The following is a 121,896-nucleotide window of genomic DNA, read 5'->3' as shown; positions in this document are numbered from 1 at the left end:
TTTAGAAAGACAGTTAAAGGGAGTTACCCTTTTTGTTTCTCCTCATGTCAATATCACAATAAGGGCAGAGGAGGACAGTGTGGGTGAGGTTCTAATGAGCTGACATGACGTCTGTAAGCCAACACACACAAGGAAAGTGATGCTCACATAGTTCTTCAAATAGAGAGTAAATAATCAAGCAAGCTGTTTTGTTTTATTTACATTTAAAATCCAGCACAGAGCCACTAATCATGGCAGAAAAGAAGAGAAGTGGAGCACAAGGTCGATAAAGGCCAGGGTCTACCACACCAGTCAGGACCACAGGCCATGCAAAGAGGTCCCTGAGACGGTCCAGCTCAGCAGGGTGTAGGAGGCAGGTGGGTCCTGTGTATATGGAAATGCCACAACCGAGTCGCTGTCCACAGGAACATCAGCGTCAAGCATGGGCTGGACGTCCCATGGGCAGAAACAGAAGACACCTCCAAAGGGGATTGAGAATGGCGTAAGTAGGATTCACATTTTTTTATACAAGGAGATACATTTAAAGTAACCTAATCTTTGTATTGAGGGATCACAACAGCTGAAAGTTTAAGTCAGTGTCTAAAATGTAATTCCTATATTTGCCACTCGGGGGTGACTCAACTTGGATTCGTTCAAGGAGTTTGGACAAACTCCAACTTCCTTTTACTACAAAAAGTTTTGACTATTATTCTAAATAAGAAAGGTTTTGATGATATTTGACAGGCCACAGGTGTTTCAGTGTTTCCTATTTAACTTGTTTTCTTCTTCATATTTATCCACAACTCCCAAGTGCAATTTTTTGTTCTATTTATCAATGCAATAACTATTTGTGTGCAAAATCCATTTTACTTGGATTCGTCACATTATTTGAGTGTATCACTTTATTCTGTCTCGATTTAAATTCCTTGTATATACATCTTTCGCATATATTTGTATCCTATCTCGACATTTCATGCTTTAGCCTCATACTTTACAATCTCAATGTGTGTCTGTGTTACCTAAGTAGGCATCTACAGACCTGCTACATGTCATTGTACCAGGACAGTGACAATAAGGATCTCTTGAATTTTGAATCTGCTCCACCACAGCTTCCTCACATTGCCCAAATTTGGACTTTATTGTTTCTCCTAGTAACTGAAAGTGAAACGGCTCCTTGGTCTCAAACACGTCACCTGAGAAGTCGTTGAGTTACAAAACAGAAGCTGCACCTGTGTTCTATTTTAAGGCTATTATTTCAGGTCCTAAATTCCGATGTGCCACTTAAGATTTACGGTTAAACAAGCGTCATGTTATTCCTGGCCCATCTCTGGTGTCAATCATCAATCTCATGTTGTGATTTCAGTCATCATCCACCTGTAGCTACAATAGGTCTCCTGCATTGAAAGGCATCACTTTGTCGCTTTTTCCGCAGCAGCTCCCCCATTATGGTCCCATTATACCCATTACTTTACCAAACCATAGACGTCAGAACCCGCTCTGCCCCCAGAAGTTATTAAAACCCCAAAACATCTCCCTCTCCAGCTCTGTACAAGCCGTCCACTCCAGGCTGCAGTCTCCCTCTGAACCATCATTACAGTCATTAGACAAGAATAAGCTCTGTATCACAGGAGTCCACCAGCATCCAGTTTAACCCAGCACAATTAGCACATCCATTGGAGGAGAATTACCCTGAAAAATGAGAATGCTCCGGACAAAGGAGGCAGGAGAGTTGGAGTTGAAAAAAAGAGGGTAAGTGTGAGGGAAAGGGGGAGAGAGGAGGAGAGGAGAAATGAGGGAGGACGGGGAGAGATTAAAATTGTTTGAATTAAGTCCACGCTCGCCCCATTCATTTGGTATTCTGCTCAAATCAGGGCTTTTGTTCAGCCTGGCGTAAAGTAGTGTCAATCATCTCGACCCGGTTTTGTAGAATGGGGAAATTTATTATGAATTTGCTCCTGCAAATAATGAGGACTACCCCCTGCCTGCTCTCCCTCCTCCCCCCTCCCTCCTCCCGCTCCCCGCGAGCCACCTCTCCTCACTCCCCCGAGCCTCCACCCCCCATATCAATGCTGCAGAATAGGCAATAGAGAGTGAAGTTAGCAATCTCAGGGCCACTCGCACTCTGGACCCACATCAAAGTGACAGAGACGTCCAATCAGATTTGTCTTACAGGCATTACATGATGAATATGGTGCGGCTGTAGCACAAAAGCGCCTTTGTGTGTCCCCGGAGCAGAGACTATTCACAGCCCGCCACAGCCAGCCAGAGTGGAAGTAAATGGCCAAAAGGGCCCAGGCCAAAAAAAAAGCACCCCAAACTTGCGCAGCACAATGGCCCATGCAAATCACAGCCCCCGCCGCCTCCACCCTACCACACATCCCCACCTCTTGCATCCCTCCACCCTTCAGGCCTGGATCCTCCTCTGCTGGGTCGTCTGAAGTTTAGGGCCTATTCACTCACATACAGAGGTGTCAGTTAAAAGACCCGAGCTGCACGCATTCAGATTCTCTCTCTCTCTTTTTTTTTTTTAAACGTTCACTGAAAAGAGAAAGATTTCCCCTTTTTTTAAGAGAGATAAAAGAAAAACATGAGTCAAATGACTTTTTGTCTGAAAGTAAGAGTGACTTGTGAGTAAGACTCCTGTTCAGCAGCCTCAGACTTGGAGGGTGAGGAAGAGTTTTTAACCACAGCTGGAGTGGTCATATCAAAATGACGTGCAGGGGGGGATACAATTATTTAGCAATGATATTGTTAAACAACAACATGCTGCATTAAGTTGTGTGCTGACTCTAACTTAGAAAAATCTTTAAATGGTCTGTATTAATATATATATATTGGATTTGAATCCCGGAAACTTAATTATCAATAATGTTGAGATCGTGATCTGATATTAGCAAACAGTATCCACACTGTGTGAACTAACAGCCTGTTGTGTTCACAGGTACGACTGTTTTAAGGAAGAATCAACAAATAAAACTAACTATTCTATGAAGATTATTGGTGTGTTTTTACATTTTATATATATTGTATGTAACACTTCCAAATGTTGTTGTTCAGCTGTGCAATGCCGATGAAGGCATTCTTCTAAGAAGACTCTAGTGAGAAAAAGGTTTTGGTGCTTTAGTGCATCCACAGCATCACACTTTGCATCGAGGGGGCTTTAAAGCTTCGGAATCTTATTATCGTGGCCCAGAACCAATGTGATTTGCAGTGTCTGACGCTATAGGCGGAAAAAAAAAGAGTGAAAATACAAGTGTGTCTATAGTGCCTCTATTAACCAGGACCTTCCTCAATCAGTAGCCAGGGGGTCAGCAGATTTGTCTATGAACCACCTGCACGGCCCAGTGTTTGTGTTGGTGTGTGTGTGTGTGTGCGTGTGTGTGTGTGTGTGTGTGTGTGTGTGTGTGTGTTAGTGTGTGCGTGTAACTGAGTCTACTACAGATCAGTTCTTCAGTATGCTCTCTGTCTGTGTTAAATCTGTCTCTGCTTAAACATTAACACCTCTGTAAGCATTGCTCAAGGTTGTGCCCTGTCTCTTCATCCGTCCACATTGCTTCTCTCTCTCTCTCTCTCTCTCTCTCTCTCTCTCTCTCTCTCTCTCTCTCTCTCTCTCTCTCTCTCTCTCTCTCTATCCCCCCTTGTCTGTATTTACTTTACTATATCAGCATCTTTACAGTGGTGGCTCCGCTCAGTATTATTCTTTGTCTGCTGTCTAATTTGTATGAGTCGAGGGGAGGGAAGTCCTGTGGGAGTAATGTTAATGGTTTCATGGAGTAGTTTAATTGAGGTTAAAGTGAAGGCAATCAAGTCATTTTATCCTGAGAAATTAATTTGTTGTGGATTGTATTGACTCTAATATTATAAATCATTACATAATAAGACAGCGGTGACTGGAGACTGAGGGAACACATAAGACAAAGTCAGGTTGAACCTTTTTGCTCTAGTCTGCACCTGTTGCTCTGCAGGTGGGTGTATAATCTGAGCAGTGATCAGACGGACTCACCTCAGGTCAGATCTCCTGACATGAAATCCAGTTGAATGGATCTACCACTGAGCGCTAACTACACTCATCAAAGTTTGTAAAATTAAACAATTGTTGCTTCATTCATGTGTCCGATTAGTTTCTGTCCATGGAGAAAAGGGACAAGGGATCAACCATGAAGACTTGTGTATCCACCATCTCATCACAGCTGTGTGAAACGTATTCCCTTATGATTATTAGATTTCTTCTGGATAACCATTTTAATCTAGGCTGTTCAGATCAGTTACTGCTCAGATTAGAGCAAATAATGGACAAACAAGTGAGTTTGTCAGTTAGCTCATATTATATATGGAAGCTGGGGCAGTTATAGTTTGATGCAGAAATAAACACACACATGTCATTTGACTGACATACCTCACTCAGGGGGCGATGCACGGTTGGACTGTAACATGCAAATATAAGTGCTCCTCTATATGATTGTCAAAACATACAAGCAATAAAGTTTAAAGACGAGCAACGTGCAATTTTACGCGCACACATGAAGAACGGATTTATCTCTCTGGTTCATGCAAAGAGGCTTAAAAGCACCGGGCGCACTGATGACTGCCTTCACAGCAACACATGACCTCTCGTCACCCCCACTCTTGGCTTATTTCGCCCCATATTATAGTCCCCCGTGGTTTACATAGCCCACACCGGGGCTTTGCGCACGAATACGCACGCATAAATGAGCTGCGTGTGATTGTTCAGCATTGTGATGCGCCAAAATGAACATCACCCCTTATGCATTGTCAAAGTGAAAATGACCCGCGGACAAAATGACATGAATAAATCTCTCCCTCTCGCCTCTGCTCCTCCCTGTAGCGGAGGAGAAAATTGCAAATCCATCTTCGGAAAGGGACAAGAGACAAGCGCTTATTTTCGGTTTGCGCGCCGGCCCCTGTCTGACACTGAAGGACGCCACAGACACCATTTCACGCGTTTAATAAAGGAGCAGCGGGGTTTTCTGCAGGCGCCCAACGTGCATGTGTCTGTTTGAGTCCGTGTGACGTAGGAGGTTATAAAGCAGCGGCGTAATTAATGTCATTTATCACTTGTTGGAGTTTTGTCACTGGCTCCCGCGGACAGGACTCACACATACGCGAGCCGTGGACCAATGGGAGCAGCAGCGCCTTTGTCACGGAGTAGAGGCACGTGGCTTACACCTGCAGGCCTGTGTGTGCGTGTGTGTGTGTGTCAGAGAGAGAGAGAGAGAGAGAGAGAGAGAGAGAGAGAGAGAGGCACATAGAGAGAGAGAGGCACACTTTCTTTAAAAAAAAAAAAAAATCACATTATTCAGTCTGTTACTTCTTGGTCAGATTCAAAAAGTCCAGCAGTTGTGCTGTTTTGATTTACTACTATTGCTCATATATTATTATTTTCTTGATAATTGCTAATAGCCCTTGTGGTGTATTTTTAGTTTTCTGAAATTATTATAACATATCAGGACTGTGAGACCAGCTTCACCCTCCCCCCACTCCCACGGAGAGCACCAGGTGAAATAAGACTCGTTATTTCTCGCCCCGCACGCCTCGCTGACTTTGGCATCGGTGTTTATGTACAATAGATCTTCCATAATTCGCATAATGAGGCGCAAAGGCGCGCACAATAGCGCGCACAATGGGGCGTTGTGCAGCCCATTTCGCAGTAGATAGGCTTTTTGATTGGGATGTGTGCGCCATGAAAAACACAGTTGGGGATACAACTAGTCTACAACCCCCGGTTTTATTTAGATTGATCTCAGTCGGGCAATAAGAATTTTGACCCCACTCATTGTCTTGCTGACTTTCCCCAGGCCGTATTTCAAAGTCTCTATATCCTTTGAGTGGAGTGAATTGCAACCCTCCTCTCCCCCCACTGCGCTCCAGGCACTCCGGGCTATTGGGTAAAAGCAGAGTGTGCAAAGGGAAACAATGCAATGCATGAAACGTAATATTAATCTCCCCTGTCCTGAATGTGGACAAAGCGCAGTGGAAGGTGCACGTCTATTATGGTTATTGAGTGCTCACCCAGCTGCGCAATTTTACCCCGTGCGCCCATCCAAGTTGGAAAAAGGTCATGCAGGGGCTTTGAATAGAAGAGCAGCTCTCTAGTTTGCTCAATTACCGCCGCCCCGATAACACATGCACAGACACCAACCCAGTCTCATCAGAAAATGTTCAATGGTAACGTCGGTCCAAGTGGACCAACGTTACCATCTCACAATCTGGCCTCTCAGATTGTGAGATGGTAACATTTAGTCCTCCCATTGTTTTGCATTGGCGTGTTCTCACGTCACGTGACTCTCAAGCTCCCGTCTGCGGAGAGGAAAACATGGCGGAGATTCCTTGTTTTTTCAGATAAAAATATAATTTTGTAACTTAGTTTGGGCATAAAAATACATTCTGACACCATTTCTAGCGAGAAATGTGGTCTTTGCTTCCACAGTCTTCAGCCAGTTCGTGCTTATGATAAATATTTTAATAGTTATCACGCATGTTTTTATCGTTGCTATGATGGTTGCCATGGCACCACGGGCGCAGCTTGGTGTTTAAATCACAGTCCCTGCGTGGTGTCCTTCAGTGATCGTGAATGTTATTCATGTTATATAATAGTAATATTTGAGGCTAGATTACATCTCTAATGAGAAGGATCATGCGAGTCTGTTTATACCGAGGCCGGCCCGAGTGCGCGACCGGCCCGAGTGGCGCGAGCCGAGCGGCCCGAGCGGCGCGAGCGCGCGAGCGGCCCGAGCGCGCGAGCGGCCCGAGTGCGCGAGCGGACATGACGTGTGGCTGTCGTAAAAACCCTATTTGTAAACAACCAGCCCTTTAACTCGGGGCTGCGTCATAAACACGGCGCGCTTGGAAGACCACGATGTCATCTTCCTTCTGTCAGGTAAGTAGTTTATTGTTTTTAAAGATCGTTACGATCTAGGTTTACAGACCGAGTGCGGAGAGAGTCCGTCAATCCACACTATGGACGCTGTTCATCAGCTAATACGCCATTGTTAGCCACATGCTTCAGCCCACGGTAGCCTGTGCTACCTGGGAGGTGAATACATGGTTGTTGAAAGCAGTTCAAGACGCTTAGCTCATCATTGAGGGACGCTACAATATAAATATAAACATGAATTTGATTTATGAATGCTTTAGATTAATAAGGAGTGTATTTGTCTACCATTACTCCACAATATCAGGTCAATTTGGTTTAATGTATAGTATGCACTATGACAATAATGTTTCCATGTTATGGAGTTGCGATTCATTTTATAAAACAATTGCTATGTTCTGTTTTTTAATCAAGGAGGATCCAAGTGAAGCTACAGGAGTTTCATTAACGTCAACAACTTGGACCAAACAGTTTGTTTTGCTTGATGAAGAGCAGGAAGGGCAGCCTGGAGAGAAAGAGAAGCCGGGTTGAGCCCACTACCATCATCCACGTACCACGAGGAAGATGAGGGAGAGAAATGATCCTACCATTAAAGAGGTACTTTTAAGTTACATACCAGAAAAAACATTTTATATAATTTGCCAAATATACATTTTTATTAAATCCCCAAAGTACACTTGCTGAAATACAAGTTAATATCACACTGAAAGAATTTTGATCAATCATGCTTCCCTGCTGTGATTGTTTAACTAGGAAAACAACTTTTTCCACAGGAAGGCAAGTAAATTTAAGGAATACATGTGCAAAGTTTTCCTCTGTTATGTATAATGATGACCCCCATCAAACATAATGTTAGCAATATTTACACCTTTTAATTTATACTGTTTATTTCTGTCTACATGTGTGAATTTGCCTTCATTAGTTTCAGAAAAGAGCGATGATGTATCGGTCAGTGGGCGGCAGCACGAGACTCCGCAAACTAGTCTGTAAGCAAAGCAGACGAAGGCATCGAGGTTGCGGCCTGCCATCATTGTTATTTTGCTTAAGGGACTGAATATGTTTCATGTAGAAATATTAGCATTTCCCTTATATCTACCAAAACTGCTTGTTTCACAGACTGCAGTTTTGTTTTGATCCGATGTGGTGTGCAAATACAACCGTATCTGCAATGGGTTGTGGGGCATTAACATTTGTAACTCTAATTTTGTTTTGACAGACTGTGAAAAGAACGTTGAGAACATCACCACTCTACAGGAAGACACAGTCCAGTAATGGGTGTCAGAAGTTCAGTAGTGAACGACAGGTACTGTGGAAAAATATGTGTCATTGTTGTACAATGTCCTTTGACTCTGTTTAAACAAGGTCAACACAAAAAGGTTTGATTGTAAACTGATATCGGTATGAATTCATGTTATTCTCCTCGTCAAAAGAAACAAACAATCCAAATTACCTGCAGAAAGCCCTTGATGGACGCTTCAGCTGCATCGTCAGACTGGTGAGACAGCAAGATGCCAACTTTAATGCCAATTTATTTGTGTAACATTCTGTGACCAAATGTATAGATAACCTTTTGTAGATTGTAAAAATAGATAACCCATTTATTACAAAAAAACTACACTAGAATTATCGCACTGCGTTGTATGACTCCGCTAACCAGAGCAGTGTCCGTCTACATATTTCTACATATTTTCTCTCATATAAATGACACTGTATCTCTTGACAACTGAAACCATAAGATGAGGTCAGTGTGGCCTTGACCTTTTTACTTTAAGACAAATACAAAGTTAGACAATCCGAAAACATGCAGTTATGCCTCCGGCGACTCGCTATTGCAGAGGCATTAAAACCGTAGTGTAGTAGATTGGATTTTATTGGTGTTACATTGGACATCTTGTATGGGTACACCAAAAAATATATTTGGTTTCACATTCTAGATGGCAATAAGCAGAGTCATCAACTCAGGAAAAATATTTCTGTAGAAAAGAAAGCCTTGTATGTGTGTATGTATACATACACACAAACGCACAATTGAGACGTTTTTGTCTTTTATCATATATTCTCAGGCAGTACTGATGCATTTACTGAGACGGGACGTGAGGGCCTACTCTGCGTGCTCAGAGTTCAAGCCCAGCAGGCTGCAGCGGGCCTGACATATTCCGGAACAGCAGCACAGTCTTTGGATGACTCCTCTGAAGATGAAAACATGGCGAGGTACTTCTCCACTGATGAAGAACTGTGAGGGCTGTGATTAGCTACACTCTCTTGCTACAATGCTACTCATGCTACTCCCTGGCAGCCTTAGGAAGGCATTAGCTTGCTGTGTGGTAGCTGTTAGCTTCAGCATTTTTAGTTTTTAGTGGCCTGTCTGACGTTTATGTTAAAAAAAAATCAGAGGGAACCATCTTCATAATTTAACACTATGGTTTGTTTGTGTGTCCTTCAGTTCTTCTCAAGAGAAGCAGTACAGGTGTGCCTCAGCTCCACGGTCCCTCCTGCAGCCTCCGCTCCTGATGCTAACCTCATGTCTCCATCACACCAAGCAGCAGACCTGGAGTGACAGACCTTTCTCCAGAGCTGCCCCCTCCCTCTGAAACCCCCCTCTCCAAAACACTATTTGTGTAGTTTTTAAAGTATTTTTTGCATGAGAATTGTTGATCATAACATTTCCAGCAGATGCCTTAATATAATGTTTGTGCACAATAAATGACATTGATCATAACATAATGGTATTTCCTTGCACTTCTACACCATGATATTGTCAGATAAGATGCTGATTACATTAAAGCAGTGAATGCTCTGCTTTAAGCAACATAAACACACAATGATTCAATGGATCTGAAGTAGAATGGGCACATTACATTCTGTAGAGAATGCCTCAGTTATGGAACTCAGAAAATAACTTTCTTTATCTGAGGTTCCAGCCATTTATAGTCACAGCAAAGCACACAGGTCTGGTTGTCTAAGTGGCGCCCATATCATTGTTTAAGATGTGTAACATCAAGTTTGTGTTTCAGTGCAAAATTAGTCATTAGTCAAGAGTTCACCATCTTGTTTACACTAAAATTAGGTGACCCAGATGTTTCACAATGCAATCTGATAAGGTCTTATGAGAAACATTCTTAACATTAAAGAAATCAACACAGAGGATAGCAATATCTGTTTGACTTTAATCCGTAGCTGATAATCAGCGGCCTGACTTATTCAAACACATTAATACTACAATGAATAAGGCAGGGGTTTTCCATCAGAAATCATTTCTGGGACATTAATTTAAAAGATCTCCAGTATAAGCAAATGTATTCTAAAATTGGTTTATATCCAAGTGTGAGGCTGTCCTGGCACATGGAAATAATATATATATATATTGTTTGTATTAGCTTTCCCTCAGTTTAGTACTTGCACTTCTTGAAAAGCTCTATATAAATAAGATGTATTAATGTTTATACATTGCCCTCTAGTATATGTTTTCCTAAAAGTCACTGTAGATACAGAAATAACAGTATGGTTCAGGTGACAGTAAGTGGAAGCTGAAGGTAATTTCCATGTGCTCAAGAGAAACATAACGTGACGATATAGTTGATTTCTGATAGAAGGCCCTGCCTCATTCATTGTAGTATTAATGTGTTTGAATAAGTCAGGCTGCCGATTATCAGCTACGGATTAAAGTCAAACAGATATTGCTATCCTCTGTGTTGATTTCTTTAATGTTAAGAATGTTTCTCATAAGACCTTATCAGATTGCATTGTGAAACATCTGGGTCACCTAATTTTAGTGTAAACAAGATGGTGAACTCTTGACTAATGACTAATTTTGCACTGAAACACAAACTTGATGTTACACATCTTAAACAATGATATGGGCGCCACTTAGACAACCAGACCTGTGTGCTTTGCTGTGACTATAAATGGCTGGAACCTCAGATAAAGAAAGTTATTTTCTGAGTTCCATAACTGAGGCATTCTCTACAGAATGTAATGTGCCCATTCTACTTCAGATCCATTGAATCATTGTGTGTTTATGTTGCTTAAAGCAGAGCATTCACTGCTTTAATGTAATCAGCATCTTATCTGACAATATCATGGTGTAGAAGTGCAAGGAAATACCATTATGTTATGATCAATGTCATTTATTGTGCACAAACATTATATTAAGGCATCTGCTGGAAATGTTATGATCAACAATTCTCATGCAAAAAATACTTTAAAAACTACACAAATAGTGTTTTGGAGAGGGGGGTTTCAGAGGGAGGGGGCAGCTCTGGAGAAAGGTCTGTCAATCCAGGTCTGCTGCTTGGTGTGATGGAGACATGAGGTTAGCATCAGGAGCGGAGGCTGCAGGAGGGACCGTGGAGCTGAGGCACACCTGTACTGCTTCTCTTGAGAAGAACTGAAGGACACAAACAAACCATAGTGTTAAATTATGAAGATGGTTCCCTCTGATTTTTTTTTAACATAAACGTCAGACAGGCCACTAAAAACTAAAAATGCTGAAGCTAACAGCTACCACACAGCAAGCTAATGCCTTCCTAAGGCTGCCAGGGAGTAGCATGAGTAGCATTGTAGCAAGAGAGTGTAGCTAATCACAGCCCTCACAGTTCTTCATCAGTGGAGAAGTACCTCGCCATGTTTTCATCTTCAGAGGAGTCATCCAAAGACTGTGCTGCTGTTCCGGAATATGTCAGGCCCGCTGCAGCCTGCTGGGCTTGAACTCTGAGCACGCAGAGTAGGCCCTCACGTCCCGTCTCAGTAAATGCATCAGTACTGCCTGAGAATATATGATAAAAGACAAAAACGTCTCAATTGTGCGTTTGTGTGTATGTATACATACACACATACAAGGCTTTCTTTTCTACAGAAATATTTTTCCTGAGTTGATGACTCTGCTTATTGCCATCTAGAATGTGAAACCAAATATATTTTTTGGTGTACCCATACAAGATGTCCAATGTAACACCAATAAAATCCAATCTACTACACTACGGTTTTAATGCCTCTGCAATAGCGAGTCGCCGGAGGCATAACTGCATGTTTTCGGATTGTCTAACTTTGTATTTGTCTTAAAGTAAAAAGGTCAAGGCCACACTGACCTCATCTTATGGTTTCAGTTGTCAAGAGATACAGTGTCATTTATATGAGAGAAAATATGTAGAAATATGTAGACGGACACTGCTCTGGTTAGCGGAGTCATACAACGCAGTGCGATAATTCTAGTGTAGTTTTTTTGTAATAAATGGGTTATCTATTTTTACAATCTACAAAAAGTTATCTATACATTTGGTCACAGAATGTTACACAAATAAATTGGCATTAAAGTTGGCATCTTGCTGTCTCACCAGTCTGACGATGCAGCTGAAGCGTCCATCAAGGGCTTTCTGCAGGTAATTTGGATTGTTTGTTTCTTTTGACGAGGAGAATAACATGAATTCATACCGATATCAGTTTACAATCAAACCTTTTTGTGTTGACCTTGTTTAAACAGAGTCAAAGGACATTGTACAACAATGACACATATTTTTCCACAGTACCTGTCGTTCACTACTGAACTTCTGACACCCATTACTGGACTGTGTCTTCCTGTAGAGTGGTGATGTTCTCAACGTTCTTTTCACAGTCTGTCAAAACAAAATTAGAGTTACAAATGTTAATGCCCCACAACCCATTGCAGATACGGTTGTATTTGCACACCACATCGGATCAAAACAAAACTGCAGTCTGTGAAACAAGCAGTTTTGGTAGATATAAGGGAAATGCTAATATTTCTACATGAAACATATTCAGTCCCTTAAGCAAAATAACAATGATGGCAGGCCGCAACCTCGATGCCTTCGTCTGCTTTGCTTACAGACTAGTTTGCGGAGTCTCGTGCTGCCGCCCACTGACCGATACATCATCGCTCTTTTCTGAAACTAATGAAGGCAAATTCACACATGTAGACAGAAATAAACAGTATAAATTAAAAGGTGTAAATATTGCTAACATTATGTTTGATGGGGGTCATCATTATACATAACAGAGGAAAACTTTGCACATGTATTCCTTAAATTTACTTGCCTTCCTGTGGAAAAAGTTGTTTTCCTAGTTAAACAATCACAGCAGGGAAGCATGATTGATCAAAATTCTTTCAGTGTGATATTAACTTGTATTTCAGCAAGTGTACTTTGGGGATTTAATAAAAATGTATATTTGGCAAATTATATAAAATGTTTTTTCTGGTATGTAACTTAAAAGTACCTCTTTAATGGTAGGATAATTTCTCTCCCTCATCTTCCTCGTGGTACGTGGATGATGGTAGTGGGCTCAACCCGGCTTCTCTTTCTCTCCAGGCTGCCCTTCCTGCTCTTCATCAAGCAAAACAAACTGTTCGGTCCAAGTTGTTGACGTTAATGAAACTCCTGTAGCTTCACTTGGATCCTCCTTGATTAAAAAACAGAACATAGCAATTGTTTTATAAAATGAATCGCAACTCCATAACATGGAAACATTATTGTCATAGTGCATACTATACATTAAACCAAATTGACCTGATATTGTGGAGTAATGGTAGACAAATACACTCCTTATTAATCTAAAGCATTCATAAATCAAATTCATGTTTATATTTATATTGTAGCGTCCCTCAATGATGAGCTAAGCGTCTTGAACTGCTTTCAACAACCATGTATTCACCTCCCAGGTAGCACAGGCTACCGTGGGCTGAAGCATGTGGCTAACAATGGCGTATTAGCTGATGAACAGCGTCCATAGTGTGGATTGACGGACTCTCTCCGCACTCGGACTGTAAACCTAGATCGTAACGATCTTTAAAAACAATAAACTACTTACCTGACAGAAGGAAGATGACATCGTGGTCTTCCAAGCGCGCCGTGTTTATGACGCAGCCCCGAGTTAAAGGGCTGGTTGTTTACAAATAGGGTTTTTACGACAGCCACACGTCATGTCCGCTCGCGCACTCGGTCCGCTCGCGCACTCGGGCCGCTCGGCTCGCGCCGCTCGGGCCGCTCGGCTCGCGCCACTCGGGCCGGTCGCGCACTCGGGCCGGCCTCGGTATAAACAGACTCGCATGATCCTTCTCATTAGAGATGTAATCTAGCCTCAAATATTACTATTATATAACATGAATAACATTCACGATCACTGAAGGACACCACGCAGGGACTGTGATTTAAACACCAAGCTGCGCCCGTGGTGCCATGGCAACCATCATAGCAACGATAAAAACATGCGTGATAACTATTAAAATATTTATCATAAGCACGAACTGGCTGAAGACTGTGGAAGCAAAGACCACATTTCTCGCTAGAAATGGTGTCAGAATGTATTTTTATGCCCAAACTAAGTTACAAAATTATATTTTTATCTGAAAAAACAAGGAATCTCCGCCATGTTTTCCTCTCCGCAGACGGGAGCTTGAGAGTCACGTGACGTGAGAACACGCCAATGCAAAACAATGGGAGGACTAAATGTTACCATCTCACAATCTGAGAGGCCAGATTGTGAGATGGTAACGTCGGTCCAAGTGGACCAACGTTGCCATTGAACATTTTCTGATGAGACTGGGTTGCAGACACACAGACACACAGACACACACACACACCCACACATACACAAACAAACACAAACACATCTGGGCACGAACTGAAGAACCAAAACACTGTCAGAGCATGTAATATAAATAGATTCATCTTTATTTATAAAACTTGTTTTGCACAAAATATATCTGTTAAAAACAAATATTTACATTTTCAAGCTACGGGAAATGGAGAACAAGTGCATACATTAATAAAGGTCTCCTCACCACCTATAGCTATTCATATAAAACCCTACAGTGTGTCACAGGTAGTAGCCTTGATATTGCGGTCACAACTCTCACAGTCACTCCTGCTGCCTCTCTGTCAGCTGCTTCTCACAACACAAGTGGCAGTGGCTGTTGTTCGAGAACATTGCTTCGTTTTTCGTACAAAAATATGTCTTCATGTTTAAACAATATGATACACTTTGTTGTTATGAAACCAGTCTGTTGATGCATCATCTTTGTTGTGACGTGCACGGCAGCAGAGGAAGGCAGTGCTGCTCTGGCGAGACACTCATCCAACAAGTCCTCTGGAGCTGCAGCAGCGTCTCCACGCGACCTGCTGCTGCTGCTGCTGATGATGATGATGTGTCACATGGTAATTGCACTTATTCAAACATAACATCAACAGTTCTTTCCTTCCAGTGAGTCCAACTCCCTCTCTGTCGTGGGGACTTCAGGGCGACTATTTGTGCTCAATGCAACAAGAGGCTCTCTCTCTCTTTCTTTCTCTGTTTCTCTCTTCCACTCTCTCACTATTGCTTTGCTCCTGCAGAAGCAGCCCGGATGAGGGAGGGAGGCAACAGTGCACTTCCCTGGACAGAGGGCGACACCGATCTGATGCCTGTGTCAAGTCTATGTCAGCATTTCTGGAAGAAGTCAGCTGCTTTTACGCACAGACGCTGCTGTGTGTGTGTGTTTGTGTGGTGGGTTTGACCCAGTCAGCCTCAGTACCTGTCGAACCAGGTTGTAAAGTCCAACAGCTCCTGCTCCTCGGAGCTCAGGGGCTCGTGGCCGCCTTCATCTGACGAGTAGGTGGAGTGTGGCGACTCCGGTTCGGCCGAGTAGCTGTTCGAGATCGCCGGGGACGGCAGCCCGCATTGGAAGGCAGCGGACACGGCGTCGTGCTCGTCCAGCAGTTGTTGTAACGCCCGGATGTATTCCACCGCAGACCTCAGGGTCTCCACTTTGCTCATCTTCTTGTTGGCGGCGCCGTTGGGCACGTGCTGACGCAGCGTCTGGAAGCCCATGTTGACTTGCTTGACCCGGTTCCTCTCGCGCTCGTTCCGCCGCGCCACGGCCACGGGCTGCTGCTGGGGGATGGAGTAACCGAGGCCGTTGAAGCTCAGGCGCCGCTTGCAGCGCAGGAGCTCCGGGGAGCTGGAGCGCTGTCTCTTCAGCACCTTGGGGTTCCCGGCGTCGGGGTGCGAGTCGGGCACGGCGCAGTCCTGTGCCGGTGCGTAGTCCTGTGCCGGGGCGTGCAGGCTGAGGGTGGCGTGTCTTTCTTTAAGTCCAAAGGTGAAAGCGGTCTGCGTGGTGGTGATGGTGGTAGTTTCCATCTCGGTGACAGTTGTCGTGGAGGTGATGGATGCGGGGGCCCGAGCGGTTGGGACAAGAAGTGGGAGGACGAGCGCAAAGAAGGGGGTTGGCAGTGCACAGCTCTCGTGTCCTTCGCGTGGGGACCGTGTGGCTAACTCTCGTCCAAGTCTCTCACCGCTGCTTTACTCCACGAGCCGATCTGACCCAAACTTTGGCAGCACTCCTCTTTTTCAACACGCGCCCCAACACCCCCCCACCCCCCTTTTTTTTGGGAGACGCACGCTTCGTGGTGAGGCCCCGCCCCCGCTGTGTGATTCTTGTGCGCGTCGACTCCCCCCGGGCCAGGCGCGTGGCTCCGGGAGCTCAATAAACAATCCCGAGCTTTCACTGCGCCGGGAGCACGCGCTGGGCTCATTTACATTCCAATGTCTCTAAGTTGAAGGCCCATTGGTCGATTCAAACGGGCTGCAACCGTGCGAAAAGAAAGAAAGGAGGAGGGGGGAAAGACAGAGAAAGAAATGAAAAAAAGCGAGAGAGAAAGAGAGAGAATGAAAAAGTGAATGGTTTGCTTCTTTGAAATGCCTTTTGAATTTGACAATGTACACCCCTGGCAAGTCTTCAAATTATCAGTCCCCCCACACCCCCCTCAGCCATCTTTCTCCACTGGCTCTTTACAATCACAAACATACCAAGGACGCTCGCTCCTGTATCCAGGCTACAGCTTCTCCACACAACTAAATGAACCGCAGGAGCGCGTCTCTGCGCACAATCACATGGCGATTATGAAGCTCCGGAAAAGGGACGCAATTCATTTGAAAGTGAAACATCATGTTTATGACAAAGACTGAAGGTTCGCCTGCGTGTCGCACCGCGCTGCGCGTCTCACCTCAGCGCACAGGTGGTCCGCTATGCTGGCACTTTCATTCTCTCTATAAGTCTGTCCAGTCCTATAGGCTCCTGAACTGGGAGGTTGTGTGAGTGCAGGACGTTTCTCCAGTGTCTGTTTGTTCCACGTTGAGAAATCAAAGCCCGACTCGAGGTGCAGGAACAGGGACGCAGCATTTCAGCACCACATCGGACCGGACAGTTAAATGTCACCTCACCATCCTCTCGATGGATCTTTAAATCGCACCATTAATGTCGTTATCTCTCTAGTTAAATTTGCTTTATTTCACTGTTGAGAAATGTGCTTGGAAACTGCTCACGTTAAAAGTCTGTAAACTCTGGCTGAGATAAGTCGTGAGGACAGACCTGATAAAAAGAAGTGGGACGCTTGCGGCCTCTGGTGGCGAAATAAATGACGCTTCCTCCTGCATCTGGTGCAGATCCGTCTGAAACCAGGCGAGAGGGGGATTCCCTGTCAACTGGTGGTTTCCTCTGGGTTGAGCCTGCGGACATTTTTTTACTAACTAAACCAGAGTTCAAAAGTTAATTAACAACTTCTAAGATCAGATCTTGAGACCTTCAGCCTCCACAGCTAAATTCCTACATCATTCACTTTTCAAATAGGCCTTTAGATAAATCAGAGTAAATAATAATTTGGTAATTCATCTTGACATATTTTCCAAACATTTGAGGCAAAGTTAAAACACTAGTGGCTATATTCAAGTTGAACTCAAGTTTCCCAACTCACACTCCATTAGTCCACCTCAAGGGCCAGAGGACAAGAACAAGGTTTTTCAGCTGTGCAGCTAAAGACTGCAACATAATCAAGAGGAAGCTTATGATTCAGGGCCAACTTTGTTTCGTATATATTAATTACTTTCCTAATTTTAGCTCTGACAAGCCGTTTTCAAACTTTTTTTCAAAATCAAGGTTAAATTTACATGAGATCACAAAATAAAGTTGATAAATAATTACCAATTTATGAGGACGACACATCAGTCTCCCATAGAAAGAACCCATTATCATCCCATTTCTTCTTTCTTCATATAACTGAGTTGAGAATTATGATCTGAGACTTCCTGCCGTGAAAGAGGGAAAATATCCTGTGTGTATGTTTACTGTGTAATACAATGTGACTTCGAGGTACTAGAGAGTTACCTCATCCTGTGTGGTTAATGTGAATGACCACGCTTTGTGTGGCAATTCCCACTTTCATCTTCTAGGATTTCCCCCCTGACACTCAATTGGTGCCATAACCTCACCCTGTCAGCAGGGGGCGCTGATTGAAAACACTCCACTACTCCATAGAGTTCAATGTCATCTGCCCTGATGCTACATCTGAGCATCTGAGGAAGCTGTCAGTGTCATAACAAGACGACCAAGTGTTCTTATTGTGTGACAGATATGTTGGAAGATGCTGAACCACTCGACTGACTCCCTGTATCTTGTTCAACCTAAAGTTTGTAAAAATGTATTTTCATATTCAGTCTTTTGTTGGAACCTGCAGCACCTTAGGCGAAGGATTCACTTCCTGACTCAGAACTGACTCATCGGACATTGTGAAATTTATTCCACACTATGGCGTCTTGGAAAAAACGAGTTTAAACCCACAGGAAGTCTGTGGTCGGTCAAACATTTATAAATGTATATGACGCTCAATTCTCCCAAACGTTCCACACACTATTCCTAAAATGTCCATATACAATAAGAAACAGTACTAATGATTAAACCTCACATTTCCGATCAACAAATGTATTTTTTACATACACACACACACACACAGTGATTTAAGTTGAAGCCCGACCCAGTGTTATTCATACAGGTCAGGGTGTGGCTATATTGAACAAGGTATCAGGTTCTTTGAAACAACCTGAAACTCCTGTGCCACAACAGCCAGGTGTTTTCTTTTTATAAACAATGGTGCAATGCCTCGTGATTAAGAGTGTGTGTGAGTGGGTGTTGGACAGATAGAGACAGAGATGAGATATGAACCAGAAGAAAGTAGAATTCCAAAGACAGTGGTGTAGGAGGTACTCAAACAATTTGACTCAATGTAAAAGTACAAATAAATGGACAAAAAGGTACTCAAATCAAAGTAAAGTTACCATATTGACTTTTCTACTTAGGTAAAAGTAACAAAGCGCTTTCTTTTAAATGTACTTAAAGTATTTAATGTAAAAGTACTTGCAGAGTGTATCTTTTTCCCTGATGCAACCATTACGAAATTTCAGTTGTTTCTACACCAGTGATGCTACCACTGCAGGAGGTGGGCTCTAATATTACCTCCCGGTGCTAATGGATCAATGGACCAATTTCCGACTCATCATTGATTACTTAAAAAATATAAAATACAATTTGAACATGTAACACAATGCTTTGTATAGTAAAGTTGAAAATGCAGATATTTGCTTGTATATCTAGTGGAGTAAAGGTAATAATAATTATCTCCTCAAGTAAAGTACAGATACAAGGGAAAACAAGTACTTCCCTGACACTGATATTTCCTTTGTATCGTGCGTGAAGGTGTAAAACAGGATGTCAACCGTTTGTGTGGTATTTTGATAAGCGGTGTACATCCGTCCTCCGTGGCAGCCATGATGGGCCCTCAGCAATTCCAGTGCTCAGGAAAAGGGAAGTGCTCCATTAGAGCCTGTATCGCTTCTCTATTCAAAACTAATACTGCGTGCTAGGGGTGAATTTTTTTAAAGCTCTGACAGGCCACTGCATCTGCACCATGATGTCCGAGAACATCCCTAGCCCAAGGTCTGCAATAAGGACATGGTCAGCAAACACAAAGCACTTCTCCCCTGTCAGAGGCCCTGACCTTTTGGTACCGTTACCGTGTTTAAAAGGTCACAAGAGACCCTGTGAGGAGGCAGAGGAGAAAAACCATATTTCACAGTTAGGTTTAACAAACCCTCAACCTGAGACGGAATGAGGAAGTGAAGTTTTAATTGGAGGGACCTAGGATTTGTCGTGATGCAGACTCAAGTCTTAATCATTGATAGGAGGGGAACCCCGCCGCACTCTCGCCCACAAGCTCACACCTGCAGTGTCCTCACTCTAAAAGTCCCACACGCTGCAGATTTATGAAAGCTCAGCAATTGGTGGATTCTATTGTTCGAGTTCACAGGAACTGTGCGGTTTCTCTTAAAGGGAGTGATCAGTCAGGTTAGAGCAGATGGGACAATTTCTACTCAACCACATGTCTGCTGTCAACTGAAACTGTTCACAGAAAGTGTGAATCTTTAAATGCCATCGTGAATTTAAGTGAGCTATTTCACTGGCATGTTGTTTGGTACATCTGGACCTGCTTGTCCACATTTTAACTACATGGTGCATGGGTTGTGTGAAATATTAAGCCTGCACCTTTTTTGGGATATAAAAGACCCCTATGTGCACAGTTGCGTTGAGGAACATTACATTACCCCCCGGAGACTGACAGGTTCATCTCCCCTCTAGAGGAACAGAGTGTGTTCAATGTGTGAGCTCAGACCTTTTTCAAAATTCACGTTTCAAGTAAGTTTCTTTTTAGTAAAACCTCCTCCTCCATTTGTGCTGATTTTCTTTGGTTAAGGACTTGAGTTGTGCTTCCGGAAGGGGAAGTCATGTTTAAGCTGATTTGATCGTTTGCTAAAGAAAGGGGGGGGGGGGGGGGGGGAACAATTCTTTGTCTATGGCGCCAAAATAAAGAAGAACATATTTTGTTAAATTATGTCATTAATAGCCATTAGAAAATCCCTGAGCTCCAGGTCAGAAAAAACCCACTTGAGAAAACATTAATCTTGGATGATGAAAACCGGATGATGACGTGGTGATGCAAGAAAACCCTGATCAACGTCTCAGTTTCAGTTTCTCTCCTCCAGTTCTTAGACGAAGAATTTCCACAGCTTTACCCTCCACATCTGGTCGGTAGGGGGCGTCTTCAGCAGACACAGTGACGTGTGGCTGAACGCGAAGCCCGCCCCCCTCCCCTGACATCACAGGCTGTGTTTTCTATAAATGCTGACAGGGCGCAGTGAGGAACCACATCTACAGCTGGATTTAAACCAGAGTCAAACCAGAGTGACACCTCCTGAGAAATGCAAAGGTAAAGAGAAAAACCTGATCAATGTGTGTCTGTTTTCATGTTGGGAGGGACGTGTACGTATTGTGAGTCATTTCCTTCTTGTTAATCCTGCTGTGTGTGTACTTTTGTTCAGCTCTGTTTACTGCAACATAAGCTGCTGTGTATCAAAGTGTGCCACATTTAAGAATACAGGCGTCTGTGTGGTTAAGAGTCAGAGAGCACAACACAGCTCTGCACTGTGTGGGCTGACTTTTTCTATTTCCTCCCTGTCGCTCTACTTGTGTGAGTCGTGTGATTAGAAAGACAAAACAACAACAGAACTGACCTGTCAATTTCCCTCGCAGCCACCACAAGCCCCAGTTTGCCAGCTGGCTCATAGAGCAGGTGCAGACGGGCCAGTACACAGGTCTGCGCTATGTGGCCCATGACCAGTTCAGAGTCCCCTGGAAGCACAACTCCAGAAAGGACTGCAAGGATGAGGACAGTAAAATATTTTGGGTAAGTTTAACAGCCTCTGTGGAACTTGTCACCGCAGTACAGCTTTTATATCTGGATTAGATAACATGTTAATGGCCTTGTTGACAACTGTACTGGTGCTGTGTTATTTCCCGGAAAACTTTTAAAGTATGATGCTGTGCCAAAAATACCACTTAGGGCATAATTTCATTTCTGTCAAGAGTCCTTGTTTGTGAGACAGAGGCAATAACCGAATAAGAGGCAATAATAATAAGAAGTGGCACCTGCACTGAAGTAAAGAGGAGGCAAAATATAAGGGCTCCACTTTAAATATACATTAAAAAAATACTCTATTACAAGTAAAAGCAAACAGTGATTTTTTTTCATTATGAAGAGTGATCCCTAAGTTTCACTGAAACTGGAGATGTTTTTCCAAATGTTGATACAACTTTTATGACGCAACACCGTAATAATGTTTGGAATGTAAATACCATTAAGTCAACGTTCAATGTGAAAGTGATTTTTATATAGTCCTTTTGTTCACAGTTGGATTGAGGAGTGCCCTTTAAATGATTAGTCTAAACACCCATTCAAATGTTATTACATTAGTCATTAAATTAAATCCTAATCGGTTTTGTAACTAGTAATTTAAGCTTTTAGATGGCTAGACTTGATGAAAAGTACAGACATGTTGGAAGTAGTAATTTAGGCTCTCAAATACTGCTAAGAAAAGTACCTAAGTGTATTAACACTGGGGTGATCTCTGTGATTCGCAGGCGTGGGCGGTGGCGAGTGGTAAAATCCAGGAGTTCCCCAAAGACAAGGCCCGGTGGAAAACCAACTTCCGCTGCGCCCTCAACAACCTCTCGGTGCGCTTCAAGATGATAGAGGACAGCTCCAAGAACTCAGACGACCCCCACAAGATCTACCAAATCATGAACACCGAGCGTAAGGGCGGCTGCTTGTTCGACCCGAGGCTTTCGCTGTGGAACCGTTTGTGGAGTTTGTGTGTAAAATGCACACTTCCTTGTTTTCTTGCAGACAGACAGACAGACCTGCCAAAACAAGACTCCCAGGAGGACTCAGTCATGACTCCAGATATCTACAGCTCTCCCAGGGAGTTCTTCCCCCTGGGACATGAGGTGCAGTACTGCTGAGAGCACACTTTCACTTCTCTCTGTAAAGGGGTTCAGCAGGCCACATTATAATACTCTCTGTATTGTTTTGCAGAAGCAGTACAATCTGGAGAATAATTTCACGGCCTTGGATCTGGGCAACCAACCAATAGGTACAGTGTCTTTTTGCAAAGGGAAATTCTTTTAATGAGTCTATAATATCCTCCCTATCTGATTTTAAATGGTTTATAATTGAGGTTGAACGTAGTAAAATCAGATTTTTATTGTCTATCATAGAGGAACAACTGTGGGTGGAGAACTACGTCCAGCCCGATCCAGCCGTCCTCGGAGGTTATACTGTTGCAGCAGAGAACCACCCGCAAGCTTTTCCAGATCAACAGTCTTTCTACGAGGGTACGTTCCTCCACCCAAACAAAATGCTGTTCAGGAAGAAAATACAAAAATCTCAACTTTGTAAAGGGAACTTTCATTGTTTGTTGTTTGCAGTAAATCCTACACCAGTCGTCATCTCAGCTCAGCAGCCAAGTATCTATGACCTGGAGGTCTCCATCCACTACAGGAAAAAAGAAATGCTCAAGGTCACGTTGGCCACCGCATGTCTCCAGCTCCACTACCAGCAAGAGGCCCCCGGGCCCAACCGCCAACTCCTCTGCTTCCCCTCCACTGACGGCCTGCTCGACCACAAACAGGTACATGGTTGAATCAGCAGCTACTGAAGAACAGTTTTAAAAGACATATTAAGAGTTTAATGTCTATTAAGTATATTTATCTGCAGTTAACCTGTCCTGTCCCCGTCATTGTCCTTCAATATGTCCTACACGGTGCTTACCAGTAGTTCAGCTGGTCAACTGTGGACAATCTAGCTTTGGAAAGAAGCAGAATTTTAGGCTCTGATATGTCTCTTGGACTTATAATGACCATCACATTTTTTTATACAGCCATGAGATGATGTGAGATATTGACTTTAAACAGTCAAAAGTTCAACATATGGCTAAATGTATGTTCAGATAGAAGTCAGTCAGAACTTAACCATGCCCTTTGGAGTCAACAAAGTTACTGTGAGCATCGAGTGTTACCCAAAAAACCCCATCATCTGTTTTCCTCTTTTTTGAAATCATGCCTTGTTTACATGCAGGTTAGCTACGTGTGGGTTTGAGGAAGAGTGTGAAACCGTTGTCAGGATTGTGTCTCACATCACTAGCGTGTATTGGAAGAATGATCTGAAGTATATGGGATACTGCTCATGTGTAATTGTACTGCGTGCAATACACCCTTGTAACCCTTGTAACCTGGTAATTGGGAGGGGGGCAGTAAACATCGTGGAAATAACTCGTCCTCAAGGAACTTTGATTCGTTTGATTTCAGGGGGTGGTTGTAATAATGTGAGACATATTTACAACCACCCTGAATTGTCTCCATGTAAACACGTAATCCCTCAGCTCTCAAGACCGTGTCAGAACTCTTTCCGGAGGAAGTTGGGTGAATATGAGATCATCTGAGGGGGCAGTTTTTTATCCTTAATACTAACTGGTGCCAGGCCTGTTTCTAATCATGCCTGTTTTGAATGTGTTTGCGTAGGCCTGTGGTAATGCCCTGGAGCTCCCTCAGAATTAGGCCATGGTTTTACATTCAGTCTACGCTGCAGAGGGAAGTTAGAATGTGTTGCGTTTATCCTATGTGGTTCATCTGCAGATTTTATTGTAGAAGTTTTCCATAAAATTAAACTGATTTGGCTTTATTTCTGTTAACGTGTTGGTTAGCTTCAAGTTTAGATGAAGAACTTATCTGCTGTGATTTTTCTCGTAAGCAATCAACACATCTTCAGATTCAATCTCACAGCTTTTACTAATAAAAGCTCTGAAACTCAGTTCAACATGAATCATCGCTGCAACAAAACGAACATTGTGCTTTTACGTTGAAGGCAAATAGCTAAACAGGAAGGGATTATATGATGGATATCAATACCCAGGACAACCATAAAGGCTTACGTCAGTGTGATATGGTGAAATAAAAATAATAAAACCATAAAAAAGTATCCGCTTAACTGATTTTGACCCGTGGTTTGGTTTCACCCAGTTGCCGACCCACAGACCCACAGACAGAGTTTGTGGAATAAGTGGGAAGATAATACATCATACAGATGTTCATCGTCCGTGAGACAAGGATGCTTTAATAGTTTTAGTGTTAAAAGGACTTTTTCTAATCACAGCCTTGTTCACAACAGATCGAATTCACCAACCGCATCCTCAACAGCATCCAGAGGGGTCTCCTGCTGGAGGTCTGCGACACTGGTATCTACGCCTGGAGGCAGGACAGGTGCCACGTGTTCGCCAGCACCAGTGATCCCAGTGTGGCTCTGCCAGACCCCAAAAAGCTGCCCCAGAACACGAGGGTCGAGCTCCTCAGCTTCGAGAAGTATGTGAATGGTAGGTGTGGATCTCCTGTTCATCTTCAATGTGAATTAAAGGTATAGGACTCGTTACTAGTATTAGAACTTTTATCTGCTTTAAGTTTATACTGTGAAATATCTGTCTGCCACAGATCTGAAAAAGTTTAAAGAGAACAACGGGGGCTCTCCTGAATACACCATCAACATGTGCTTTGGAGAGAAGTTTCCTGATGGAAAAGCTTTGGAGAAGAAACTCATCACTGTTAAGGTAGGAATTGTTTTGTTTTTTCACCTCTGAAGGAAGTTCTGTTCCATTTGTATTTCGCAAAAACTACAGAACAAATTTCCCTCGAGATGTAGTGGCAGGATAAGGCATTCCGATTTTTTCTTTTCACCCTTTTTGCACCTCAAACCCAGTATTTGACTTCAGCTACTAAGTCTTTCCCTCTGCCCCATAGGTGGTTCCTCTGATCTGTCGACACTTTCACGAGATGGCCCAGATGGAGGGCGCCTCGTCTCTTCACAGCGCCAACGTCAGCCTACAGATGTCGCACAACAGCCTCTACGATCTCATCAACTCCGTGTTCGGTCTGCCGATAGATGAGGAGCCGAGCTTCCTGCATTAGATCGGAAACGTCATCAGCACTGGCCTCGAACAAGGAACTCTTCAATATGCTATGGGACACAAATGGTGCACGATATCCTGCTCTTACCAAAAGCTTTGACATTAAAGAAATAAGCCTAGTTGAATGTGCTGCAACGTCAGAAGCAGGAATGAACAGAAGCATTATTTGGTGTCACAGAATTTGCCATTATCGATCTGCTGTATTTCCACGTTGCTGCCTTCCATCTTCTTCTGTTCTGATTAGCCACAAACTGTTAAAAACAAAATGGATATTTTCTATCACTACAAAGTGGAAATCGACTCCTTCATTACTGGGACTGTTACTCAAGTGAAAGACAACAAGTTAGGCTTTAGAATAAAGTTTTCGATGATTCATTATTATTTAATTACTCGTATTGAGCAGATCTATGTAGTGAAGAGCTTAGGACCAATATGATGGTAAATCTAATCTCCAAGGTTTGCGAATACTGGTCACATATTTATGAGGTCGTATTTTGTTTGTGTCATACAGCCACCGACTGCAATATGTTTACATGTCTGTGGTGAATTGATTTGCACTTCTACCTTTAACCACTTTTTTTTTTTATACCTCTGCTGGTCATTTTGTATTTTGTATTTCAAATAAATGGTTTAACCCTTCATGACGTCATCTCAGTTCATTAATACCGACTTCTTTATGTTATGGCTAAGAAATGCTTGTTTAGCATTTTTGAGCACTTGACCACACGACTTAGAATTCCTGTGGGCGAGTACGACTGGGCCTGAAAATAAAAATTCTTGGTGAAATACTGACAGCTAAATTTGTAACAAATGTTTGTATATATTATATGACAAATCTATGGTTTTCTTACAGTTGATTGAAGCTTTTTTTTCTCCAAATTTAAGCTTTAATAATTGGAAGTACATGTTTAAGCTTCCAGTGCAAAAGTCATACACTGTGGCTTCAGGTTTGTTCACGATAACCCAATAAGAAGAGACACTTCTCAGTTTCTCTGCTCGTCTAATCAGGTGATTACAGGCAGGGAGAAAAAGTGAGTGTAGCAACAGCAAGGGCAGCGATAATGTTCAGATGTTAATTAGTAAATCTTTTAAACTGAAATATAGCAACAGGACAGAATATGAGTAAGTACTCGAAATAAACTGAGACCAAACCCTTTTCATTATCATCGATTTATTGTTGTGTTCCCTCTTAGAAACACCGGCCGTGTTTGATCAAGTAAATGCAGAAACAAAACAAATATACATTCAGATAAACATGAGCACCTGTTTCTTTAGATTTGTCCCTGGCAGCCAAAGTCCAACCGCCCTCCCTACAAGTCTTTACAGTAATCAAACTAAGTAGTGTGGACAACAGAATGATGAACAGACACAAAGTAGTTTTGTTAAAGGAAGCAATGCAGAGCAGCTACATATATCTGAAGACACACTAACAAAGCATTCATTCATGTGGCTGCATTGAACACTTTATGGTTAACACTGAAAGTATTTGTTAAATTTGTCAACTAAAGGCCTTTTCTTTTTTTTATTCTATCATACCCACAATGAAAAATTCTCTGGTTTATAAGTTGTTCCATGATCTTTTATATACAGACAATAAATGGATCTCACAAATTTCACAAAACTATGCCCATAAATTAGCTTCATATGTATTAATAAACTTTATATATAAAAAGAAACAAAGAAATGTATTGTTGTTAAAATGTTGGTGGAGATCAGAGCTACCGGTTGGACGAAATCTAAACATTGACATTTTTTAGGCATATAGTCTGTATTATAATCCTTTTTTTACTTTAAAGTTAAACCTACATTACTTAGCATTCATTTAAAACAGAATGCCCAAAAACAAATAAAATGTCACCTATTCAGGGAAATGGTACAATTTTTGTTATACTACTTTAACTCAATAGGCACAAAAGAAATCAAAGAATCCCAAATTCTCAACATTTTAGTCAAGGGGTTGAAAACGAGGTCATTCAGTTTTTCAGAGCGTAAGAAATCAAGTAGGGTTTTTTTATTTATTTTTTTAGAAGAGTGACTTCATTGTTCATTTCAAACCACTGAGAAAGAATTCCCCTGTAGTGCACAGACTACATCAACAAGGATATTTGAGAAGTGGAAGACAGGGAAACAGAGGCTTTAAAATACATAAAACACAAAAAAACCACAATCAGATCTAGAAACTAGAACCATTTATGTCTAGTCATTCGGAGCAGGCAACACAGATGTAAGGAACATACAAGGATATATCAAATCTATATTATTTACAACCAAATCTAAAAGTGTGTCATTTCTCTACTGAAATTTTCTACAAAAATTGCATAAGTGTCTCTCCTTGATGTGACAAAAACCTTGAAATATGCATTCACTGCATACTTTGAAGTCATTTCTTAACAAACAAAATAAAAAGATGAATACCCCTGCTGTCACCATAAAAACCTCAACGTCCAAACTGCACCCTTCCAGTGATATGCAACCTGATTGATCAGTCCATGAGAGGGTCCTGTGTGATTTGCCTCTTTAAGGCACAACCCCAGAGTCTCCCATTAACTTTCTGAGCTGCCAGACCCAAACTGTCTAGCTCATGGCAGTGACAGTCCAAGAGGAGGAGACCCATGGGTGGTTTGAGTCAGAGTTCGAGATTTCACTGTTCATCTTGAAGCTGTGAGGGACTCTGAAGTCAACCCGTTATCACTAAATGTAGAACAACATGATTGTGTGTTTGTGGCGGGTGCAGCTGCTCTTGCCTGTAGTCCACGACTCCTCAGGGGCTGTCGGAGATTTGTGGCTCCTGCCCTGAGTCCTCTCCTTTCCTATGTTTCCTAGCATGTTTGTATTTGTCCACGTACGCCTTCACCAGATTGCCCACCTTTACTGGGTTGATCTCACCGCTCTTGCTGTGGCACACCTGAGGACCAGGAACACAGTGAACAAGTGATGAGACACAATTATCTTAGTCATCTGATAACCTGCTTTAATAGTCTGTCTGGTTTATTAACAAAATAGGTATCAGTGCTTTAAGCCGTTGATGAGTCACAACCCTTCGGTATGTTGACAAAATGTGTCACCCACCTTCTGGACTGCTTTGCGTACAATGTCTTTGTACTCATCCTTGTTGATGTCTCTGTTCTGGTAGAAAGGTTTGATAGCGAGCTTCACCTCCTCGATAGCTCTCTCCTGCATGTGCAACTTTTTCAAATACTGTTGGGATGAATAAAACATAAGGAGGGACACAACATTATTTTCAACAGAGAGGATTGATTTTGGGGAGGAAGCACTTCTTAACGCGAGTTTTAAAATCATTATTATTACAAACATTCAGTTAAAAAGTAAATCATTTATAATGCATATTCACCTTATCTTTCCTCGACACGTCTCCTTCCTCTTCGTCCTCTTGTCCAGTCACGGATAGTCCCTCTGGATTTAGGCCACCAGATCTAGAGGAAGTACCGAGCCGAGCACCTGCACCTTTCTTGGAGGACTCACCAGTGACGTCCTTTAAAAGTCAAAAGAGATAATAAGGAAGATTACCTTATGGACACAACTAACAATTATTTTCATCAGAAATTAAACTGAAAATGTATCTCTCACTCAATGACTTTGTTAAGTTAAGTCCAGATGGTTTGTTTTATCAGTCCAAAACTCAAATATATTAAGTTTATATGCACCAGACACAAAATATCAAATCCTGTAATAAGCAGAACTGAAAAAATTGGCTTACTTGGAAATTTAACAAAATCATTTAAAGGTCAGGAAAAAAGTTGCTGTTCACTCAGTGAATCAACCAATCATCATGCAGCTATTAAGTGTGATGTCATATGTGTTTCTTTAGGCATTTAGGTACGATAGAGCACATCAATTGCTTTTAGAGAAACAAGCTCTAAAAGCAATAGTTTGTTTGTCACATGAATTGATTTGAAGACTCTGATAGATTCAACCTTGCCCAGTCCCCAACCGCAGGTACCATAACAGCCAAGATGATGAAGATTAAAATGGACCGAGCCTGTGGTCAGACTTTTAATATTTCAACTGCATACAACCATCATACTATATTCAGTTAGTCATATACATAAAAGAATATGACACAAAAATGTGTGTCAGACATACATAACATACACAAATAACAAATTACTAACTGTATACATCTTATACAGGCGTATTACATTTGTAGATGTTGTATTGAAGACTTCTTGTGGAAAAGAGTGATTCAATGTAATCTGAGAGGAAGTCCACAGTGAGGCTTTCACTTTCGTTTAACCTGAAATGCTTCAGTATCAGTTTCAACAATGTGACTTTGGATAGACAATACACAGTACTCCTAGACAACCACTGCCACCATCTGGTCATTATTCACATTACACGCTTTCTTGGAGTATTTCAAGAAAACAACTTGAAATACAACTGCAGGGACACATGGATCAGTCTTACCTGACTGGACTTCTGGACCGTGGAGGACGGTCTGCGAGCTCCTTCCTGCTTCAGCTTCAATTTATAAAGAGCCAACTCTGTGAAAGAAAGAATAAAAAAAAACATTTGGCTGGATTCTGGGAACCAGATAGAAAACCGCTACTTGTTGGACATTAAAATGCTTGATATCTTGTATGAGCTTAATCTACTGATCCAATGTGAACAGCTGATCAGAGGTGATGTGGGGGGGGGGGGGGGGGGGAATCCAGCAGCAACACTTACTGCTTGCAGATTTCTCTGGTTGGGGCCCCTCGGGTTCCTGTATGTTCCAGGTGACCCTCTTCACTGGAGCCTTCGATTTGGCTCCAACAATAGCAGCCGATACCTGCTCCCCCTCTTTCTTCCCCTCCTCGTCTTCCTTCTCCTGTTTGACAACGCCGTCGCCTCCCTCTGTGCGCTCGGACTTCACATAGTCCAGGTTGTCAAGCATCACGTCGACATTGAAGTCGTCATCAGAGTCAGAGGGTTGCAGAGCTTCCTGCTTCACAGAGAGAGTGGGCCCTGCAGCGTTTGGTTGTTCCTCTGAGGTCATTAACTCAGGAGAGGCTGCATCCTTGTGAGTGTCTTCTGTGACAGGTGATTTCAATGTAGAAAATGAGGCGAGGTGACACCCTTCAGGGGAACTTGGCTCCGATTTAATTGTGATTTCACTAGTCTCAGTCTTAATTCCACACATCTGAGTCTGGCTGAGGTCTTCTTCCATCCCTTCCTTTTTTATGTCTTTGGTTTCTGACAAAGACCAAGAGTCGATTTTTTCTGTCTTAATTGATTTGGCGAGAGGAGCATCTTCAAACATATCAAGAGATAGAGATCGTTTTTCTTTCTTAATTTCTTTCACAACCATCACCTCTTTTGTCATTTCCGCGGTTGGGGCTTCGTTGTCTGCCCTGAGGTCTTTGACTTCCTTTTTAACTTTAGATGTTGAAATCGAGGAGGGGAACTCCTTTTTACTCCTTTTTGTTTTTTTCTCCTCTTTGAGCGAGTTTTGAATGACATCCTTCTCTTTTTTCTTGACTTGTATCTGCTTCTTCTCTTTGGAGGATGAAACAGAGGACCCTGAGTTCTTCTTTGAACTCTTGGATGATGAACCTTCTTCTTTCTTCCTCTCTTTTGAGCTCGATCCTTCGTCTGTCATCCTCTCTTTTGAGCTCGATCTAGACCTGGGTCTCCTTTTGTCTTTGGATCGTGACCCCACTTTGTCTCTGGAGGATTGGGATGGTCTTTGCTGTCTTGTGGGATCTTTCCTCCTTTCCCTGGATCTTGATCGTGATTTTGAGCGTGATTTAGAACGAGACAAGCCCCGTCTATCGTCCTTCAATCTTGATAAGGATCTAGATCTGGAACGCGACTTGGACCGGGACCGACCGGGTCTCTTGTCCTTTGACATGTGTCCTCTCTTGTGGTCTCCTTCTCTATCCACACTTTTTCCCTTGCTCTTTTGCTTCTTCCTCTTTGAACGCTCTCTGCTACTCGAGCTGGAAACAGACCTGGTAAAAAATTAAAAGAATAAATCCACATTTACAGATAAAATCTGTAGTTGACTAAACAAATTGGTCAACAAAGGCCTTAATGTTAAATATATGCTCAAAATAAGTATTGGACATATTTACCTGGATCTCTTCCTGTCTTTGGAATGCGACCGGGATCGCCGTTTCTTTCTGCTGCTCTTATCAGGGGAGTTGGACTGAGAGCTATGTGAGGTTGAGCGTGCTCTCCTTCTCTCTCTGGACCTTGACCTCCTCGAACTCCTTTCTATATCCTTCTCCTTTTCTTTCTGCCTGCCTCCCTGGCCAGAGGCATGATGGTCTCCTCTCCTGCCTTTGTCCGTCTCTGAGCTGCTAGACTGAGACTCTTTTGGAGCTTTGGAAGTTTTCCTCTTATGGCCCAGATCTCTTGATGGGGACTTGGAACAAGATGTGGATTCTGTGCGTTTCTTCTTGGTAGGAGCCGAGCTGGATGCTGATGAATCCTTCCTACAGTTAGGAAAAGCACCACGTCGAGATCCTTCACTCTCAACACTCTCCTCTTTCACAGTCACTTTCTCAGTCTTTAAAAGATCGAAGCTACGATGAGCAGGTACTGGGATGTCAGCTGTGTGTGAATTTAAATCCATTGTTACACTTTGACTCCTTTCTGCTTCCCCTACATCATCTAGCCCTGGCTCTCTCTTAACTAAAGTGTCAAGTAATGATGTTTGTTTCTCAATCTTAATGTCCACTAATCTTGATTCTTTTTCCGCCTTGACGTAGTCCTGTGAGCATCCGGCCTCCTGTGATATGGTTTCCCGAGCATCATCTCTCCTCAGCTCCTCCTGTGAGACCTCAGTCTCCTCTTCCTCAGTTTTCACACGAGCCCGGTACTGCTTATTTGGCATTACATCCTCCTTTCTTCTTAAACTGGGAAACTTGAACTCATGTGTGGCATGTAGGGAGCTCTTATCCTGCCTTGAGCTCTCAGCTTCACTGTCTGAGCTGCCTGAGTCTGACAGAGTGGGATTAAAGGGATCATAGATATTAGTACTGTCTTGTTCATCGTTAACCAGCGTATGCGATGCAAGTAGCATCTGCTTATCCCTGCGCAACTGTCTCCTCTTGGTTTCATCTTCCTTTTCTCTCCGGTGTTCTTTCATGCTGCCTCCACTAGTAGAGGGTGATGTAACGCTTAGCCGCCTCGATTGCCAGGAGTTCCCACTAATGCGGAAGCTCACTGATGATGAAGATGAGGAAGCTGAAGGATTTCGTGACTGGCTGGCGGGCAAACCAGTGGAGGAGGAAGAGGAGGAAAATGAGTTGGAGAAGGCTGTTGATGACCCCGCTCTGTCAGACCTGTGCCTCTGGCCTTGACCATCAACCCTGCCTTTCTGCTGGTCTACACTTTGCTGCCTGCTCTGGTCCCCAGCGAGGCTGTTCATGCCTGTTTCAGGCATGCCGTAACCATTACTGCTGCTACTCCCATTAGTATTGCTGATTCTATTACCCCCGCCTTGACTACTGCCATCATTTGTCTCACCACTACTCTCCCTTTTTATTTTTGGTATCCGAGGAAGCACCGCTACATCGACCCACGCTGGCTTTGCAGCTGCTTTTTTAGGTTGGGACTCTCCCGTCGTTCCCTTGAAGTTTGAGCCTGGTGCAGTGTGGCTGGACGAGGAGGAGGTTTCCCTGGAGGCTCTAACATCATTGGTTCCCCGGTGGCCAGAAGAGGGGGCGTGTCTGTTTGGACGAGGTGGCTGCAAACCTGGATGACCTCTAGGTGGCAAATCAGAATAGGGAGGTGGTTGGGTGTGGATGGCTGAGTGAGGCGTACACAGGGGTGAGCGAACAGAGCTCGTGGACAAAGGTCTGTTTATAGAGCTGTGGGAGGATCCTGGTAGGTGTCCGTTAAAGTGGGGAGACGGAGAACTGTCTCCCTGGATCGGCGACATCCCGGGGTTGATGGTCGCATCTCCTGAGCTGCTGCTACTGCTGCTACCTGGCTGTACTGTGGATGGCATAACTGGAAACACAAAACGTACATTAGATTACAAACATACAAAAGGCCCAATTTACAATTAAGTGCTCACAATACTTTTCAGATCGAAAACCAGAGAAGTGGAATTACAGATGACAAACCGCCCAGTCAGTCACAATCAGCTGAATAAGTCGCTGCCAATGTGGGGGAACAAAAGCACTCTTGGACTATTAAATAATCTCAAGTTTGCTATTCACCAACTGGATGTACATTTATATTTGTAAAAATTCATGTTTATGTTAATCTAAAAACGTTTGAACAGCAGGATTTATTGTGACTAGCTTTATAAATAGTCACACAGCTACAGGACAAGCATTTCTCACCTATTACACGGCTTTTAAAAATGTGCAACAAAGACTTACCCGGCTTGGTAGCTTTAAGGGAACCATCTCGACGAATCACAACGTCAGCGCTGTCCAGCATGAGCATGCTCTGTCCTGTAAGTATACTGCCAAGCAGGTCAGGCACGGGAGCCGCCTCCACGACACCCCCTGATTGGGGGACATCCACACCTCTCCTGGTGTAGCATAGCAAACCTTCAATTAGATTTTCAAAGTATTGATCAAGCTAGATACCATTTTGATCAGGAAGACCCGGAGTATGACTTGGAATTTGCTACTTTGTTTTCATTCTTAGTAGCAGATGATGTCGTATTATTTTTGACTAAGGAAAAAGTAGTATGGTACCATATTTGTTTTATCAACTGCTCTTTTCTTTTTTCTTGACCCTTTTCACAGCTCATATAAAAAGCACAGGTGTAAATCATAAAATTAAGGATGATAAAATTGCATTTAGCTGCATCAGTTTCAAGGTCCCGATATTGTGCTCAATGTCATAATTTCAACTTGAACTGAACAGAGTCATCATCAAGGTTATCAATAACACTGTGCTTTGAAAAAAAGAGCTTGTCTTTACGTCATGGTATAGAGGTGATGTTACCTGGAAAGGCTTGCACTGATTGGTCGAGCTACAGGCTGGTGAGAGCGAAGAGCAGAACGAGAGATTCCTCGTCTCTTGGCCTCCAGAAGTGATGAAACCTGGGCGTGCTGCTGCTGCTGCTCCTCTTCCACACTGGTTAAAGAAAATCATAAGTCAAAATATACCTGGTTAGATAAAAAACCCTTTAAGACATTAGCGTTATCCACATTTTCACAGTAATAGATGATGATAATTAATGATTAAAATAAAGCTAACTTTAAATGTGTAAACTGGTCTTAATTTAGTTTGATTACGGGGGAAAAACATCAAAAATGTAGTATTTAAAAATAAAAGTCTGAAACATGATATTCAGGCCACAAATCTGAGCAAGTCCTCTTACCGTTCTGTGAATGGATCCAGGCCAAATGGATCTCCATAGATGGAGAGGGATGCAGCACCTATGTCAGCACGCATATTGCTTAGTGTGTGCTCTGAGGGCTGGTAGACTGTAGGAACCGCAGTGCCCTTCTTGGTCTTTACAATTCCAAGATTATTGGCAATACGGCTTCGGGAAGTGGGCGTCTTTTTCCCCGTCTAGTTGAGAAATACGGACATGGAATTTACCATCAAACTGTGTTGACAAACACAATTTAAAAGTCAAGACTGATGTTGACACACTCACTTTTCTTGATCTCCTCCCTCTCCTTTTTTTCCTCCTGAATCCTGTAGTTGCACCTTTACCCTTCGCAGAAGACGTCCTCTTGCTGCCGACCTTTCTACGCTTTACTGTTCATCAAATGACAAGAACACAACGACTCGGTTTAATTTAACCCTACTTCTGACTTTGTTGTGTGTTTTTTTCATGTGCGCTCACTTACCAGTCCTGCGTCTGTGTGTTGGTGGAGCACGAGGTGTAAGGTCCCGTATATACACAGCCGTGTTGAGCCCAGCCACCACAGCATTTATCGTGTCATCCAGCCATGTGGACTGAATAAGATATGTGGGAGCCAACTGGTAAGACAAAATGTTGCATTACTTCACTGGTTCACTGCTGAATAAACTGCTTAACACACACACACACACACACTATTCCTTGATGCAAGCATTTCAAACACCAGTCAAATAAAACTGTAAAAGCACATGCCATTATATGTCATTACAATGACTCATGTCAGTTAATCTACACAACAAACTCTTGAGAATCAAAACATTTCAGCGAAATACCATCTTTTGCATTTGCTGTGGTAGTAGGTTATGTAAATAAGCCAAGACGGAAGCATCACGCCTCATGCCAAACCTGCGACGTGCGTGCCTGTGTGATGCGATATCGGTTGACACTGGCTCGAACCCTCTCGCTCTGCTGGGTTCTGGCGATCGCTCTGGTGGGACCTGCGGCGCGGGGCTGGTGGCGGCTGGTGGCAGGATGGGCGGTAGAGGGCAGGCTTTCTGTATCACTAACTTCCACAACTGAATCCCCTGAATCAGAAGATTTTGAAAGGATGCTTATGATAGTGTCACTTTAAATATAATGAAAAGGTCAACGACAGGTTAATATGAAGCTCTTAGAAAGATTCATTGTCTTTTGGCTTTGTTTTGATATGTGTAAGTATATTTTTATGGGAGTTAACCATATAAAGTCTGTGAAGGACAATATGTTGCCCAAGTGCAAAGTATTGTTTGTCCAAGTATGAACATAAGAAAGTAAATAACTTGGAGATTTACTTGTGTGACGATTGTTGGCTTCACATTCAGGACAGAACCATTCTTCTACAGGAACAGAGGCCAGAGGTGGTGTGAGACACTCCATGTGATACCTGTGATAAGAAAAAGTCTTAAAATGTGTCCACCAGAAGAACATCGGGTTGTTAAGGATCTAAAACAGGGTTAAACTGACTGTTGTGTTGATACTAGGATATTCTTCTTTACGACAATATTAAATCAATTAATTAATCTCACCCAGCATCGCAACCATCGCAGAGCAATAGGCGGTCCTCGCGGTCACTGCCCCCACACACCTCACAATTGGTCTGCTCCAGGTCCACATCCACCGTTTCTTCTACACCTTCCTTCACAGGCTTTTGCACTGTGATCTAAAGGAAAACAGCCATCACTTAAAACCCATGTAGGCAATTGGTTGACATAATATGAATGTATATAGAGTTAACGGGGGTTAAAAATAATTCCAGAGAAACTTACAATTTTCTTCACTTTGCCTCCAAAGCATTTTCTGAGGTATATGTTATTGAAGGTGAGACGGTCAACAGGACAGGAGTTTGCGTTCTTAATAGTGGGAAACAAAAACACAACCAATGAGTTCCTCTGCTTCCTCTGCCATGGATGATAATGTAAGGATATCAACTAGTGTGTAACAGCAACATGAAGTCACACCCACCTTGGTCCATTCAAGGATGCAGTCCAGGCAGAAGTAATGCTCACAGCTCTCTGGTGTCGCCACAGGTTGGCTGCTGAACGAGTTAAGGCAGATGGGACATTTATCTGCGTCCTCATCTGAGCTCGTCTCTGCCAGGTCACCACAGGTCCCTCCTAAAGCGCCATCCTCTGCCTTAATATCTTCGTCTTCTTCATCTGACAAAAGTGGATAGAAATCTCAAAACAATCCACAATATGGACATTATCTAAAGACAATATTGCTGCATAACACAAAGTGGTGGGCAAATGGTAACGTTTTAAGTGTGTGGCATATTGCAGAAGTCAGACCTGTCCACATTCAGATATACAGGAAAATCACCGATTGTTAAATAACAGACAGCAAAAAGTGAGCAGCCCTCAAATTAAGAGTACACCTTTTTACCTGACTAATAATCCGCAGAAAGATGTTTAATAAATTACTTTACATAATTATATGAAACTCTGGTTATGTTAAATATGGAGATAAGATGCCATAACATTGGATGTGTATGACAGAACAGCATTTAAGGTCTTCTTAAATCAGAAATACAACAATCAAATCATGTCTATGTTGATTACAGCCATCTCACCTCCCTCCTCTTCATTCCCTTCTTCTTCGTCTTCCTCCTCCTCCTCATCATCCTCCTCTCCATCAGGGTGATTCTCCTCATCACCACTGTCAGATTCTCCTTCTTCGGACTCATCTTCATCTGAGTCATCTGGGGAAAGGGGGGGAGGTATTGCAATACAGAGGTCACGTATTTTATGCAGTTTGGTGAAAACAGTCATCCGCCAATGTTTTGTCTGAAACAAACACGAACATATGACACAAGCTACCTGAGATGGCCCACAATGCAGCACGTCTCCCTTTGCTGCTGGACGCGTTTTGATTGATCAACTCATCTTGGCTGTCGTCCTCATCCATGGTTGATCATCGGAAGTCCTGCACAACAAATCCCTGGGCAGCTGTTCTCTGAAATTGTCCCTGCGATAGTAACAACAGATTTGCAGATAGTGTTTAAAAGGCTTTGTCTCTTATGTGCAACCTTGGGGGATAATGTCTGAGTAAGAATGTAATGGTAGTTTTGAAGCTTAAAGGACAGAGGAGGGGACAGATAAGGGGAAAGGTGATTAGCAGGCATGTAATCTTAATCTATGGGGGTTCTGCTTAAATCCACAGTGATCAGACAAATTATCACTTTCCTACCAACTACGGGCGACACTGCAAAGCTTGTGGGTAGTTAATAAAGTACAAAGCACAACATTATAAGCTACTTTTCCTTTCCGACGGACAGGACAGCGGTGCCTGACACAAGCTAGCTAACCTGCAGAAGGTGCTAATGCTACATTTGTAAACAAAGGGAGAACTCGCCATCAAACAGATTAAATACGTCGTGTCCTGTGTGACATTTGCGTTGAGTCTGAGCCCACTTGTCCACACGACGTCCATATGAACTCACGGGAAAGTGGCACTGACCTGAAGCCCCGCTTTCACTGAACAAACGACGCTAGCTAGTCGCATCGATGTAGCACGTTAGCGTAGCCCCTCCTCGGGAACAGCTAAATTTAGCGACCGTCCACTAACTAAACGCTCGTTCGGCTTCTGTGCAGAAAACACGCAGCGTGGAGCATTTACACCGAGTTTAAAATCCCCCAGTTCCTTACTGGGTCCCACTGGGTGAATGGACAGTGGTTTCAGACCTACCCTGGTGCAGAGTGAGGTGTGTGTAGTGATCTGAAGTCTCCCCCGTGGTTGAGTGACACCGCCGGCTGGACGGACACGGAAAAGGCCGAGTGATCCCGAAAAACGTGACTCTAAAAGAGACAGTGTGTCAGGGGCGGCTCCTGGTACAGGCGACATAGGCGGTTGCCTAGGGCGCAAAATGCCGAGAGGGCGGCACAAGAGACTGATTTATCATGACGTGACAGATGCAATGTAAAAAAATACATCACACCATTATCCACTAACCCCGGGACGCACCAGAGGTAGAAGACCAGCATCATTTACCCCTGAACCAGCGCCACAGGGATGAGCCAGCACCACGCCACTACGCTGCCAGGACACCAGTGGATACAGGAGCTGGGTCCGAACTCATGGGTGCGGATGAACTCCTTGTGCAGGAATTGCGCGCGCAGTTTTTTTTTTTTTCTATTTAATTAAAATGTAATTTTTTTCTATTTAATAATTTTATTTTAACATTTATTTTTAATTTTATAAGTTAACAGAATTCAGAGTTAAGTATATTGCCGGCATCAAGAGAGGAAAGACTGGGACTCGAACCCACAAATCCCTTATTGAAGGACAACCACTTTACCGACTAGGCTTTGCCTTACTTAAAAATTAGATTTATGTTTTAGATATTGGATGATTTAACATGCTTTAGCCAGTAGTTTAAAACCTTATCTTCTGACGCCTTACAAGAATCACAGTCTGCTGCTGCTTTTGGTTTCCATGTGATGTCTTGATGCTGCCCCCTGCTGGCTGCTGGGTTCCTCTGCACTCCAGCTGTTGTCCTGAATGAGCTTTGCTGATTAAATACTACTGCATAGTCACAGGCAGTATGCGTTGAGAACACAGCATCCTGGTTTAAATGTTACTATCAACACATCTCCTTTGGTACTCTGTGTGCAACAAGCATACTGTGTCAGGGTGAAAATTGAAATGAATTACACTGCATACAGTACAAGTGCCACAAAAGTTTTGTACTAACAGGAGAAAACCTCCTTCAAAGTCGTACACAACACAATATGGATGATGGGTACACAGTTGTAGCGATGGTAGATACTTGTGTATTCAAAACAAATGAGCTGTTAAAAGACCTACCTCGTACATAACTAACTGTCAAGTAGATAAACTACTAATAAGAAGAATGTAGATAAACCATTAATATTAGAAAAAGAGAATTTCCTTCTCAAACAGAGAAACTGTCTCTGTTTACACCTTAATACTAGTACAGCACTAAAAGCCAAAGCAAAGAATTAAATCATTTCAACATGCATCAGTAGACATTCAATTATCTGAAATAGTTTTAATAAAACATGCACTTGTCAAAGTGTAGGTGTGCTATGTCTTGAAAAACAGCTTCAGATTCCTATCACTTGTCTGTGCACATGTACCAACCTTCTAGAGGCCAAGTATGAATTACGGAAATGTGAAAATGGATTTAAAAAAAGAACTGTACTTGTGTAACAGTGTATTGTATATAGGTGCGTCATTGTCAGCTGTAAAGCCAGTTACAGTTTATAAGTAGGGTCGCATAGAAAAGTAATTTCACGTAAAAATTGAAAAAATTAATAAAGTCAAAGTATTCACACAATGTGCTTCTGAGCCAATATCAGCAAACAGCTCCAGAAGGTTTTGAGGTACGACCAGACACCTTGAAGGGACATCAAATGGAAGGATAGCCCAAAGGAAGCGGAGAAACAACACATCAAGGCATAGCATGAGAGATGGATGAAGTTGATGAGCTAATAGTCCAATAAGACCAAGTATATTTCCTGTCAGCTTCCCTCTTTAGCAATGTGCAATATTTAATTAGATTGGACCCCTAAAGAATGTTTGTATTAAACTATGAAATGGTCTCAATCTCCTTATTCGCCTTCCCTCAATGTTTCTCCTCCCTCTCCCTCTCTCAGCAGCAGAATGACAGGCTGGAGGTGGGATCACATCAGATACCATGCAGCAATCCAAGTCGCAAACAGAACCTGTCCCGCTGGGTGTCGGAGTGCAGCCATGGCGAGTTGACCGGCATATGCCGTTCCACTCGACGCCGCTGGATGCACAAAAAGAGAAAACAAACCTAAACAACAACAACCTCACAACAGTTCATCATAGCAGCATGATGCATACAAAGAGAAGTATGAAAACCTACTCATTTTGGCAGCATAGTAGGGACATTTGCTGATGTCACCACCCGTGACTCCGTGGACAGGCAAGCCAGCATCTAACATCCTCCTGGATTGCTCCCTGTGTGAACAGTCAGGCGGTGGTTCGCACAGAATGTGCGCTTCCGCCTCAGGTGTGTCCCTGACGTACACTCTGCGGTCACAGACTGCGGTTAGAGTCAAAGATTAATAGAAAAAAGATTAAATTATCAGGTGCACAATTCAGAGAGCACCGCAAGGTAGAGGAGGAGAAGAAAGAACAATATAGAGGTAAGAATCACCCCGATTGTGGACATCATTAATGTTTATTTTTGTCGACATGACATGATAGGCTATCAGCACAGCTGATTTCAGACTCTTTTTATATTTTTTATCATATATTTTTATTGTTTTTTATAGCTTACAATTTTGTCTGCCTGTTTGTATACAGTCCAAATGTTCTTGGGGATGAATGACAGTTTGCGTGTGTATGTTGGGGGGGGCGCTAATTTGAAATCTCGCCTAGGGCGCCAACATTGCCAGGGCCGGCCCTGCAGTGTCCGTTTCTTTCAGATCAGACATGTGTGTGTGTCTGTTGGTTTATTCAAACTTTTGTTCAATTAAATCATTAGGTGAACATTGTGATACACGTGTAAACTACATGGTTTCTACTAAATACACAAGATAAAAGTTTATATTACTTCCATTACAGTGTGTAAAGGGATTTATTCAATAATCAAACAAACACACACACAGACATACATACACACGCAGACATACACACGCACACACAAACAGACATTCACAGACACACATAGACAGGGGATTCGGCCTGTGTTATCTCTTCAGCCACAGCCGCCTCAGTGTGTCTGTATTAACACATGTAGGTCCTCACAACATGAGTAATTCTTGGAACACTAGCAAATGCATTGACTTTCATTTCATTGTGGACAACTGGACCAAAACCTTATCCCCAAACTTAACCATGACAAATTCATACCTATCTCTAACCATAAGATGATAACATTAAGGAAGGTGACCTGGCTCCCTTCACCGTTGCACCACAGCTGCCTGCACTGTTGACACAAGGCAGGTTGGGTCCATGGATTAAGGTTGTTGACACCAAATTCAGACTTCAACTGTCCAGTTTTTGTGAATCTGTGCCCACTGCAGCCTCACATTTCTGTTCTGGGGTCCTTATTCAGCGAGTTGTGCATCTTATGCTTTTCTTTTAACCACAGTTGTTATATGAGAGCGGTTCCAACCATTTTTTTTTGCACAAATCTGGATGAAAAAAACTGCAGAAGTGTGTGTAAATACCAGGAGATCAGTTTGACATTTACTCAGACCAGCCAGCATGGTACTGACAAACACACCACGGTCTAATGTGAATCTGTATCTGCACACCTTTCTTTACTGTCTTAAAACACAACTATACCTTTACACAACTGACTTACGGCATCAAACATAGTGCATATAGTTCATTTTAGTGGTTGAACCTGCACTTTGTGTTAATTTGTGGCCAAATCAACGAGTGTGCAGGTAAGTTGACAGTAAATGTTTCTCTCTAAAACTTATAGAAGCAGGAATTAATGACGAATAACTGTTTATTTATTATCACTTGTTTCCAAGCGTTTTATTTGACATTAAGTAGTTTACCCCTAATTTATTGTTAAAAATATATTTTTTGAAAGTCCTATTACTGGAATCTTAATATTATTACCATTAGAGCACTTTTCCTGGGTGTTGAGATACCGTCACTAAACCACAGCCATGCCAATACAGAAATCAACCCCCACTGTCGCCCCCTAGTGGCAATTTCAACCATCACAATAAAGTGTTACGTAACACAATGTAGTCCTGATTTGTTTCTTTTTTGTCAAGAGGTTATGTGTGTCCTGGCCGAGAGTAATCCCATTGGGCGTAGACATTTACAAAAACCTAAATGGTGAGGGGAAGATAGGCTGGTCCGAACCTGAAGAGAAGTTTGAAAATATCATGAGAACAAAGAGAGAACATTTTGTTCCAGCTGGTTGGGGAAATTGGGTCAATCAGTTATTTATGTGTATGGCTTTATTTGAAAGGAAAACGTGTTTCAGTGTAATTCACATGATGAAATTGAAGTGTGTTGATAGAAAAACTGTAATATATGAGGTATTCCTAATTTATATCATTTAATTGAGTAATGGAGATTTTCTGGATAAATTTCTTTAACTAAGCTAATTTATCCCTTCATACCATCATTGAATTTTATTCTGTATTATTAATTATATTTTTACAAAGTTAAATCTATTTAATTTCTATTATTTTTCTCTTTCAACATATTTTTAAACTTACAAACAGATTTATCCTTTTAATTTCTTCTACCTCTTTTATTTGATACTTTATACCTTTATATAGTTTTACTGTGAATGTGTCTCTGTGCTGTTTTTAAATGTCCCTGTGTAATATTCATAATTCTGTGCAATTTTCCATACAACAATTTCCTTTTCTACTTACTGTCACATTTATTAGTTCCTCTGTCTCATGTAACTTCCTTAATTCATTCTAATTTCTGTTGATATTTACTCTTACAGGCTCTAGTTCTGCATTACTTGGTATAAACCATAGATTTTTGTTCAATTTTCAATACACTTATACTTATTAATTTTGTGTTAGATTTGTTTTCACTTTATTAAATTCTTATGTTACTTTAATCTTGGAAGAAGCTGGCTCAAGAATTTCCTTCTAGATCACTAAAGTCTTATCTTGTTATTGGTCAGCATGTTGAATTTGAAAGTGAGGCTTGAACTTAATTCATCTGAATTAGTGACTAATATAAGGAGCTCGTAAATAAATCAGTGCTCCTCCTCCTCCACCTCCTCCTCCTCTTCCTCCTCCTCCTCATCAGATCACACTGTCATGCTGCATCCTCCGTACGTGCACAGCCACACTCGGCTCATGGCAACACTGTACACAGAGTTCAACCACTCCACGCTGGAGGTGTAGGGGGGGCGTCCTCTGGTCCGCGCAGGCCCCCGGAGCCCCTCACCCTCCTCCGGCCGCAGCTGTGGCTACACGGGGCGACTATTCACGGATGATGAAACCCGCGTGGGGGGGACACGTTCATTGCAAAGCGCGTGGGGACAGGAAACAGTTTACGGCGGAATGGTTTATTCCTAATGTACGACGTGCAGAAATGAACGCGCCGCACCCCAACTACAACTCCCACATTTAACCTAACTTGCTGACTACACAAGCACCGCCTTCATCGCACTCCCATTCGCTAATCACATCCAGTAGGCGTGTCTCTCTGCTCCAGTTCGGCTTCTCATTGGCTGCCTGCACTGCCGCCCCCCCCCCCCCCACTTTGCATAAGCAGGTGGGGTTGCAGATGCAGGGGAGTGGGCAGGGAAGGGGTTAGTGCAAGTGGACCGAACTTCAGAGGCGGTGGTGGACACTATATATTCTTATCGTGCACCTAACTTTAAACAAGCCCATGCTGCTGCTGGGAAAACAAAGTGTCTGGGTGCTGGGATATTTAACAGACAATTTCCCGCGAGCGGACATGAAATATGTCTTTTCTAAATTATTGCAAAAAGAAAACTTGGCGGTGGTAAGTAGCTCCCTTTATCTGCCTCTTTATTCTATATGGTGGAGATGGACCAGGCCAAATAATGTAAATCACACGTGGTGGCTTTTTTTATTTCTCTATTTGTTTCTCCACACATGTAAAATAATTGATTGTGTTTTAACTTTTTTTGTTAATTTAAAATGAAAGCGTTTTTGGTTGTAAATCGACAGTGAGAATCCACACGTCGTAGAGTGGGAGGCAGCCGTGATAAATAATTCTGAGGAACAGTTTGTAACAGTGGTGGACACCAGGAGGATTTCATTTATTCAGATCACATGTATGATTTTGTACATTTCCTTTTAGATTGATGTTATATATTGTGATATTTCCCAGCGCACCTCCAGTCTTTTATTCTCTGATTGGGTCTCACAGCCTTTGTCCGTGTTCCTCCACAGATTGTGCGCCTTCACGCATCTGTCGGAAACCATCTGAAAGCAGGTGAGCCACTGACTAACGCACATTGTGCCCGTTGCCAGTTCCACTGTGCGTGTGACAGCGGCTAACCTGGTTTTGGGAGCACTTCTCAACCAGTCCCCCCCCCCCCCCACCACCACCACCACCACCCTCCCGTGGACACGTCCCTGGGACAGAGGCCTGTTCTACATGACTTCATATGTGTGTGTGTGTGTGTGTACTGTACTTCCTCCTATCACACTATGTACCTTATTTAAGGGCCAGTAGCCTTTTCTCCTCCAGGAGTTGACTTCTGGTAATGCCTCTGCTACTGTGGAGGTTATTGGTGAGTGTTATATTTCAGTTTCAGTTTTCATCTGAGTTTTTTTTTTAAACAAGAGAACCACTGTCATCTTAACTGCTTTCTATTTTGAGGAGTTCAAAATGTAACTATAAAGAATCTGGTTTTAATCTGTTTAAAAATAAAGTAATATTTCCTCAGTTTCCTTTCTAGCTATTTACACCTAGTTGTATAAAAGCTCAAATTCGAGCTCTCAAGTAAAGAAATTAAATTCCTTGTATATGTTTGTAAGAAATAGTGAAGTTTCTTTGATATCAAGTATTCTGTTTTACCTTGTATTGCATTTCCTGGTGTCAGCGCGCATGTTTCATACCCACCAGTGTCCCATGAGTCACGGTGACACAGAGGAATAGATAAGTGCAGTATGTCAGACTCATTAACTTGTGGCCCGATTAATCATCCCACAGTGATGTGGATGTGCAGATGCTCACTCTGATCCACATAAAGGAGGCTGTGTCCCAGACACCCGCAGCCTCTGATAAACACTTATTGATCAGTGGCCGTCAAAAGTGGTCGAATGTTCAAAAACAAAAAGCAAAAACAAAGCCATTAAGTCGGTTCAGATGGGGTTTATGTGGAGCGCCATTGTGTGAGCAAATAATAATTCCTTCAGTGTTGCATCCTGAATCACCAGCGTAATCTGTTAATGTCCCGTTTGTGAGATTGGAGTCCTCTGGAGTTCAGATATGAGGTGTGGGTGAGGCCGGGCACGTTCCACTTCCAGTAGGAGAACTGTAAATTACATGTAAATAGAAATAACGTATGAAACATTGATGTCTGCTGAAAATAAAACATTGGACGTAAAGGATCCTTGTGTAGTCCAATATTTTTTTCTGAAGTGTATCTTATATTCTCTCTGACCCTTCTGTTAACCGACAGTGAATGCAGCATTTCATGGAACATGCAGAGGGAAAGACTATTTTTACATTTTGTGTGCGTGTGTGTGTGTAGTGTGGTGTCCCCCTTGTCTTGCACCGGGGGCCTGCTCTCATCCAGACAGTGAGAACGAAACAAGGATTTGAAGCTTATCTAACTCCTGCCAAGCCAGACAGCTCTAAATCTTCTCAGTATAATCCAATTGCACATAATTAATCATAACATCTCAACTGGCCGTCTCGTGTGTGTCTGCTTAAGGCTTAGCAACATCGGCAGAAGGTGGAAGAAGATTCAAAACAAAAAATCCATATTTCTATTGCTTTGAAAGAGTTTTATATATATATATATATTTACTGTATATTGAAAGAGAGCTCGCACTATGCCTCGGGATGTTACCTGGCGAGCGTCAGCAGATGAGTATTTATAGAAGTCCACAGGGTTTCAGTGTGGGGTTAGCCAGGGCGCCAGGGAAACTTCACGTCACTCTGTGTGACAGCCAGCATATTTACTCTCCTGGGTAAACAAACAGGAAAGGGGTGGAGGACACAAGTGTTGCGCAGACGCTTGTAGTTGTGCAGTTGTGTGTTTATCCGATGCCAGGGAGGTTTTTCTTTTAGTCCGAAATCACAGAACAAAACAATTTGTCTTAAGATAAAGCGAGACAGAACACACTTAGACTAAGAGGGGGCGAGTCCACAGTGTTCTGCTATCAGTTGTCCTCTAGTGGTAAGAGTAGGAGCGGGAACTCCTTCCACTGACAGGAAGAACATACAAGGAACTTTATGGTTACATAACTAAATAGTTTGCCAGGCCTCTGAAATGCTCACAAGGCCGCAGGGCTCCCGTGTCTTTATTATCATGTCTTGTAGGTAAACTGTCAGACTAATCATAACAGCAGAAGCTGATGCCAGGACAGTTTGCCACATGTCCCTCTGCAACCCGAAGACGCACCCGGTGAACTCTCAGTCAGCCATCTGTGAATTTTAGATTTAAAAAGCCCGGAAACGACTGTGCAGCGTCGCAGGGCCCGTTCCACCACGAGCAATGAGGAAAGCATGCATATTCCATCACCTATAATATATTCATAATGCATTTCACATAAGAGATCCATGGCACTGGCATTTTTTAGAAAGTGCACACTGGTGAGTTCATTATTTACTGCAGGGTATCCCACTGAGTTGTTTAAATACGTATTATAATTAAATACGGTTCCATTGGGAGGGTAATTAAAAACCAATCAATCCACAAAAGATTATCTTAAACACAGTACACATTTTTATTATATTTAAATACATATTCATAGGAATAATTTCTCTACATAAAGGTTTCTAAATTATTTTTACATTTCATACAGATACATTTCAGTGTTTAGAGTAGAAAAAGACACTCTGGAAATATATTTGTCTTATGTTTATACAGTATGTATATCCATGGTAGATTGAATAATGACAGGAGGTACAAAGAGAGAGAGGGGGGTGGGGGGGGAGGATAAGAGGTGATGGTGACACAACAGTGAACAAGTTTCCTTTCGCCCTGCCGTCCGTGTTTATCTCCAGGACGACTCTCGGGATGTCAGGACTGCAAGACACAAAAATAAGTGGGGATGATGATCCCTTTGTTTGGGAAAACACAAATTTTCCTCTAAGACACAGCAGGAGAGAGACCTGGCTCCATTAAGGTATTATTATGTACATACACACAAGCTGACACAAGACCAGTTATTGGTCCCTTGGACTATGACTGAGGTCCTATCGTCATGTTGGTCATTGCTGAAATCGAGATGCGTTTGTATAATCACATAAAGAAAACACCACTCTGCAGACGGTAAGGAGAAACATCTACACACGTCACTTTGACCTGTCAGCATCATACATATCAGGACGTATTAAGTGCTATGATGCAGTTAATACTGGTTTAGGTGGTTTGGATGGTCGGTTGGGATTTAACAGTAGAGAATACCAGTCAAAGCACTGAACCGACAACAGCATTCTTTATGTTTTTTTGTCATTTAGAAGGATTTCACAAATACTCAATTCTCCATTAAATTTTGTGGAGTGAGGCATGACCCAAGTATAGACCTAGTAACTTTTATTTGCACTTTCAGGGCATTTACCAACATTTTCCTGAGAATCATTCATGTATCTTGATTTTGAAATAGTCTTTTTTTAATGATATTTTCAATGCGTCTAATTTGGTGCAGATTTAAATAAAAATCTGGATCTAGTGAATTCAAATTTGGTTTCATAAGGTGACTTTGTGGCCTTGTCGGAGGTAAGCACTCAACAGAGAGTGTCATTCAAGTTGTTATTAGGACTTGGGTTAAGTAAGCTTGTCCTAAATCTACAGTACACTGAGGCACAATGCAGGTTATGACAGGTCAAAGGTCAGGTGTGATGACAGCAAAAGAACCAGAGGCATCCAACAACGCAGGAAAAGAAAAATACTGTAACAAGCCGTGGCCCCTGTGGCACTACTTCTGAAATGTATTCCTTCTTTAAGCAATGGCAAACGCTCCTAAGATAAGTTGCATTGAAAGAAAACAGAAGGCTACATTTCTCTGTAGGCAAACAAGGGCCGAGGCTTCACACAGGAAGAGGATGGGACAGTGCAATACATTTTTGCAGAGCCCTCTGAGAAAGGCTCTTGCTCTTTGGAAGTCAAGCGTCACCAAAGTACAAGGCATTGTATAGATTCAAACCCCCTCACACATAAACCGTATCCACACCTAAAAAGGCAAACTGAAATTACATTAGTCTTGTATCTTTCCATGTCACAGTGTTAAAATCAGCGCTACAATCACAATGTCTGCAACAGCCCTTCCAAGGGCGACCAATGTGTGACATGGAGATACAGTGAAAAGCAGCTGTCGGCAGACGATTGTTGATGTAAGGGTGGGAAGGCAACTCTGTATTACAGAGGAGGAGGAGGAGGAGGAGGGGGGATTAGGAGCAAGTTCCCAGAGGCATTAAAGTATCACAGAAGCAGCCACCGTTAGTCCAGAAGAAAACAGCGAGAGAAGAGGAGGAGGAGGGCAGGGAGCAGAAGCTACGTGAGAAGAGCTCAGGAGAATGTGCTGAAATGCAAAGAGAAGTGCGGAAGATTCAATTCGGATTTAATCAAATGTTAAAAAACAAATCAGCAGAAGACGGAGAGTCACGTGCAGAAGAGAAGTCAGCAGAAATAGCAGGGACCTCCATCGCACAGATGCTTCCACTACCCAACACCAAAAACACCAAATCAAGTTGGCGTAGAGAGTAAAGGGGGCAAAGGGCTCTGGGACCAGAGGGTGGGCGGGGCAGGAGAGGAGCAGAGCAGGATGGACGCGGGAAGCAGCAGGGTCTCACACATACACACCCTCAGGGTTGAGACTGGACACTAGAGGGTTTTGCAGGTTGCGTGGATGTCCTAGGAACTGTTTGGCAGTGGGGCGAGGTGGTGAATCCACTGGAGTTGCACTGCGGCCTGACAGAGAACGAGAGAGAGAGAGAGAGAGAAAGAGAGAGAGAGAGAGAGAGAAGTTTGCTTGGATCAATAACTCTTTAACCGACTAGTGTGCAATGCTGAGGAAAAGCTTTATTGGTTCGTTTCCATACTTCCATTCCGGTATCCATCATGCAGAAGATGAGCGAGCTCCAACTGCTCCAGCTGCTCCTGGAGCTCTGTGCGTGAGTGGGTGTGCGCGGGCAGGACACCTGCCTGCTGAATAAACTGCTGCAGGTTACACTGCCTCAGCTCCTTGTTCAACTCCTCCAGCTCGTCTTGTTTGGCCTGAGATGGAACGAGAACATGGATCAGTGATGAAACCAAAGGACGACTGAGCGTCATTGCTGAGTCACTGAACACTGGGACATCTAAACAGAATTTTTATTAAAAAGTGGGATGTAATTCTGCTCTGTGAAATGTAAATTAAATCTCATTCTTGATTATAAAGCAGATGTACTTAATTCTGCCTTTGAATAACTCTGCTACTCTTGCAATTTTCAATTCACCACAAGGGTGCAGCAAAGGCCACAAGTCTGTTCTCAGAGGACTTGTCATTAAGCTTCAATGTTGAGTCATCAAAGTTGCACAACTGCCATCAGCAGTTCTTCTGATTCCTTCAGATTCCAGAAGCCTGTGGCGCCTAGAGATGGATGTATCATTTAGCTGCTGCATTTCAAAGACAAGTCACAGGGAAAGATATCCATCAGCTCCAATTACTGAAAAGATGGAGATCGGAGATCCTCCTCCGAGACAGGGCTGGATCTCACCTTCGCACCCACACATTAAACAAACAGGCCACTCAATCAGTCCTAATCGACTATCCATTTGTGTGTAAATCAATGTGTCTGCATGCAGCTCAGGAGGCAGCAGCTTGATGCTGTGGCTCCAGTCCCCAGTGCCTGTGTGTACAGTATGTGTATGTGTGTGTTTGTCTATAGTTGTGAGGGACAATTTTGGTTCAATAGCATCATTGTGAGGACTTTTGGACGTTGTGAGGACATTTTGACTGGTCCATACAATTTCAAAGGCTTGTTTGAGGGTTAGAATTAGGTTTAGGTTAGGCATTTAGTTGTGATGCTTCTAGTTAGGGTAAGGGGCTATGGGATGCATAATGTCAATGAGTGTCCTCACAACTGCAGATAGAAGTTAGTGTGTGTGTGTGTTGTTGTGCTGACGCAGTTCAGACCTGCAGCTCTGCCTCCATTAACCTAATGACAGGAGTGACAGTAATGCTGCACTCGTCAGCACCTACACTTGAAACACTGCTGGGAGCTTCGACCAATCAGCTCACTGATGACTGACGCTGACAGACGTTAACCCCTCTCTAGAACCACGGACTGAATACATTACTGCAGCATCATGTTACTAGTGATAACATGTTAATTACAGGAAATAAAATATCTTATTTCCTTCAGACAATTACGGCCTGGGTGGCAAACTGCCTCTGTGGTTACTTTCATAACACAAGCACTTCAGTCCTTCTCCGTCCCATCAGCCAATCACTGCATCTGTTGTGTTCACTCTCAAAGTCAGACATTCCAACAGGACTGACTGAAGAACAACTTCACTCATCATCCAGTTTTAATCTATTATGCAGCCTGTTTGCTATTATTTCAAATCTAGAGGATTGGAAACAGGACACCATAGTCTTTGTTTATGAAGACACTGAAACAGTGCAACAGTTTTCATGATGAATCATTCAAAACACCATCTAGCACACAACCATGAAATGGGCGCTTCATTTTCTTCAGTCTGGCTGATACATATCTGTATAACTCCATGAGGTAAATACCATAGTCTTCATCTGGAATATGAGGAAACTCATATAGCTTCATTTCAAACTGGAGTCAGGCTTTTATTGATACGACTGCGTCTGTGACACCCACCAACAGTGAACAAACAATGACATCACCAACTATGATGCGTTGGAGCTGGGTAGATCCAATAAAATTGTTTTCTCCCAGTCAATCCACTTTAATGTATTTTTTTTCCACAGGATACAAGAATAGGATACAAGTCAATGTAATATCAACACCAATAGTGTGTTCAGAACATGCATACAAGACGATAGCTGCCAAACCAGTTCAGCTGCTCTGTAATATGTCAGACAGTCAAACAATTTCACACAAGATAGGATGAGTGAACAGCATTCGTGTTATCCTGACCTCTTTGATTATTATTTCGGTATAAAAATGTCATAATAAATCCTGTTTCCTTTAGACTCAGTACTTCTTTCCCTTTTTATGAGTGTCTCTGTACTGTTGTGTCTGCTGCAGTGTACCGGTAGGAGAGGGATACAGGTTTACAGTGTGGCCACAAGAGGGTCCGTGCTACGTGTGCAACACATGGGGCTGACGTGGATTTACAGCCCTCTCTCCAGAACCGTGACCTCTCTCCTTACCTGCAGCAGAGACGCGGCCTTCCCCAGAGTCTTGTCAGTCTCAGATAGCCGCTCCTCCATCTCCGACCCCTGCCTCTCCTGGCTGTGGAGCTCTGACTTCACAACGTCCAGGGACTCCTCGGGCCCGTTGGCCGTCGCTTCCGTCTGGCTCTCCCGCTGAATATCTTGCTCGAGCTGGGCAGAACGCACAGAGAATTCGTGGAGCCGTCGTCCGCAGTCGTCTAGCTTAGCGTGGAGCTCCCCCAGTTTCCGCCTCATCCCTCGCTCTTTGTCTACCTCCGCTTGGAGCTCCTCCTCCCAGTACTGCTCGTGGGCAAGCTCGGCCTGGTTCCTTCGCATCACTTGCTCGAGTGTGTCCACCTCTTCTTGCAGACGAGTATCAGAGGCTGGTGAGGGACAGGGAGATGGGTAGGGACGATCCCAAGTATTTGAGTCTATTTCTAGGCCTTCCAGCTGAGCCTCAATGGCCCTTAGTCTCTCCTGTTGCTGAAGAACTTTCCTAAAGACCTCCTCTTTGGATGGGCCTATAGGTGGTGAAGGAGAGGGAGACGGAACATGAGGGGAAACAGGGCTAGGAGAAGGGGAAGGAGAGGCTCTCTGTTCTGGAGAGTCCCGAGGAGACCTCTTATACTGATTGGATTTGGCTCTAGGGGAGGTGGAGGGTCCCAGGTTAAAGGTGAGTGCTTTTTTAGGCTGGCTGCGTTTCAACGGCTCTGGCTCAGAAAGCATGGGCAACGGAAGGGGAGTTGCTCTGTCTGGTTTCGAGCCAGGTCCGTCACTGCTGCTCGGGCCAGTCCGCCGCAGAAAGAATTGAACTTCGCTGCCATGCTGACCTAACTTGGCCAGAGACTCCAGAGGCTTCTCTGTGGCCAGCAGCTGCCTCTCGGTGTCCCTAAGACGCTGGATCAGAACATAACGACCGGTCTGACCTGGAGACAGAGACAGAGAGACACAGGATGAGTGCAAGTGAATGTCACAAAACAACGGTATGAAAATTATACTTCACATATTTGTCAAATCTATGGATGATTTACTTCACAAAGATCTTCTCCTTCTTCACTTACATAAAGCTGTGCGTTCGAAGCGAGCAATTATACGTGAACAAATTACATCAGACACATTGTAGTGATGCTGATACTTCTAAATCACTGCCTCTGAGGACCGGAATAAAAGGCTGCTCCGTCAGACTCACACAACATGTCGAAAATGTTCAAATAACTTCAAGTTTCCACGAGGACCTTCAAATTAGGACAAATCCTCCCTGATGACTTGGCAGGCAGCTTCACTCATAGACGGAGAGGAGTGTAAATCTGAGTTATGTTGTTAAATGCTACTGCATCGTATCGCTTGCCTTGCCTTAAGATTCTATTCATAACCACATGCAGAATCTGTTTGTAGAGATTAAGATTATTCAGATAAACTGTCCAGCAGACAAATGAGAAGTTACAACAAGCTTGAATCCTGGTACGGACAAAAGGTTGACAATGATTCCAGAGCTTGAGATACTCACCGATGGCCTGTGCCAGAGCAATGACCACATCCTGGCAGGACGTCTCCTCGGATAAGCCGCAGACCACCCGCACCACTCCGTCCACCCACACTTTGAGCTCCATCTGGGACCGGGCAGGGTGGGTACAATGAGAAGAAGGTCTTCAGAGCAGATCACTTCAGCTGGGCTTGACTCAGGTCAACACTGCATGGCACTGGCTCTGTAAGACACCAACAGCAGAGACAGAGGTGTGTTAATGAAGTTGATGATTAATCCAGACAGTTCACTTCCTAGTTGGACTTTTGTGGATGGAGATACAAAGTCCCTTGGAGTGAAAGTTTGAAAAGAAACAGCTTACAACACCAGCAGTGATCTCACTGAGTTGTCGATCAAGATGTAGGGTAGAGGTCACATACAGGTACATGGCAACCTTGTGCCTGGGACACTTGACTCGAGCGTCATTTTGCTGAAAGGCCAGTTTCCACAACAGAACAGTGCTGACGTCAACAATGTGTTGTGCTGAGTGAGGGCATCATTGAATTGTAAATTTCGACACCAGCAGCCGACGGGTAAAGCAGTGTAGCATTTTGTAATGTTCCTAGTGGTTAGTTAAGAGCCGCGGCAGTAACTGGTGGACCTGGGAGCATAAATGCCAATCTGTAACCCAATTAAACGCTCTGCTGCCCTCCTTCAAAGCCGTTATGATAGCTTACTGCCGAGGGGAACGGACAGGGAAAGTGGAGCAGCTCAAGTGTGTCTATGTTTGGGAGAGTGTGTTTGCGCAGGGAGAAAGTCATAGAAACATAGCAGGGAGAGACGGAACAAGTGTGTGTGTGTGTGTGTGTGTGTGTGTGTGTGTGTGTGTGTGTGTGTGTGTCCGTCAGTTTGATCCTCCTCAGCAGGACCAGAACTGGGTCTCATCAGACTTCAGAGAGCAGATCAGCAGGTAGCCCCAAACACATCTTGGGCAGTAAGTCTAACCTAAAATAAAATCATTATGTTCAGTCCTCACTCTGCCTGCCTGTACTTTTACAGCTCAGCTTCAAAACAAGGTAATAAAATACTGCAGTGCTCATAAAAGTGAAACACCTCAGGCAGCGGTAGGATTATCTGTAGAACTTGGGAAGGCAATTCAAACTTTGTAGCCTAAGTGGGGAAAAGACAACTCTTCCACCAGAGTGGGACAGATGGTGTTCTGTTTCCGACTGTCTCTCCGGTCCTCAATGGGAGGTGTTTAACACCGAGCCCTAACCATTATCTTGCCCCTCATTCAGTGCCTGGCTCTGCTCCACTAGCTGCCTATAGGGAGCTGCTTTGGAGGAATGCACTGACTTCATCTGCCAGCCGGAAGAATTCCTGCTTTTCTTAACAAAGCCCTCGCCCTGCCCCTCCCTCCATGCCGCTGACCTGGCTGCCCCGCATCACCATTGCTGCGCTGCTGTTTGGACGCCAAACACAAACTCTGCTGGGGAGCAACAGCCGCAGCTGATGTGGCAACAGCACCACAAAGCGACAGCGCAACACGACACCGGCGTACAGAGGGAACGAACGATGGCACGACTCAAGAGATCAAACATGCGGAACAACATAGATTACAGGAAAAACAAGTGAGAGACAGGGACGGATGATCACATGATATAAAAATTCTTTTTGAGTGATCCAATCGCAGAGATTTCATTTCGAGAGAAACTCAATATGAAATGGGGGAGTGCTTCCGAAACCCAAACACCAGAAACTTCAGCACAGCAGACGTTTTTCTTTCAGAGGGCACAAAGTGCTCTGTGATCAAATACATAATTAAGCTTTAACTGAGTCACAGAGTAAGAAAAGAATTGCTTCCTTCTAAAATGTAAATAATTCAATGAAATGAGGAACATTTGCTTTGACCAATTCAATTCTGTAATTCCAAATAAAAATGACACACACACACACACACACACACACACACACACACACACACACACACACACACACACACACACACACACACACACACACACACACACACACACACACACACACACACACACACACACACACACACACACACACACACACACAAAGCACTTATTAGGACTTTACATTGACTTCATAAGGGACTTGACTATGGTTCTTTATGCAGATTTCAGCTGCAACAGCTGAAATCCTTCAGTTTTTGAACTAGAAATGTCTATAGAACACACTTGAGATATAATTGAGAGTAATTTACTTCAGTCGTCATATTTTATTTAAATATTTCTGTAATTTCTTAAATAAAGATAATTTATTTTAAATATTCAAGTCTGTACTGCAAAGCTGCCTCACAGGCCTGCACCATAAACCTTCATACCTCAGAGTGAACTGTTTGCAGAGCTCAAACAAAAAGGTTGAACTCCTGACTTTTTGTTCAAATACATACCTGCATGTCCTACCTCACTGGCATTGATGTAAAATGTCATTCACACACAAACAAACTCGCAGAGCATTCCTAACCTGAAGGTTTTGTACGTTCCGTAACATTCTCATTAAGCGAGAACACAAACACACTAACATCTCCAAGCTAAGAATGTCACTCTCCCATGATGCTAATTCCTGTCCTTCCTGGCTGTTGAAATGTGATAATCTGCACTAACAGGAAACAAACAGGCCATGTGAGTCTCAGGTTACTGTCTATTCTCTCTGTTGCAGGCGCAACAGCAGTGAGAACCAGACATCCGCCTGACCCCAGCTCCTTTTTCTCAGAGCTGCCCCGGAGTCAAGTGTAACTTCTCAATGGAACACAGACACAGGAGAAGGATCTTTATGTTGTCTGTGAAAGGTATAGACTGAGAATCAAGAAGCACGCCTCTAGCATGGAATAGAAAAAAAATGTTCTGCCAACACATTCCGCTGTGCAGAAATTAAGATGAGTCGACACAAAAATATTTGCTTTAACATGCTGTGGATGAGCACGGGCTGCAGACTGCTGGGTGCATATTCATTCCTGACTCTCACACACCCATCCTACTCCAAACCACTACGATTATCCAAGAGTCATAATTTCAGCCACATGTCAACACTGCACAACCCCACACCACCACACCCCTCAAACCTCAGGTCACACCCCTTAACCCCCCCCCCCCACACTTCTACTTTCACCCGCACCCCACCCGCCCAAACAACACAGGGCCACAGTTTCTGATGAAACTCTGAGCTCTGGACGGTCACATGTTTTCTCAAGAGGAGAAAAATCACAAAAATGTACAATCACTTTGGAGGAAATCTTCAAACTGAAGCAATCAAAAAACCTCCCACCACTCCAAGCTGCAACACGAGCACATCCATATTCACAGGGGGGGGGGGGGGGGGGGGGGGGGGTGCCTCTTGAGGGGCTTGTCTGCTGAATTGAATATGGGAAACACACGAGTCCTTCTGTTTGATTAAAGAGAAAGAGAGACAGTGAGCAAAGGAGAAAGGGCGAGAGTAAATGTGGAGAAAAATGCAGGACGATAGACGGATAGAGAGGGAGAGAAAGTGGTGGAGAAAAGAGCAGTGATTGGAGCCATTTCCTCTCTCTCTGCCTCCTCTTATCATCACTCACCCATCTGGCTAACCCGCTTTATGTCTTTCATCACCCTGTCTGTCCCTCTGTCTGTGTCTCATCAACAGAATCCAAGCTCCTCAGTGAGTTTGTCTAGAGGCAGAAGCGTTAAGCATCACAGCCCCGCAGACACAGGGGGGCATGATTCAGCTTGTGCTGTTTGTGTGCCACTCTGAGAGACAGCGTCAGTCTGCGAGCTCATGGACCTTTTTGGACAAGCTGGAAACCGAGAGGCTTCCCTGTGCCAAAAAATTACCCTTGTTGTCAACGCACAGGGCTGGAAAATAAAAATCCGGATTCTGACCATTTTCCCTATTGAGGGCGTTTTTGCACCTGAAAGTTCGGACCAAGGTTCTTGTCTTTGCTACATTTAATCTGGTTATTTTTGGTTTCATATTGCAATTTAGGCAGCACATACTACTTGTGTATGACAAACCTACTTAGCCGCTTTAGCATCTTTCTAGATGGGCGTGCGTCTGACATCGGTGTGTTGCCAATTTGGACGGGTGGTATTCTTTACGTTTGAGAAAATGAAAAATCAAGTTCATTTAATAAAGTTCATAGCCACTTCAATATCATAATGGTATTAATACAAGCATCACCAACTTAAGGTGCAGTACTTGACACTAGTTTGAATGGGCCAAATGAACGTCCCAGTCATTCAAACCCTAGATCAGTGTGAAAAGTGGAGAAGATGTAATGGGAAGCGACGATCTCAAGCAATTGGGCTAACCTGGGCATCTCAATTTCTGATGAGACCTTTAAAGTTTCTGGCTATTTTTCTTCTGACTCAACTTACTGTAATCGTATTGAAAGTCCAAACTATCCCAAAACGTGTTTCCAACCTGCAAACTAACTGAACTATTATCTATTTTGATCTGGACCAAGATCATTTCTTTGGGTCAGGCAAAATTTTGGTCAGTTGGTCTAGATTGATGTCCTGCACCTTTCACACTTCCTTATTATGGTTTGGACAAAACTGAAAAGTCAAAAGGTCCGAACCCAACAAAAAGGCATGACAAGAATTGTTTGGCACATGTTGAATACATGCTCTTATTTGTGTATTTCTGACATGAGAATTCGATACTGCACACAACGCCTTCACTTGCAAAGAAAAAAAAACACATTCACAAAAGCAAAAATTCGTGAGTTCCGTTGCAGCTGGACAGACACACCCTTCCTTTGAAAAGGTTAGAATGATTATCTTAGTCACAACAGGGTTGAGAAAGATCCAGTCAAAGAAAGAAAGCATATTAGGACAAATTCCAAGCATGTTTAAGAATGCACTGTAGTTTCTCAACACCTGAACCCTTAGGCTACATGAAGAGTATGCTTGCTGGGTGTGTATTGTGTGAGAGTGTGTGTGCGTATGCAAATGAAGAGCACGATACTGAGTCATACTGGTGTCACGGTCAGGGGATGGGTGTGCATGTGCTGTACAAGCTTTTATGTTTCAGCATGTTTACGACCAGACCCACCATTTAGGCCTATATCTTTATGAGCGGTTGTTCCAGCTGACCCGATTACTGTGCTATCTGTGCAGCGACAGAAGTCTGAGGAACAATGGCAGGAGTAAAGGTCGGAGTGTGAACATCACACACTGCCTCAGAGCTGAACCATGGATGGATACATCAACAAGTGGAGACAAACAGCAATCCCTATCTGTGTCAGCAGAGAGAAGAAGACCCTGGCCCAGGCTGGTTGAAGTGTACATAATAGGTTCGACATCGTTGTCCGAGGACAATAAACAGAGCTGGGAGAAGCTCTGCCCTCTGTGCCACTCTGCTCCAGGTTGGCAGGGACACACAGACACTCAGAGAGCCAGTAACACGCTGGCACTGAGCAGCCCGGTCTCATCTGTACTGCAGAGACAATATTATTGTTGTGGTTCCACACTCAGCAGACAGCGTTGTCTCTTTTGTGGCCTCTGGCATCGCTGGGTCGTCTGCCACACTGCGGTGACGTGCCAGCTTTGATGCCATTCCGCTGTGTCCACGCATTACCACTGATAAAACTAATAAAAGACTAAACAGATACTTTCTTTTGTGCTCCCTCGCCTCCTGCTTTGCATTCTCTATTCCTCCTCCGCCTTCATCATCCAGTGTTTTAGTCTACCGAGCAGATTCTGTGTGTGAAAAGACAAATGAGACCTAAAACACATACAATATAAAGTCCACAATGTGCCCAAAGTTGAGACCAGCTCAATAAATATTCATAATGGCAGAAAAACATTCTGTTAGTTCAGCAATTATAACGGATTCTCTGTGGGAATAGGGGTTGAATCACGTGGGTCTTTCGAGATCACGACTTTATTACATAAGGGAAATTTCTAATGTCAAATACTGGCTACAAGAATTTTAACACACACACAGTTTTTGTTTGTTTAACCATATTTACCAATATTCACACTTGCTACTGTAAAGTAAAAGTTGCCTGGAGGCCTGAACGGAGCTGCACAAGCCACGACCGACTCTGTCCTTGGGCACATTCAGAAGGTATTTGGGAGATGCTATAAAGCAGACAGGCCTGGCCTAGTCTGTTTTTATCTGCTCATGACTTTATCTCAGACAGACAGATCTTTACAGACCTATGATAAAGGAAGAAATGCTTCCAAAATGCTCCAGGAGTCTAGGATAGCTCCCAAAACACCATCACCACCCAACCCATGCAGAAGTCATTATCAGCAGGGCTCCAGGGTCTGCGGCCAGACGGCAGGGAGGGGGTCCACTGACCATGTCAGGGAACCTACATCTAAGATCTGAAGGCATCTAATGGTGGATATTAAAACTTAGTGAGTGTCAAATTTTGACAAGACTCTCACACACAGGATAATTTGCTTTTATAGTATCTCTCGAGACAGTAAAATGAAGGAAAAATAGTCACAGCTGGATGAGTTACTTTGTCTGGGAGGCGGTCTGCTCACTTTGTGGTATATGCACAACTTTTGAAGCTCTGCGTATAAACAGAAATCTGGGTTATGGGTGTTTTTATTTGTGCAGGCCGAACAATGTGCCTGGCAGGGCATGGCACAGGCATCAGTATATTCTTATTCATCTGATGAATAATGCATAGTTTTTCACAGCACATTAATTTGGCAAATATTTCTCGGAACAAAGTCCAAACGCTTGTGACCGACGAGCTCTTTGAAAAATATGCCCCCTCAGAATGTGTCTCTGCTCTATTGACATGCTAATGACTCAGCGCAAAGGAATCAGCAACAGCGCTAATAAGCTTTGGTCGTCATACTCGCATTCAGGGATCTGTCGCTGCAACCTTCAGCCTTCTCCATTATCATGATTGGCTGGTCCAAGTGTGAAATCTCAATGAGAGTGGTTCATTAATACAGGGGACATCTTTGCCTCTGAATCAAGGGCAAATATGGGCAACATTGCATACTATTTACAAAACATAAAACTCACACTACAACAAGGCCTAAAGCTCATATTTCTGATTCAGTTCATCTACCATTTCTTGATAGATGTCATGCACGGTCACTAAATATAACAACAACAAACTGTGTAATCCCTATGCAGATAATCAATGATTAATGAGGGATTAAAGGTGAAAGCCGTTTACTCCAGTTGATCTGAAGTAGGCCTCGACACGGTCATTCGGTCTGGCCAGCACCTGTGGCTGTCACTACCACTGCAGTCACACTGTGTAAAACTGCTCTTAGTGTGAAATCCCAGTCATCATAAATCACCAGCAGCGTTCACTCAAGCAGATGGTAATCTGGCCTGAACCACAAGACAGAATAAAAGAGTGAAGGTGAGTGAAAAAGCATCTTTATTTAATCTCATTCCTTTGAAAAAAAGAATTAAAAAAAAGCTTAGAAAGTCAGTTTTGGTATCATTATGCTACTTTGGAAATGTGAGGACACCCCGGCACACTTCTGAATTTCAATGAAGCAGTCCAAACACCACTACATTATTCACCTACTGATACCTGGCTTGGCGATCCCCCTGCACATGCTTTCTATCCTGGAAACTGAGAGGAGGCCAGAGCATTAGAGACAAGAAGTCTGTTTGCGCTGACTCATGGATCCGCCCACAGCGCTCGCGGCTAAAGGTGAGAATGATAATTGCTAGATTGCCCGTAGCCTGCAGGAGACCAGGCGGTGCTGGCCTCCACTGAGGGCTCAGCCTGGGACGAGTGGTTTGGGTGCACAGGAGGTTGCATTGTTGGGTGAGCCAGGGAAAAGGGCTCTCAGCTTGCAGATGGGCACCCATGTGTAATCATATACTGCGGACCTGACTCAGCAATGCTCGCCAGGGAAGGAGAACAGCGCTCTGTTCCCAAGCCGAACTCCTATACAGTGCACGTAGATAACACACACATCCGATACACATGTTATAAGTATAGCCAAAATAATATGCTACACAGCTGAAGCACAGACAGGCTGGCTGAAACTCAAGGAGGAGGAATAATTTTGGACTATTGCAACATGTAACGGAGGATGTGAACCTATTAATTTAAAAGGATGCAATTTACACAGAGAGAAAATTTGTAACCTTAAATTTACCACTAAACAGTATTTATAGCTTTAGTTTTTTTGCAGGTGATTGCATGGCTGCTCTGTTCTCACTTCCCTGCATGCGTGTATGCTCTGTGTCCTGGACGAGTCAGGGATGCCGTGGCCTCCGGTTTCACAAGTTCGAAGCTAAAACTCATAAGTTATTCAAAAGTCTCTTCCATGTCTGCTGATATAAATTATTCACTTACATTTTTGTTTTCTTCTTTTTTACCATCTTTCATTCTTGAAGTGCCATGCAAAATTAAAAAAAGATGACAAAAACAATTCAATCATAATGAATCAAATCGTTTCACGTTAGAAAGGACGACAAATTAAATACAGGGCTCAATAATTCAATCCAAGCTACTGGATGTAATGCAATTCACAGAGCTGCATCTCCTTCGAATGTGGAGAAATTTGGGAGAAGGTTGTTTTGCCGGTGACTGAGACTGGAGTAGGTGTTACATCATATTTTAATTTCATGCAATCCATGATGCAACCTATACTTTCCAGTCCCCTTCTAAGCTGAGGGGAATATTGCCATCAGCGTGTGTCATATGTCATATAAGTGAGCTCAAAGTCTAACAATTACATCACCCACGCAGCTCAGGCTGTCACATCATGTGTTAACAGCCATATACAGGAGACTTAAAGTTCAGTCTTCTCGGCGAGGCAGTTATCAATCCAGAGCAGAGCAGGTGCACATTCTTCTGCGAGGCCGTAATGCAAATACTCCAACAAGAACATAAGACTCCAACAAAACGAAAACACAGACCCATCTGGTGAATGACTGTTTACACAGATGAAAGTCAGGAACTCCGACCGATTTCCTCCTGAGCACATCAATCTGAGGTCCTGAACAGCATGGGAAGTTCACAAACTACTACTGTGGCTAATGCGATCCATTCACCGCTGGATTTGATTAGATTCGACTTTCAAACCGAAACCCAGAGATCCTGAATGTGTCACTCTTTGAACAACCGCCAGGTATTTTCAAGAGAGAGCACAAGGCTGTGAAGATTACACACTGCTGCTGAGGTCAGTCAGCTATACGCAAAACATCTTACTCTCACATCCTCCCAATATTTACCTAGGGAGTGCCAACATACCTGAGGATACAGGTAAACATGGCCATGGAGCAAGGGAGATCAACCTTCAGGTAACCTATTGCGGCACAACCGTGCAACACTCTGTCACAGTTAGATAAGATGTTATCTTTTAGTGACTGAGATTCATTCCACAAAAATGCCATTGTGTATTCAGAGATAGGTTCTGTGCAGGGGCGGGGGGGCTTCGTACAGGCAAGCATTGTAGAAGGCACAGTACGTCATGATATTGTGACCATTGTTTTGACTTTAGTTAATAATAAAGCTTTTGTATTGTGAAAACAGTCACCACCATTTCAATTGACTTGGTTTAGTGCTGAACTTTATGAAGTAACTGTTATATAGGGACTGAAATTTGGTAACTGTGAATAAAAAATAGTAAACAAAGGGGGGAAAAAATCGCCATTTACTTAATTACTTTTTGATGCACCGGGCTATAGATATATTCAAGGCCAAATAGTGTTTAAAGTTGACACAACACACCCTACATTGACCTATTTAAAATGCACAAATAGTGAAGGGTGGAATCTGTTTCTCTTGCCTTTGGATCACAAGCCTCGGGATGGGCCTCTCAATGGGCCTGATTTATAGTCTGATGTGGGGGTGTCACACACAACTCTCTCCCTGTCATTATTCCGAGGAGGAGTAACCATCAAGTCTGTCAGAGCAGTGGTGGGGGGCAGGATACGTGGACAGCCAAGATGAGTAAGGAACAGGTAGGAGGGCAGGGCGCAGATTTATAGCCGATTCCCAGTATCCTAGGAGCGTCTCTTCTGGGACTAAGACAGTATATCTGTCCGAGGCTCCCTCTCCCTCTTCCAGAAAGCTGCATTTAAACCATCTGACTCAAGAGATCACTATGGTGATCTTTGGCATGGATACACATGCATAAACACACAGCTTAATGCTGACGAGGCCGCTGTTGCTGAGTTTACATATGAGATACAAGTCGGCGACCCCCCTGGGAACGGCAAAATGGTCGGAGGGGGAGGAAAGGATGAAGATCAGGCTGGACAAAGACAAGTGTTAGTTAAGGGGAGGGGGGTCGTGATTCAACAGCAACAATTACAACGGTTAGCGTTGCAGAGAAGACAACGTAAAGGAACTGTTCTGTGGAGTAGATACCGTATCAGCTCAATCATGTCAGTTTTGCAAGGTTAAACCTGGAGGGGAACATTTGATGGGGTTCCAGGTTGGACTTCAAGCAGCTCAGTTCAGCAGCGCTCAGGTCTGAGTCAAACAGCATCGTAAACCACAGAGAGTGGGTAACCTGACACTGAGAATTCTGCTTATCTGTTCATCTCCATGGATGAAAGCATGCCACTTGAATGTATTCAGTGTAAATGTTACAGAATGAACATGTGCGGACATGTGTAGTCACAGGTTTGCTTTACTTCCCTGATCGTTCGGTGCGAGCTTTTCCGAAGTTTCATTTGGAACCTGCCACCAAACCAAACTTTCATGCTCCCTCTTAATCCGTATTTGTTTTCTCCCATCAATCATAACGAAAGAGTTTTGCCCGGCTCTACTGCACACGTACACCTCTGCTCATCAATGTGCATTTGTGCATCAGTGGCTGCCATCTACACAAGCTTGTTTTGCTTCTTATGTGCTTGATCAAACACATCTACATTCAATGACAGGTCTAGCATCACGCCTCTCAGCTTGAGGGATGAGTCTGTCAAACCCACCTGCCTCCCTCCTCTCCCGTCAGTTTTCTGTTGAATTACTTGTTCAGAGCCCCGAAGCAGACGTTTTTTTTTTTCTTACTGGCGTCTTGACCCCCCCTTCTTGATCCGGCCGGGGCCCTTGGCAGAGGCACCATGTTATTTACTGCCCAGAGAGCTCTGTGAGCGGAGAGGCATGGCTGGTTGAACAAGGGAGCAACCTGCTGCTCACTGGCGCACAAACACACATCAATGGTTGTGCACAAACACGGTCACATGGACATCCCAGGGGGCTGGCAGAGATGTTTACCTCTCTACAATCACAACACACAGAAGAATTGAGAGTCATGGATGTAGAGATGAGCCATAAAATCCGAAAAGGAAAAGTGAACCTATGGGTTTGATGACGTGACAGAGCCAACACACTTGAAGGCTACAGGAAGTTAAATCAGACATGACGTGACACAATAGCTCAGGTGAACTTTACGCCCTGCAGGACTCATTTGGGAACATGTCCTCAGGTGGGGCAAAGCTCTGTGAGGACATTCTGTGACTTGCACATGTTGGATAAATCAAAAGAGATCCAGATCCAGACAAGCCAGTTGGCAATAACACAATGCCTGAAAGGGTAATAAAACCCACCAGCTGGGATCAGAAGCTATGAACTAGTTTCTGATCGGTTTGGACATTTCTGCTCAGTTTTACAAGAAAAAAAGTTGTGTTCTCAGGTGCTCGTGAACTCTGATTGTCTTAAGAGCTAAAAGGAGAGCTACACTGAAATTCCTTCCCCAAATTCCCTCCTTCCTCTCAGTAATTATAGCCTTCCAGCTGACAAACTACAGGTCTGCTGTGTTTGTCTTTGCCTCTTCAGATACAACAGGTAGAGTAAAGCTTGTGTATGCTGGGCTTGCTGCCAGTCTCTCACTGGTTCTGCAAGCCAAGTACATATTACCATTCCTGGTACAACAAAAACACCGGGGGAATGAGGGAGGGAGAGACCCATTATTTTTTAAATATCCTGGCCCCAGTATTTCATAGGAGAGAGGATATTATCAATGAGAACTTGAGTACAGCATCCTACACAAGATAAACAGAATGTTCCCCTTTAAAAAAATCCTGTGAGGAAAAACTTTGCTCTCGCAAACTTAGGGAAGATGATTTATTTAAAGGAGTTCAGATGATTTGATGAATTGAAAACTGGGTAGAATTTGGATTAGAAATAGGGTTGAGAGGAGAGGATGAGGGAGCAGGGTGTGAGGGATGTGACTGTGAAGCAAAGACTAGATCAATCTTTTATCACAGCAGTGTGCTTTCATCCCTAATGGACCCGACATGAGCGGAGACCGGCACTACCTTCCGTCACATTGCACAGGCAGGGAAGGACGCATGGAAAGACGGAGAGGGAGACAAAGCCACATATCAGGGAAAGACGGCTACAGAGGGAAAGTGGTTCGAAACCACCTTTCCGGATATAATCCTGACCCGAAACATGCAAACATATTATCTCACCGACATGCTGTTACGGCGTTTTCAATTTACCTCTGGCCCTGAGTGCATCTGCAGGAGCTGGGGAACACTCCTGCAGAAATTAAGTCATCACAGCATGAAGAATGACTTTCAAAATTCCCATCAAGAATCCCATGAGAGATCTCGCTGTGCATGGGTGGACTTGTTTCCCTTGCCATGCGAGCTGAGTGACAGACCGATAGAGACACGGCCCCCCCGAAAAAAGGGTAGACAGACAGACAGATGATTTTAGAAAAGAAGGGGACTTCATCTGTGTTTTTCAGCAAGTGAAAACAACATGCAGAGAACAAGGCACGAAGACTCTCAGAGGACACTCGGCTCGCTCCATGCTAAACAGGCTCATTCATGTGAAAGAATAAAGAAATATCTAGGTAGAGAGGAAGACACAAAGGGAAGACGAGAAGAAGTGGTAACTAAATAAGGCTGTGAAGAAAGTTGAAAGTTGTATAATGTAATGTTTTATAATTCTGCCTGCCGGCAACCACATCATTATGCTGCTGTCTGGTTTACACTTCAGATTCAGAACTTGTAGAACTTGAAAAAAAAAGGAACATTTAGCAGTATATTATATCATCACTGCTCTGTCCCATCAAAACCCTGGATCAACCATTGAAAAATCAATAAATACACATACTTGAGGATTTCTCACTTATATGCAGAGTATATTTCAACCAGAATACAAAGTGCAGTCACACTTAACAAACTTAGATAAAATGAATAAAGTTAAAGCTACGATAGACACTTATAGTTCATAGTTCCCGTACGACCATCTATTACACTGACGTTATCTCCCTTGAACCAAGTGCATCACACAAACAGAGATAGCACATGAGGTATAACTGTTAGACTCTCACAGTCGGTCAAGAGAGGAAAAAAATAATCAGCTCCCGTGGGAGAGGTGATTCGATCGATTGCCCTGATTGGATAACAAATACAGCCTGCTAATGAGCTCCACGTTCCACTATCCGACACATGAACCATGATGGGAAATTTTAAACAAGCTGCCAGCCGCGCATAATAATGAGTCAGTGCTAAAATGGACTTCACAGCGGTTTTGGTGGATTTGAAATTTGTGGCACGTTAACAGAAGGGGGGGGGGGGGGACGCAGTAGGAACACGCAGCGGCAGCGAGGAAACTGAACTCTGCCCGTGACCTCCATAAATGAATCTTTAATCCCTCAGTGGTAAAAGGAGCAGCCGGTGTGACAGGAGAGCGGTGTAAGAGAGCCTGCACTTGTCTCATGGTTATAACACTCGGTGAATGTTTTCACAGCAAAAATGCCCATAGGGCCTGAGTCACACAGGGAGCACTTGAGACATGCTCAAAGAGGCAAAAAAACAACAACCGAGAGGGCACAAAAGTGTGAAGTTTCCCCCAAACAGGTTTTAGCCCCTTTGTCCCAAACAGGAACATTTAGATATCAGGTCTAACGTCAACAGGTACATGTGACAGCACACACAGCTCACCTCCCCGGGGACATAGCACAGGGCTCCCTTTGTTTCTCTGTCACTCACTAAAAACCTACAAACACAGCTTGACACTTATTAATAATAATAGCTCTCGCATGCATGTTGAAACATACAGCAAAGCAACAAACATCGTTAGACTTCACAGAAACTTCCCAGCACTGATTCCTGAACCAGGCGAGGACACGTTCAAATAGATCTCTGAAAGAAGCTCTTGCACTCACCTAGTGAGAGGATTCTTATCCTTCTCTTCTGTGACTTTAATTTCCTCCGTCTGTTTTTATTCTCGCCCTCGCTCGGGGAAATCCTTTACTTCTGACAGAGCAGCAGAGCCGGTTGTGCAGCTGGTGTGCGAGGCAGCAAGTGGCTTATGTGTGTGTCTGTGTGTGTGTGTGAGTGTGTGTGTGTGGAGGAGTGTGCCGAGTCCAGCGGAGGTCATAGGCAGTCAGATGTGGTCACAGGAGGAGGTTTAAAGAGTGTCGTGACTTCTCCTCGGCTCCGTCTTGCGCCTTCTCCTCCTTCTCCCTGCTGCCTCGTGAATGCACTTCTACTGGGCGTCCTCGCCACAGCCAAGATCTGAGACTGCTCGAGTTCTCTCTCTCTACACCCCTCCTCCTTCTCTCTCTGTCTCTCCCCCACACAGAAACACAGCCGCCCAGTCACTCCTCCCTCTCTCTCTATCTCTCCCTCTCTCCCCACCCTTTCGCACTGTGCTGACAGATCTGGTACCTCCTCCTTTCCAGGTAGTTGAAAGAATGTTTTCAGCTTTGACGTTCTCCCTCCGTATCATTTTTCTCTCTTATTCTCTCTCATTCTGCGTTCTCCAATGACACAGAGGACGTCATGTAAGGAAACTAAGAGATAAGAGCAACTTAAACTTGAACTACTCTCTGCGTGCGCGTGTATTGACACACGAGTCTATACTGTTTGTACAATCTATGACCTAAGGCATTAGACATACACCCTCTGGCCTCCAGTCACATGAACAGCTGATTACACAAATGAGGCCGTCAGGTGATTTTCTCTTCCTTTTCCTGGAATGAGGTCATAATCCAGCCGACCAGGTGCTATTACAGAGTCTCTGTGGCTGGGTGAGTATTGGACAACGCCCTGAGGGGAAATAAGAGAACGAAGCAATCTAAATATGACCACAAGAGCGACATATGTACAAAACAAAGGCCTGATCAATAACAGAAACAACGCATCACTCATGTGTGAGTCAGTGGCACAAACCGGAACCTTTTTCCTATCACCACAGTCACTTCCCACACACAAACACAGAGACAAGACATATGCGACCAATGGGTCAGGCAGAACATTTGGGAACCTCTCAGCATGAGTCAGACCCCCCCCCCTCTCTATCTACTCATTTCCCTCAAACTTAAATTTGGACTCCTTCATTTCTCCTTTACTACCATCCCCCAAACCTGAAACCAGAGACTGGACATGATACCAAAGCAGCCGTCCTAGATGTAAATTAAAGTGAGAGTCTGGCTTCAATGTCCCTCATGACATCCTAAAAACAGAATCATTTAGTGCTAGATAAATTAAAGATCGTAAATCTCCAGACGTATCAGAGGATATTCATTATTTACATAAGCACATTATATAAACAAATGTTTTTGATAAGGACGCCCTAAATTTTACCGCTAAACAGATAACCTGGCCAGTGCTGTCTCCAGTGGATCAATGAGGAAATCGGTGGTTACCATAACAATATTTTCAGCATTTCAGTGTGCTGCAATTTAATATTAGTGATCAGCCCATAGACACCAATACCAGTATTTATGTGATAAGCTAATATTAGTTCTTTTTTAATATTTAATTTTAATTAAGTTTGTAATTGCTTTTGCAAACAGCTACTTAGTTTCCTTTAATTTGTTTGCTCATTCTCCTTATGTGAGGCAAAGACATTTGATAATTAAAAACTGAACGGGAAAAAAAACGTAACAAATAGGTGTTAGAAGGGGTCAGAATTAACGAAGTGGTCCCAGGTGGGAATACATGAAGAGATTTTAAAAACAACTGTGGAAAAGTCTAAGATTTTTTTTATTTTATTTACTATACCATACTGCATAAAACCAATGTAGTTATGAAACCCAGATATGATTCAGCAGCAGCAGACCATTGACAACAGCTCCTTCAACCATGTGTTTACCTTCCTCTGACATCACATTGTATTCTCAGAGACTAATAAGGACACGCAGTCACGGCGCCTCATAACCAGTGACCACACTGTATAAAGCAGGACTTCCAAAAATAGATTACTTGGAATAATTGCATTAATTTATTGAATTAAATCGCGCATACAAAAGACCACAGAGTAGAACGCTGAAGCTTGTGGAAATCTAAGTCACAAAGGCCCACGGAGAGTCCGTTCAAATCTATGTGAAGCGTTTCCCTGATCTGTCTATAAAGCAAAGCTTTTGGCACATCTAAGAGCTGTGTTGTCTGACAAATCACTTAAACCACACTCTAGAAAATAAGAAGTGGGTGGAGAGTTTCTTGAGGCATGGCTTAGGTACCAGAGGACACAGTGAGAAAAGGCTAAGGTGCCAAGGAGAAGTGACATAGCAGAGAAGTGAGTAAAATGTATGGATCCTGACAGTATCACCCTTCAGTGTGATCATGTGCTTGTCCATTAGGAGACACACACACACAATATTAATTTAACATATGAGTATGTAATGTTGTAATGGTCTTCCATATTGCGGGGTCCAACATAATCAATGGCCCATGGCCTGTGGAACTCTAATGCAGGTTGGGGTTCATCCAGGCCATTGACAGGTCTGCTTAAGAAAGGAGAGTCGCTCTTTTCTAAAAACATTTGGTCGCTCTTTTCTAAAAACATTTGGTATATATATATATATATATATATATATATTCCATATATATATATATGGAGCCTGGACCCTAATATACATCACCAACCTAATATGTTGAAGGTAAATTATCATCCACTATTACTATGAGGCAATGTGGGCCAACGGGAAAAAATACAATGGATCGTGGTACTGGACTAAGAGTCTGAGGACAGAGAGACAACAGTGCTGAAATCAGGGTGGGTGAGGGTATTATAATGTGACGTGGAGGATTATCAGTCCAAAGCCTCCGAGACCTTCCTGACACCTACCAGGCATTCCTCAGGGTACCTCCCACTGCTGTGCCTCCTTCAACCCACCCTCCCCTGTCAGACCCCCACATATCATCCCTCTTTTTCTGCGTGACTCAAACATTCTTGTAACCCCCCTCCCTCCTCCTCCTCCTCCTCCTCCTCCTCCTCCTCCTCCGACCCTCCCTCTGCATTCAGCAAAGGCGCTAAAGAAAACAAAGAGGAGCCCGAAAGTATTTTAAAAAACGCTTTCGGGAATGAAATCCTTCTCCCTTTTTGAACTTATCAACCAATTGTGCTAACCTAAAAATGCACTCAGCTCTGCAGTCAGCTATTCGGTGGCATTCGATCACTGCCCACGACTAAGTTAGAGCTTAGCAACTGATTGTAGGAATACATATGCCCAAAGAGAAGATGTCTCTAAAGCTGAGAAATAGACTGGTTGGCTTGGGCAGTAGCTCAATAGGTTCCGTGGAGGGGAGCAGAGAGAGGGGAATACATGCTGCTAGTGTCTTTGTTGGCCATTATTCATCAACAATGAATAGCACAATGTTGCTACTACGGCGTGCCCCTTCACAACTTCCCCCATTGAAACCTCTACCCCTTCTCCTCTCTCTGTTTATTCAGCTTTCGGCTAAAATCAGCTTTCAACAGGTGGACAGCAGGTCGGTCAAGACGAAAGCCTGGACAGTGAACGAAATGAGAGCTCTCTATTTTCAGATGCCCCAAAAAACAGGTTACAAAATTCTGAACTTTTGTTGACATCGGTTTTCAAACTCATGGCAAGCGACGTAAGGTAGTAAAGCTCTGTTTGTCCCAAACAAGCCTAAGTTTAGCATTGCTATCTCATTATGGTCAGGCAAAGGCTGTTGCTCCGGTTGTGTTGCAATGCCTTGTGTATCATTATGACAGACGTGATGGCTTTCCCAAGCGAAGGTAATTGCACTGCTGAAACATAAATATAGCATAACCCACACAAGGAACAGACAAAGACTTTTGTTTTCTTCTCAGAAACGTGGCTCAGAATATGATTCATGTTTTAGTAGCAATTGTGTGTCACTATATAATTCTTTTACAAATAAATGCATTTGTATTGAACACGCATTGCCAGGCTGAAGGTGAAGACAAAGAGATGACAGGGGAGTACAAAGTGAAAATGACAGGAAGAGAGCTTTCAACTGGATCTATAAACACTGCTGGTAAACAAATGTTGTATCCCTCAAAACAGGGGATGGAAAAGAGGCCAGAAAAGAAAAACACACAGCCTTATTTTGTTCTCTCTGAAGACTCCTCTCAGGTCAGACTAACAAAGCACATGAGAGAATCTCAGTTGGCTTTTAGCAGCTTCCAAGTTGTCAGGACTTTGGCCACACTCTGGCACCCTTTCTCCATCGTCTCTCTTTCCTCCCTCTTTACTCAAAACCAGTCAGGACTGGCTACGACAGTTCCCGTCATTTGAAAAACAACAACAACAACACTTCTATCTCTAACAGGGCTATGTGTTTCATTCTTGAAAAGCTACTGCAGATGAACAGCTATTTTTAGAGTTGAAATCAATTTGGACATTGTTCATAAGCTGCAGCACTGTCCCTTCATTGCTTTCAAGTGGTCCTGTTGGAAGTATCTCACTGTTCAAACCGTCTCCTTCATCCCCTCTAGCTAAGCCAGTTTGTTTCAATCTCCCTCTAGATATAAAGTCGCTCTCTGTCTCTTGAGATAAAGCTGTACCATTAGAGTCACACTCTGTTGCTTGGCAGTGTTCCTATCACTAAATGGAAATAGGCTACAGCCAGTCTGATTAGTACAGGGAAAAAGTTGTGACTGTCATAAAGCCCTTAACTTTTCTTCATGCACACAGATGTTTGGGATGTTGACGTCGAGTCTGTACGCCCATCTTATCATTTCTCTCTCATCCGGGGAGTGCAGGTGAGTCAGAGAACAAAAGAAAGTCTATTTTGAGTCACCATGGAGTTCCTGCCAGAGACAACAGCTCCAAGCCTCATGGATTTCTTGGGATAGAGCAGGGACCCAACCCACAAGCGATGAGTGTGGTCGATGCACAAAGACAGAGTGAAGAAAAACAAAATGTTGGCCAACATAGGGGGTGAAACTGCAGATTTAATTATATTGTTAATAACGCACACGCAAAAGAAATTGGGGTGGGGCACTCAATGGACAGGAAATGCGGGTTAGTAACAGGGGAGCTATCAGGTGGGTGCAGGTCAGGGGTCGGAGGTAAACAAAGGATTCATAAGCCCCACACAGAGCGAGGGAGAGGCCCCCCCGGACACACTCAATGAAGCCCAGTCTGTCTGTCTGCACCTTTCTCGACAGGCAGTGCCTCAGGCCTTAGTGGGTTTGTCTAACCATGTTTTCTTAAATCTGTTTGTCAAGTCTACATGCTTTTCGATTGTGCCCTCCATTTAGGCTACGATGTTACCTTCACTTTTCTGGTCGGTTATTTCAAAACATTGTTTACAATGCTGGTCTGGTGTCTAGGGGGGAATAAACTATCCAAACACCTGCGGGAACAACAGCACTTAAAAGCTTTCACTGCACCAGGCCTGTCATCTCTTTCCTTTTGTGGCTTTAGTGGATCAAAGAGAAGCTGTAGCTGTGTTACAGTAAGAAAGTCTTTTGTAGCTGCAGCTACGATCATGCTCTAAAAGTACACACACACATACAGAAGACATGATGACACCATTTCATGTTGTATCTCTCGGATGAAACAATGATCAACATCAGACATTTTGGTTTTTAGCAGAGGACATATGCAAAACTGATTCACCAGAACTTCAAGTACAGACACTTAAAAACCTGTTGAATTTTAATGAGGCCGGTGAGACTGCCATCACCATCTTCTCCTGATGGTGGAGGGTTTGAGCGTGTGCTGGAGTGGGCATGTACGTGACACTGAATTAATGACCTGACGTGGTTGTGGGCGTCTGTGGGTGGATATGCCAGATTACTAATCAGCATTAGACAAAGGCCATATGTGTGCAGGTCTGTGCATCTCCCCCACTTGTCTTGCACATATTCTCCTCCATGTCTGCATAAAGCCCTATCAGCAGGAATGTTAGGATTGTCGGGTCAGCAGCGGTGACATCATGGCCGCCCGTCAGAAGCAACAACAAGGCCTCAGCGCCTCTATCCTCCTAGTTGCATCAGCTAGACACTACCAGCCTGTGGATCAATGACACCCACTCCAACCCTGCTTCCGGCTCACTTTTTCCCAAAACATGTCAACACTCGAATAATTTGCCGTTGCCAATCTCACCGGTACGTCACTTCGCAACTAAACATCAACCAGCAGTGAATGTGCGCGGTCAGGCTGGATGCTTGACCGTAGTAGACGTGTAGTAGACTTGAAGTAGACTTGAAATGGAAAATGTTTCATTTTATGAAATCAAAAGTTGATGGGTTGGAAGCAAAAAAAAAAAATTGCAAGCCAAAGGATCTGAGCAACATCAACATTAGTCTAATTCTGAGAGTCAGATGCTAGATCACACCATCTCAAAATGGCAGGTTTTGTATGCAGGGGTTAAAGAAGGGTGACTAGTGAACCAGGGGGGTCATGGATACCCAAGGCTCACTGAAGCCTGCAAGGAGAGAAGGCTAACCCTAACCCTGCATGGTGCAGTCCCACAGAAGAACCACAGATTGCTGAACAAATCTCAAAGCTGACTATAATTGAAAGCTGATAGCTGTGAAAGCACAGAGTTCATCATAGCTTACAGCAAATGGAGCTGCGTTGCAGTAGAGTGGTCAGAGTCAGAACCAGACCAGGACCAGGGTAAAGGATCTGATGCCACAGGACACAGGTCGGAGCGGGTTCGGTGGCCCTAGGGGGACCTACACAAAATCATCATGTGGTTTAAATGTTGTGGCTGATGTGTGTAAATTGGCTTTATCATTTTTGCAAGTCCAGATGAATGATCTTTTAAAACACTAAGGCTTTTAAAGAGACTACAGACTATTCACCTGTTTGAGGGGGTCTAAGGTTAACAGCCGGACATAATGGTTTGAGTGAGAGCCTCAAAAGGAGTCAGAGTATAGCCTGAGGGGATGCTAATTTGGAGAAGTAAACTAGACAGCGGCTACTTAAGTCAGTGCTTTTCTCAATATTTACAATCCATTATATAAACAACAAATATCAGTGAACCAAAACCAGCCAAAAACGTTTGACAACATTATTCTCAGAAAAATCAATTCATCTGCCTCTGGCAAACTATTCTTTCATCCGTCCCTTGCCTATGTGAGGGGTCAAGTGTCAGCAAACAGATGCTAGAGTGTTTGTTTTTTATGAAGGGGTGAGTGTGTACGTGCAAGGGATCCTCCAGGTCATCAGATAAAGTGCATCCTCGGGATGGGAAGGGAGCCAGTTTTCAGCATTGTCAAGGAAACCAAACACAGCAGCGACGACCTGGTTGGTGGAGCCCAAGACGGGGGAACTTAAAGGACGCCACTTCAGGATGGTAAACCGTGCCAGACAAAATCCTCACAAAGTGGCCCCCGCTTCCAGAACACAACCCATATTGTGTTGAAGCCCTGACGAGCACAGCGGAGCAGAGCGGGCGCACACAGCTGTTGAATCTTTCATGGGACATAAAAAGAACTGAGCCTACTGTACATCTCTCATTACAACAGAGTTATAACTTTGGGCCGTCTTGTCTGTGTAATCTCCACAGGATTTTAGTCCCTGATTATCCTGTTGGATATTTAAAAACCATGTGACAAGCCCACCATGGTTAGATACCATATGTCCTAGACACGCTCACCTAAATTAGAAGACGTCACAATGATACGGCTGACAAGAGATGAATGCTGAGAAAACACACCGTCAAAACGCTAAGCCAAGATTTTCCTAAACGTGTCAAATCCTGTCACCAATGTGACTAATGCAACTGATAAGAGCATCTGTCAAATAAACAGTGGCACATATTTTGTTTTACTTTTAAACAACTCGTCATTGTTTAATCAATGACTAATCCTTCGTGGCTTTTGCAGGATTAAAAAACAAGTTGAGACGCGTGTTCAACCGGAATAAAAAGCTAAAACATTTAATTAAAAAAAGCAAACTCAAGAGAAAAAGCACTTGAAACTCAACAAAGCAAGCCCTCTATGTTACTCACCTCTCACAGTCTAGTGTTCTCTCTACCTGCCTGATGAGGAAAAAGGAGAAGAAGGAAAGCAGGAAGAGCAACACCGCTGTCACTTTGCGTTGTGCTCACCGGCTACCTGATCCACCACAGCCTGCGGACGACACAGAGCAACTGAGAGCGACCGGCTCAGAGCAATGCTGCAGGGGAGGGGAGGGTGGGAGGGGGGGGCTGAAGAGAAAAGTGAAGTGGTGTCGCCATTCCCCATCACCCGGGAAACCAACGCGCTTTCAAAGAAAAGCGGCCAATGGCAAACACCGGCAATTGTGTTCAGACAAAAAGTCACATGACTGCCCCGACACCACTCCCTTTGCACGGAGCGAGTAGGGAAGAGAAAAGTAGTGCTGGGGGGTAGAGGGTGATAAAGGGTAAATAAAGAAGCAAGCTTGTAAAGAAAAAGAAAAACAGGGGAAAAGATAGATATTGTTTATGCATTTGAAAGCTCATCCAACAACTGAGCTAACAAACTATGTTCCTCACAGTTCAATCTCCACACCAGCCTCCCACCAAGAAGCTTTTTTCTGATTATTGAGAGGAACAACGCTGATCAGGGCATTGAGACATTAATGACACAGCTTCATCTTCAGGTGGTTCCCCTCAAACAGCACCTGTCTCCTTTCACATCAGGCCATTCATATCTGTTTGTGTGCAAAGCTTCACCGTGTTGACCGTCAATATGTAAACAAATGCACTTTTAACAGTTGCCTCCCCGTATTTGTGGCAATTTTACATCTCTTCACTGAAGTGGGTCTATTCGGTGAAATGAAGAGGAACTCTCCTTTCCCGTCTCAATGTACATGTATCATGTCACAAGCGTTGAATTAATCTGTGATGTTTCATTTGTTTGTATGTAGTTACTTATACCTGGGAGTTTGGAATTATTTATATTTTTTGATAGTGTGGGGAATATTTAAAGTTAGGCTAATAACAGAAAGAGTATTTAGTATTTAGAGGAAAGTATTTAATCTACTGCATATGAACTTGTTAAATTTTGGGACCATCTAGTTTAGTGCTGCAGAAACACAACATTATAAATACATTCACATTATTCATATTCAAAGACAACCGAAGACAACCCAAGGGAAATGCAATATATTTTAGATGTTTTGACAATTCCTGTCATAGGGATACTTCTGTCAACCAAAGAAAAGTAGAAAGTAATCTTAAATACTAAAATCAGAATTCATGGAACTCAAGGTAGAGAAAATATATAGTAGAATAAGTGAGGCAAAGAAAGTTACATTTTAAGAATGTTCGAATACTAGGATCTAATTATTCTTTTCATTGTTTCAAAGGGCTTTTTTTTTCATAGATCAAAGTTAAATAATTCATATGGAAAAGCATTCTTGCTGCATCTTATCCAATTCTGCAACCACAAATACAACAGACCAAGGTGGGACTGATGTGTTACATCAGAGTTGAGACCATATTGGTAATGATGAATGCAGTGTTGTCTCTCGTTTGATGTATAAACAGGAGCTATAAGATCATTGGATCCATCGTGCTCCTCTGTAATCATTCAAAGTGCTGATCTTCTCAAGTGTTAAAGATAAAGCTAAGGCTCAATGATCAACATCAAATTTACGTGTGAAACGACCAACCAGGCTTTTCTTACTTTGATCTAATCTCTGTTGTTTGGTTTTCCTCCTTCTTCAGGTACACTGTTTATTATTATCAGAATCCTGCTGTCAATGCAGGACACGTAGACCAGAATATAGGTCATGCCTGGTCAATGAGAGGGAAATACAAGCGCTCTCTCTGGCTAATAAAAATGATAATGGCAAGGACAGACATATGTAAATGACTTAGAAGTGGGTAAGAGCTGTCTACTTCACTGCAGATGGAGCGACATCTCCATCTTACATACATCTATCTCTCAAGAGCAGACTCCTATTTAGGTAGGACATTACTTTCCATTCTCTTCCATAAGAATACTCCAGATTCTGGAGATGCTGATCCTCATTCAAAACAGAACCTGGTACACGGCAGAGGTCAGAGCCCAAAGGAACCAGCAGAGCTCCATCATCTGTAAAAACCTGCCATGCACAAATCCCTTTTCAGATTGAATAATTTGACTCAATACTGTATCATCAGACCACTGAAGAGAGACTGGAAAATGTATTTCCATAAGGCAGTCTCACCACCGACACCAGATTAATCTTGCTGCGACACTAAGGTCGGAGCTTTTCCTGTTGTACAAATACATCTTGTACTTCTGTTTTTGCTTTAGTCTTCTATAGTACACATAAAGTTCACAATATAAAATCCCCCTAAGTGTGAAGTTCATCATGGTTTTACTCTGCACCCTGGCATCTGCCAAGGGTAGTAAACTAAATTACAGTGAGGCTCTCCAGCATAAATTCCCAAGAGAACAGAGAGACAACACAGTCTATCAATGTTAGGCAGCAGGTTTATTACTCAGACTGGAGTCTCACATCCAACCCTTTCTCTGCAATGCACTGTACACTTGAACACAATCATCTGCCTTGTAATACATCGTCTCAGCACCAGAAAATTACCCCACTTCAGCTGTGGCGGCGGCGGCAACGGCAGGCACGTCTCCTTCTCGGAAAAAAGCAGTTACCAAGTAAAAAGGGCCCCAATTACCTCCCTACAGAGCGAATGTGACAGGACAGCTGATGAGCCACAGCGAGAGGAGGCGACAAAGCCGATAGTATCCGGAGCCTGGACAGCGATGACCCGTCTGAGACCCTGCTATTGATTTGTTCCAAAAAAAAGGTAATAGAAAGGACTACCTGAGGATTAACTATCCTGTAGCGGCATGTCAGTAGATAACAGGCACATTCTAGCTCCAGGCTTACAGCAGATAATTTGCAATATTAAAAACACGCAAACCTGGAGATTAGATCTAATCAGAAAATATCACCCCAAAACCAATTACCTTCCTGCAATCTGTTTTTTTTCCTCCCCTGCTAACCTGCATCGTGTTTAGCTACCATGTCCAGCCGAAGCAAAAAAAGAAGCACGTAGGGCTATACTTACACTTGTTTGATGGTAAGAGAAATGTGATTTGATACTTGGCAACAGATTAAACAATGTGGAAAGTCTCCCTGAATTCCTGAAAGCTGATACATTAGAAGATGGGGTGAGAGGGGGGGGGGGGGGGTTGTTGGTGTTGGAATGATTTACAGTCTGCGAGATGAAGATTGGGTATCGGTGTGTGTGTGTGTGTGTGTGTGTGTGTGTGTGTGTGTGTGTGTGTGTGTGTGTGTTTGATTCTCAGCTGGTAGAAAAGCCTTTATGCTCTGGTGCTGAGCAGCTGGACAGATGAGTCATCATGTACGGGTTTCATAGTGGGGGGGGGGGGGGGGGGCAGAGACATTGAGTAACTCTTCGTTTTACCGGCAACTTTTTTTGTCCCAATCGACTTTTCATTTAATTCCAGCCAACCTCAAAAGGAGGAAACTGCTGAATCGACGTTGACTCCATCACAGAGCATATATCCAGTCACAGGATCAGAAATATAAGGCTCTTTAAATTAAATTTAGAGATGATGCATCATCTTCTACAAGTTCTGCATAATGATGACCCAGAACGGATTCTCAGTCTCTTTCTCACACACATTCTCCTGCAAAGTCTATCTGAATAATCCATCAAGGATTACTTCGGAAACTAATTGGACAGGGAAGACCACACACTAATTGCCAAAACAGTACAGCTTCCGTTTTTCAAAACTTACATCAAATATGCATGAAAAGTGATAATAAACAGCGGCGGCGTGGGGCATGGCCGCGACAAACCATTTGCAAAAGTTGAGTTGAATCGTGAAGTGGAAAAAGACAAAGAAAAAAGAGGAAGAAAACAGCACTGTTATAAAAACACAAGGAACTAAGAGAGAAAATGTACAGATGTGATGAGAAGAGGAGGAAGTACAAGAAACAAGATCAGGAAGACAAATACGTGGTGTCACATGAGATACTGAACAGGTAAGTAAAGAAGGATGTCAACAAACTGATTAACATAAGGCCTCACTGTATATATACACTATCAGATATGTATATGGTTAATACAGATGACTGCTTCCCTAAGGGGTAGAGACGTAACTGTTAGGTTAGGTAAGTCAAGCTCACACATACAGTCTGTTTGTTGATCAACAGAAAAATAATGATATATTTGTCTTTTTAAATCAACTGAACTGCTAAAGCTTCTTACCATCAATTAATCTGAGGGACTGATCAACTATAAAACTAAAAAGAGATGCAGTTATGAATCAAAATGTATAATTCATTGTGATAAATCAGTAAAATGGCCAATTTGTCAATATCCGAATCCACCTTCGAGCACAACACATGTTTATGTTGTGTGGTGAAAATCTCAAAGCAGATGCTGATGATTGAAACGTTGACTACGATCATCAGTGTGTGTATTTGTGTGGAGGGTTGTTGACATTAGACTGTGACGTGGAGCCTCGTTAAGTTAAATATCAGAGTTTAAACACAACATTACCAGCTGGACTTTAGCATCGCTGAGCTCAAGCTAGCCTCCACGTTAAGTGACTTATGGACAAACGTGGTTGTGGAAGCTAAATGAGACACGGACCATAAATCACAGTGACGCGGAAACAACCACATCATTAGATCCACTTAAAGCCACCGACAGCGGGTCAGTTCATAACTTTAACTCGAGTTGCACAACGAGAACATGGTCAGTGACAAAAAGTTCACAGGGTCAGTTCTTCGTCGGTTAGCCCGAAGCATCCAGCCGCAGGTGCAGCGCTCACTTTACAACGCGTCGCTTCTGCTCTGACAGTCCACAGACGTTTACACCACGTGTGTTGTTGTGCAATAAACAATTTTAAATGACTCACAGACGCTGAGTTGGTCGGTTGCGTTCCCGCGGAGAAGCGAGACTTTCATCCTCTGTACAGAACTTCGTCAGAACTCCGCTGGACGCAGAGACAAACAGGAAGCTGCAAGATCACAGCGTCCGGTCAGGGATTTCACAATAAAGGTGAGAATCGAGACTATCACTGGGGTTTCAACTAACTTGATTACGTTTTAAATAATATCTAATCACATACATTTTATATATTACATATATCTAATTATTATTATTATCATATAATTATATACATCGTAATATATTCAATAAACAATAAATTCAAGGATTAAGTGTCAATTTCTTTTTTCAAAAACATGATAAATATATATAGTATGAAAGTATAAAGTATAAATGTCCAAAAAAAATTGTAACAAAAAGTGTGCATGCATTTGTACGTGTTTAGCGCCAAAAAAATGACTGACTTCCCTTGATAACTGTTTATAAGGAGCATATTGTAGTTGAGATGAATTTCCACCGCAACAGTTACAAAAATCTTAGCTCCTCATATATCTAATGTGATAGTGCATTTCTTGTGAAGATCCCACACTCACAGGACTGACAGCAAAATGTAATCTGACTCCAAAAAGTATGACAACCTCTCATCTCTCACATAAGAGGTAACTGAAATTGCAGCAGGTAGATTACAGTTACCATTATATTACATATTATAAAATGAATTCATAACTAACTACAGTTTTAGCTTGGTTCGTTTTCAAGGATTACGCTTTGAGATTCCTTGTAGTTTGCAGACTACTGGTGATTTCACCTGAGGCTGGGGCCCTTGCAGAATTAAGATGCATTTATTCGTCCCAAACACATGTACAGTCATGCAAAGGCACACTCATGCAGGTAGGGAAATTTAATCTCTGCTTTTGACCCATCTTGTGCAGTACACACAAACAAACTGACATTTCTTACACACTGAAGCAGAGGAAACTGTGTCAGCCCATGCTGTGGGTACAAGGAAAACAAATACCACATGTGTTTGATATGAATCCATTCAGCTCATGATGGTGTCAGGTGGGTTGTACTTACATTAATTAATTATTAATTATTAATGATATTACCATTTAAGTAAATATCACAGATAACAGAGTAAAACAGAGTAAAAAGGAGAAGAGGAGAAGAGGAGACTGTTATGTCTGACAAAAAACTGTACTGGTGAAGGGGATGCTATTTTCAAAATAAACAACATGTTGTAGCATGTGTTCTAGCTCTGATAACAGGAAGTGTTTGAAGCGGATGGCTATAATTGTGTCTGTAATAATCTTTTCACCACCCGAAAGAGCCATTCATAAACGCAAAGATTGTTTCCTAAACAAAGGGAAGGGAAGTCACCCATGTGTCGATCATCACTCATCTCAACAAGATCAGTTTTTTGGGGATCAAGATTGTGTAAACTGAAAAGATTTCTAAGAGATAATACAGCATTGAACCGCTAAGAAAACAGCTGGTGAACCAAAAGATCAAATATTGTATCGTCAGACTCCTATATGTACAAATATCAAAGATTACAATACTTAAAAGCAAATATTTCACCTTCATCTTTCATCTCTCTGAACCAAAGATTCCTTTATTTACTAATCTTGTTCGTGGTGCGACGTGTGGCTTTGCAAACATGTGTAAGACTAAAATAAATGTTGTATTTGTCCCACAAATTTCAATCACTGTCCTGAAACCAGCTTTTCTGAAGAGGAAACAGCTGAAAGGGAACGACAAAGCAGAAAAAACTACAACAGCTGTTAGAGGCTTTCTTCTGTAGGAATAGGTTATCAAACACACACTGTTAAGCCCTGGAACGTATTCATTTAAAATTCATGTGTGCAGTATAATAAGTAGGCCAGAAAACAGGCTGCTATCTTAGACCCGTTGTATTTCTTCTTTTTTTATCTGTAACTACAGGTAATCCCCACTGCCTCTCGCTGCTCGTATGAACACATGACCCTGAAACAGAATGAGATGTGAATGCAGCTATAGGTTTTTTATATTCATTCAGCATTACGAAACAACAAGTGAGAGGATTTCCTTGGTAGTTAGTTCTGATGTGAGCTATCCCTAGACAAGTGTTTTTTAATCATTGATTGTTTTCTATATTAAAATAACAAGGTATATTCTTTTTGTTTTTGGGTGATTTCAGTTAAGTAAGACAAGAATGAATATGACAGAACCATCCTCAGATGAGTTTGCATCATGTGGAAAACGAAAACCAACCTTGATGGCACAATTCAGGTATAACAGGAGAAGTGTAGCCTATTAATACGACGATGAATACTTCATTCATTAATTTTATTGCCTTGATAAATTAAACTTTCTGAAGTAAACTTACTTCAGAAAGCCGTCAATAGGAAGAAGTACCTGTGCAAAGGAGGATATTTGGCATGATTCTGCGAAAACTGGTCAACTGATTCCAAAAACATCTTTTGGAGCGGTGGAACATGACCCAAATAAAAACCTATTAAATTATCAGTGAGTATTCAGGTCAGGGAATGTATCCAGGAATCTTTTCATCACTTTCTGTAACACTGTGGACATGGCAAATTTTAACATCTTCTCCCATTTACCAGGGAATATTTCATGGAACTTGGTGGGGAAAAAAGAAGACATATTTAGGGGGCTGAAATGGGTGTGTGCAATTTGATGCAGCCACTGCATGGAAATCTACATTTTGGCGCAAATCTGGACAAAAAGGGGGATCCAGGAATTGTTTTTATTACTTTCTTTGACATTGGAGGAAAGTGCCAAACTGGGTGCCATTCCAGCTGTGACTACAGTACATTCATGCCTTTTGAATACCATTAAAGACTGTGTTTCTGCCTTTGGCTGTGAAGGTGTCAACAGAAAATGAGTTATGCAGTTTAAATGTGTTGAGGAGAGAGGAATTTTCCTTCTGGCAAGAACATGTACAGTACAAACTGCTTCTGCCGGGCCTGTCTCAACTCATTCTGTAGGTGTTTCCAGGTATATGTCCTGATGGAAAATGTTACCTCCAGTCAATAATATCTTCATCTAATAGTATAAAATCTAACTTATACACCTATTCCTTTGCTCTGATAAAGTTATACTCTGATGTAAGTTTATATATGTTTTTATGTAGGTTGGTTTGTCAATGATCTTCACAACCATCTTTTCAGTTGTGTCTATGTCTCTGAAAGCTTTGATGGAGACTTTAGAGGAATGTAAGTACAACCCACCTGACACCATCATGAGCTGAATGGATTCATATCAAACACATGTGGTATTTGTTTTCCTTGTACCCACAGCATGGGCTGACACAGTTTCCTCTGCTTCAGTGTGTTAGAAATGTCAGTTTGTTTGTTTGTTTACCCGTGTGTGTGTCTGTTTGTGTGTGTGTGTGTTTTTGAGTATATAGTACAGAGATATGTGTTAATTTGTCGGTTTTTACTCTGTTATCTGTGATATTTACTTAAATGGTAATATCATTAATAATCTAAAGCCTGTTTTTTTTATAATCATCCAAAGCAAATTGATGATGCGATGACACTGCAGTACTCCAATGTTTTTAGCTTTTTGATCATAGAGAGCATCTTTATGGACCCTGACTTCTCCAGATGCAGACATAGTTTATTAGTTAGAAGACACGATTCATGCTGTTAAGACTAGATCGTTTCTTCTCTTGATAATACGGATAACTAAAAATGGTATAAAGAAAATCTATTATTCCATATAAGGCATCAGTGCAGCGAAATTCTTTCACCACATATCAACTAAATGAGGGAGGTAATAACTGGTATTGACTGGGGGAGTGAAAGTCAGTTTTCACATGCCACTTTAGGTCTCTAGCTCTGAATACATATGAGAATAACCCCTTTCCAAGAAATTACAGGAGAGTGAGTGTACACCCTCCCACCATGACACCATAAAAGGCCTCATCTTTCATTCCATCCACCTCCATCTGTGTCTTCAGACGTAATAGCTCAAGTGAGATTGAAGTGGGCCTGGAAACACCTGACAGGGAGCAAAAGGGGAGAAACAATCCCACAAGTGAAGCAGCTGTGTGAGAAAAAAAACATTCAAAGGCGTATGATGGAAAGATTTGCTAGAAGATAACAAAGACGCTAACGGGTTATATAAGACCTGTCTCCTGGTTGAGAAGGCGTCTGTGCTTGCATGTACACACACATCATACATTCCTGTGTCTAACACGCGTACACCTCTTAATCCAGGGCTGTTGGCAGGAGTATTAGTGCTCTCAAGGTCTAATGACGGGCCTGTGCTTTCTTTCTTTGATTCATCTGACATCCTGCATGTGTGGATAGATCTGAGGCCTCGATGACAGAAATATGGCAAGTGTTTTATAGTGTGTGTATATTAGAGTGCGTGCCTGCACGTGCTATCTTCGGGTATTCTCAGATAAGGTCGGACAAGTTTGGAGACATTTGGTTGTAGCAGTTTTCCCTGAAATGGAATTCCGTGACAAAAATCTTTGTGACACCTCCAAAACAAACAGCATCATGTGCCCCTGAAGAACTACAATGGTGTGAAATGTGCCTCTCTCTGTGTGTGTGTGTGCCTCAGGACAGAATCAGTCTGATATTGTCCTTCAGTACAATGGACGTGTAATTCCCCCTTAACTCCTGGAAAACAAGAGGATATGACACAGATAGAACATATCAATTCTAATCAAATATATGATCCAGTCCATTACTCCTGTTATAATACATAATACAACATTTTGTCCTGCACCAGCAGAGGGAACAGTCAATGTTTGCCTGTTTTGTGTTTGTATAATGTGAATCACGCACTTGATGCCGTAGATGTGTTCACACAGGGAGGAAAAGAATGAATCATGGGTTTACAAGGGGGTGGATGTGAGGGGTTGTTTGCTCAAGGAGGTGAAAGTGATTGATAGTTTTTCAATTTAATGTTTAGAGACAGTGCCTCCAAGTGGTATACATACGTTATGACACCATGATTACCTGGACAGTCTGGACAATCAAGACTTAACCCAACCCTTAAGTTTTTTCAAAACCTCACCGCTCAGGGATAATTAAAGAAAAAGAATGTAAAGTATCTAAAAAAAAAATCCAATGTCTTATTTATTTTTATACAAGCTAACACGATTATTTCATTATATCTTATCTTCCAATTACATTCGCAGAGTTGCTACTTTCAACATCTACAAAAGAGAGAAAGAACATCTCATGGTAAAATACTGGAAATCCCAGATACACCTTAAAACATGTTGCAAGTGAGGTTCAGAACAAAGTCCCGTTCAACGGCCTCCCCTGCTTTGCCATGTTTTGAATGATAAGGAACAATAACACGTTCATACTAGTCCCTGGCAACGCATCAGCCCACTCTGCTGTCAGTCAGGGTGTGAGCTCCCTCTGCAGGGCTGGAGTGTGTGGTGTGGGTGATGTTTCTGCAGCGCGGCCCTGGCTGTGTGAGGACGAGTGATTGCTGGCCTGTGTGGGAGCTTGGACATTGGAGGGACGTTGTGGGGCTTGCTGCCTGACTGTGCACTGGAAGAGTCCACGTCCACACTGAAAGACAGGGATACTTTGTTTAGAACAACAACCCTATGTGAACACAGGGAAGTAATACATGTAGTTCTTCTAGAAGTGTTCAACAGATTAACTCCAGTAACTTCAGGGTGGCACATGAGTCCTATGACAACTAGGTTAGATTATTGATGAGATCCCTGGTGCCTGTAGGTGTGAACGTGAATGTGATGAGTTATGTGTCGGCCCTGTGACAGACTGATCCTGTCTCTCACCCAGTGTATGCCGGGATTGGTAAAACTAATGGATGGATGGAATTTCTATAGTTCTAAACAGCAGAAATGTATACTGTATAAATTCATAGACTGATGCATATAAACAATGTCATACCATGGATCCATATGCCCTTCAGCCGGGGCGCTTGTTGGTGGCGGGCGGTGTATGTGTGCAACCTGAGGTAACCTCGTCCTGGTCATCTGCTGGACCTGCTGGAGTTCCCGCTCTATGTTTCCTGCTGCTGTGCCTATCTGGTGGGAGCACCTTGCTTTGCTGGAAACAGGTAAATGTTCTGAGTCGGCCTGGCTGAGTCGAAGCCGACGTGCACGAAACCCTTGCGGTTTGCGATTACCGGGAGTTGCTGTGGCACTGACAGGGGGACAAGGGGACAGCGTGGTATCTGAGGACAGGGACAGCCGAGCAACGTCAGGGGATACGGCTTCTCTGTGATGCAGGTCTGTAAAAAAAAAAAAATCATAACAAAAGGTTCAGGAGCAGCCATTAATCTCCTGCTATTTTATGTCTATCTTTATTAACTATAATGTTACTGTGGAAAGAAAATCATTAGTTCTCTATAATGTTACTGTGGAAAGAAAATCATTAGTTCTCTCATGATTCCAGTCCTTTTAGTAGCAACATAAAGCACATTCGTTCAGAGGGCATTCACCTGGGGAGAGAGACTGAAACGAGGAATCTTGGCTTTCACCACGCCTCTTCCCTCCACGTTCTTCATCACTCCTGTCATTCCCCATCCTATCAAAACCTTCTTGTTCATCGTCATCAACATTATCATCATCTCCCTCCTCTTCTTCTTCGCTGTGTCGAATAGCCAGGACCTGTGGTAATCTTTCAGTCTCTATGGCCTGGAGACGCCTGAAAAATGGAGTAGATATTTGTTGTTTCAAACGGTCTGTCATGGCCAGATGGAGGTTAAGAATTAGCTTTTGCATAATTTAGAGTATAATTTAGTGTTAAGGAGAGGGAGCTCTGCAAGTAGTTAGCACCTGCTGTGCTGCTCCCGCCAAGCTCTGAGTTCAGCGAATACATCACCACGTTCCCGAACATCAGGCTCCTCAAGGTCGTACGTGTGCTCTGGTACGTGGATGAGCAGGTCGCGGGGGGTAAAGGTAGACTTGGTGGGCGCCGTCTATAAGAAAGAGGCGAGGGGGTGAATGAGTGTGTTGGTGGCAGAGGAGGCCAGAGAACATAACCGAAAAATAGAGGCCCAAGAGTTGAGTGCATCAATTATGGATATATACTTGGGTAAAGGGCAGACAGAGAGGAGGGAAAACAAACACAACAGGGGCTCACTGAACAAGAGGGACAGGAGAGAGGAAGACGGGCTGACTGCAGCGGTGTGTGTGTGTGTGTGTGTGAGGACATGCCAGTGTGATGGATCACATGGCGTTGGCAGCGAGGGCTCCATCTGTCACATCCCTCTGACACCGCTGCACCCTTCACACATCTCCATCCCCTGTGTCCTGCCACCGCTGTGCCTGTCCTCTCTCTCAGGCCTCTGTCCTCCTGCTAATACTTTGCTCTTTCTCTTCATATACTGACACCACATTAAAGAGATGAAGCTGCTGAAGCCAGACAGCCATAATGGGCCTGTCAAAGCCCATAGAGGCTTTTCAGTGGACACTAAATGCTCTGCTCTCCGGGACCCAGTGTGCATGATATGATGGATTGGTGCAGATTTGCTTTTTTAAGGAGCAAGGTGATTTTTTTTCACTGAAGGAATTCTGTTGTTCCAGCACACACCACCTACCTTCAACTTCTCGCGCCTCGCTCGAATAGCTTGGACTGGGTTTCCACAGTACACGATCTTACCAGCTCCTTCAAGAGTCAACAGATTAGAGGATGAGAGAAAATCAAAGTCTTTTATCATAAGTATTTCCTCTTGGTCACACTGCTGAGTAATGACTGGAGCTGATCCTGTTTGTGCAGAGTGATGCTACTTAGAAGAAGAAAAAAAAAGAACTAAGAAAACTGTGAAAAAGATGGAAATGCTTGTCATGGGTCAGTAGTTTTACCACAACAGTTATAGAAGCTACAAATAATTTATAATACTGATGAGGTTAGAGAGACTGTAGTTGGATCTCATATAAAGAAACAACAGTCAGAAGAGACACTGGTTTACCATGTGTCAGGATGCTGGTTTCTGCTTCCACTGCTGCTATATCAGAGTCTGCAGAACCAGGTCTGGATCCAGGAGGGGAGAGTACCCCTGACCTGGTCGCTGACATGGGTCTGGAGCCAGTCTGGGGTCTGGAGCCCGCTGATGAGAGTGGCCAGACACAGGAGTGGCTGGAAGCAGGGCGCCTGGCTGAGCTGGGTCTGCTGTCCGGCCACGCACCCTCTGCTGTCTCCTCTACAAACACAAAAGTGAGTGGCCCATTAAATACACCACTGTAATAAACTGGCCTGCCTCGACCATCTCAAAACAACATATAAATGCACACACCGTCCTCAGTGGCACTCTGGGAGGAGCTACAGTCTCTGATGGAGTTTCGGAGAACGGCCCAGTCTTCTCCCATGGTGCCGCTGCAGCTCAGACCGTCATCCTCAACCCTTATATTGTCAAGGTAATGAAGCTGAGGGACCAACTCCCTCACTGCAGCCCGATATCTATATTCTGATGTCTGGGAAGAGTAAGCAGAGCACAGAGAGAGTGAAATGTTGAGGACAGAAACGGGACAAAAGGAAAGAACAGGCAGACTGGGACTTAACTGTACAGGCTTTCAGTTTAATTGTATGTAGTCTTTTGTGTGCGCTAAAAGCCATGAGTGCATTACGTAGCAGTGTTTTTAAGGATTGCATACTGTAAATAAAACATCAGAGCTATTCCCGTAGTGATTTCAGTTTATGTACTATAGTTAAAGACCAATGTAATGAACAGACTACTCAAATCTGCCCTTGACGTCGACTCATCCACTTATTGATGTGCTTGGTATTCCATTTGGATCCAAAAAAGGAATAATTGCTCCTCTAACCTATATCTTATTCAATTTAACTGCAGTACGGAATAGTTTAGATATACTAAATAATACATAGCTGTATAATATGGACTACAAGATGCCCCTAGATATGATAAAGACCCAGGATATGTTGTAAAGGAGATGTCAGCTGACTCTAATACATTATTTTGACCCACATTCGGTAAAGTATTGGTTTATATAGTCAAACAAACCCGTGGGGTCCGAACACAGGGCAGGTGCTAAATGTAACAATAGCATCACAAGATAATAATGCATAAAATAATGCCTATTAATTAGCCCTCATGATTTTTTTGCACTTGTTTTTGACCACTGTGAAGCTTTAACTCATCTGTAAGATCTAACTTTTGAACACTAGGGGAAGCTACATAGGCCCATGAGGGGAGGGGGGGAGAGAGAGAGAGAGAGAGAGAGAGAGAGAGAGAGAGAGAGAGAGAGAGAGAGAGAGAGAGAGAGAGAGAGAGAGAGAGAGAGAGAGAGAGAGAGAGGGGACAGTCCAGTAAATCACTGAGCTCCTGAGCGATCGAATTGTAGCTTGGTACTCCTGCCCTTCACCAAACCACACTGTTGCAATGAATGAAATGAAAAAAGAGAGCAAGAGAGAGGGTGGCAACGAGGAAATGAGAGAGAAAAGAGGGGGAGAATGATGGCTGAGTAAGAGGAAGTAGGCATGTGTATATCTGTGTGTGTCGTGGATACAGAGAAAGAGAGCAAGAGGAGTGGCAAGAGAGCAAACCCGAGTCCCCCTCAGTCACTACAAAGCACAGGCCTAATGCATATTCAGCTCAGCATCTCCCTTCATTGCCCCAGTTTCCTAATTAATGCTCGGCTGGTGGGTGTAAATAAACACATTCACTGTGGCCCAAAAAAAAAAAAAAAAGCACACAGTGTCTCGAATCCATGGAAGCTGGAAATGCAGCTTCTATCGCCACTTTATGTGCTAGACATCTACATGAATGTAATGACCAGTTTTCAAAGATCTAATATGCACTGTAATGTAAACATAACACTGTGTCATGATGTCTCCACAGCAGAGTGTGTCTGATACGTGGCTAGTGAATATTTTGGTCCCTCCTCCTCTCCCACTGTCCTCTCTGGTGCGTGGAAGACCCAGATACAGATTGATGAGATCATTGATATTTTCATGTCTCAGCACACGCTAATGACATTTGGGCCATTAGCTATTGAAGCCACTGAGGCTAACGATGTTGGTGCACAGGCTACACAAAAAACGAAATGGTACCTACATCACAAACACGAGTTGCATTTGTAAGTTGGCTTCTACAAACACTTCCTTAGCAGGAACGTGGCCCATCCTCTTTGCTCAAGCATTTTTCTTTTCAGCTCCTAATCTCTGTTTTTATTCTATCTTTTGCCAGATTGCTGTGACTCTGAACCTTGCACAACCTTGTACTGGTTCCTTCGAGGGCCGGGAAACCAGCACGAGCTATTACAGAGTCTTTATCATTTTGTATATCGTACTTGTAATTTAGATAATATACACATGCATAGAAAACCAATAAAAACCCAGACACATCTCCATCAGATGCATTTCCTGCAATATTATCCTTTCCTTATCAACCTTGCATGCGGCCACAATTGATGGTCATGACCTATTGATCTGGGACTTTTGCAGCAAACAATAGAACAATGTTAATAAGTATCAGTGTCTGCTGACTCATACAGGAGGAACAGATAAGACTTATCTGTATTACCGTACTCAAGAGCCATCTCTTTTCCCAGTATGTTATAACAAATATATATTTACCCTACCTGAGTGGCAGTGGGGGTTGGGCGAACACACACAGGATTTCCCTCCAGGGTGAGTTTCTGGAGTTTGCCACATAACCCCAGATACTGGACCTGGACTAAATCATCCACATCGTTCCCTTCCAGATCCAAAAGCTGCAGGTTCTCCAGCATGCCAAGCTGACTCAGGTCTGACACGCCGTTGTAGGCCACATACAGCTCCTGGAAAATCAGGGAAATGACGAACAGATAGTGTTGACAGAAACCAAGGAAATATGTGATGAGACAGAGAGAGAAACCAGCAGGCATAAAGTTTGTTATAAACAGAGAGCCAGAGAGACAGATTAGGTATCTTCTCATCTCACTGATACCTAGGATTAAAACTTTCCTGATCGCTAACATGATCTATTACATCATTACTTAGGAATTTTCCATAGTGGCTGTATCGATGCTGTAATGTTACTGGAATTTGATGGAAGTGCAACACAACCAATGGGATTTATGTTAAAGTTAAGAAACAAATTAAAAAACCAATATGAAAACTTGATTGACTAGATATCTGTTTCTTTTAATCAATATATAGATTTTTAACCTTGTAAAAGTAATGCTAGTCAAATCATGGCTTTTCTTCCCCTCAAGAGTTTGATGAGTTGTTGAACTTCCTCTTTTAAAATCTACCTTCAGACAAGAGAAATTAGAAATGCCATCTAGGTCTTGTAGGCAGCAGCGAGACATCCACAGCACCTGCAGATGGGAGAGGGTGGTTCCCAAGTCTCTAAGAACACAGAATAGAGCAAAGTTGATTTAGAGGCAGGGAGAGGGAGTTGCACAACACTGTGAAACATGAATGAGACCCTCCAGTCCCTTGGCCACTGCAGCTACAAGCTCCTTTCTCTTCCCGAATGTGCAACCCTCTCTTTCTGCCTCCCACTTGTCCCTGCAGCACACCCCTGCTCTGACCCTTCCACCAGAGCCTCATTCAGTATATCTGCAACCCTGTTACACCCTCTCCACTACAGCTCCCACAGCCCAGAGCAGGAAATGCTATCAGAGGCAGTGCACGTCCGGCTGGCTCTGCTCTGCTACTCTCAGGGTGGAGCACACAAGGCCCTATCTCTCTGTTGTACTCTGTGATTCCTCAGCAGTCTTTTGGGAAACAACTGTCCACCTGTCCTGTTTTAAGGACACTTTACAATATGTGTATCTCATTCTGGAACTTTATTTCTGTGGTTGAAATCAAACTGGCAGTAGAATCTGGAATAGTCTGCGCATGTTACTTGTCTTCTTTCCCAGGATGAATCTGAAAAGTGATACACCACAAAGCCCACTGTGTCCTTTTGTGAGACAGATGTGTGAACCTGTTCTCCATGTGAATCTATCTCTTAGACTGTGCTAAACACAACGTCTGTTGTCGTGTGGTTTACAAGCTCCAACATGTAACGGCCGCACACAAACATTTTCCTGTTGGAAAGCCTTGGCTGAAGCAGAGCAGTGCTCTACACCTGCACCACAATCCCACAACCCTCCTGAACTGACTTTCTGCTTCAGAGCGGCGTCTTTTTATGGCTTCCAAAACCTTGTAGTTTTTTGTAGCACCCATGTGACCCGTGTAAAGCCTGACAGTAATCCCCATGGGTCCATCCCTGCTCATGGTCAAATTAAATTTCTGTTTGAGGAAAGACTTGGACATGCTGGCTTTGCTTCTAAACACAAGCTAAATATAAAGTGGGTCAGAAAGTATATATAAGAAGCACAAATTCAGCTTTATCAAATAACCGCAATTCCCATTCTGTTCCAGGATTTACAACTTCTTGAAAATCGGTGAAATTGCAAGAGGTAATGTCGACATCATGAGTCTGTTTGTGTGTGTGATACAAGGAGAAGGTTGCATTTCAAGACTACAGAGGAGGCAACATGTTATGCAACTTTACACTTACCTCACTGACATGATCGCGCTGTTGTTCATTTTCAGCAGAACAAGCTTGGGCAAGAGGGCACCTGGAAGATCGTCACATAAACCAAACTCTTTCTAATTACATCAGATTGGGGGATTTTTTTCAAGATTTTTCCACTTTTAAACTACCTTCCTGATTCAATTCTCAAATGACTGCATCATACGTTTAACCTAAGCTAGCTGGAGAAAGTAGCATGTATAGCTGCAGGCTAGGCATGATTAACATGTACAGACAATATTGTGACATGTCTGCACTCCTTGTGTAATCTAGGACTTTAGATACAAAGATAAGTACAATGAAGATGATCTTCCACAATGATTAGTTCATTTTTGCATTCAATGTTTGCACAATTAACAGAAAATCTAGTATGATGTTGGGGACATTATAGTGATATCGTTATTACCTATTGCCAAAGATATGTTATGTTTTCACCCATTTGTTTGTTGGTTTATTTGTATATCTGTGTTTGTGCAAGATTACACAAAAACAACTGCAGGAGCTTCAACGTTACTTGGTGGAATGATGCTGTATGGGTCACGGAAGAACCTGCTGAATTTTGGTAAAGCTCCGAATCAGTTTTCACAGGGAATAATCCACATGTAAGGAAGTGATGTATGGCATTTTGGGGCAACTTGAGGAGACTGCTGGGTTTTGGTATGAGGTTTTAGTCTCTTATTCTGTTGAGGTGAGCTGATTCAAATATTTAAACTTTGCGCCAATAAAAGTTTGAAATACTAAGCTGTGGTTTGCCTTTATAAAAAGCCATAGTCGTGTACATCTTACCAAAGTTGCCCAGCGTGGTTTCTTGTGTGTCTACGCAGATCTCCAGCGAGGTCACGAAAGAGAGGTCCCAAGTTCCACATAGGGATTTCTGTGTGGAAAGGAAATTGACAGCACAATAACGGACGTCTGAGTGGACAGTGACTGGATTTGGTGTTTATTTTACTCAGCTATTAGTCAGTAGTTGTCTACCATGTAAACCTATAGCTCTGATGGAACAGGTTATGTGAAGCCTGGGGTATGAAATGATTATCTCTGCCCACCTCCACTTGAAACAGCCTGCTCTTCTGTACATCTAACACAACAACACAGCCATTGTTCATGGTCCAGTGTGAACCTACCAGCTTCTCTGCGGAGAGGTGAAGCTCCACTGCTGTCTCTGGGTCCTGGCAGGGCTTAGTGGTAGGAGTTGGGTTGATCTGACCTGATCCACTCAGCTCAGTCACCAGGACCCGTGCCGAACCGGGCCGGTCCTTCCGGGCCACGGGCCCACGACAACAACTCATCTCTAACGACTTCCTGAATCGCACGACACAAACGTACGCGTCTTTTCTAGCTAGCAACAAATAACCAAACAAAGCAGCGCTAATTGCTTTGCTAACATAACGCAATGGAAGAATCAATTAATATTTTAATTGCAACGAAAGGTGCTTCTAATCTAATGTCACAAAGCAGTTTAACACAAAATAAATTTACCTGTAACAGAAACCTGCGTCTTCAAGAGGAAGTCCTCGCATTTCACAGGCTGAAAACACTTCGAGGCAAAAGTTTACTTGACAACCACAGGCGACTTCCTGGATACGGCTACGGGCGACCCGTGGCTCCCTGGGAAATGTAGTGCAAATGTAGTGGTTATGTCGATAGACTGTATATAAGGTTGTGTTAAATAAAACCCGTGCAGCCCGTGAGGTAAGAACTCAGATATCAGGTCTCAGGTGCTGCTACTGCTATTAAAGATGAATTTAGCAAAACTCTGTGACACTACTATCCCGGTGGTCCGGTGCTGCCTTCAAGTGCTCGTTGTAAACTCTGGGATTGGAACTGTTAGCTTTAAAAAAAAAAATCATGTTGTCGCAATTGGGATAATCTCAATTAATGAAAGGAACGTTTATGTGTTTCAACAACCATTTGGCTAGAAGGTGAATATCTCAATGACACACACATGGTATTTTTGTTGGGGTTTCAAGGGTGAACAAGAGCAAAATGAAGGCACAATCATGTTTTATTTTAATAATACCTGAAAATGCGGAGAAGTCGATTTTGCTATTTCACTGCACAAGATTGGCTTTCTATGTGGGTTTAAAGTTTCTTTCACAGATTAAATTTCTGGACTGTGTTAGACAAAGTACAGAAGTGTGTGAAATGTAAGCACATCAGTAAAGAGGTACTGTATATATTATGAACAAAAAACAACACCCAGATCATGACATCAGGCCGAGAAAACAGCCAACGCAAATATCTGCAGAGATTTCACCTCTTGTCAAATCTAGGGGTCACTGCCAGTTTGAGTGCAGATAAACCAGGTAGGATGAACACAAAGTTTTATCATCATAAACTGTATATAATAAGCACACAAACAATCAAAAAGATGACAGTTCATTGAGAAGCAGTTTACTGAAGAAGAGCATTAACCCCAGGCCATGAAAACAGCCCCATTCTAAACAGGCAGGTCACTCCACTGGTTTGGACCGAGCCCAGGTGGAGGTCGGGCCGGGTAGCAGTATTTCCCACCGCGTGTGAAGGCGGCGGTAACATGCTCGGTAACCGGGGCGGGTCCATGTGTGATGGAGCTGGGCGTGGGCTCCCCCGCTCCTCATCCCCGCTCTCCTCTCTCTGTCTGTGGGAGCACATTGTTCAACGCGGGCTCGGTTCACCCTCAGAGCCCAGGAACGCTCCGGCGCATTGTACCCAGTGAAAACGCAAAAACCGCTGGCCGAGCTGGGAAGGAGAAGAAGAAGAAGAAGAAGCAGAAGAAGAAGCTGCGGGAGATAACTGGAGACGACGGGGGAAGCAACAAAAACACAAACACAAATACCCAAACCAAGAAAATTGAGTTTCCTCTTGAAAGATTTTTCCTCCTCCCCGGTGGTGGACCGAGCAAACGTCGCTAATTAGACCCCTGCTTGTTGTAAGTATGCCGGGCACATTCCTGTCCGCCGTGGCCCTGTTGGCTCGAATACATGTCGGCTGTTTTAAATAAGGACCCTCTGTGTGTTGTGTGTTTTTTGTGTGGGTACATTTGGAGATGACTGCGGGTTTAAACGTGTTAAGCTAGCTGCCTTAACGTTTGTATTCACGCCCCGGCGTTAACGCTAGCCACACAACCCCAATGCTAGCGCCTGCACCCATTCACTGCACGTATCACGGAATAAATGTGATTTATAAATATTGATCCCACATTGTGTTGTTTTGTGTCGGGGTCCCTGTTGATAGCCAAGAGCCATTTGGGTGGAGGAACTCAGCCCATGGAGGGACTCTCATTAGCCCGCTGTGGTTTTTTTTAAATATATTTTTTTGTACATCCCGTCTCATGTTGACAATCGAAAGTAAACGCACTTAAAAATGAACACGTCTCCACCAGAAGGCTTCGTTTCGGTGTTTGTGTCCCCCGGGCGGAGACCGTGTTGAGTGCGAGGCTGCAGCCGCCGACACTGTCCACTCACACGGGCAGGGTGACGCCCCGTCACACCGAGTCAAACCGAATGTATCACTGCGGAAGTCAGATTCCATTACAAGGCGCTTTATGAAGCTGACAGGGATCAGAGTCGTGCTCCGGAGGATGGTGCAGCTGCGTGAAGAGTGAAAGCGAGGAAAAGAAAGCGAACGGTCAGGTTCCAGCCATGACACAACAACAACACGATGGATTCTTTCCCCCGAGCTGACAACAGGCTACGTCGTTGTGTCCATTGTGTTGTCAAATCGACTTAAACATAGAAGTAGAATCCAAACTTAAGTTGGGGTCCTTAATGGAATTCAGTCAGAGTGGTTTCTGCAGTGTTGTCTTTTCTGGCTTTTACTTTTATTACATTTGTGCATAACTTATTTTATCCATTGTGTAATCAACTCATAGTGAAAATACAACCAAAATCATCTAAACGAAAGTCCTCATAGACAACAAAGCAGTGGGAGTTTTGTTCCTTTTTTGGCTTATAATCGTCACTGGCTGATTCATTTCCTATCTTATTTTATCCACTGTCTCTTATTATAGCATCATATTTGTGAAAATGGCATAGAGACACATAATGTGATTCTGGCTCACGACCTGCACCCGACACACCACAGGACAGCAAGAAACATATCTGACATGGATTTGTATCAACTCTTCAGTGATTGAAAAGAAAGCACTGATGTGTCATTGGCCATCAGTCAGATTATTGCCATAGTGGCTGCTGCACAAAACAATTAATTCGTCCCTAGCTGACAACAGTGTTTGACAGAATCCATTGTGTTATCAACTCATTGTAAAAAGTAGAACTAAAACCATCTAAGTGAAGGCTCTCATAGAAAACAAAGCAAAGTGTGTTTTGTTCTGTTGTAAATTTTTGGCATTTAATTGTCAATGACTGATTCATATCTTATTTTATCAAGCTCAACACCACTGTTGCTTATTATAGCATCATATTTGAGAGACATGTTGTGGCGAGCTTGCGTGGAAAAACGTGGATTGGGACAAATATTTTCGATTTTTGGCGCACGCCCTGAACCTCATATTCCACAAGACAACAAGAAGGATGTCTGACATGGATTAGTTTCTACTCTGGAAAAGGTTACAAGTTCTCTACTGTACAGTTTTGCCATTCACAGATTCACACATCTGTGTGCAGGGGCAATGTTTTGGGTCAGTATCTTTCCCGAAGACAGTTTGGCAAGCGGAATAGGGTTGGCAGGGATCAAACCGGCAACCTTCTGGTTATTGTACGGCCTGCTTGATCTCCTGAGGCATAGCCATCCAAATTCACCCCAATATCCCTGTAGCTGATAGTTAATCATTTATTTTAATGTATTAGTGTGGTATTCAGTGGACTGAGGTCAAAAGATGGATTTTGTCACCATATTTATAACTGCAATGGAAATACTATCTGTTATTGTGAAGTCTAATGAGGACATAGAGGGACTTGAAATAGGTGATTACGCAAGAAACACTTTCAATGCACACAGGCGATACTTGTTCTCGTTTGAGCACTCTATTGCAAGCACTAACTTTTTTTTCAAAATTATTCAGGGATAAAACCAAAATATTAATAAACCTTCTGCTGATTGGCCTATTAATCTTTTAGTTATTGCAATTCCAGAGAATAATGGTTTAGATTGTATCGCCATCAAAGGTAGAAATGTTAACACTTTTAGGTTAAGTCTCTCTGTAGTCTACAGATGGGAGGGGATTCGATCCCATCAAGGAAGACCAGTGTTTGTCGTTTGAGTTTGACGTCAGCTTCTGTGGTTCTGAGTCAAGGCAGCTGGCAAACAGCTGGAGACAGTCCATGTAGTGAGGGAGGTGTAATGTTTGTCTGTTGTCCTCTTCTCGGAGCAGCTGGAGCCCGAGTGGTGTCCAGGTGAAACCCAAAGCAAGAGTTACTCTTGTTAGTTGCTACTTCAATACTGCTTTCACAAATCTAGTTCATGTTTACATGTGAGGAGATGACAATTTTTGTTTACATGACCCACAGTATGATTTCTGTGGCCCTCTGTGCTTTCACATGCACTCAAACACAACTGGACAAGTTTTACTCATTCCTCCGACTGCAGCAAAAACACAACAACAAAAAAAGACAACCACTGATGAGTTTCGGGGTGTTTGGTGTCGGATGATAAGCCTCATGGCTCCTCTAACTGGCAGGCCTTTGGGTGGAGGTCAGCTGACCTTTTCATCTGTGCTGCTGCCTCCACCATCTCACCCTGCCCAACACGCTAAAAGGATGACCCAGTGTGGAAAAGGTCACAGAGACCCCAGTGTCTTTTAAGAGCAGCTTGTTTAAGTGTGCGCAGGTATTCTCTCTAGCACAGAGGTCTTAAACAGGGGGTCTGCGACCCCTAGGGGGTCCGCGGAGGTACTGCAGGGGGGTCGCGAAATCTTTGATTGATTAGACAATTTTTTAAATTTTTTATAACTATTTTTTTTATTATTATTTTCAAACCAATTTTTTCCCCACAAATGTAAATGTCTTTAAATTCACATTTACATGCATCCTGCATATTGTGAGGCTGATATGACCCTCTGCCTGACAACCTCCATCCGTCCAAGATTAGATAAGTTGTGTGCTACCCATCAGGGTCCGACATCTCACTAATGTGGGCGTATGTGTGCCATCCACAGATGGCTTGAGGATTCACTCTCTCTTCTACATGCATGTTTAAAGTAAAACAGGAATCTGTGAATTACTTTAATAGCTCAGTGTTGTATGCAAGATGTATGTTTATAAATGGCAGTGGCATGGCCACTGGTACCTTGCACATGTTTAAATTAAAAACATGAATAAATGAACCCTTGTAATATTTGATAAGCTTAGTATGGATTGCACAATAACAGGGTAGCTATGTTTATACAAGGCACTAGGCCCAGTTTAATATAAAACACAATTTTATAGGGGAGAGCGGGGTAATGTGGGACACCCCCTGTATCTAGGCAACGGAACACATTTGTGGTCATTTGACCAATATATTTTCAAGCCCCTCCCATTCCCCCTTGCCATGAAGGAGAAGTTAGTGCTGGTGCTGTGGAAAGTATTTTTTTTTCCACAAAAATGTGTTTTTTTTTTAATGTAAAAGTTAATCTTCTTGCTTTGAACTTAATCAACTGTTGTGTCAAAACAAATTGAATCAGGTAGAAAAACTTATATCATACATGTTGGTGAACTTCCAACATATAAAACCATGTGATTGATGCTAGCTGAAGATTAGCCTGAATTGCTAAGAGATGTTTTTTCTAAAACGTTGGCTGTGGGGTAATGTGGGACAAATGCTGTGGGGTAAAGTGAGACAGTGTCTCACTTTACCCCACCATGAAGCACAAGTTAAGTTTAGTGTTAAACATGTTCTAGTGTTATATTACATTATATATGTTTTATTTTTAATGTCATAAACATTGTAGAAAAGCCATCATGCCAAGAAACTATACACCAGGAAGACAACCTGGGGCCAAACACCCCTCGCAGAGATAGAGAGTGCAGCCGCTGAGGTCATGCAAGGAAAGAAGTCCTTAAGAAAAGCTGGAAGGGATAGAAATATTGACAAGACAACCCTCAAAAGATTCATAAAGAAAAAAGAGAAAGGGAAAGTAAAATCAGTAGCCTGGGGGGCAGTAGCTGAGGTAAAGAGAATATTCACAGATGAGATGGAGGAGGAGCTTCCAAACATTTGAAACAACTAGCTGACCAGTTCCATGGCCTTGCTCCAGTTAAGTGCCGTGAACTGGCATTTGAATACGCAGAGAAAAACAATATCCCGGTCCCTGCCAATTGGACAGAGAAACAATGTGCAGGTAAGCTAGGGTGTGCAAGAGATCACATGAATCATAATAATCATAAATATGCTTAATTGACCAATCCCCATGATTCTGTTACTAGTCCTATATTAGTGGTTGTCAATCTAGCTGTCGGGATTTTAACTATTACAACATGTGTTGTTATGGTAGTTTTAAAGTGGAAAAAGTAAGTGGACCACTTTACCCCGTAGTTTGGGTAAAGTGGGACACAAGACTACTTTTTTTAAAACAATCATATTTTCACTGCCCTTTGTCCTGAAGACATTCTGATCATTTCCATTGCTAGAAAACATTCTGAATTAATGGGAAATGTGTACATTTTACTGATATATAATTTTAGCTCGCCTAGAGGGAAGCAAATGTAAAAGATTTCCCACATTACCCCGCTCTCCCCTACTGTATATATATATATAGTACGGGGTCCCTGCTCCATCTCTTGCCCAGTTTGGGGGTCCTTGGCCTGAAAAACGTTGAAGACCCCTGATCTAGCATATACCCAGGTTCGACTGAGGTTCCCTATGAGCAAAACTGCAGGAAGCACTGTCTTAGATAAGTATTAAATGGATAGTCCTGTTTAAAATGTGTTATAATCTAACTGGATTTATCACATACACCTAATGATTAATAATTACCTCACTTACTTTTGTTTCATTGGCCTCCGAGAGCAGAACAGTGATTCCCCGGCTGCTTGTCAACACTTATGCTTGGATGCTGTTTAGGAGGATGATGTCATTGAAGAGCTGCAGGAGGGTGCGGTGGGCTATCGGGGCTCTATGATGGGTCTTGGAGTCTCAGTATTCGACCGTGATATCTCCCTAGGGAGGGTCTCCTTACCATCACCGCTCCATTAAAAATCTATTATCTCTGCAGTGGGCATGTGGCTCTGCCAGTATGGATACTTTAACCAATTAAGCACTTAAATGGGGAGCAGAATGCATGTCGGGGGAAGACAGCCGTTCGTGTGCCCTCCTTCTTGCATCATGACATGTAAAGTGATGGAGCCCGTTTTCCAGGGTACACGGAATCACAAGAAAAAAAGTCAGGAGATTTTTTTCATTATTGATTTCCTTACTTATTTTTCAGTTTCCAGGGCGACTCCCTCCCTTCTGTGGTTTGCTGTGCCCTTGGCATGTAGTAAGAGTAGCCTTGTTGCTCCTTTGCTCCCCCCCGCCCCAGCCACTCTCCTTCCATCACCTCTCTCGCTGCTCTGTGCTCGCACCCTCCGTAAGCTGTCATGTAAGATTATCCTCTAGGTCCAAGCGGGGCTCTAGGGTTTCAAAATGAACTGTTAATTTTCCCAGGCTGGAGGTGGCATGCTATAAATAACTCTAAACACAGACATACTGTGTAGTTCGCTGTGATCAAGAGGGGAGCAGCCATGCAAAGATGTTGGGGACCAACTTGTAGACAAGTCTGCAGCTATTGCTTGTTTCAGAGTCTTGTTTATAAACAGCGGTAGAAGGTGCAGAATTTGTGCAAGGAAAAAAGAGCATAGTGAGACATCATTGTGGTTGTGTGCATCTTTTTACTAGTTATTATTAGGAGTGCTTGTTCATGTGTGCACATGTTATTCGTGCACTCAACAATTACAATGTAATATAAAAGAGGAGTAAATGGGGGTTATGGCAATGGGACAGGATAACATCTGAGTGCACAGAACAAAAGAACTTTGACAAAAAGTTGCTTAGTCCTCGTATTTGGATAAAATATTTAAAAAAAAGACAACAAGTGTGTCTGAGAAAGCGAGAGCATGACTGTCAATTATCATTTTTCATATTCATCTCCATATGCGTGTGTGTGTATTATTAATCAGCTGCAGACGTGGCCTAGTTTGAGAGGAGATGGAGGGCTGTCTTGTTTTGCCTCCTCCAGTCTTGTGGTGGTGGGCATGAGTTGAATCTGCATTTTAGGCTGTTTATTCCACTCGCTTGGCAGGTGTACACTCGAAATCTGATTATGGAGATGAGACGCTATAACCAAATACGTCAGAGAGTGGTGGGTGTTTGTGAAAGGGCAGGTGTCAGTCTCATTTTGTTTTTATTTGTTTACACATCCCACTCTTTCCATCTTTACAACTCACCATTTTAATTCAGTCTGTTTTTATTGGCATCAAAGTTCATAAGAAAGAACTTCTATTGAGGGAAGATCTGACTAACCAGTGAATATTACTAATAACACTGGCCTGTAACTGTCAGATTAATTAATGTGGGGAATTCATGGTCAGAGTAAGTTTAAGCATGTGTTGATGTGTTAACGGGAATCTTGGGAAGAAGGTTAAAGACCTTATCAACCAAACTGGGCTTGTAATGGTATTGGCATCATATTTTACAAATGGCAAGTGTAAAGCTGTGTTATACTGACCAGGGAAATGTGATGGACATATAACCAGTTAATTAGGAAAAATGGCAGCAGAATAATTGATAATGAAAAGGACTTAATTTGTGTCATGTTTCTGATTTGAACAAGTGGTTCCTGACGAGTCCTGATTTAAATTCCTGCCCTGCCTTGAGCTTGTAGCCCTCAGTGGCTGAAGGTGTTCCAGCATCTGCCTGCCCTGCACCAGTCTCGCACAGCTGCTGTTTATTTGTTTAGAGCAGGTTCTGAGCGGCGACGCTGCCCCTGCGGCTCCACACAGTCTCTGTACTCCGGCCAGGGAAAGCTGCACTGTGTACCAGGTTGATTTATTTACAGTGAGGGGAAAGCAAGCCAAAGGTTTGGTCACAGGATTGAGGGGTCAGGATATTTCCCTCCCTGTTGTGCTTGAAAATTATAGACAGGGGTTTATTTTACAGGCAAACCGCTGTTTAAATTGTTGAAGGGCCTTCAAAGCTACCCGTTACATTGAGGCGAATGAAGCAAGGGCTTGTGGGATCGAGGATGTGTCGCTGGAACACGTATGTGTGTCTGTGACTGAATGTGTGCAGCTAAATGGCCGTGTCTTCACTTAACCAGTCTGCTTTTCCTGTCAATCATTACCACGAGTGAGCCAGTCTAAGTCTTGGCTAATCTTAGACTGCTGCAGGACAGTTGCACACAAATAACCCAAACAGAGGTTTTTACAGAGGCGCGCACAGTTTCTGTTAACACCCGGAAACCAATTCACTAGCAAGTCTGTTCCTTTTCTCCCAGGACTGAAATAACTTTATATGTTTACTTTGCATGTTGTACTTAGACAAAACTTCCCTGAGGCACCTGTTCCTCCTCTGTTTCTACAAGTCAAGTTTAATATTCACTCCAGCTGTGTGTGTGTGTGTGTTCTCCTTGGGGAAATAAAGCACTAGAGAGAGGGTGTGAGCGTGTTCTGCTCAGTCCAGCGAAGACTAAAGTTCACAGCTCGTCTTGAGTGAGCGACATGTGGTGCATCTTATCTTTGGGATGACAGTTGGTACCCTGAAGAATGCAAAGAAAAAAGCGTTTGTGACCTGAGGTGCTCGTGAAATCCTGACCGATTGATAACTCACTGTAGCAGGTGGTGCAGGTTGGTGTTTTTCCTCTGCAGCTCATTTCAGGAACATTCAGCAAAGTGAGACATTGTCAATGAGCTGTGATGTTAGAACCAACGTGACCTTTTCATTACTCTGAACCGTAAGACATGAGAGTCTGCTTTTGAGGAATTTAGGGCGTGTTGGGTGTTAGGGTGGTTTCTTGTTAAAGTTATGGTCGCATGCTATCAAAATAGAGTAGTGTAAAAACATCTGGAGCAGAGTCTTTGCTCGCTACTGTCAAAACAGAAAGTGAAATTCAACTGCCACTTGAGTTATTTTTAGAGATACAGGAATTCCCAGTGATTTCCTGTAAGCCATTGGAGGTAAAACATAATATTGAGGCTGAACAGTTATTTGTTCAATAATAATTTGGCCAATACAATAACCCTGGCAGGTTCCTGCAGTTGCTATGGGCCTCCAGCTTATTTTACTTGTGGCTGGCTATAGGTTCGGTCACACTAGTTCTGGCTTGCATTGAATTCAGTCTTGTTGTCGCTTAAGCACTGACTCATCGTGTCCTCCGCTGGGCTGGTGTCCGGTCATGTTAAGGTCATAGTTTTTTTTTTTTTGCAATAAGTTGAGTCACACTTAGCCACTGTATGTAGTGGAAACACCCATATGACTACACTCCACCAGTTGACGCAACATGCCTGGAATTTCACTGGCCAGCAGTGTTGCGGGGTGCTAGGTGTATTTGTGTACCTTTTTGTGGGCTTGTGTCCCTGCATGTTTGTACTTGTGTGCTTCCAGCTTACTCGACAGTTAAAACTGATAACACTATTAACACAAGCTTTTCTGCTAAATTCCCACATTTGCTCAGGACACCTCGTCGACGTCATATATTTTAAGAATACACTACTGAAGCCACTAATGCGCCAAATTTAACATTACTTAGCTGAAGTTTTCTTTCCTGTGCAAAGGTTAAAGCAGGGTAAACAGGGTTAGAATGCCAGCTGACTGGAAAGCATTTGAAATATGTTGCTGTCACTAAATTTGGGAGATTGTGTGTCTCCAGTTCAGACAAAAGATTTGCTGTGTTTATCTCTAAGTGATCAACCAATGTCAGAAGCTGATATTAAATGCTTTAAAATAACTGTTTCCTAACTGTGAATTCTCAAATACATATCCGGAAATTTCCCATTACTTTTTAATTTTTTTTTATAATATAGCAGAACTTTGTATTCCAAAACTGTTCAAAATGCAAATGTTAATGTTTACCTCAATGTAGGAGCTGCTTTACTTTATCAGTCCTGTTTTCAAATACCCAAGGTCCATACATTCCTGTTAAAGGTATTGTTTCCCCGTGTAAGTTTTAGCCTTCAGAAAATAGACATCACTTATTGTTTTTCAAGAGACTGACATGTTTCTTTAATAAAATGCTTTGATTTATGCTTGGGGTTTTGACTAGACCTATTAAGTGCGTACAGTGGGTCAACAGAGGACAACCGAAGGTACACCTGGAGTCATAAAATCCTCTTTTAGGCCTCTTGTTCTGTTGCTTTGGATCAATCCCTCTGTTATAACCGGGGCAAAACGACCACTCACATGGCACCCAGCAAAAAAACAATGTTGTTGGCGATAGGGACCTGATTCATTATTGAAATTATTATTGAAATGGCAATGTGCAGGTACTCCAAGGTATACAATGTTTTAGTGCTTTAAAAAAATTATTTTCAGTGATATTTTGTAATAGCTGTGTGTTTTTGTTTTCTTGTTATCTGACAGCACTGGATCTGGTGTCTATCACCTTCGGTTCAAAAGAGACATGAGTAATGTGAAGCCTGAGTGATGAGGATCAGTCTGCCTGTGTCATGCCCCTCCTCTCTCTCTCTCTCTCTCTCTCCCCCCCCCTATCATTCCCTCTCAAATACACACACACTCTGCTGCTAACACTGAGCGGGAGAGGATTGGAACATTGAGTACCTTCAGCACATTTTTCACATTCCCCTTTGAGGGTCTCAACCTCAGCCCCCACTACAGACACACACACACACACACAAACCACTAATGTTTCTCACCACTAGGCAATAATGGCTACATGTATTTGTTGTCAGTACAGGTGGCTTTGAGCTGCATCATGGCAGAGAATATCTGTGTGTGTCAGTGGTTCTGATAATGTGTAGGTCTATGTTTTATTTTTGTCAGTGTGCTAACCTGCACCTTCTCCCTTTCTTCTCTCCAGCAGTGTTGCGTGTGGTGAGCAGCAGCGGAAAAGATGACGGAGTATAAGCTGGTGGTGGTGGGAGCTGGAGGCGTGGGCAAGAGTGCACTCACCATCCAGCTCATCCAGAACCACTTTGTGGATGAATATGACCCCACCATAGAGGTGCGGCCCTCTCCTGCATGTTCTACACACTGTTCTTGTTGAAGGCCTCAGAAGGGTTGGGCATTTTCTTTAAAAAAAGTTCTTTCCTGCCAAACCCATGTCGCTGCTGAACAATATCGTGTAAACCCTGAGACAGCTCAGTCTAAACTAAGTTAATATAATTAGATAAATGTAATTCTTCCAAATGGTCAGGCTGGGATGCAATTTCAAATTTTGTTTAAAGAAGAAATGTTTACACTGCCCTTCTTTGTCATTTTTGTGTTTTCATGAAAATAGGACGTTGCAGAGAGTAGAGGGAATCCAGTGAGACTGTTTTCCCCTCTCTTTTCTCTCCTGGTTTTCCTCTGTCTCCACTCTCTCCCTCTCTTTCTCACCACGCCTGCCTCTGGCCAGACAATGTCCTTTTTGTGTATTTGCATTCCTGGCCCCTATGCTCTAACAAACAAAGGGACAGCACTCCATGTTTTTGTGGCTGTGTGTTGGAAGGCTAAACATTGGCTCGGATACCGTGCTCCTCTGATCTCTTTATGGTCATTTGACCCGAAAGAGGACAGGGAGTTGAAAACAGATATAAACTTAATACATGTGTGATCATCAGTGGGGGTCCCTAAGTTGAGTCAAATCCCACCTTATCTGTTTTATGTCAGATTTCTGAGGATTGCTCATTCACACTGTTCATTGGTGTCTTCACCACTTCTAAAGCTCCTTTCAGAAATGCACTGAACTCTGGATAACTTCCGACGAATATCCAGAATTCAGTGCATTACTGAAAGGGGCTGTATGTGAGAATGCCCATGTCTGAGTGGACATTCTCCAGGGTTTTTTCAGCCAGGCGTTAAGTAAAAGCTCCGGTGAATCTCTGAGTGAGAATACAGCGTGGGTGCTCTGCTGACATGTCTCACACATGCTGGTGCTAAACTAAAGAAAACAAAAAGAATACAAATATCTCAGGATAAAAACAAAGAGCCAAACATGAAGAAGACGCTGAAAAAGATATCGACTTGCAAAGACAACCACATTCAAGAGCTTTTGGTGATAAAGGCCGATGAGAGTGTAGATGTGCAGTAAAATAACGTGTTTCCGCAGCAGAATTACCAGTAGATCCCCGTGTTCTGATCACGTCTGACCTGCAGAGTCTCCTGGTGCATTTTTCAAACGTGAAAAGTTGTTCCTTCTTTTTCCTGCAGGACTCGTACCGGAAACAAGTTGTGATTGACGGGGAGACCTGCCTGTTGGACATCCTGGACACTGCAGGTCAGGAGGAGTACAGCGCCATGAGGGACCAGTACATGAGGACAGGGGAGGGTTTCCTCTGTGTCTTTGCCATCAACAACACCAAGTCTTTTGAGGACATTCACCAGTACAGGTGTGTACGTGCGAAAGAAAGACGCAGAGCAGAAACCGTCACAAGTTATGAGACAAGACATTGTTATTGAGCAGGATGTGATCTACTTGCGAGGTAACAGACCGGTCATGATGGGGTTCAGACACAGAATCCTTTCTGTTCTCCTGTAAGGTTCAGTGCAGAGTGTGTGTGTGTGTGTGTGTGTGTGTCAGAGGGACTCCCGTTGGGCTCTGGAGGGAGAAGGGGTGTGTATCCGTGTGTGTGCCAGCTCTCTGCAGCAGTGGGTTGATGTCATGCTGTAGCGTTTAACACGGCTTAGCCCCCAACTGAAGGATTACAGCATGAAGCCAATGAAATCGATCCTGACTCAATTAGAGGAGCGGGGAGAGGTAGCACTCCCAAGGACAGGGAAGGAGAATTGTGTGTGTGTGTGTGTGTGTGTGTGTGTGTGTGTGTGAGTAGATGGAGATGACAGTGTGTTCTCTATCTTTGCCTTATTCTGTCTCTCTCATCACATCCGACACCCACTTGCCAGTCATGCACAAGGCGAGTGAGACGCTGCGTATTTACTTTGCCATCTCCTCTACAGTTTTTGCAGTGTTTATTACACACCAGTAGCTTGACTTTCTGCCTTTGCAGCTTAGCCTGTTCTGGCCACAGCTTTAACACAACTTATAGTGTATCTTTGCAGTATGTGAAAGCATTAATGGATCTTGGGCTGCATGCTAGAATAGGTGCTGGCCAGGCTGGAGTTATTTAAATATCTGTCATCAATTTTGTGCACCTGGAAGAGGTTATCACGGAGACAGTGTGGTGGTTATAGCAGCATCAGCAGTGTTGACTGCAGATGGGCTGGGTTCACTGTGGTGGATGCATCCTGCTGCACTGTGGCTGACGGAGAAAGGGCTGAGCTGATTGATCTGACCCACTCCTCTCGCTCAGTTCCCCCTGGCTGCCTGGCATTTGGCGCTGGCTGCTGTAATGATGAGGTAATGCTGTTCGCAGCCTGCCTGTTGTCCATCCCTCCCTCCCCTCCCTCCCTTCCTCCTTCCTTCAGCAGTGCAGCACAGCCCAGCACCAGCGGGCCCCGGCTCTTCCTCAGGGTCCTAGAGCTCCCTGGGTGGTTAGCTGCTGTTGTTTAGGAAACTGGGAGGTTTCCAACCCAGAGAGATGTCACTGTGATTAAATGCAGCGCCAAGATAGGCAAAGGAAACTGCATTAATTTTGCAGAATGAAACACCACTCATCACATTTTCCTGTTTTTGAAATCCACAGAGAACAGATTAAACGTGTAAAGGACTCAGACGACGTTCCAATGGTGCTTGTCGGGAACAAATGTGACCTCCCAGCACGCACGGTGGACACGAGGCAAGCCCAGGAACTCGCCCGCTCCTACGGCATCCCTTACATCGAGACCTCTGCCAAGACACGACAGGTAGGTGGTGAACAAGAAGCACACACATCCACATTCTGTACAAGCACAGTCATGGAGGCATCTTGCTCTTTCTCCGTCACACACAACCAAAGCTATAAACATACAAATTTGCCCAATTTTTTCCACCATCCCTCACAAATTCTAAATATCCAGATTTTATGGATGCTCCACTCAATAAAAATCCTAGTATAAGCCATGTCAAATATGTTATTTTGTCCATTTGTCTGTCTGAGTTATGTATCCACACACATGAAGAGCAGAGAAAGGCCCCACGGTGTGATGTGATGTGATTTGTGTAGCCGGGAAACATTTTATTATGCCGCAGGCAGTGACTCATAGCCAGGTTACCTTGGTTTGAGAACAGAGCTACAGTATTTGAAAGGCCTTGTTAAAGCTAGATTGTGCAAAAGAACTAAGCAATGACTTCAAGATTATGATTTATTGATTGAGGGTGTCTGAAATTATCGGATTGCCATGGTAATGTTGCGATACCTCTGGATTGTTAGTGTGCTCGACTTGTGATTTACCAAAAGTGTCCAGATCTTGCTGAAGCAGTTTTTTGTGTCTATGTGTGTTTGCAGGGAGTGGAGGACGCCTTCTACACACTGGTCAGAGAGATCAGACAGCATAAACTGAGGAAGCTGAACCCACCTGACGAGAGCGGTCAGGACTGTATGAGCTGTCGCTGTGTGGTATCGTGATGCAGGTGAGACATTTCTCCAAAAAACATTTTGTGTGACTTGTCTCGAAGTATTCTGTACAGTATGTCTTTGTTTAAACATTGTATATTATCACATGTAAAAAAAAAAATCACTCTATAAGACCTCGGGCGCCAAATCAAAAGTCCCTATAAAACCTAAGCATCATTTGAAAACACCCACCTAAAACCTGGGATTCCTCAAGAGCTGTCAGATTGCCAATGTTTAAAAAAAAAAAACTGAAGCAGATAGAGAAAAATTAGCTTAAACATTTGGCTTTTATTGTAAGTCATTGCCTTTTCCTTAAAGTTGATGAAAATGTTTTGAAAGAACCAATAAAGCTGACATCTTGCAGAGATTCCTCCTCAAACATGTCTCTTAGCCACTGAGCCTTGGTCAGCAGAGATCAGGGTCTGAATTGTCTTTAATTGCTGTTTTCAATGTTGTTTTTTCGTTAATAAAACACAAATGTAATCTGGCTGTAATTGTCTGAAACGCAACTTTGAAAACTTCTCTGTTGGCATATAGCATTTCAATGAATCCCAACGTATTTCATCAGGTCACATTCTTGAAAACGATGAAATCACGTTAATCATGCACATGCCTCATTCGGCTCTAAAGGAAGAATCATGCAAACGTTGCTCCTGTTGTTAAAGCTTAACACACATGTTGCACCTCAGTAACAACAACCTAACTAACCTCGGTCCGCCTCTTGTGTCCCCAGCTGGCAGTGGGACGTTGAGAATAAATGCTACAGCGCGTAGTGGCAGCATGGACTTAAAGGCAGGAAGATAAAAACAACTCAATGATGAAATATAAACTTTTTCAAAAAGAGGACGATTGAAGCAAAAACGCTCTCGAGGAAACCACCAGAGCTGACTGAACCATGGACCCTGTTATGGAAAGGAGGATTTTTGGATTGTTGCCTATTAAGTGGCTGGCTGAACAAGCCTGCTCTGGTCCCTTTTTTTGTTTCTTTTTGGTCCACTCGTCGACCTGTGAGCAACACCACTAATGACTCTTTGTCAACTCCAGTGCGGCCTCGCTGGATAGCTCCACACGTTTTCTGCTAACTTATTGTTTTCAGTCTCAACACTGGTCTTAAAGGGGGCGTCACCACCCGCCCTCCTACATTTGCCTAATCCCGCTCCCCTTTGCCTGACCACTGGAAGGACCGACTGACTGAAATGGAAAGGACTGGAATGGACAATTAGTTACCCTAACAGCTCTTACATGATTTTACATCTCCACCTGACTCCAACTGCCTCTGGTTTCCCCCGATTGGCTTCGTCATACTGATTACCTGGGGGGGAGGTTGACATGGGAACGACTATTATTTGTCATTGTTGTTTAACAGTTAGCCTAGCGGTAAAAGTCTTTTTGATTTTGTTTTTTGATATGGAACATTTTTGGTGATTGGAGGATTTTGAAAGTCCCTGAGCACTATGTGAGCGAGGGTGTTTGTTTCCAACAACGCCTGGTTTGACTTTTTTTTTCCATGACTTGCCTGACATAGAAGTTCTTTTTCAGGGTAGATATCTCAAATGGAAAATATAGAGATAGATGAATTTCAAGAATTCAGCTGCCTTCTCTCCTCGCAGATGTTTCTTTGCTAAGAGTTGTCTTTGTGAATTAATAATAATAGTAACAGCTAGTGTACGTAGGTTCTGGTGCAATAGGATTCTTAACTGTCCAATGAACACAAAGTATTGGGAATAAACCACCTCTCATGACTACTTATTTTCCTGTTTCACTTCGGTTGAGGGGGGAAGAGGTACAGTGCATGAAAATGTAGTTGTCATCATTGCAGTTGCAGGAGAGGCGACCTGTAGATATGGATGAACGCAGATTATGGTGTTGGGTGACTTTCTTTCCAGCTTTCTTTCCAGCAACTGCAGAGCGTGTATAACTTATTTGCTAAATGATGATTACAGTTAGTTTTTAGATTTTCCAAGGATCGCTCCTTGTGGTTAATACGGCTCAGGATAAGGTGGGGGGGGGGGGTCCGGTAAGGGTCTCCTCAGTCCTGGGGCAGTCCTGGAAACCAGGGCTACGGATGTCACCAGAAAGCTTCGCAAGGCGGAATGCACAAGTCCTGCCTCACTTCAGTTTTTCCCTCATGCCATGCTATCCTCAAAACTCCTCCTCTGTCACTGCAACCTCAGCTCTTCAAAGACACAAATACAGGTCAGGTGCTAATCATGTCACAACCATATATATATCCTTTATATGTGGGGCTGTTGTGCATAGTAAGCGGTGGATGTTGGGTTATCATAGCTTTGCTTCTTCCTTTTTTTTAACACTGACTATCTCGATGCTCTCCACAACTGCATTAACTTGCTGCCTAAATGAAAAAAAGATTGCTCTGTGTTCACTTGGCCTTATGTTATCTAGTTTGTACCTCATGTGTGCAGCAGGCTCTACCTGAGATGATTACCATGTTCTGTTTGCTGCATTGTTTTGTTCATGTTTTATTGTGTGCAACTGAAAAAAGATATAGAGGTGTGTTGAGTTTAGACATGCACTGTACAGAAATTAAAAGACAGGACAAGCCCATAAAAACACTACACTGATTATTATTATTATTTTTATTAATAGGGGGGGTGGGGGGGGTTCTCTGTAAAAAGCATGTGAATGTGATCCTGTTTAACACGACTGAAAAACAAAACAAATTAAAGCGAATTCTTTCAGACAACGTCCAGTACAAGCCAAGTTGTCTTGCTCTCATGTCCATGGAGTTTTATTCCTGAATCTTTGGAATATATGATGTTAATTAACACAAATTATAGCAGTTAATACACATTTAACTTTCACAGTTTTGAGAATTGGTCATGTGTAATAATGTTCCAAACACTGGAGGCAGATTTTGGCAACAACCTTTTAGATGCAAAACCTTAAAAATATCCCGCGCCTTCTCCTCCTCTTCCTCCTCCTCCTCCTCCTCCTCCTTCATGAAAGATGTCAAATGTTATTTTGCCACTGCCTCATTCGAACAGAACTTTTATTTTGTATTGATTTTGTACAGGTGAAGTGATTCTTTTTCCATACATAACATTGCTTAAAAATATGACCAGTCTAGTTGATGTGTGGATGATAGTGGTCAAGTTGTTTTTTATGGGTTCATTTCTCTGCTTAGACGACAGATATGAACTGTGAATGTGTTGGAGTCTTGTAAAAAAAATTACAATACTGAAACAATGCAGGAGTTGCTCCGTTTCTTTGGGGCTGTGTTCCTAACTTTTATTTTTCACCAGTTGTAATCCAAAACTTTTAATGGAAGAAGAAGAAGAAGAAGAAAAACCCATAACATGTAATTACAGTCCGAATAGCGTGCTTGTCCTCTCCCCGTCGACCTCTAAACAAAACATTCATGATAAAACCATAGAATTCCAAAAAGATCTATGCATTCAAATTCCCATCACATTAGAATATCAGCGTCATGTTTCCACGGTGATACTCGAGCCAGCAGACCACAAGTATATGTGTCAGAAAACCTGGCGAGCATGACAACGACTGTACGGACCACTGGGAGTTTTGCACAAGGAATACAGTGTGCTCAAGGGCTCGTTTCTCCCCCTTGCAAACTGTGGAGTGGAGGCGTGGAAGGAATTTGTGAAAATGTCAACTGTTTAGCTATTTAAGATGTATTTACTCTTTAAAAAAAAATGTGGCAAATGTATTGCAGGACAGGAATAAAGATGTTAAAGATGAAACCGTGTCTTGAACTTTCAACCGTCACACTTCACAACAAGTTCCCCTTCTAATTTAAGATTTGCTGCCATCTACAGGCTGCTTTGTGTATTGTTTTTGAGAATATTAACAACATAGATGATTACTTTTATTTATTTTTTACAAATACGGCTTAACTGATTTCCCACACAGTATAAATAATATATTCAGAAAAGTTTTGTCCCTGCTTGCCTGGCAGGATCGTAGTGTATGGGTTAAATTGTAATCAACACAATGTGGGAGGTACAGGGCGTAATGAAGGTTCAGAGGACGCTCGTAAATCTTGTGTTTGATCATAGGACATTTTACTGTTGATTGTACATTTGAACTGGGCACACCTATCTTACTTTGAAACTTAGCAAAACATATATATAGATATGGACAAAAAATTAGATTCTCACAACTTACATCCTAATTGACTAAAGTTTGTTTTGTCCCACTTGGTATTGTCTCAATATTTGGTAGATATTTGTCTCACTTCACTTTAGTGTATAAGCAACTTCTGAGTTATTAAAAGAAAACAAGTAGTTCATGGAAAGGATGGAGTTTATGTGTGTGTTTGTTTTTGTTTCCCCCATATGGTTCCACTGGACTGCTTTACTTTGATGGATGTTACAGGTTAATATATCCTTATTGATGTGCACTTTGCAATGATCCTTATCAGTTTGGATTAAGTGTAAAGGTACAAACACATTAGCAGGGGGATCCTAGTATTTATCCTGACCCAAGAAAACAGATCATAAATCATGAATATAGTCAAAGTAAAACCGTGTTGGTTTGTTATTCCAACATTACACTGTGTCCCAGTCTGTTTGGTTTGATCCATGAGGCCTAGTTAATAGTTTTGAGGGCAGATGACGTGTGTGATGGTGAAGCTGCTCTGTCACTGGCTTTCAAGAGTCATAAAAGACGAGTGGTTGTCCATAAACCAGAGAGACGGGGGGAGGCGAGTGTTGTTGAGTGTCGATGATCGAAGGAATACAAAGTCATATTTTCCCCCCGTGGATGAATCGTGATCATGTCGTACAGCGAGGGCTCGATTAGGAAAATGCTGCCGAAGGTAAGAATGATGATAAAGGCAGAATGAATTCTCATCAAACATAATTAAGGAACTATACAATTAAGTTTTTTTTTTTTTTTTTTTTTTTTTAAAGAATTATTTTCGCAAGCATGTGGCTCATGACATATTTGTTGCAACGACCAACTTCAAATGGCTGGTGCCCAAGATGGATGAATTTGGTGAGATGCAAAATAACAGTTTCTTATCTTATTAAACATGAGATCATCTCAATTCATAATCTCAACGATGCATGTTGTTCTCATTTGCTTTGCACAGTTTATAATGATGGATCCATCAAGGACTTGATGAGTCTGACTGGAACCCTCCCTGTCAACTTTAATGGTAACAATCACTTTAATTTAGTAACTCAATAGAAACAAGTACATTTTTCGGCATATTAACAACAACACTGTAAATATGCCAGAGTAAACAAAGAGCCCTTGTTTTTGCCTGGTGTAAAGTTGTCAGGCTGAAGTCAAATAACAAGTTACATATTTAAAACAGTTATTATAATAAAGACCTTATCAATTATGTAAGATAAGGTCTTTAGATATAGAGTATATGCTGAGGACAAATGTGAGCAACAAAACGAACAGCACACAAACACTAGAAAGGGGCAGATACGAAAACGAGATAAATTTCAAACTGTTTCCTTTCAAATGAAAATCCATTTTGAAATTTCTCTTACTTATTGATTTGCATAGTAAAACACAATTTTCTCTTGTTGTCGCACAAGATGCGACCTACAACATCCCCGTGTGCCTGTGGCTCGAGGACAGCTACCCTCAGACTCCTCCTCTCTGCTACATCAGGCCCACACAAGACATGATGGTCGTCAGAGGAAACTACACCTCCAGCAACGGAGAAGTGGAGCTGCCATACCTGGAGGATTGGAAGAATGTGAGGAACCCGAAACATGATCTCATATTCATTTGCAGAGCTGCATTTTAAAATAAATAAACAGACAATGACATCAGAATGACTTTTTATGGCGCTGCTACACTAGTGTGATTGTTCCTTCTCCTCCTGTCAGGGTGAGTGTGACCTGGTGAGCCTCCTGCAGGTGATGCAGGTCGCGTTCGGAGACTGCCCTCCCGTGTGCATGCAGCCTCCCGCCGAGCCTGGACACTCCTCGTGTAAGTAACACTCACACTGGAAGAGAAGTGAGGCGCCATGTTGATTCAATCCAACACAAACATCCCTGCCCCAGATACAAGCTCATGTTGATAAGACAGATCCCAGATCCATATCTAGGCCACCTCTTATTAGTTTAACCCCTCATAAATCTGAAAGACTGGAATCACCTTTCCCCTCTCCTCATGTTTATGACTTCGTTGTGATTGATAAGAATTCTTTTTTTCTAGGCCGGCTACAGTGTCAAAGACAAGCAGAGGTGCTCTCAAGGGAAGATGGGAGCTCGTATCTGTCTCTACCCAGAGACGACGGTCCACCTTTCTTTCAAGAATATGAAACCAACTGTTAGTGTTCTCTGGAACGTGACGATCATTTGTGTAAAACTGGTTCTGTGTCTTATCCCGTGTTCAGTGTCAGATGGTATCCATTGATGGTTTTATAGTCCATGATTTTTAAGACAAATGCTGCAATACTTTGTATATATTGTACGATTACGACTGTAAAAAGCATCTGAGATTGTTTTATTTTGTGTTTTGCTAAAGGCTGAATCACTTTGGCAGTTGTAAAACTGTGTTGAAAGACGTGAATTACTTTACTGTCGGCTCATAAAACTGTGATTTCATTGCACCTGCTGTGACCTCGGCCATAAATCTTGTGGACTTTTGACTGGAGAGGAGAAAAGACTGTAATTAAAATCAAGGTGAAGCCTTATACGACAGTTTATTACAGAAGAGTCAGTCTCGTTTTATTTTGACATCAAATAGAATAAAGCATAATTTTCCAGAAAACTTCATGCATTTGTCTTAGCCAGATGTTCTGTTTAAAAAAAGAAAAAGAAAAACCTAAATCAACAACTACTTTTTGAATTAATCCTACACTTTTAATGGCACTGCTAAAGAAACGGTGTTATAGGAATACTTGTAAATAAACTCTAGTTCTTGTCAATGTGAATGAAGAAATAAACTCATTGTGTGTAGATATTGAATCATTTTCAGCAAATATCAAGTTTCTTTTACGCTTCAACTGTGGTTCCATATTATATTAAGGGCTGAGCAATAAAACGATAGCAATTATCGCCGTATAATTTTCACCAACAGTAATACAATGAGAGTTTAATACATGTAATTATGTTCATTGTGTGAGCACAGTGAGGAGATGTAACGCGTAACTGATCTGATTCAGATTTGAATAATGTTTTCTTGTTTTCAAGAATTCGTCATTCTCTCACTCAGGAGCAAAAACATGTCTCTTAACTTAGAAATACTAATTTTACATGAATAATCATTGATTTTGACTGCTATGAAAACATTTATAGTGATATATATTTTTGGCCATATTTCCAAGCCTTAATTAAATATTATATATATTCCTTTGGTTGCTAAACAAATTCTGACATATGTAAATGGTGCTTAATTTTTTCAATTTACACTTCCGAAGCCTTCCGAACTCTTTCTTTAGTGTAGCTTCTCCACTTGGAGTAAACACTGTGATAAATGCATCTGAAAAGTGTTTTTAAGTCTTAATTTGTGTAGTATATATTCTTTCTGTCTTCCCTGGGTGACGATGGTGATCAAAACTGTCAGGCAAGTTTTATAGGTTTGATTACAGCAGTGACTTTTGGTTATCTATAGATCTAGACTCTAACACAGACTAAACAACCTATAGAAGCAAATAATATGGTTAGGGTTAGTCACAAGCGCCATGAATGTACCTGTAACTTTCCTGTTGATCCTATGACTCTGCATTTATTGTACTGGTAAAGAAAACTTAACCATCGTCTCATTTAACTGTGTTTTCTTAACGAGGGTAGTATGAAAACATTGTGTTCTTCAAGATAAAGGTACAGGTGACGTGGAGGAGTGTCTCACCTCCTCTGAGTCACCAGGACATTTTACAACATGACAAATCCAGGTGTGGTCACATGTCCACAGCTGGACCCTCGTCACACGCGGGACCGGAAGCAGTCAGCCCCATCGTCGCACCCGTACCGGAAGCAGTCAGGTGCTCCACCGGAAGTCCCTTCTGTTGACGATCGTGTGTTTGGTTTTCGGCTTCTGTCTTCGCCGTTGTTCCGTTTGAAAGGTTCTCGGTTGATTCACTGCGTCGAGACGTGTCTTCAACACATCGCCGCCCGTGTTGAACCGGAGGATCCGGCACACAGACCGCGTCATTGTCTCAGCTGTAGTCGGGCCCGAGGCTGGGCTAACATTAGCCTAGCATTCAGTCAAGTCCTGCTAGCTGGCGTTAGCTTGTGTTAGCTGTCAGACCCACAGAGTAAAGACAGTCCTCACTTAAACTCGTTTGTGGGAGAAGTTAACACATTTAGAAAACATGGCGGTTGTCAACGATGCTGCGCTGAAGAAAATGCTGAAGGTAAGACCGCAGCTAAACTGATGTAGACAGCATTAGCAAGTTAGCTGAAGTTGCTGACGTCAAACACGGCGCTACTAGCAAGTTAGCTAGACAAAACTTCCTGGAGTGAGTCTTGCTTTATGCCTCTCTACGGATTTCGTACATTAAATACTTTATGTTACAAGGCTCGCTAATGTCATGTTAATTGATTGGCGAAGAACCATCAATAGTCACCTGTTACATTCCCTGGCTGTGTAGCATCTTTGCTAACATCACTAATGTTATTAAAATCATGATTTAAACTACGATTCCCTGTTTTTGCACATGGCTGTTGTTTATTTTCCCCAACAATTACCCGTCTCTGTAACGTGCTGTTGTACAACATATACATCTATTTTCTAATATTGATGTCTTAATGAATACAATTCCACTTTGATAAGTGTACTTGTCTGAAGTTTAAATATTTGTTTCGTCCATGTTAAAGTTTCTGTGCTTGTCAGCATCTGTGTCTCTACTTTAATTTGTACTAACATACCTGGTTTTTCCTCTGTCTGTGTTTTCTTTTCTCAGCAATACAAATACAGGGATCTGACTGTTCGTGAGATTACCAATGTCATCTCCCAGTACAAGGACCTGAAGCCAGTAATGGATGCTTATGGTAATTAAATGATACTGGGTGCATCTTATATGATTGTATGATGCTCATATTGTTGTTGACATGGGATGTTCTTGTGTTTCAGTGTTTAACGACGGCTCCACAAGAGACCTGATGAGCTTGACAGGCACTGTCCCAGTGAGCTACAGAGGTAAAGAGTGTCACTCTTCTTTTCTTCAAAAACAGTTTCTCTTTAAAATCGCGTTACACATCGTCCCATCAGTTTATTTCGTTTCTTTGTAAAACTTCTCGATCTTTGGCCCAAATACTTTAAAGCATTGGACAAGTAAGGTCGACCAAACCAAAACACATAAACATGTAGAAGCATATGTATCTGTAAAAAAATGTCAGTTCTTCATTATGTTTTTAAATTCCACTTAGGACATAGTATGTGTCTTTTTACTGAAACATGTATTTGTGAGCTTCAAACTTTTTCCCCAACAAATGTATGTTATCTTTTCTTGTTATGTGTTATGCTGAGGTTGTGATCAAACCTATGACAAAGAAATATAATTGAGGCATGGTATTTTGCTAAAGTTTGTTAGAAATTTGCAAAAAAAGACAACACGACTACAATCAAATATGTAGAACTTAACACATGAAATAATGTCTGAAAGTCTCCTATTGGATGATGAACTGGTTTGGCTTCACCTCAAATTGAATCCTGTTTTTCTTAATTTCTTGGTTGGGTTTGTTTGCATTGCTATCCTGTCTGATATTGAGACAACGTTGCAGGAGATCTGTTGCACTGTGAAATGTATTAAATTCACATATACCATTTCATAATTGCTGTTTAATACATGACTAATTCCTATGTGCTTTTGTAAACCGAATAGGAAAGGATGCCTTGAAATAGCAAAAAGCTTGGATGAACATGCAGGGTGGAAAGAAGATAATGTTTAGACTTGAAAGGGTCAATATTTACTTTGTGTGTTTGCTTCTTTTAGGAAATGTCTACAACATCCCAGTGTGTCTGTGGTTGCTTGACACATACCCCTACAACCCTCCCATTTGTTTTGTCAAACCCACCAACGCAATGATGATCAAAACTGGCAAGCACATCGATGCCAATGGCAAGATCTACCTGCCTTATCTACATGAGTGGAAACATGTAAGTGCAAAGTCGTTAATCATCATATCGAAATATAGTTTATTCAGGCAATGATGATACGTGGAATGTGTGGGAATAGAAGCATATATTCATTTTGAAGTTTGATTGTGGAAGTGACTTTTGGAAATCTATGGATGTCTATGGATGTCTATGGATGTAGGCTCTAACATAGACTACTGTAAACTATAGAAGTAAGTTATACCTCTGATTTCAAAATGGGGCAGTCACTAGGGCCATGAATGAACCTGTGCTCTAGATACAAAATTAAATTGTGACTTTCCTGTTGATCCTTTGACACGAGTGCTTTTTTTGTACTGGTTAGCAAAACTTTACCATCACCGTTTCTCCTACAGCCCCAGTCAGACCTGTATGGTCTCATTCAGGTGATGATTGTGGTGTTTGGAGAGGAGCCTCCTGTGTTCTCTCGCCCCACTACACAAGCCCCTTACCAATCTTTCCAGGCAGCTGGACCCCCAAACCGTGAGTGACTTGTTTTAAATTTTTTTTATTGTAAACAGAAAAAATTTTTTAGGGTAAACCACAGACCCCTTTTCTACAAAGTCAAACGTTGCTCATCAGAGAATTTACATCCTGAAAACCCTGGTAAAATATGTTGATTCATCATCTATACACTAGATGGCACTCTTAGCTAACCCTTAAAACCACTGACAGTTCATGTGTCTGTGAAGATGAGTGTCCTGTATGTTTGGTATGTCCAAAGATCTGATTGTTTCAATATGACTCTCTATCTCAGCCGCCTACATGCCTGGTATGCCCGCAGCGTCACCATACGGTCCAAACGCTAACCCAGGGTAAGATGTTTGCCAAGCACTTCTCTAACTTCTCTCACCCAGATAACACATATCTCTAAAAAAGAACCTGTCCTGGCTTGTCTGTGGTTTCTGCTAGAACATTATACCCGCATGCATATCTGTTGCTGAGAAACTGTAGAGCCAGGCCAATTTCATCATAAAGTTAAACAGCAGCATTTAAACCACTTTGAAAGTGAATAATGTAAAGTTTCTGCTATCTGTTGATCATGAATCTATTTGCAGAGGCTATCCCGGATACCAGTACCCAGGAGGCAACTCATACCCAGCCACTGGCGGCCCTGCACACTACCCCACCCAGACCCCAGTCTCCACAGTTGGTATGTGTTACATTTAGTATCTGGGGAACTTTATTTCTTCCTTATATCAAGGGTGCATTTGAAGGTCTTATACTGCACTGGATTGAAAAAAAATTCAAACGCAACAAGATACGGAATGTGTTCACCCAATAACGATTAGATAGTATTTAATTTTACAGCAGCGTCTGAGTTATTGTGAAATTATATTACAATGCTTTATATTAAACCAAAGGTTCAATTCACCCGCGACAAAATGATATCTTTACCATTTTCCGTGATCTTTAGTCAACTAGAAATCAAGAAATTTGACCTTCTGACTCCGACTCTCTCACCTTCTGACTATGATGAGCTGCCACTGAAAGGTCATTACTGTAACTAGAGTGGGACACATTAAAGGCCAAAGGGTATGATGGACCCGAAAGGAAATGGAACAGCCCCCTCCTGCTCCCCACACTCTAAACCTTACTAGAGCACAGTGCTATATTTAGGGTTGGAACAGTAACTGCACACAATGACAGACCTCTGATAAGGGGATCCATCTGCTGCTCCCCAACACCAGTTTGAACCATTGAAATGCTGGTTAGGGACCAGCGTGCAGCAGGAGTTTAAACCTCCTCCTACATTCTGTGAAATGCTTTTGACTGGACAACGCCCTGATCTCAAGGCAGATCAACTCTGACATTTGTAGAGCTGCCTCCAGACTGCTCATGAGGTGGTCGTGACTCAGCAGACATCCATCAGTGGTTTTACACTTACATAACCTGGTGAATGGCAGCTTTGAAGATGTACTTTGCGATGGGCTTTTATATGACTTATAACTACAGTTCATATGTGGAGTTCAAAATATTGCACCTTCGATATCAAGCTTCACTAAAATACATTCATAAATGTGTTTAACCTATGATATATTATGTAATCAAGTAAAACACTGTTAAACTACAGCCTTAAAGTTTAGAAAAGTAAAAAAAAAATTGCAGATAATCTGTTGGATTACACCAGTTTTCAGGAGTTTCCATTTTTTCACTTATTCAGAATTTTTCAGATGTGTCACAAGTTTTGTGCTTCTGTTTTCGCAACCTCTTGCTTTGAAGGGGAACTCAAAGGATGCTTGATACCAACGATATTACCAAAGTTTTGACCTTAATAAATGAACATTGGCTCAGGAGGTAGAGTGGGTTGTCACATACCCAGTAAGTGGTTTAATTCCCGTCTCTTTGATTCCGCTTGCCAAAGTGTCATTGTGCAATTGTCCCTGATGGCTGTTCCATCTGAACAGAAAAGTTCTGCAAATAGAAGTGCTGTACAAATATGTGTGATAAGGAAAATAATGTAAAGCTCTTTGAGTTGTCATCAAGACTATAAAAATGCTATATAGATTTAGTCCATTTCACATGAGCATCTACTGTCATTACAGTGTTAAGAAAAGCCTGACACTCATCCCGTCTTACGTCTGCTCAGTGGTTTG

The 121,896-nt window shown here is 42.8% G+C and overlaps 8 protein-coding genes and 1 long non-coding RNA gene across 15 annotated transcripts in view; 5 read left to right on the top strand and 4 right to left on the bottom strand.

Annotated features, from left to right (window-relative positions):
* Positions 1-6,765: 6,765 nt before the first annotated feature.
* LOC128443939 (uncharacterized) lies at positions 6,766-9,589 on the top strand. Of its 2 annotated transcripts, XR_008339095.1 has the most exons (6): positions 6,766-6,877; positions 7,286-7,468; positions 8,088-8,174; positions 8,302-8,366; positions 8,935-9,082; positions 9,315-9,589. It is a non-coding gene; the product is annotated as an uncharacterized LOC128443939 (long non-coding RNA). The 2 variants fall into 2 exon arrangements; XR_008339096.1 differs by lacking the exon at positions 8,302-8,366.
* A 4,946-nt stretch (positions 9,590-14,535) lies between these two features.
* ascl1b (achaete-scute family bHLH transcription factor 1b) lies at positions 14,536-16,147 on the bottom strand. Its single transcript, XM_053426173.1, has one exon. It carries the CDS (start codon positions 15,998-16,000, stop codon positions 15,389-15,391), a length of 612 nt encoding a protein of 203 aa, XP_053282148.1. The 5' UTR covers positions 16,001-16,147; the 3' UTR covers positions 14,536-15,388.
* A 4,652-nt stretch (positions 16,148-20,799) lies between these two features.
* irf7 (interferon regulatory factor 7) lies at positions 20,800-26,179 on the top strand. Its single transcript, XM_053426172.1, has 10 exons — positions 20,800-20,955; positions 21,279-21,432; positions 22,167-22,338; positions 22,432-22,532; positions 22,621-22,678; positions 22,803-22,919; positions 23,013-23,215; positions 24,751-24,952; positions 25,068-25,183; positions 25,374-26,179. The coding sequence occupies exons 1-10, from the start codon at positions 20,948-20,950 to the stop codon at positions 25,539-25,541; spliced, it is 1,299 nt and encodes a 432-aa protein (XP_053282147.1). The 5' UTR covers positions 20,800-20,947; the 3' UTR covers positions 25,542-26,179.
* Positions 26,180-26,694: 515 nt separating this feature from the next.
* phrf1 (PHD and ring finger domains 1) lies at positions 26,695-38,703 on the bottom strand. The gene is made up of 19 exons (XM_053426171.1): positions 38,547-38,703; positions 37,679-37,826; positions 37,432-37,560; positions 36,825-37,018; positions 36,629-36,712; positions 36,389-36,522; positions 36,155-36,246; positions 35,730-35,908; positions 35,311-35,443; positions 35,115-35,218; positions 34,833-35,026; positions 34,454-34,585; positions 33,877-34,031; positions 31,615-33,499; positions 30,227-31,491; positions 29,966-30,042; positions 28,893-29,033; positions 28,610-28,738; positions 26,695-28,445 (listed from the first exon to the last, which is right to left on the bottom strand). The coding sequence occupies exons 2-19, from the start codon at positions 37,764-37,766 to the stop codon at positions 28,302-28,304; spliced, it is 5,259 nt and encodes a 1,752-aa protein (XP_053282146.1). The 5' UTR covers positions 37,767-37,826; positions 38,547-38,703; the 3' UTR covers positions 26,695-28,301.
* Positions 38,704-47,200: 8,497 nt separating this feature from the next.
* Positions 47,201-80,384, bottom strand: rassf7a (Ras association domain family member 7a). 3 transcript variants are annotated; one of them, XM_053427215.1, is made up of 6 exons: positions 80,260-80,384; positions 53,343-53,541; positions 51,833-52,761; positions 49,542-49,716; positions 49,303-49,410; positions 47,201-47,526 (listed from the first exon to the last, which is right to left on the bottom strand). In XM_053427215.1, the coding sequence occupies exons 2-6, from the start codon at positions 53,443-53,445 to the stop codon at positions 47,495-47,497; spliced, it is 1,347 nt and encodes a 448-aa protein (XP_053283190.1). In that variant the 5' UTR covers positions 53,446-53,541; positions 80,260-80,384; the 3' UTR covers positions 47,201-47,494. The 3 variants fall into 3 exon arrangements, with proteins under 3 accessions (XP_053283190.1, XP_053283191.1, XP_053283189.1); XM_053427216.1 differs by lacking the exon at positions 80,260-80,384 and adding an exon at positions 75,405-75,549; XM_053427214.1 differs by lacking the exon at positions 80,260-80,384 and adding an exon at positions 67,385-68,243.
* A 4,477-nt stretch (positions 80,385-84,861) lies between these two features.
* On the bottom strand, positions 84,862-94,245 carry lrrc56 (leucine rich repeat containing 56). Its single transcript, XM_053426403.1, has 14 exons — positions 94,188-94,245; positions 93,833-94,010; positions 93,495-93,582; positions 92,694-92,754; positions 91,435-91,531; positions 90,781-90,978; positions 88,476-88,653; positions 88,152-88,382; positions 87,780-87,847; positions 87,016-87,158; positions 86,679-86,884; positions 86,126-86,468; positions 85,700-85,777; positions 84,862-84,868 (listed from the first exon to the last, which is right to left on the bottom strand). The coding sequence occupies exons 1-14, from the start codon at positions 94,226-94,228 to the stop codon at positions 84,862-84,864; spliced, it is 1,917 nt and encodes a 638-aa protein (XP_053282378.1). The 5' UTR covers positions 94,229-94,245.
* Positions 94,246-95,287: 1,042 nt separating this feature from the next.
* LOC128444184 (GTPase HRas) lies at positions 95,288-112,974 on the top strand. 4 transcript variants are annotated; one of them, XM_053426503.1, is made up of 6 exons: positions 95,288-95,619; positions 105,643-105,783; positions 106,971-107,149; positions 108,404-108,563; positions 109,145-109,269; positions 109,986-112,974. In XM_053426503.1, the coding sequence occupies exons 2-5, from the start codon at positions 105,673-105,675 to the stop codon at positions 109,262-109,264; spliced, it is 570 nt and encodes a 189-aa protein (XP_053282478.1). In that variant the 5' UTR covers positions 95,288-95,619; positions 105,643-105,672; the 3' UTR covers positions 109,265-109,269; positions 109,986-112,974. The 4 variants fall into 4 exon arrangements, with proteins under 4 accessions (XP_053282478.1, XP_053282477.1, XP_053282479.1 ...); XM_053426502.1 differs by having other exon boundaries at positions 95,290-95,619; positions 105,640-105,783; XM_053426504.1 differs by lacking the exon at positions 95,288-95,619 and adding an exon at positions 96,198-96,317 and having other exon boundaries at positions 105,640-105,783.
* Positions 112,975-114,008: 1,034 nt separating this feature from the next.
* On the top strand, positions 114,009-117,213 carry zgc:123278 (uncharacterized protein LOC641569 homolog). The gene is made up of 8 exons (XM_053426402.1): positions 114,009-114,050; positions 114,145-114,229; positions 114,327-114,392; positions 114,787-114,950; positions 115,084-115,186; positions 115,415-115,495; positions 115,596-115,604; positions 117,116-117,213. Exons 1-8 carry the CDS (start codon positions 114,009-114,011, stop codon positions 117,211-117,213), a joined length of 648 nt encoding a protein of 215 aa, XP_053282377.1.
* The window catches only part of tsg101a (tumor susceptibility 101a), a 6,893-nt gene continuing 2,145 nt past the window's right edge, over positions 117,149-121,896 (top strand). Inside the window, exons 1-7 of the mRNA XM_053426176.1 lie at positions 117,149-117,557; positions 118,107-118,194; positions 118,277-118,342; positions 119,139-119,302; positions 119,656-119,782; positions 120,057-120,114; positions 120,358-120,452. Coding sequence (XP_053282151.1) covers positions 117,516-117,557; positions 118,107-118,194; positions 118,277-118,342; positions 119,139-119,302; positions 119,656-119,782; positions 120,057-120,114; positions 120,358-120,452 — 640 coding nt within the window. The 5' untranslated portion in view covers positions 117,149-117,515. The remainder of the gene's footprint in view (positions 117,558-118,106; positions 118,195-118,276; positions 118,343-119,138; positions 119,303-119,655; positions 119,783-120,056; positions 120,115-120,357; positions 120,453-121,896) is intronic.

The sequence above is a fragment of the Pleuronectes platessa genome, chromosome 7 (assembly GCF_947347685.1).
Source record: "Pleuronectes platessa chromosome 7, fPlePla1.1, whole genome shotgun sequence".
In the NCBI taxonomy this organism is placed as follows: domain Eukaryota; kingdom Metazoa; phylum Chordata; class Actinopteri; order Pleuronectiformes; family Pleuronectidae; genus Pleuronectes; species Pleuronectes platessa.
The sequence above is the reverse complement of the archived record's forward strand: the minus strand, read 5'-3'. Positions and strand labels throughout refer to the sequence as shown.

Excerpts from the sequence above, each read along its gene's own strand:
- ascl1b (XM_053426173.1), bottom strand. The coding sequence starts at position 16,000 with ATGGAAACTACCACCATCACCACCACGCAGACCGCTTTCACCTTTGGA.
- irf7 (XM_053426172.1), top strand. Across the intron at positions 21,433-22,166 it reads AGGACAGTAAAATATTTTGG|GCGTGGGCGGTGGCGAGTGG; the intron begins GTAAGTTTAACA and ends TGTGATTCGCAG. Across the intron at positions 22,920-23,012 it reads TCAACAGTCTTTCTACGAGG|TAAATCCTACACCAGTCGTC; the intron begins GTACGTTCCTCC and ends TGTTGTTTGCAG.
- phrf1 (XM_053426171.1), bottom strand. The coding sequence starts at position 37,766 with ATGGATGAGGACGACAGCCAAGATGAGTTGATCAATCAAAACGCGTCC. Across the intron at positions 29,034-29,965 it reads CGGTCCAGAAGTCCAGTCAG|GACGTCACTGGTGAGTCCTC; the intron begins GTAAGACTGATC and ends TGACTTTTAAAG. Across the intron at positions 28,739-28,892 it reads ACGTGTCGAGGAAAGATAAG|TATTTGAAAAAGTTGCACAT; the intron begins GTGAATATGCAT and ends TCATCCCAACAG.
- rassf7a (XM_053427215.1), bottom strand. The coding sequence starts at position 53,445 with ATGGAGCTCAAAGTGTGGGTGGACGGAGTGGTGCGGGTGGTCTGCGGC. Across the intron at positions 49,717-51,832 it reads AGGCCGCGTCTCTGCTGCAG|GCCAAACAAGACGAGCTGGA; the intron begins GTAAGGAGAGAG and ends GTTCCATCTCAG. Across the intron at positions 49,411-49,541 it reads TGATGGATACCGGAATGGAA|GCCGCAGTGCAACTCCAGTG; the intron begins GTATGGAAACGA and ends GTTCTCTGTCAG.
- lrrc56 (XM_053426403.1), bottom strand. The coding sequence starts at position 94,228 with ATGCGAGGACTTCCTCTTGAAGACGCAGGTTTCTGTTACAG. Across the intron at positions 88,654-90,780 it reads CAACCCCCACTGCCACTCAG|ACATCAGAATATAGATATCG; the intron begins GTAGGGTAAATA and ends TACTCTTCCCAG. Across the intron at positions 86,885-87,015 it reads TGGCGGGAGCAGCACAGCAG|GCGTCTCCAGGCCATAGAGA; the intron begins GTGCTAACTACT and ends TCCATTTTTCAG.
- LOC128444184 (XM_053426503.1), top strand. The coding sequence starts at position 105,673 with ATGACGGAGTATAAGCTGGTGGTGGTGGGAGCTGGAGGCGTGGGCAAG. Across the intron at positions 105,784-106,970 it reads AATATGACCCCACCATAGAG|GACTCGTACCGGAAACAAGT; the intron begins GTGCGGCCCTCT and ends TTTTTCCTGCAG. Across the intron at positions 108,564-109,144 it reads CCTCTGCCAAGACACGACAG|GGAGTGGAGGACGCCTTCTA; the intron begins GTAGGTGGTGAA and ends GTGTGTTTGCAG.
- zgc:123278 (XM_053426402.1), top strand. The coding sequence starts at position 114,009 with ATGTCGTACAGCGAGGGCTCGATTAGGAAAATGCTGCCGAAG. Across the intron at positions 114,051-114,144 it reads TTAGGAAAATGCTGCCGAAG|AATTATTTTCGCAAGCATGT; the intron begins GTAAGAATGATG and ends TTTTTTTTAAAG. Across the intron at positions 115,187-115,414 it reads CGAGCCTGGACACTCCTCGT|GCCGGCTACAGTGTCAAAGA; the intron begins GTAAGTAACACT and ends CTTTTTTTCTAG.